The sequence below is a fragment of the Parasteatoda tepidariorum genome, chromosome 6 (assembly GCF_982258835.1).
Source record: "Parasteatoda tepidariorum strain Cologne lab strain chromosome 6, Ptep-v5.0, whole genome shotgun sequence".
In the NCBI taxonomy this organism is placed as follows: Eukaryota; Metazoa; Arthropoda; class Arachnida; order Araneae; family Theridiidae; genus Parasteatoda; species Parasteatoda tepidariorum.
In genome coordinates, this window is record NC_141760.1 from 111,822,766 (window position 1) to 111,966,944 (window position 144,179).

Below are 144,179 nucleotides of genomic sequence, written 5' to 3' on the forward strand. Positions count from 1 at the left end.
ATATGACTTCAAAAATGTTTCATTTCATCTTTATATTCTTACATTTTAAAGTCAAGGATAATAAGACGTAAGAAATAAAAACTATTGAAATTTCAGTGGTTTTTCCAAAATAAATAGTTTTGAACTTTTTAGTTATGGTATTTAATTTTTATTCGGAAGAAAAATATATCTAACGATCGATACTAATCAATATATGATAAAACGAATACAAAAATAAAATTGAAAAACATTTTGAGGTACAAAGGGGAACTAAACTTCGAACTAAAAGATTATGGAAAAAAATAGGGAATTTTAAAGCACCGTAAAAGGATATTTTAAAGTTCCGCAACCGTGAATGACGCAGAGTTTCTAGAACAGAAACGTAATTCGATTTTTCAACGTCCTTTTCAGTTTTTATAGTTTCTTTTGAACTGAAAGTTATGAAAAATTTGAAAACGGTATAGGCGGAAATAGAATGTGATGAAATTCTGAAAGTACTTGGGTAGTAATCTTTTAACCAGATTCTAAAACTATAAAAGTTTTTCTAGAACTATAAAGTTGGATAAAAAATAGCTTTCGACACTAGTACATGGCCAAATTATTAATCGCACTATAAGATTCTGTGTAAAATTTTAGTTATCAGTATCTACTATACAGCTTTATTGTTTTTACGGGACTAAAACCGGTTTGCACTTGCTTAACATCGTGTAACGATTTGTTAAGTTAGGCAATACATAATATAAATTCAACGATTGGATAAATTATACGATCTATACAAATATAGAATATTTATTATAAGGTATTACATTAGTATATTGTAATGATTAGATCAAATTATTAGATGTACTGCAGTTTTTTAATAATGACATGTTTTGCACGAGTTTATATGCAATACTTTTATATTTAAACATACATGTAATAGGTTTTTATTCAGGAGATTTTTTTATATACTTTCTATTTGTATTTATGTTTAATGTATTGTATTACAATGTTAACCCATTGCTACACGAACGTAAGCAAGTGCAAACAGTCACATAAAAACAGTAAAGCTGTATAGAGTATCACTTGATAATTAAGATTTTACATAGAATCTTATAGTGCGTGTACTAATTTGGCCAGCGACTGTAGGTGGAAAGCTGCCTTGGGAATAAGATTTGAAAATTTGGATGATTACGGTGAAGGTTACAACCAGAAGTTGAATTACTCTTGGGAGTTGGCATTTGAGTTTAACTCTTCACTTGAAAGAAACATGGGCTGAGATGTAGTTTAACGGTTATAGAAACTAAATCAGGCTAGGGGATGAGTTTGCGGGAAGAAATCAAATCGAATAACACCATAATATCAAACCTGCAGCATATCGAAACTTTGGGACATAGACATTTTGAGCACGGAGAGATCCCGTCAAGACTCGAAAGGATTTCGATTATTTTTAAAATTCGCTTTCGATTATTCTTAAAAAACTAAACACGCGAAGTTAAACACTCTCTGCAGGTAAACAAGTCTATTGCTGAGGCATTGCAACTTTAAACAAGCTCAAAACTGATGGCAGATAAGAAATATCCGAGGCCGTTTTCAAAGAAGGGGAAGATTGAATTGGGACATTTCAAGTACAAGAGTTCCTGTTAAGACGAAAACCGTGATTATCTAATATTTTTTTGTTAAATTGATAACGTTTATAATTACCTGCCACACAGAGGGGTTTTTAAAGAACATTCCACTACTCGAGTAAGGCCATTATTTGATACACCGGTTGTCTGGAAAAGGGGCCCAATCTTTTAGAACAAATACCACTTTTGTTAACTCGAATGGATCGCATTGTTGTAGTACCTGACATTAAAAAAACCTTTCCTGTGAATTGCAATCGCAAAAGACCGTGATTATCTAAGATTCTTCCGGTAAATTGATAACGTTTATTGTTACCTGCCACACAGAGGGGTTTTTAAAGAACACTCTAGAATTCTAGTAAGACCAGTATTAGATACACCAATTGTCTGGAAAATTGGCCCAATCTTTTAGAAGCAATACCACTATTGTTAACTCGAATGGATAGCATTGTTGTAGTACCTGACATTAAAAAAACCTTTCCTTCTAATTGCAATCGCAAAAGAAGACCGTGATTATCTAAGATTCTTCCGGTAAATTGATAACGTTTATTGTAACCTGCCACACAGAGGGGTTTTTAAAGAACACTCTACAACTCTAGTAAGACCAGTATTTGATACACCGATTGTCTAGAAAAGGGGCCCAGTCTTTTAGAAGAAATACTACTGTTGTTAACTCGAATGGATCGCATTTGTGTAGTATCTGATATTTAAAAATCTTTCCTGCGAATTTAGAGAGTTTGATTATGTAAGATTCTTCTGGTAAGAAGATTTTGAAAATAATTAAAAGAAATTTTTTGGTATTTCAGAGTAGTTTTTTTTTTGCATAATTGGAATCTCATTCCTCACAATAGTAGGAAGGAAAGAAAAAACATCCATGCCTCTGACCTGGATGCAAACCCGGAGTCTTTCTGACACGAGATCAGCTCCTTTACCACCATACAAAACAGTCGACTGTTTTCAGCGTTGAATTCGAAATTATAAAGAGAAAAACTGATCGTTGTTGTACTAAGCCGAAAGCTTGAATACGTTGTTTGTAAACCCTAATAACATAATATTAAAATGTTGTTCGAAGATGTCAGCAAAAATTCTTGTAACAATCTGTGTTTGAAAGAAATATTCTTGATAAATTCTTCGCAGTAATTTGTGCGAATTTTTTATTACTTTTTTAAACTATCTTCTAACAACTTTTATATAGGGCTGTTCTCCGTAAAGTTTCATTTAATTTTGAATACATTTTAAAATGCTTCATGACATGGTTTCACCCATTTCCAATGTATCGCTTTATAAATTTTAATATATTTACCTTTGTTTTCGAATACTCAATCGAAACAGATTGAAGTGGGCTAAATTAAAAGCATAGAACGAGATCAAAATAGGAATTTCGGAAAAATGCTCCCTATTTAAACCTACCAATAAAATGAAGAAAAGATTTTCTGAAGGTTTTCGCTTCCTTTTATCTAAGACTAAAGCATCCAGAAACCACATCTGCATACTTGATGAAATCCTTCGGAAAATTTATAATTAAATTTATCGCGAAGACTAGTGGGCTTTAGTTCAAAGTAAAGTCTCCATATACTTAACTCAAACACTAATTACTTCCTGAAAATATCAACATGTAAGCATTGCGAATTTGATGGTAGATTTAATTCCAGAAGGAATGGGTTGGAATGTACAGAATGATGCTTAAAAATACGGATACTAGTAAGATCATGAAAAACAATATTTAGAAGTTCCGAGGGTTTTTTCTTCTGTTTTGGGGAAGAACGTTTATTCACCTTGAAAATGGAAATATGAAGAAAGTTTACAATAATAAAAAAGCCTGCAAAAATATATTTTGCATAGAGGTTGGACTGATCATAAGGACACGGTTCGCAGTAGAGCATCGAAGTCAAGCATCACTGGCTGCGGTCAGTAAGCGGGTAAGTGACCACTTTGATCAGCCTGCGTAGGGACCGAGAATGCGGGGTATCGGATCTCGATAAACTGTTCTACCGTAAAGTGCTCGACTACGCGAGCAGGTCGTCTGCCTACCAAAGCAAAGGAGCCATCTCTTCTGCAGAGGATCAAAATTGAGATGGCATGTCTTCGGATGATCATCCTCAGGGATGTTTCCCAAACCGTCGCCAATAGCCCATTGTGCAGCTCTAATGTGACGTAAATAAAGTACCTACCAACATAAAGTTTACCGGTTTTGCTTATGAAAAACTTTATAGCTGTAACTAAATACTGTACAGCTGATCTTTATCTTCTGTGGATCCCGCAGTGGACTGATCGTTAAGACACGGTTCCCACCAGATCACCGAAGTGAAGCATCACTGGCTGCGGTCAGTGTGCGGGTGGGTGACCACTTGGATTAGTCTGCGTAGGGACCGAGGGTGTGCGGTATTGATCCTCGTTAAACTGTTCTACCATAAAGTGCTCGACTTCGCGTGCAGGTCGTTGGTCTACCAGAGTGGGGGTGCCATCCCCTCTGCAGAGGATCAAAATTGTGATGGCATGTCTTTGGATCATCCTCAGGGATATTTCCCAGACCGTTACCAATAGCCCATTGCGCAGTGCTAGTACGACGTAAATGAACTACAACAACATATCTTCTTTGGTGAATTGAAATATTTAGTATTGCAAAAAAAGTTTTCGGGTTAACCTGGAATAAACCATGGAATTTCAAATGCTGGATAAACGTTTCAAAATATAAAAATGAAAATAAAATGTGACGAATTTACCTCGGATTACGCAGTGATGTAGTAATCCTGCCATAGAATGTTTGCCATTTGATATGTTGAAAACATTTTTTCAGCGTTTCAACTTTCATAGTTTACACCAGGTTTACAGTTCGGTAAATTCTATTACTTATATAGAGCGAAAACAATTTACCTTAGTTAACTATAACGATCTATCGATCTATAACGATCGAATTAGTACGTGCTTAATAATGAAACCGTAATAGTTTATGGTAGAATTCAAATCGACCAACCATAGATGGGATTCGAACCTGGAGCACCTCATTGAGAAGCTGTCGCTCAATCTCCTGAGCTAGCGTGTGTATAAAATGCGAGTTATTGTTCACTTTGTATTATATTTGAAAGCTACACGTGTTAAAACCAAACACAAAGGCAATGTTTTTTTCCCGAGTCAATGAGAGATAGTCACTAAAATAACGAACATGTTAAAAAAATCAATCACACGATTTAGAATTTTTGTTTTGTTTTATAAACCGTAATCAATTGTGGTTTTGTTATTTTTACTGTTTTAAATTAAAGTATGTTAATATTTGCGATGACTAAAGTGTAGAGATGCAAGAACAAACGATGTATTTGTTTTTATATATTGTTGGAGCGGTATGTTACTTCTCTGAGCATATTTAATTAACATAATTAAGTTTCGGTCTTGTGTTGGCAACAGGCATATTTTTTTTACAGATAACGTAAGTGACGTTATTCTGTGTGCATACCATAACTAAATTTGTATAAGAATCATATATTGCTGAAAGTAGTCGTCACTTCACTAATTCACGTTTACTATGTTGTTGTATACGGATGATGTACCATGTTACCCTTATATGCCTAGGCTGTATTACAACTAATTATTTTTTCAGTTGTTTACTCTATCGAGACGGAACTGCATTTGATAAAAAATATTTTTTCGTCATAAAAGTTATCACGTTCATTCACCATCCCCTGTGCGTGCTCTGACAACATAAATGCATTACCATAAATAAATTTTTAAAAAATTGCAAGACCATGCGATTTATGGCATAAAATTCTCCAGCATGCTCGTCGTATTTCATGGTGGTTCTGCCGGATTTTTGCTGCTTGAATAATTTTAAATAAAACTGCAACCTTGTTTTACCCTTACAAAAAATAACGTGCTTTTGAGGTTGAAAGATGTAAAAAATATCCCAGAGGTATGAAATGTTCAACGCCAAAAATAACTTCGTTAGTAAACAACAATTTCACAACGTCATTTACAGTTCATAAAATGAACCGCATGTATAACTGAGCAATACTTTTAGTTGAGGTAAAATTATTCGCACCTCAGATATAATTGTTTGCCTGACGTGTAGAAAAAATAACCCGCACCTCTAAAACAACCTCCTTAAGCCGGTTGCTCTAAAGTAGATTTCAATCAACCTCAAGTGTAAACAATTTTATACACCTTGGGAGGTTGATCTCTTAAGGATTTTTTTAATACCTCAAATAAACCTTATATCAACCTTGACACCTCAAAACAACCTCATATTAACCTCAAAAATACCTAAATTTTTGTAAGAGTAATATTGAAGATAATTTTTCACTTCGCGTTTTGTGACATAGGCATAATAAGGTAAGTCACATTATAATTAGTTTTTTTTATTGCTAATCTGGCTAATCAAGAGTTCAAGTTCAACTTTTTTATTATTAAACACATACATCGGTGGAGGAATAAATCAAACATATATTCTATGAATAAGGCACAACTACTTATTTTCTAAACTTGCCTTCGATCATGATTTGTTAGTATTAGTATATTGACTCGACGAGGACATTAAATTTACACATAGTTGCCAAACTGGTCAAAATTAATTTTCGTTGGAAGAACATAATGGGTAGCATAATTAAAAAATAATTATTTTTTTACGATGGAAAATCGCTGTTACAGAATTTGTAAGATATTGTCTTGAATTTCACATATATTAAAAGCTTTATTTAATGCTCGAGAAGTTTGCTATTACGTTAAATTTCGAAGTCACTGCCAAAATTCCAATTTTAAGGGTACAAAAAGTGCATTTCAATTATGAGTTAAGCATGTGCCGTGATGGCTCAGGGGATAGAGCGTTCGTCTTCCAATGAGGTAAACCGGCTTCGAATCCCTGCGATGGTTGGTCGATACGAATTCCGCATCCAGCTTGCACCGAATACAGTGCTGATGTAAAATATCCGCAGTGTAAGATGGATCATGTGTTAGAGATCCCTTGCCGTCAGGCTAACTATCAGTTTTTCTTCTCCATGTAACATAAATGGGGGTTAATTTCATCAAAAAGTCTTCCACTAAAGGCAAATTTCTCCCAATACTTGCCTTCTAGATTGGGTTTAAAATTACAAGGCTATGGAGTTGAACATTAATAGTCGTAAACCTAAAAAAATGGGTCGGTTGCTCAACGATGGTTTCGAAATAAAATGAGTTAAGCATTACTTGGCTTTTGCTGTTACAAATTTTTTTTTAGGTTATACATTCTATTGTTTAAATGAGCGATGAGATTTTGATGGAAGACATTTCTTTTATTGGTATCAATACAAACAAGATAATAACGAATCATTTGCTTCCTATAAATTTCAGTCCGTATTTTTATAAAGCAATGTGGGGTTAACCACCGGCTGAGTTCTCCTTCCATTTCTAGAGATCCTGCCGCACACTTTATAAGAACGTCCCTTTTGATACACATATTTATCGTGGTCTTTTATTCTCCGCTTTGAGAGCTTATAATTTAAAATAACATTAACTATGATTGTTGAGTACGGCAAGAAATATACCCTATTTTTTCCACTCCTATATTTTATTTAACCAAATTCTTAAATGAAATACAAGAATTTCTACATATTTCTAAACATAAACTAGAGTTCTATTGTACAAGTTTAAAGTTATTGAAGACATAAAAAAAACGCTTTTACCTCATTCTCCACAATACAAAAATTATCTAATTCTTATTGTAAAACGTAACAGTGATCAATGATGTCATAAGGTTATATTTTTTATTTTTTTTCTTGCAAAAACTTGTACAATTTAGACACTTGTTGTATAAAAATTCTTAGCGTAGAAATTTTTGATTTTCATAAATTACAGAGGCGCGTAATTCAGTCTACGTTCTGTATTATTAGGGAAGAAAAACTAGAGTCCATTTTCGTAGAAATCTCTACCAGAACTTTTACGAAAAAACAAACAAACTAATATCTCTTTTTTAAAATTGTTTAATTTTATTTTTAAACTAGCCGCCTAAGGCGGCCATCTGTCCGCCACGCTGAAGGTTTTCACAAATAAAGTTTTTTAAAACATAGCAGGAAATCTGAAGATTAGTGGACAATTAACGTGTTCCTGTCCAGCAATTTTGTCTTCATATCCAGTTCTGCTGCAGATGTGTTATAGCTCTTGAGGATGTTTGAAATTATATAGCTACAACGCTTAAGGAAAAAAAAAACTAAAATGCTAAATATATGAAAAGAACACGAAAACGAATAAATTTTTTATGGTATCAATTTCTATTTCTATATAATTTTTTATGGTATCAAATTCTATTTCTATATCTGTTACGTCAAGCACTCAGGTATTATAATTTGATCTAGTTGCGCTTGTATAATTTTGATCTAGTTGCGCTTTCTACGTCATTTTGTGAACATCGTTTGGTTTGTTATTTAACATCGTTTGGTTTGTTATTTCTAAGTTAACTTTCAAAAAATTGGCTGGCATCAGCATTTTTATTCTTTAAGTTGTTTATTTTTTCTTTTGGAATTCGTTCCTTTTTAGCGAAATGTTTTTCAACCTAATCGAATTCTTTGCCGACTGTTCTCTGTATATATAAAGAAAATAAAGTAAATATTTTTAAAGTGTTGTGAAAAGAATTTTTAGTTGTACAAAGTACTACAATATCGCTATAAAAATTATCGTCTTCGCTTAAGAAAAAAAAATAGAGCGTGGAAAGAAGAAGAAAAACTTATTATAACAATTATGAACAGCGACAAATATATCAAAGCGAAGCGTTCTATTTACGTATCGAATATGTTGCCACATTTTTAATACAAAAGTTAAACTTTTCTCCACTTTAATAAATGTAAACTAATGCGAACTTAACAGTTAAATTATTAATTCCTTCGTATATTATTGGTTTAAGTTGTCGAAAATTAATATTTCAATTGTGAGGTTCGCATTAGCATACATTTATAAGAGTGGGGAAAAGTATATGTATTTTTTAATAGTTTTTTGAATATGGCTCTTTGAAGACGAAAAAGCAGACGAAAAGCATAGACTTGCAAAATGACTGATAACTAAATAACTAATCAAAATTTCTGAAAAAGAAAAAAAATACTTCTTTATTATGTTAAAACACAATTATGGGCCGAGTTTCGTGCCCGGGCGAGGCTTCTGGGGCGATATATTGTGATTACAGACACACACACAGCCGCGTTTATTATTATGTATAGATAAATGATAAAGTTTTAGGGATTGCATTTTGAACTCAGCACATAAACGTTTAAATGAAGTTGCTCTTTGACTCAATTTTTTTGTAGCTTTAAACATATTTATACTCATTTAAAATAACGGTATACGATATGGATTTCATAAAAAAATGTATTTCACTTTAAGTTAACATTTTCGAGATTTTAGGATTTGAGGTGAATATTTCCTTTACTTTTTAATTTGCTTTTAGATGCTTTATTATTTATTTGCCATATAAATCTATATTCCAGAATTTTACATTCCGTCGTTGTTTTTTTTTAAGTTACGAAATATGCAGATTTTAAATCTACGATCAACATTATAGCAGAGCCATAAATTCAATTATTTTGTGAAAGGTTAATTATAAAAAATGCTATACTGCTAAACTTTTATTTTTCTCTTATTTTTATAGTTCAGTTGAAAGAGGAGGAAATTTTTCAAAAATCTAATTATTACATTTTGCTGTTTTGTAGGCAGAGAGGTATTAAACAAAAATAAGAATAATCTTCTCTCAAAGAATTCTTCCCCAATATTTAGAAATTAAATTAATCTTTAATGAGTGTTCCAAAATCTTTTCGTGAGTTTCCTACCTATTCTTTTATTTTCTTAACGAATTATTCGTTAAAATCTGCTTTTAAGCTAAAATGTTCCTTTCGCTGCAGAATAAGTTAATGAGATTATTTTAATATAAAAGCCATTTTTTACTCTAAAAACGCAGGCGGGATTGCTATTAAATGTTCTGTCTTCTAAACGATGTTTTGAACGTTTATTATTCCTTAACAGGGAATAAACTATACAAAAAAAATCAAATATACTAGTTTTAAATATAGGAAAATTAAGATTGAAATATTTAAAGTAAAGAAATCCATCTTTTTTCGAGTTATTAGTATAAACAAAAAATATACATTTTTCACAAATGCAACATTAGTAGAATATAACTATTGCTCATTAATTTAACGCCGCATATTTCAGAAGTAAACTGATTAAATATAACTTTTGCAATTTTTCTAATTACTTCGCTGAAGTTTTTGCAATTATTCTTTAACAATTTTTTATGTATGTACTAAAGAAAAAAACTGTAAATCTGTCTGTCTATCTGCTTGTATGCGTCGAAAATTTACTAAGGAGATTGGCTTTTTAATGCTAATTTTGCTTTTCAACAGAATTAATTTCTCAAAACCAAAACTACAGTGAGCAAAATAAAAACTGATCTTCCAGAATAATTTTCAATCTAATGATCGGATCTTCTCGTTCTAAGATTCAATTTTATAAGTTCGAGGGGTGAGTTCAAATATGTAAATTAATAGATGCAGACGATATTTTAAATAACAAAATCAGACACAAAAACCACTTTCTCTAAATATATATATATTTTAAATATTTAGATTTCTGATCCTCATAACAGGGGGGAGGGTCGCAATATGGAAATTATAAACCCAAGAGTTTAGTCAGGATAGCGGTTGTAAGTTTAGACACCTTAATGTTAATTTCACCATTTGCGTTTTTGTCATATCTCTAGAATGTTTTAAGCAAATTGAGAAATTTTTGCACACATTCATAAAATTTATTTATCTAAAGATAATTCCATGCAAAACAAATTTAGTAAGCATTTATTAGTTTTTACTATTTTATTTATTAATAGTCGAAAAAATTTGAATGCAATTTTTCACTTCATTATAAGAAATTTATTTTTCAGTTTGCTTTGAAAGTTTTTGAGATGCGGGGAAATACGCAAAAAGTAAAATTAACTCTAAGGGGCCCAAACTTTGGACGCTATCTTGACCACACTATTGGAACCATATTTCCCAGATTGCGGCTACCACTATATTTTGAGAGTCAGAAATCCATCGAAAAAAAAGGTATGTTTATTTAGAGAAAGTACGTTTTTGTGTCTGACTTCGTCACTTACAATGCTGTCAGCACCAATTAATTTGCATATTTGAGTTCACCTCTTCAAACCATTAAGATTGAGTCTAAGAGAGCGGTAAGATCCGATCATTAGATCAAAAGTTATTCAGGGTGGTTCATTTTTTATTTTGTGCACTGTTCAACATTGGAACACTGGCAAGTAAATTTCACCTGGTTTCCTAAATAAACTATTAAAAATCAGATTGAGGTTAAAATTACTAATTTTGAAAGTGAAAAATCCGCCCAAAAAGGATAAATGTTTATTCAGAGAAAATATCGTTTGCTCTTGACTTCGAAATTTAGAATGTTTTTGTTTTAATAATATGTTTGTTTGTGACCTTTAATGCTGGAAGGGGGTGTTATTATGCTCATTACTTAACTAATCTGCCGATTAGCTAGAGTAATAAGTTAAAGTGCAGAAAGATGGATATTTACCTAGTTAATGTGAACATTGAATTTTTTCGTAACGTTAAAGTTTAAAGGTTTATTTATCTTATTTTATCAACTAATTTGTTAATTGTTTGAACAACTTGATTCTTTAGTTATTGAAAAACAAATAAATGGTATGATGTTAATTTCCTTAGTTGTAATAATGTTTGAATGACTCGATTCTTTAGCTATGAAAAATCAAATGGTATGATGTTAATTTCCTTAGTTGTAATAATGTCTGAATGACTCGATTCTTTAGATATGGATAAACAAATAAATTGAATGATGTTAATTTCCTTAGTTGTAATAATATTTTAAACTATTTTGATGCTTTGTATTATTGTTTTTAGAGTGATTGCTGATTCATACTCATTAATTGTTGGTAACAATTTGATTTTCTTAATAGTGAAAAAAATAATACTATTATGTTAATTTAAGCACGCAGAAACGTTGCTGCTGCTTCAACTAGGATCTTACTTTCACTTTAACGAGGGCCTAATAGTTAATGCGCACATCATCTCGGTAATGTGCAGATTAACTAGATAATTTAAGAAATGAAAGAATTTCTGGTCATTTAAAGGATCGACCTTGTTAATAAATCTTTTATAAAACAAACCTTTTTAATAAAACATTTTATTTTATTTTATAACCGTCGTTGAATTATTTGGGTTTACGGCTACTAATGTTAGCTCCGTCACCTTGTAATTTTGAACCAAATCCAGAAAACAAAGGAACTCTTAAATCAACTATTAGGAGAAATTTGCCTTCATGGAGGGCTTCTTGATGGAACTAATCCACATTTGCGTTACATGGAAGGGAAAACCACGAAAACCTCAGACGGTTAGTCTGATGGAAGGGGGACTCTAACCCATGATCCGTCTACCACTGAGGATATTTCACGTCAGTGTGGTCGGTGCAACCCGGATGTGGATTTCGTATTGATCAGCCATCGCTGGGATTCGAACCCGGTTCACCTCATTTGAAGGCGAAAGCTCTATCCCCTGAACCATCCCAGCTCAATCTTATCAGTGCAATCACCAAAGTGTAGCTAATGTTAATATCAACCACTCGAAACATACAGATTTGTGCCTGAAACTTTGATCATTAGAGGATACCCATGCATTTCGTTTTTTTTAATTTTTATTACACATTTCAGTTAAAATTCTGTGAAATCAAATGCTATTTTTTGTGTGTTACAGACGTTAACAAATGCTTTTCTTGCCTGTTTTATAGAACAAAAAGGTTTCTGATGTAAAAGCTTCTGAATTTTAAAATACATTTCTCTTCCAAAGTCTGTTATTGATTATTGTGAGAGGTGTTTACCTGCTGTCAGCATGGGGAACAACTCCCATACATCACTTCTCTATAAGTCCCTGAAAATGTTTGCTTTTTTCCCTATCTTTCAGGTTTCTTCAACAATATTCGTTCATTTCTTTTGCCAGCTTTGCAGTTAAGCTTAATTCTTTTTTATTGTAATCGAATCTTTGGAGAAAGCTTTATCGGAAACTTAACTCTTCTTTTTTTCTCTTCCTTCTTTAAAATAGTGATGATATTCTTTTAAAACAATGATGATAAAAAAATAGATGAGTGTTGAAAAAAAAAACTTAAGAGAGGTTTTATCCTACTTACTTTTAACCTTTTCTTTAAACTTTTTTAAATAAAAAGAAATGAAGAAAAATATAGATATTATGTATAAATAAACTTTGATAAACATTATTTCTTAACGGATTAAATACTTCATGTAGTGTGTCCACCAGTGCAAAAAATACAGTTACAATTCACTAGCATATAAGACATGTTAACTCGATTCTATGTACCTTTTCATAGATAAAGGTTGACATTGTCGATATCTACTCTCCCCCTATGGGTGACCTGCACGTGATGTAAATACTACTGTCTTGACAAAAACTCCTGTTTCGATTTGAACACGCCTACATCGATGGATGGTCCACATTGAACAGTTGACTTGCTACTTGTGACTGCGACATTATCCATCTCCTCATGCTGTCGCTACTCAGTTTCGATCACACACAACGTGTACACTCTATTGCTAATGGCAATACAAGAGCGACCACGACCGTGAACTTAATACAGCTCTCACAATTAGCACTCAAAAGTACGGTGATCTTTATACAGCTCTCCCGGCGTCTCATAAAATAGCAATGAATCAACTAGTGGTATCCCTTCATCGAATAGTATAATTCACATCTATAATTCAGGTGGGGGTGTACTGTAGTGGGTATACCACTACAAAAAATACAATTGCAATTCCCTAGCATATAAGACATGTTAACTCGATTCTACGTTGGGGTACCTTTTCATAGATGAAAGTTGACATTGTCGATAACAATTCTCCCTACATTTTACCTTAAATTGGAAGCTTGAGCTTATTATAAATGTTCAACTTAGTGTCAGTGTTATTTGTGAACTTTGTGTTAAAAATATGAAATTTATGACATGTTAATTTAGTATATTACTATCTACGCTTAATACATAACTTATTTATAACTATTAATTTATAACGTACGTGCAACTTAATATCTTAACTATGTATCTGCGTTAGCTAAACTTAAAAATGCAAGGATCTTAATTTCGAAAAAAAGTGGAGAAACTGGTTTTCGACCTCATCCATTCAATTTCAGTGAATGAAATTAACAATTGAATCATTTTCGTGATTATTGAAAGCCTATTAAAATAATGATTTCGTTTTATTTATTTTTTGTTCCGTTCTTGTAGTTTAATTATTGTTTTGTTTGGAACTGCCAACAACATTCTTTTGTTTCATATTTTTAGTTTACTAATTATTGTTTCGTTTCGTTTTGTTCGAACTGCCAACAACATAAATGTTGCTGGCTGTGCAAACAGTTCGCAATCACAGTATCGTTTTGGCAAAAGCTACTTAAAGTATTGTTGTCTTATTGTTTGATTGACGATTATTGTTGAAATCTTTCTGGTGTGGTGTTAGTTAACTTTCATAAATTTGCTTGATCACTGCTTAAATTTATTCATGGAACTTTTCGAGATAGACGGAATATTTATATTTAAAGAAGGAGAATCGTAAACATGGAAATATTAGATTCTTCCTAGTTTTTTATTTTATATCCGTCGTTGAACAGCCGACCCAATTTTGTGTTTACGACTACTAATGTTCAACTCCGTAAACTTGTAATTTTGAACCCAATCCAAAAGACAAGGAAATTCCTGGATCAGTACCCCCTGGGATCGAACCCATAATCTCTTGGACAAGGACCCAGTGCCCTACCAACCAGGCTATCCCGGCCCTTCTTCCAAATTTACCAAAATCAAGCGTTGATAAAAAAAATTTAGAAACCATGAAAGAAATTGGTTAAGGATATTTTGATGCTTATAATATAAATTGCACAATAAGCAACTTATGTTTTATTTTGATAGCTTTACTTCAATTTTAATTAACTGTTAGTTTTTACTCAGAAAAATGTCGAAACAATCAAGACAGCGCAAGTACTTAGAAGAGATAATATTAATTATAAGAATAATTTTAAGAATTATAATTCTTATATATTCTTATAATTATAAGAATTTTAGAAATAATAATAATTAGAAGAAATATGTTTGCGGAAAATGTATAATGGAAACACCCTGTATTTGTAAAAAATGCGTTGAGTAATGAATTAAAAATTCTGATTCTTTATGTTTGTAACGCATAAAAATTGGTAGTATATAATTTTGTTTAATTATAATAAAGTGTTTTTAGTTTATTTCCTTCCTGACATTCATATTTCATACTTTTAATGCTTTCATACAGACTAACAAATGTGTTGAAATGTAGCCGAGCGAAAAAAAGAGGGACATAATACGTGTTTTGTTCATTCTGTTTGTTAATAATTGTTTTGTGTGTAATTTGTTTTGTAATGAAAAGATATTTTTAAGTTAGAATTCTTAAATTGTGAAATGGATGAAACTTATTTCTTATGCTGAACTAAAACAAGATTGTAAAAATACATCACTGAAACTCAAAATTATACCGAGCAAGATATTTAAATTGATTTCAGATTGTAAACTTAAAGCTGAAAATTGGTGAGTTGGCAAAGCAGAAAATTTACATTTTCTTCTATAGTGGGATGATTCAAATTGATGTTTACCAGCCGCTAATTTAAATAATTCGATGCACAAAACATGTAATATTCGAGTTAGGGGAGCTTAATGCATCATGCATGGGATTTTAGAAAGTTGCTTTTGACTTGAAAGGACTCCAATAAATCAATGCAAAATAAATCTGATATTTGTTTTTTGTTGAAAAAACGTAACAGAGAAATCATATGGACACATTCAATTTATATTTAAATATTTGTGTGCAAATGAAATTTGGAGAAATGTTTAGATAAAATATACCGAATTACATTTAAAGCTGGTTTAACTTTTTTGCAGTTTCAGAAATATATGTGCTTAACACTAAACATACCAACACTTAATGTTCACCTATTTCTACCGTAGCTGGTCATGACTGGACTTCATGATTCTTGATTGAAAACATGAAATATGGATGTTAGAAAAGAAATAAACTAAAAAAAATCTATTATATTTAAACAAAATTGTATATTGCTAATTTTTATGCGTTACAAACATAAAGAATAAGAATTTTTAATTCATTACTCAACGCATTTTTTACATTATACAGGGTGTTTCCATCGTACATTTTCCACAAACATATTTATTCTACTTATTACTATTTCTATAATTCTTATAATTATTCCTATATTTAATATTATTTTTTCTAACTTGTGCTGTCTTAACTGTTTCGACATTTTTCTGGGTGAAAACCAACAGTTAAATTAAAAATCAAGTAAAGCTATCAAAATAAAATATATTCTACTTACCAAAACATTTAGTTTTTGTCACTTCTTCCGACACAAAAATGCCCATCTAAAGTTTTTGGCACTTTCTTGAAATTTGAATTCAGTTATTTTGATTGAACTCACTACCCAACAGTCTTTGCAGAAATGTGAATGCAATACGTTGAACACGCATGGATGCAATACGTTGAACTCATCGAATGCAATACGTTGAACACGCATTACATCGTAATTTCTGATCTCATAACCTTATAACGCAATAAATTGTACTCCCTGTCAAATGACCAATTGTGGTTGAAATAGGTATACGTAGAAATAGGTGTAGGCAGAAATAGGTAATAGATACAGATGGGTGACAAAATAATACGAACACCTGTGAAATATCAGAAAATCTTTATTAATAGGGAGTTGGACCACCCTTTGACGGAATTACAGATTTAATACGACGTGGGATCGATGCATAAAGGTCATGGACAACGTTTAAAGGGATATTAAGCCATTTCTCTTGCAAAGCGGCCTCTAATTCCAAAAGATTTGATGGAGGTGGGAATCGGGAACGAAGTTTAGACTCCAAATATTGCCACAAATGTTCAATAATATTTAAGTCCGGAGACTGAGTGGGCCAGGCGAGATGCTCAACTTCATTGTCATGATCTTCGAACCATGTTTAAACGCACCTAGCGGTGTGGATAGGGGCGTTGTCGTCTTGAAAAATCGGTCGCTCTCCAGGGAATACAGTCTGTATAAAAGGATGAACATGATCCGCTAGAACGCTTAGATAGTCATTAGATTTGATTCTCCCATGCAGACGTACTAGTGGCCCAAGACCACGCCAAGATATCGCACCCCAAACCATAATGGAGCCACCTCCATGTTTCACAGTTGGTAAGAGGCATTCAGGATCAAACGCTTTTTTAGGTGATCTTCACACATAAACGCGTCCGGTGGTCTGAAATAAGGTGAAGGATGATTCCTCGGACCATATTACCTGCTGCCACTGCTGTGGGGACCAACCTTTGTGACCTCTACACCACTGACTGCGCTTGAAAGCATTGGTTGCTGTCACCAAGGGTTTACGAAATGCCACTCTCCCATAAATGTACGCTGCATGAAGTTCTCTTTGAACAGTTCTTGTTGAAACGGGGTCCTGAAGATGACTGTTCATGTCTGATGTTATCTCGGATCACGATTGCTTGTGTTTTCGAGCTACTACGCGCTGCAAGACACGTCTATCCCTATCATCAAGCTTTGACTTTCGGCCACTGTTTTGCTTTGAAGACTTTGTCTTACCTTCTTTCATGTATGCTGTCATAACGGCTGATACAGTACTTCTTGCAAACCCCAAAAGGTTTGATGTTTCTGTCACCGATGCTCCAGTTAAACGCGCCCCAACAATCATCCCTCTTTGGAATTCTGACAGGTCAGACATTTCACCTTATAAAAGCTAGTTAGATAAACTCATGCAACACAGGTGACTAATGTTGAGAGACTGATAGCTTCCTCTTCACGCTCACTAGGTGGCAGACTTCTGTTGCAGGTGGCGTGGCTGTACTGCAGGTGTGAAATAAGCCACACTTTTTCACAGGTGTTCGTATTGTTTTGTCATCCATCTGTATATTCAAACAAACAAAATGCAAAGAATTAATAATAATAGAATATTAACTGTATATAATTGTTGGAAAAAGCCATGAAGTCAAATGTGTCAAAAGCGATAAGATGACAAACGCGTTTTCAATGCAGCAAACGTTCTTAAACGGTCATTTGATCGGTTATGGTATGTTTAGTGTTAAAGAAGACAAATTACACTATCATAAGAACTAGATAAAGGGATGAATATATATGGTGTAAATTTGCCATAATCTAAACACAATATTAAATTGACATCTGTATTCATTGTAATTGCAGAAGGTGTTTTAAGAAAACATTGGGTCCTGACTATTGGCAAAATATTTTTCCTGCTTAAATTCAAATGTTTTATTATATGCTTACCATTCGATAATGCAGTATTTTCAATATTAGTTTTAAATCCGGTTGTTTTTAAATAACTTAATGTTGTTTTAACAATCTCAAGGTGAATGATGACAATCACACAGTCGCTTTGGTAAATGTACGAAATGTACTAGGTCTAGTTAAGTGCTACTGCTCGGTATGCCATATGTTTTTTTTAAGGTCAAGTGCCACTGCCCGGTCTACATTTGCCCGGTATGCCCTACCTCAACCTTTTTTAAGGTCAAGTGTCACTGCCCAGTACGAATTTAACCAATACTCAGCACACTAATGTTTCTCCTAGTCTATCATGGACAGATATTAAAATATCGAATAAATATAGTTATACCAACGAATAAATTAATACAAAATCGGATATAACAAATATTTCCGACATTCACAAAAGTGTTTATTGACATTCACCGGTGAAAGTCGACATTCTCTCGATTTATTGAAACGAACTCTTCATGTAGTGGTCTAACTGATATGATTAATACAGAATATATTTTTTTACAATTTATTAGAGAATTAATAAAATTGTTTAAAAAAACATTTAAAATTTAGTTTGATTTTTTTTTATTATTTCGAAGTTTCGGAATCTGAAGTTTGCGGTATTCAAAATTTATGGACTACTTGCCAAAAACGCTCTACATAATGTCACTGAAGAATTTAAAAATTTTTAAACGCAACTTTTGTAGAATCAAATCCAGAGAGGTATTATATATTTCATGACTATTTCGCCTCTCCTGATACTGTATATAGTGTGGAATATCGAAAAAGAACCACGCAGGAGAGCTGTTCTGAAATAGAATATTCAGTTGCGCTTTATTCCAATTTGATTGTGTAACTTTACATTTTGATGGATGTTTGTATAAATCAATATTGAGCCCTTTGTTTTCAAATACAATCTGTTTTCTTTTGTGGTGCTACCTTTATTTTTCTAATAAAAACACGTTAGAAAAATTCAAACACATTTGCATGATTTATTATTACGGTATTGAATTTCAAAGTTTACACACATCCCATTTTGAATCCCATTACTTTTTTCAAGGAAATTGAGAGGTTAAAAATTTTTTTTTCTCGATATCTCTTTTTGACAATCAAAAGGAGTTAAAATAAAATTAAGACTATTTCTGAATTTTTGGTGCAAAAAAGTTGTATTTTATAAAAGTTAAAAATTGTGGTTACTTAAGTATTTCAGAAATACTTACTTTAAGGGGTTATTACCATTTAAGGAATTTAATAAGGAAAAGAAAAGAGCACATAAGCTATTTATTTTATTTTGTTTATTCATTATTTTTTTTAAAAGAAAATAAGCAATTTTAGTTTCTCTTAGAACAAGGATGGCGAACCTTTATACACCAACGTGCCATTTTTTCTAAAAAAATTTTTTAATGAGGTCATAGACGTGCCGACAAAAAATTTTGACTTCCTGATTACTGGGAAAATAATACTAAATACTATCAACTTAAAACTCTTTATTTAAATTGAAAAAAAATACATTTTGCAATGTCTCAGTTATACGCGTAATTCAACTTAAAGTAACATCAGTGTGACTTCTGTTGTTGCAGATTAGATGACAAATAACTTATATTAGGTTGTAAGATGTTAGTTTAAGCAGGACTGTTAATTTTTTTTTGCTAGTTATTTATTGTTAGCTTGTTTTTTATGGTTATTAATTGTTTTTAGCATAAATTGTTAATTTTATTACTAATATTGGTTTATTATTATTTTTTTTTGTGAATTTTAATTTAATTGTTACATATGCTTCATAACACAATGTGTAATAACAATTCATAGTGCAATAACAATTGTGATCGGTGGCGTGCCCAAAATATTGTGTCGCGTGCCATAAATGGCATGCGTGCCATTGGCTCGCCAGCCATCCCTGTCTTAGAGCATCAAAATGGTATTAAATCCAGTAAATCGAATTAAAAATTGGATAAAAATGCCGCAATACGGTAGTTTTCAGTTTAATTGAAACATTGCTTCTGAAGCTTAGACAATGACAAAACTGGAGGAAAATTGTATTGCACTGTTTGAGAGAAAGATTTTGCGGAGTATACTAGGTGGTGTAAATGAAAACAATAACAGTAGAAGGAGATTTAACTTTGAACTGTACAAGAGTTATAACCAACCCGATATTATTAAATACATAAAAATAAATAGAAGGAATTGGATGGCCCACGTGATTCGAATGAGTGATGACAATACAATAAAAAAAGATATTGCTTTTTAGACCCACTGGAGCAAAAAAGCGGGGAAGGCCGCGGTTGACATAGTTCAACATAGTTTTAATGTTGAGTTTTAATTTAACATAGCTTTAATGTTGAGGGTGGCAACTTTGCAATGCGAAAGATACATTTTTCACGCATGAGTATTTTTTGAAGCACTCATTCTTAAAAATGTTATTTTACACTTTGGCACTTTACTGTAACAAGTTAAAATTTCAACTTTTATAGGAGATAAACACTTTTTTTTTTTTAACAAACATTAACACTAAATATTGCCATTTATTTAGTGTAGAGCAGTGATTTCGTTTGAAAGTGTAGTAAATATAGATTCTGAAATTTTAAGTTTAAGTGTAAATTGAATTTAATATTATTAGAGACACATTAGGAATAAAATTTTTAAATTAGCCTTTGGAAGCCAACATGTTTGGAACCTGTAATAATTTTTCTTAATAACACGTTCAGATTGAGAAGAAATTTGTTTTAAATCCCAAATTAGTTAGTTTTAATGCTTCGTGTGGCAGTTCAGAAAATAAATTCCTATTTTTGTATCTCGAAAACTTACACATTTTAAGCAAACAGAATCATTTCTTGAAATAGTACTTTAAAAATGTTCTGAAATTTTCTCTGAAAAAAGTATTCGAAATAAATTTAAATTGTTTTAGTTTGAAAAAAAGTGAGTATTTTTGAGTTAGGAAAACTCTCCAGAAAATATTTTTGAAAAAAGGGGAATAGAATCGCAAAAATAAGATGTAATTTTTTGTTTGTTTACTTAGTGTTTAATAATATTTTAGACAAAAGTGGTGTTTTTCGTTTAGTCTCCTATGTTTAAATTCTGGTTTTTTAGCATTTTGCATGGTGTTCTAGAAATTTACAAATTTTTTAAATGAACCATAAAATAAATTTTAGGTATTTTTTTTTTACAATTCCCCAATTTATTTCGTACAAAAAATATCAATATGCAAAGTCATAATGAAGAATTTTGACACGGGTATTAAATAATGCATAAACTACAAATTCGTTGAAATTTCAACTTTTTTAAGCGCATCATTACTAATATATTTTGAATTAAAATAAAAAAATTTTCAGTTTAATTCTTGTGCTTCTTTCCTACATCTACTCTATTAAGAATCTCACACTATTAAGAATCCCACTCTATTAACTCCTCTATTAAGAATCTTCGAGACATTTCTAGTTGTTCTTTAAAGAGAGCAGACGTTAAATTTAAAAAAAAAAAACGTCTAAACAGTTGATTTGACGGAAGAAGAAAAATTTCCAGACAGAATTTGAGCAATTCCTGAAATTTGAAATTTGAGCAGGGAAAATCCATGACTACTAATAGAAAAAAAAAGAATTTGAAAGATGCTAAATGATAGAATTGCGAATTGTTTATGATTGTTAATGTCTGATGAATTTTAATGTCTTTGAATTGTTAATGATTCAAGAATATTTTTAAATATTATATATATTTTTAAGTGTCTTTATGTATATAATTAAACATATTAGATAAGATTGTTTCGATTATTAAAATAAATTGGCTTTAAAGAAAAATATATTTCTCGCGAAATTTTAATGTGTTAAGGAAATCATTAAATAACACTGCAATAGAAAAAATCAGAAATTCATTAAACGAAAAAAAAAAACTGTAAAATCTCTTGACAGTTTTAGATCTATGATCGAATCTCTATAGAGATTGATTCTTGCAAGGTATTTGTCCTTTGTAGAACGTTCTTAAAGTCTCAAGAAAACTTAAATGGAAAATATACTTAAAAATCGGAAAAAAATTTTTTTTGCTTCCTAATTGCAATTTTAAAGAAGACAAGTCTCGAGCGCCTGAATACGACGCTCGTTTTCTAGATGAAAGCACATGAATGATGAAAATAGAGCTGGTTAGAAGCAAGAAAAATTAAATTGTTAATTAAAAAAAATGGACCAGAATAACCTGGTTGATAGGGCACTGCACCAGGAGCTCATGGGTTCGATCCCCGCCTGCCGAAGACTCCGCGTGTAGTAAATGGTGACTGATGTACGTTAAATCTGTCGAGTCACAAAATCCTCCTTGTTCCCGTAACAAATCATGCATTCGGGGGTACTGATCTGGGAGTTTCCTTGTCTTCTGGATGGGTTCAAAATGACAAGGATACGAGGTTGAACATTAGTAGTCGTAAACACAAAATTGGGTCGGCTGTTCAACGACGGTTATAATATAAAATAAGAAAATTATAAGTAAGCAAATGGATGAGGGTAACAAGTGAAACCGTGGCAACCAAGGAGATGACGGTGGTCGAAAAATGCATGTCTGGTTCAAATGCATGCGTCATTCTGAAGGGGCGCAAAACTAATGTTACTTGCTTCGGAATCTGCGTTCATATAAATGAAACTAAAGGGCTTTCAGATAAGTTGTCGTGGCCACAGTAAAAAAAAATGTTTTAGCTTCATTCTAATTAAATTTACGCCCAAAATCGTGCAAAATTTGAGGTAATTGATTTTTTGATATCGGACCAATCTGCTATGTTATTTTCTTCATTATTTCAATTTCATTATCTGCTATGTTATTTTCTTCATTCATTTTTGAAATTATAGTATTTTACTCTTAAAATTTATTGCGAGGGATTTCAATGAGAAAGTCTTCAAAGTGCTGCAAATCAATAAAAATATGCGCTCTTATCATAGTTTTTAATTTTTTAAAAATATATTTTCGTTATTATTTTTCACACTACTGAAATCAAATTTTATCAAAAGTTTAGTATTTAATTTTGTTAAAAAGTTTAGTATTTAATAGTTGGTTAGTAAATAATTCGAAAAGAAATTTGAATTGCAAGGTATACAATTTTTTACATCATCTTAGATAAAATTAGATACTTTAAAATGTAAAATTTTTAATACATTACAAAACTTTTTCGACTAAAATAAAACAATTAAAAATAATAAATATTTGCTAGAATTTGTATTTTGCATGTTAATTATCCTTGGATAAGCAAATTTTATAATTGTGAGAAATTTTTTTTTCAATTTGCTTAAAAATTTCTCGAGATAGGCGAAATACGTAAAAAATTAAATTAACTTCAGGGGGTCCAAATTTTAGATTAGTCTCCTGACCAAACAATAAGGACCCTATTTCCCAGACTGACCCTGCCCCCTATATTTTGGGGGCAGGAATTTTGAATCCATCGAAAAGAAAGTATGTTTATTCAGAGAAAATATGTTTTTTATGCCTGATTTTGAAATTAAAATATTTACTGTACCAATTAATTATCATATTTGAGGTCAACCCCTCGAACCATTAAGATGGAATCCTAAGACATAGTTGGTTAGTATATATATTGCAAAAAAAATAAATACCACTACTCTTTTTTATCATATATTTTATAATTTTTGCATATTTTCTTTATTAATTTTTTCTGAATTAAAATCAAAGTATTTGATTTTTAAAAATCGTTGCATAGGATTATTATGATAAGTGTCTTTATCCCCTTATTGTGAAGTATTGGACAGATTTGAATATTGTTAAACTTCTTTTCCTTTCTTCCCTTCCCCTGTGCTTCGGGGGTGTGTGCGACTGTGGAAGGAGGGAGGGAATTCCCTAGCGTATTTCTTCGATAAACCGAAAAGCTAAGACTTAATCAACAGTCTCACTTCTAAGAAATCGAACATTTCTACTGTGATGTAGTGTTATCTTTGGGAAGGGTGAATCGAAAAGGAACTATATATTCTTTATTCTGAAAATCGAATTGAGCTTGGAACTGATATTGGGCTTTTCCTTTTAGCTTTTTGAAAAATATTGTTTAGGAAAATGTGAGGAGGTCCCGAATATCGATTTATAGTTCAGTTATGAAAACGTAAGAGTTAGGCATTTATAAGCTCTTCTCACATTAAAAATATTCTAAAATTTCGTGTGCTGTTTCTGCATCTACTTTTGCTGCTTACTGATTTATTGAAGTAACACCCTGATTTTTTTTTATTACCTAGATTAATATCTTTAGTTACAATCCGTGACCAAACTATTAGACGCACTATAAGATTTTATGCAAAATCTTAATTATCAGGTGAAACTATATACAGCTGTATTGTTTTTACGCGGTTTGCACTTGTTTATGTTCGCGTATCAATGGTTTAACATTGCAATGCAATACGTTAAAAATAAATACAAATGGGAAGTATATGAAAATAATCTCTTGAATTAAAACCCGTTACATGTTTGCTTAAATATAAAAGTATTGCATATTAATACGTGCAAACCATGTCATTATTAAAAAACTGCAGTGCGTCTGATAACTTGATCTAATTATTATAATATACTGATATAATAAATGTTCTATATTAATATAATATGTCGTCTAATTTAATCAATATTAGATATTGTCTAATTTAACTAATTGATACAAGAACGTAAACAAGTGCAAAACCATAAAGCTGTATAGTATCACGTGATAATTAAGATTTTACATAGAATCTTATAGTGCGTTTAATAATTTGACCAGGGGATGTACATCTAGAACTTTTTTATATTATCATAAAATGAGTTTGATTCGATTACCTTAGAGTATAAGAAATTCGAACAGTCTAATTCTTGTCAAAACGGGCGAATGCGGTATGATTTTGGTGATATTACTGACTAATGAAATATCCACGTTGTTTACAAATTTTAGTAAATGTTTATTATTTTTTACTGTTTTATTTCAGTCGAGAACATTTTGTAAGGTGTAAAAATGTTTACATCGTTTTAAAATATCTAGTTTTGTATGGCAAGATACAAAATCTGAGCGAAATCGGTTGAATCGTTTCTCAGAAATCAAGTGTTTTCGAAAATTCGATTTCACAGAAACAACTCAACCAATTTCTCTCAAATGTTATATTTTGCCAAGTAAAACTAGATTATTTAAGATGAGGTTAAGAAATTGTATACCTTACACTCCCAGATTGTGACTACCCTCTATATTTTGGGGAGACAGAAAGCCGTCGAAAAAAGTTATGTTTATACGGAGAAAGTACGTTCTTGAGTCTGATTTAGTAAATTCAAATATCGTCTGCACTAATGAATTAGCATATTTGATCAACGGTGAAAAGCTATTCAAAAGATATTAAAAAATACATAAATTTGTAATAATGGTTTTAAATGATGATATTTCGTATTTTCAATATTGCTGTAAAGACTTTTAAACTTTCACAAAAAAGACTAGTAGCTTGCATCTTAAATGATTTATTCACAAGTTAGAGATGCACAAAACAGACATAAATAACGACACATCACAGAAAAAATTTAACCAAGACATTTATCAAAATACCGCCATCATCATTTTTTTAATAATCTCGACTCCACTCTCTTTGGAAACAAAAAAAACCTAAAAGAAAGTTAGAGTGCCATCTAGAGGCCAGTTTCTTACATTGCATTCGAACTGAATGACGACAGAAAGTGATGTTTGTCTTCAAACCACCTCATAAATATTTGCAAACTATAGAAGATCCAAGTCGGATCTTGAATCTCCTATGGTAAAAACACGATCCAAGTCGGTGCTGCCTTTCACGAGTTATAACTGAACGTCTATATATGTTAGAAAAACTGATATCACTTGAAAAAAAACCGTTCTTTGAAATATTCTAAATATATCGTTTGAACATAATATTGCAAAACATTACCTAAAAATAGCACAAAAAAATTATGTATCCTTAACCTGTGAATCAAATTTTACTCATGGAATTTTCTAAATCTTTTTTGTCACTAATTTGTTGTTGTTGTTGTAGTTAATTTACGTCGCACTAGAGCTGCACAATGGGCTATAGGCGACTGTCTGGGAAACATCCCTGAGGATGATCCGAAGACATGCCATCACCGTTTTGATCCTCTGCAGAGGGAATGGCACTCCCGCTTCGGTAGCCCGACGACCTATACGGGAAGTCGAGCACTTTACGGTAGAACAGTTTAACGAGGACCCATACCGCACACTCTTGGTCCCTACGCAGACTGATCCAAGAGGTTACCCACCCGCACACTGACCGCAGCCAGTGATGCTTGACTCCGGTGATCTGCTGGGAACCGTGTCTTAACGATCAGTCCACTGCGGGAATTGTCACTAATTTAAACGTGTTTACCATTAATATCATTGTATCATAGTATATCATAAAAATTCTTTCTTAAATTTTTTATTTTGGTTTTTATTCCAAATGTAAGACCTACAAGTGGAGTTTCTTTGTTTTAAAGTAATCTTATAATAATCCTTTCTACCCAACAATTTATGGTAAACATACTTAAAACGGTGTTTAAATTTATAAGTCATTTTGCAATTACAAAAATGCAAATAGTATGTATGTATGTAGGAATTTAATTTACTTCGCACTAGAGCTATACAATGGGCTATTGGCGACAGTCTGGGAGACATCCCGGAGGATGATCCGAAGACATGCCATCAAAATTTTGATCCTCTGCAGAAGGGGTTGGCTCCGCTTTGATAGCCCGATGATCTGTACGCGAAGTCGAGCATTTTATGGTAAAACAGTTTAACGAGGACCTATACCGCGCACCCTCGGTCACTACGTAGGCTGATCCAAGTGGTCGCCCACCCGTTTACTGACAGTAGCTAGTGATACTATACTACCGGTTCTACCGGAAACCGTGTCAGACCACTGCGGGACGTAAATTGTATGTATTTTTTTTAATAATGTATAAAACTGTACCCAGAGTACATATGAAATTAGTCCCGCAGTGGACTGATCGTTAAGACACGGTTCCCAGCAGATCACCGAAGTCAAGCATCACTGGCTACGGTCAGTGTGCTGGTGGGTGACCACTTGGATCAGTCTGTGTAGGGACCGAGGGTATGCGGTATTGGTCCTCGTTAAACTGTGCTACCGTAAAGTGCTCGACTTCGCGCGCAGGTCGTCGGGCTACCGAAACGGTGGTGCCATCCCCTCCGCAGAGGATCAAAATTGTGATGGCATCACTTCAGATCATCCTCCGGGATGTTTCCCAGACCGTCGCTAATAGCCCATTGTGAAGCTCTAGTGCGACGTAAATTAACAACAACATATGAAATTAAAATGGTGACCACAAAATCGTACAGCATTATCAGAAATTCATTTTTCACACTAATGCTAGATATAATTTCTTTACATAAAAATATCCAACTATTTTTTTAGTAACTAAAAAAAAAAAAAAAAAAAAAAGAACATTGTAGTGTAAATTACAATAACAGCCGGACTAAATGTTTAAGTTAAAAATTTTATCTCAATAGAATCGGGCACTTTAGCAGTAGCTAAATTTCTCAAAATAACAGTCGACAAAATAAAAATTTTTAGAATCTTTGAATTTGATGTAAAACAGTATAGTTTAAAAGAAGAAAAAAAATTATTGAGTACCAATCTTGGAGTTGGCAGCTGGTGAGCGAAGCGAGCTGTGAGTGAAGCACCCTAGTTGTTTAAAAAAACAAATTTAAGAATGAAATTAATGATCGAATATTCTGTAAAAGTTTTTTTTTGCAGTTATTTAAAAGGAAAAAGAATCATAGTTAAATGGAATTAATCGTAGAATAAAATCGACAATAAGTGATTAATCTAGTTTGATTCCGAAAAAATATATATTGCGTAATAAATCAGCGACTAATTAACGGCCAGATGCTAATTAAGAATTTCCTATTTTATTCTTACGGATAAGGGTAATTTTTTTCCTTACCTTTTACTGCAGGGTAGGACACAAGTTTTCTAACGAAGTGCATGTAGGCAGTTTCTTTCTACTTTTCCCCATTATTCATTAAAGGGACTTTTTTTTTCTTCTTTTTCCCTACGCTCGAACTGTTTTTTTTTCAATGAAGGAGGATAACAATGACCCTCTATCATTGAAATAGCTTCATCAAATTAAGTTAATTGATGAATCAATTTGCTTTGGTCTTATCGATATTTATCTTCATTACATGTATAGTTTTCGACTTTAATCGCTGTTTTAACTTTTATTTATTTCGAAAGGAGGAAAAGAATTGTTACCGGCAAACTACATTGTTGAATATAGACCTGAAATTATATGAAACACGTTGTATACAATGACAAAATACAAAGTGGCAAAGAATCATTTTAATATTAGCTTTCTTAGTTGCAGATTCCTATTTTATTTCACTTTTTTTTTAAAAAAAAGAGCCTAACTGTTTAGCATATCATAACTTAGAAACTGTTAGAAACATTATGAAAATTTGCACATTTCTAGGAAAATGTTCAAATAATATTCCTTTATCAAAAGGTTTTGGATGCGACCATTAGTTTTTTTAGTTATTTTATGTCAAAGTTGAAGATTTTTTCTTATTGCTCTACATAATTCAGTTTTACGAAAACTATGAGTATATAGGCATTAGGAGTTCTGTGCAGAAAATTGAGACAAAAAATGAAAAATAAATATATATTACAAAATATTCAGAACCCTAAATTACAATTTAAGTGAGTCATCATTATAAAATAAAGAAAAATAAGAAGTTCAAAAAGTGTCTAAATATGATTGAAATTTATCTTAACAACTGATTATCAAGAAATTGTAGAAAGAATTTCACCAACAAAATTAACTTTTTCATGACGATTGAACTACGGCTTTAATATTTAATTTATTTAAACTCTGTCACAGAAAGTAGTCATAGTTCGTTCATCAGGAGTTGGCACTTGTCTCCGCCTTCATCACGTGGTATCCGACGATACTATTTCGCTATTTTTGGGAGAAGGATGTGAACAATCCTGAACAAGAATGCTATTTGTTGATCGCATGACAAAAATATTTATTTCGCAATCTTTATGTGGACTTTTTTTAACATTAATTATTTCATAAATTTGATGATATTTCTCTCTTTTGAGTGAAAAGTTTGTCCTTTTTTGAGACATTTTGCTGCAATATATTTAATTAGCTAGAGTAACGAAAGGTATAATGGCAGATAATAAAGCGAAGTAGGTGACTGGAAAAGAATTCATTGTTTGCGTTTGGCGCGCAATAACGGTTGTCTCATTTTCAGGTGCGGAGATGTTTCTCCTCTTATTTCTGCGTGGAAATGAACCATTCGTCCGAGGAGGTGGAGCCAAGTGCCAACTCCTGGTGAAGGAACTATATATATTATTCAGATCTTGAAAAAGAGTACTTTTCCATCTCGCAGATACAGGCGATAAAGTCGCCAAAGTAAACTTACTGAGTAATGTTTTTTTCTTTTTCGATTTTTAAGTGAATTTTTTCAAAGAAAGAAAAAGATAACCGAAATTAATTCTTTCAATGCAATGAAAAAGTACCTGAAAAAGATATTCTTAGACTATGAAAGAAAATAGGATTTTATTCATTCCTTTTTCAGTAAAAGACCACTTCCTATGGGTGATCTATTTTTGGCGATTATTGTAACTCACCCTTACAAAATTCATTCATTTATCATAACCATAGAAATTCGCTGGTGTTCTATTTTATTTTATAACCGTCATTGAACAGCCGACCCACTTTTTGGGGTTTACGACTACTAATGTTCAACTCCGTAGCCCTGTCATTTTGAACCCAATTCAGAAGACAAAGGAATTCCTGGATCAAGTATGTGGAGGAAGTAGCCGTTGTGAAAGTCTTTTTGACCGAACTAACCCGCATTTGCGTACAAAACCACGAAAACCTCCTACTGTTAGCCTGGCAGCAAAGAGACTCTAACCAATGACCCGTCTACCACTCAGGATATTTTACGTCATCACTGTGATCGGTGCAAGCCGGATGCGAAGTTTATATCGACCAGCCATTTCTGTGATTCGAACCCGGATCACCTCATTGGAAGGCGAGCACTCTATCCCCTGAGACATCACGGCTCTCGCTGGTGTTTTAAAGTTTTTTATGCAAAATTTTTCTTTGACAATACTTCCTTTTATATATTTTTTTAATAGGGGACTAAACCCCCGTTCGCTGCCTCTCACCAACCCCTTCGCAATAATTGTTTTTTTTTTTTTTTGACAGAAAAAAGATTGTTTACTTAAGTTAAAATTATTCTCTTATTATAGATGTACTAAAAAGAATTCCGTTTGCTTACGCTTGTACCTCCACTTCCCACTTCCAAATATTATTATCTATTAGTATTATAAATATTTAGATCTATTGGTGAACATAAGTAATTTTTCTAAGTAATTATTTTTTAAAATAACATTTATAATGTTATAACATTATATTGTTCAAACAAATTTGAGTTCACAGCCGTAATTTAATATTTCTGCTTCCCAATCGGATGGATATATTAAATACTATTCTTGCTTGCATCTCATTGTGCATGAAGCTGATCGTTAAGTTCTAAATGATTTAACAGATCTCTTTCATAGTAATTTATGAGAGTATATTAATGTTATTTGCACAAGATAATAAGATTGGACCACCTTTCTAAATAACTTAATTTTAAAATGTAACGCAGAATGGCATTGTAATAAAAAAAACATAGTAGCAGAGTATGTATTGCAACTATTTAGCGAAATTATCAACCACACTTAACTTTCCCCCCATGAAATATCTAGTTTTATATATCAGATTGCATTTAATATCAAAACAAAATTGTCCAAAAAAGTTAATTTCCCCAAACGATTTCCTTAAGCAGACGATATTTTATTTTGCTGGAAACAATATAACCTTCTTACTTCTCCTAATTGAGTCACTACTGCAACTCTTCTTACTTATCTGTCACTCGAAATGAGCAAATACAAAATAAGATTGTATCCCTCTAATATGTCCCAAAAGAAACTCTTGTAACCTCCGATAAAATATTTACATCGTTTGCTCACTTTTATAAGCTTTTGGAACTTTATTACATGCATTAAACACACAGTTAAGTTCTATATGTCAGAATTTTCTTTACGAGAAGAAAAACCATTTATTCCCGATTTGGAGCAATATTAATTTGTTTTCGGGTTTATTTCACTTTTAATATTGCTTATGCTTCCGAAAAAGAGTTTTTAACAAATATTTGCAAGAGTTATATAATGAGTACAGCTTTCAAAAATTTTAGTCTGGAGATTAACAATATAGATTATGATTTCTTATCGTTTGGAAATAGTGGAATTTTGTTTGATAACATAGAAACAATATTCAAGTTTTTTATTTTATTTTTAAATTCTATATTTGGCAATTAAACTTTGTTTCCGGAGAGGAAATAAATAAAATTATTATCGGACCATTTGAGAAGTTAAGACTTTCTAGATGCAGAAAAAATGCGTTGATTTTGGTAGTTTTTTTTAAGTGTTTAAAGCGATTAATCAGTTTTACAGTTAAAGAATTTCAAAATTTTCAAATGGCAACTCCTATTTTATTACAAAGGTAAGCGTGTTCATCACAGTAAATTTTTTTTATTGGAATGATAATATATGCCGGCGCTGAGACAAAAGTAAAGATGCAGCTTTCAATATTTTTCCTTTTATCATTAAAGCGTTTAGTAGAACTGAGTAACTGACGCATCAAAAATTAATGAAATGTTCTTTTTTGTACCAAAATTTATAAGTTTTACTGTAAAAATTATGTTTCGATGAAGAGAAGAAGAGGGATTCCATTTGAAATGTTTGGTACTGTCACTCTAACCATGATAATAATTTTTTTAACACTATTACTGAGCGCATACCTTTGAATGCTTATATGACAAAATTTCATTCCGCTTATAAACAGATAAGGTCTTATGATTATGTATTACAAAATTATTTTGCCACCCTACATATCCTTTAATGTGACACTTCAAACAAATTATGTTTCAGTTTTTAAATTTACAATTTTTTCTTATAGAAACATAGTGGCAACATCACAGGCTGAGACTATTTTTGGGAAGATCGCTTTCCATGGACAATTTTAAAATGTCCTTTAAAAGCGTTAAATTTCATTTCTTTGTACATGTTAAGATGATTATTACTTTTATAAACAGTCTTTTAATTACCAACTTAAATAAAATGTCCTTTAAAAGCGTTAAATTTAACAATTTCATAGCTTTGCACATTTTAATATGATTATTACTTTTATAAACAGTCTTTTAATTACCAACTTAAAAAAACGTTCTTTAAAAGCGTTAAATTTAACAATTTCATAGCTTTGCACATTTTAGTATGATTATTACTTTTATAAACAGTCTTTTAATTACCAACTTAAAAAAAACGTCCTTTAAAAGCGTTAAATTTAACAATTTCATAGCTTTGCACATTTTAATATGATTATTAATTTTTTTCTTATTAAACAGTCTTTTAATTACCAACTTAAATAAAACGTCCTTTAAAAGCGTTAAATTTAACAATTTCATAGCTTTGCACATTTTAATATGATTATTACTTTTATAAACAGTCTTTTAATTACCAACTTAAAAAAAAACGTTCTTTAAAAGCGTTAAATTTAACAATTTCATAGCTTTGCACATTTTAATATGATTATTACTTTTATAAACAGTCTTTTAATTACCAACTTAAAAAAAATGTCCTTTGAAAACGTTAAATTTAACAATTTCATAGCTTTGCACATTTTAATATGATTATTACTTTTATAAACAGTCTTTTAATTACCAACTTAAATAAAATGTCCTTTAAAAGCGTTAAATTTAACAATTTTATAGCTTTGCACATTTTAATATGATTATTAATTTTTTTCTTATTAAACAGTCTTTTAATTACCAACTTAAATAAAACGTCCTTTAAAAGCGTTAAATTTAACAATTTCATAGCTTTGCACATTTTAATATGATTATTACTTTTATAAACAGTCTTTTAATTACCAACTTAAAAAAAACGTTCTTTAAAAGCGTTAAATTTAACAATTTCATAGCTTTGCACATTTTAATATGATTATTACTTTTATAAACAGTCTTTTAATTACCAACTTAAAAAAAATGTCCTTTGAAAACGTTAAATTTAACAATTTCATAGCTTTGCACATTTTAATATGATTATTACTTTTATAAACAGTCTTTTAATTACCAACTTAAATAAAATGTCCTTTAAAAGCGTTAAATTTAACAATTTCATAGCTTTGCACATTTTAATATGATTATTACTTTTATAAACAGTCTTTTAATTACCAACTTAAATAAAATGTCCTTTAAAAGCGTTAAATTTAACAATTTCATAGCTTTGCACATTTTAATATGATTATTACTTTTATAAACAGTCTTTTGATTACCAACTTAAATAAAATGTCCTTTGAAAACGTTAAATTTAACAATTTCATAGCTTTGCGCATGTTTCAGTGCCTATTACTATTTGTACTACTATTCAAACGTCTTTCGGTTGTGGTACAGTGATTAGAGGAAAATACATCTATTAACAATCACATATTTATTAGACATATACAAAACATAGCTAGACGAGACAAACGGATAGAATCAACTGTCTTTCTTACGTAATATTGAACAGTGTAGGTGTAAAGCTTCAGCAGCGCCATCTGTTATCAATGTCTTTTTTTATGGTATAAGCAGTAACCGAAAATAACCGACCCATTTGAGGGTTTATTGCTATCAATGTTCAATTCTATAGCCTACAGTTTTAAGCCACATCCAAGGGTATTTCTGGATTATAAATTTGACAAAACTAGCCTTCAAGAAGGATTTATAGATGAAACTAATATATGGGAAGAAAAACTACGAAACGCTTCCACGGTTAGCCGAACTGCTTACGATCCCCCTATCACTGAGAATATTTTGCTTCAGAATTGTGGTTGGTGTGAGACACTGGCAGAATTCAGATTGAAAAACCATCGTTGAGTTTCGAACCTAGTTCACCGCGATGGAATGCGAGCACTTTATCTCCTGAGCCACCGCAGCTCACTACATATATCTTGACAGAGACGGTTATGATTACAAAATGCTAATTAAATATTGGAAGAATAAAAATTTGCTCTAAAGATAAAAATCCACTAATGCATGAAACACACTATGATGTGCAGTATCCATTAGAATGAATTATTTAGAATGAATAAATTAGATTGTTTGAAACAAATCAACGCGAATAAAGTATGATTAAAGGTATAGAAATTGACAAAACAATAGTTTTGGTTCGACAAAGAAGAAAGATACTTGCTAAATGTAAGAGGATTTTCCAGTATCCCCAGGGTGCAAGTCGTAGAAACTGAATTCGAGCGTCGAGCTTGACTGTCATAAATTGAGGAAAAAGCACAAAAATGACCTTAACTAAAAAATTACGCTTGGTATTAAATGAAACTGGCACCCATCATAATTTAATGCACGCAAAAATTTATGAAACAGCATAAAAAGTATTAACCATGCAGTTGTGGTGTTACAAAAATTATGATATGTATGAAATTAATAAATCAGATGTTTGGAACAAGAAAAATTATCTTCAGAATGGAATATGATCACCTCTAGCAGCAATACAGTACACACAGCTATGTATGATGCTTTCAATTATTCGGTCTACCAGTTTCGTTTTTATGTGTGAGGCATTGTTCTGTGTGAGCAATTGTGCCAAGGGTCAGAGGAGGAGGATTGAGAGTAGTTTCTGCCTAAAGCAGCCCAAACACGCTCAATAGGATTTAAGTCAGGTGATCGCCCTGGTCACTCCATACGTTGAATTATTTTATGGATAATCATTCTAAGATAATCATCCCTGTGCGGTGTTGCGTTATCTTCCTGTATCACGAATTCACGATCATCACCTATTGCACCAGCATAAGGGCGCACATAAACATCAAGGATGCCGTCTCTATTCACGTGAGAACACGTGGGAAAATGGTTTCACGTGGAAAGATATGCAAGTCTGTGCATCCACCCAAAGAGATACCACCCCACACAGAGTCATTGTCTCTTTGGTACACGCATCTCTTTCACGGAGGTTTTTGATGGATGATGATATCGGATTCCAGATTCTTTAGCAATGGAATCTCTATCAATCAGATTCTCTACTGGTTTAATGTTCAGGAGGCAGCGTTCTTTGATAATTGGATCCAAGAGCTGGTGCCAGACTTGACAAATGTTTCAATGTTAATGATGACCATGTGAAAAAGAGCATAAATGTTCATATTTTAGCTTGATAAAGTTTAGTTTGTGCTTCTTTTAATACATCGCAAAACGGTTCTTATTTGAAAAATGACTATCGTATTGCATGTTTTCAGTCGTGCAACAAAAAACATACATTTTGATTTTTAAACTTCTTCCAATTGTATTAAATTTTATAATGTATGTATAATTTCCATCAGCCTTAATTCTGTTAAGCCTAATTTAAATTCGTCTTAATATTATTTTAGTGTTATGTGTAGGTTTGACTTACAAACTAATTTTGTTTTTAGAATAACTAATTATCTTTAATTTTTAATTTGTCTAATTATTTAAAATCCTCTGTATAATATTCTGATGATAAGTTATACATATGTTTAGATGTTTTTTTATCATTATTTCAAAAGATTATTTCTGCTTACCTATCATTATATGTTAGCTTTATTCTCAAATTGAAACCGTTAAACATTTAGTCTAAATCGCATTTAGCTCAAATTATTATTTTTTTAAACTTTCAAGTTTGACATTGTTTCACTTTATAGTTAAAAGATAATTGAATATTAAAACACTTTGGCGATATCACGAAGGAATGTCATTAACTTAAAAGTCCGGGAGTGGAATTCAAAATTAAAAAAAAATATTCTTCTTCGACCTCAAATGCCGTTGTCGCAATAATTAACATTCCTTGAGGCGCCTTCTCCGCAAAAGAGAGCAATTTCATGAATAAACAAACTTTAATTTGCGGCGTAAACTTCTTGCTTCAACTTAATTCTCTATTCTGCCAAAATTATCATTCTAATTACTTAATCTGCTTATTTCTCTATTAGGAATCCTCTGAGAAGGAATATTTCCATATCACAATCGAATAACTTTAATCGAAAATGAGACAAATTGCCTTGAAAATAACAAATTCCTTGCCAAATAACAAATACTTAACACTAAATATAAATTTATTTTTATATAATTATATTTTCATATAAATGAATTTATTTATGTTTCTATTTTTACTTTTTCATTTCAGTAAATATTGATTTAAAACTACTTAAAATTTAATCTAAGCATTGAATTGTTATCTAGTAAATAAAAATAGTGCTCTGTTAATTTAAAAAAAAAATATTATTGGAAATATCTCCATGAAACTCGGATTCCATAAATTTTCTAGTAACGTTAACTTATTAAACTTAAGTGTTCTAACTATGTTTAGTAAATTTAATGCCGTAACGTTTTGTTGTAAAATTTCTAGTGATGTAACTGTATTAAATTTAGTAAACATACTAGTTTAATGCGGTAACATTTTATAAAAATGTTTCATGTAAAACTACTGTATAGTAAACATTCTATGCTTATTAAGTTTATTGAAGTAATATTTTGGAAAAACGTTTCTTATTGCGTTTTTGTTTTAAATTTAGTAAACAATATATGTTTACTACATTTAATGCAGTAATATTACTACAAAAGTTTACAGGACCCATGTTTCATAAAAACGCCTATCAATCTAGTAATACTGCAGATTTTTTTTTACAGTGTATCTAAATTCGAAAAAAAAAACTATATTCATCCAAAACTAATTAATTTTGTTGCATAGTTGAATTTCATAGACTATAGAAAAAAAAAACCACACACTGTCCTCGTAAATCCTCGAAATTGTTTTCGGTTCGTTCCGGTTCGAACCACTGTTAGTTTCGCTCAGTCATTGAAATACGTTTGCAATTTTATTTAACTTTGTACATATGCTGACACAAAAAAAATCTATAAATAAAAATATGTATACAAAACGGCAAACAGAAGCAAACAAAAATATTTTTTTATTTTTTATAATTTCATATATTTTAACTTTTTATTCAGTTGAATTTTGTTTTATCCTTTTATTAAGAAAAGAATGAATATTTCTTATTTTACTTTATAACTGGTTTTGAAAAGCCAAATCGTGGCAATATCATTTCATCGTTAAATGGAGTTTATCGTCATTAAAAGGCCTGGCCATTTTTTGACTAGCTATAACGCTCACATTTTAATTGTACTTGATCACAATGCAAGTTTCAATAGCTTCTTTGTCGTTACTAGAAGTCGTTACTATCATCCTTTTACGACCGAATAAAATTTACGGTGATTAAAAATTTCGACAAATTTCGATTAGCTATAATAATTAGATATTAATTGAAACTCTGCGTTGGATCATTTCAATTTTCTCTTTATCTATATTAGCAGGATTATATCACAAAAAAGAATATATAGTGGGTCGAAATTCTGATTACATTTTAATGAGCTAGTGTTCTTAAATTTCATCTTGAACCCTGTGCTGACTTTTGGAGAGTTGATTTGGAGCTTAAAGATTATAAATTAGCAAGCGAAAATCCGATTATTAAGTTGAAGGAAAAATTAAAATTATTACGCTTTACGGGAATTACTCATTTAATATATTTTAATTTTTTTTACTTAATTATTTCAACGATAAATCCTGTAAATAAAATTTTTTCTTGCATCAAAAAGGCGTAAAAGTTGTTTTTAGAAACAAAAAAAAGTAACGCCAAGTCAATATAATTTCAAGATACATTCACAATTTTTCTAAAACAAAAATTCTTTAAATAACAAGTTGTTTTCGTAAGAAATATTTTTTATATATACATATCTTTTAGGTTGTAGTTTGTTTTTCTTTTCAATAAAAATACTGTTATAATAAAAACTGAATTTCCGATTTTCTTATCAATTTTCTTCGTACAAATATTTTTCTTTTTTAAAATCTAGAAAAGATGAAATAGGGTTAAAAATATTTTTAGACTTTCTTTGCTGGAAAAAAATAAAATGAGTAAGGAATTTGCTCCAACTTCTTTTGGCATGTTTTTGAAGTTCAAATTTGTTTACTGCATGCCCTAAGGACAAAACAAAGTTTTCTCAAAATTTCCAGAAGTATGTTTCAAGATTTTTTTTTTCTACTTTATTTCACAAGTTTTACAACTTATTATTTTTTTGAAAAAATGTATAATGTGTGTAAACGCAAGTCTGATTTTTATTTTTTTTACTTTTTTAGAATTGTTTTAAAATGACAAAACTTGCAAAACTGTAAATAATGAAGTAATTAATAAAAATATTGATTCAATAAGAAAAATATATTAATTATTAATTTATCACAAACGTAGAATGTAAACTGTATTGTTGTCGTAGGCCATTAAGACAAGGGGTGCGATTGTTCTTGTTTTCCAGTGACGTCATCTATGGCCAAGAATTTGACTTCTGCCACACCCATACGCCACACCCGTTTATAGGACAAACCCATTCATACATCCATTCATTCATCCACAGATCGTAATTTTGACCTGAACCAGAGAACGATGTATCGCCAATTCAGTACCCCCTGAGATGTAATTTGTTATGGGAACATGGAGAACTTGGTAACTCGACATATTTCATTTTATAACCGTCGTCGAACGGCCGACCCAATTTTTGGGTTTACGTCTACTGACGTTCAATGCCGTAGCCATGTCATTTTGAACCTAATCCAGAAGACAAGGGAACTCCTTGATCAAGTATTGGGAGAAACGTGCCATTGTGCATGACATTTTTGATGGAACTAACCGGTATTTGCGTTACATGAAGAGGAAGACCACGAGAACCTCACATGGTTAGCCTGACGGCAAAGGGACTTTTACCCATGATCCGTCTACCACCGAGGATATTTCACGTCAGCACTGTGGTCGGTGCAAGCCGGATGCGGATTCGTAACGACCAGCCAAGGCTGGGATTCAATCTCGGTTCACCTCATTGGAAGGCGAACGCTCTATCCCCTGAGTAATCGCGGCTCAGGGGATCGACATATTTAACGTGCACCAGACACGGAGTCTTCGGCCGGATGGATTTGAACTCCCGCTCTCACGAACGCGAGTTCAGCGCCCTTCCAACCAGGCCATGCTTGCACTGTAGACTCTATTATACAATTTCCTTAAATTTTTGTGACTTTTTATGTTTATAATTAACTTTTTAATAAATGTTTCCTTCATTAATGGTTTTAATTTTGATTTTAAATCTTACAAAATCGATGAAAAATTTGTTTTTTGAAAATATTTAATTTATATTTTATTTAAAATTACACTACATGAAATCGAGGAGAGGGATAGTTATTTTCACCCTCCAATTTTTAAATTCTGCAAAAAAGCTTCTCTGAAAAATTAGATTAGTTTTAAATTCAATTTGGAATTATTCGAACTGAAATCTGCTTGAAAACTTTTTTTTATATAATAAAGTAAAAATAGTAACGAGCACATAAAACTATGTGAGCTTTAAATTCGGAAAAAATTTGAAAAACATTGAGTTTCTAGTATTGTAATTCTGTCCGTATCCGCTTAATTTTCATTACTTAAGTTACATCTTTAGAAAAATTAACATAAATTGAATTTGTTAAATCAGCATAAATTAGTGTTTGTGTAAAATACTTCCTGAAAATTTGTCGTAATAAATTATGAAATTCAAAATTGCGTTAAGCCTAACACCATTACTTAGCTTAACGTACTTAGATTAGATTACAGTACCTGGCAATAATCGTTGAATAATCATTATTATTCTCATAATAAAGTGATTAAGAAAAAAAAACTGATGTTTAGTGCCATATTTCAATAAGTATAATCGTTAAGTGAACATAAAAAAATCTGTTTTTCATAAGAAAAAACCACCTTAATGCCTAGAAATAAAAGAAGCTTTCTACATCAGCTTCATTTTGAATGACTATGACGAACAATGTTTCTTCTTCAGCTTAAGCCCTAATTGACGCTTATCTCTCACTAAGCTCGGTACGCATTTTCACTAGACCATCGAACATCATTCATTCTTTGGTTCTAGCAAACATTTCATTTTTTTTTATATTTCTAAGTTTTATATACCTTCTGTACACTTGATTTATTATTTTTGGTAGTTATTTTGTATAGTTACATAAATAAAATATTTCTTCCCTGCAGAGATGATAACTTCATGATAATTTGATAGGAATAATAATAATGTTGTTGACGTATGCCTGTTTAGGCAGAGGAGTGCGATTGTTCTTGTTTTCCAGTGGCGCCATCTTTGGCCAAGAATTCGACTTCTGGCACATCCATAAGTCACACCCGTTTATAGGGTGGATCCATTCATGCATACATTCATTCGCAGATAGTAATTTAGACCTGAATCAAAGAACGATTGATCTCCAATCCAGTACTCCCAGAGGTATTGATTTGTTGTGGGAACATGGAGGACTTTGCAACTCGACAGATTTAACGTGCATCAGTCATCATTTACTACACGAGGAGTCTTCGGCCGGTGGGGTTCGAACCCACGAACTCTCGGGCATGGACCTAGCGCCCTACCACCAGGTTATCCCGACCCAATAATAATATGATTATTAAACAGTACTTAAGCCACATTTTCAGAGCGTATTTATGACTTAATGAATAATACTTTAGTTTTTAATAACAATACAGAAGTCCAAAATTTGCTTGAAATCAGTCAAATAATTTAAAAACAAAACTTTTTAAGATTTATTTCTTGAGAAAAACTAAATCAACTTCATTATTTAAAAATACTAGTTTAATGTAATGTAAAAATTTGTATACATTAAGATTTACAAAAAAATGCCAAATATACATTAGTCCATAGAAGCAATCTAAAATTAATAAATAGAATCATTTCACTAGTTGATAGAAGCAATCACCAATTACTTTAAAAACTATTATACAAAAAATCAATTTGATTTAAATTATTATTACTGATAAGCAAATTAACATATCATTTATTTATTGTTCAGTATCTATAGAATAAGTTAATAAATAGAATCAATATATAATTTGATAGAATATGAGACAAGAATATATAAGCCATTAATGCAACATTCCCTGGGTAAAATGCGGAAAGTAGCTTATTCTGCCCTTTAACGAAGTAAATTAGTTAATCTGAAGATTAGCTGCTTAATGTGTTCGCTAAAAGTTTTCGATCTTTAGCGATTACATCTTTCTGAAAATAAGATTGATCCTATTGTATGATCGAATCTGTCAATGTTAAAAGATAGTGTGAAACATTCTTACAAAATTAAGTTTATTGTAGATTTTGGAATATCAATCGTCGCCCATAGTGCAGCTCTAGTGCTACTTAAACGAAGTACCTACCTAGATTTAGACTAGTTCAAAAGTTTCCTTTCTCTCTGCTGTCTGGGTTATTCCGTTGCATCTTCCTATTAATAATTTATCAATAAATGATAATGCAATAGCATTTTAATAGAACAATATTTAGTTTAAATTTTTAAAATATAAAAGTTTTTTTTCATTCCTCGCCATAAAAGATTCAGTACACAAATGCTTTAAAATTTTCATTTCAAATGCATGGCATTGAACATCAAACATGGCGTTTCCATTTCTGATTCAAAATGTCTCTTAAATTTCCATTTCTCCTCGCCTATTTTACGATGTCCTACACATTCCCTTTTTTTTTATTTTTTTGTGGAAGGCAAACTTTTTATTTCCATCTATTCCAACACTGACGTGGCAGGCAGCCATTTTTTTTTTGTAATGTAAAGTATCTTTTCCGCGGATGCCCACCAATTCAAAGAAAATTTATTCCGAAAGAGGAGGTTGTCTGGAGTGAAAGTTACAGTTTTTATTTTTTGTCATGAAATAATAAATATTGCAGACGTTACCAAGTGTGTGTAGGATTAAATACAACAAAAACCAAGTGAGGGAATAAAATTTTCAAATATTCGAAAATGTTTATGGACTATCTAAATATTTATTGGTCCCTTTTATCTAAAAACCTTTGCTTATTCATGACAGATTTGTAATGTTCACGAATTGATACGTATACATTGCAACTTAAAATTTTCGTTTCTTTTTTTTCTTTTCTGTTTTATACCAATATTTTTACTCTGAAGTATTCCTACATATAGCATTTCATTGTAATAATTCCAACACATGCGTATTTTTCTTAGAGAAAATACCATAGTAACGATTTCAAAAACACATTTTCTTTTCTTTTAATTTTATATATTTTGAAAAGATAAAACTTTTAAACTTTTATTATTTTATTTTATAACCGTCGTTGAACAACCGACCCAATTTTATGGGTTTACGACTATTAATGTTCAACTCCGTAGCCTTGTCATTTTGAACCCAATCCAGAAGACAAGGATCAAGTAGTGGGAGAAATTTGTCTTTTTGATTGAGCTAACCCGCATTTGCGTTATATAGAAAGGAATACCACGAGAACCTCGCACGGTTAGCCTAACGGCAAAGGGACTCTAATCTATGATTCGAATACCACTGAGGATATTTTACGTCAGCACTGTGGTCGGTGCAAGCCGGATGCGGAATTCGTATCGACTGGGATTTGAACCCCGTTCGCCTCATTGGAAGGCGAACTTTCTCTTCCCTGAGCCACTGTTGCTCAAACTTTTATTAAAAGCTTTTCTTCGGAAATATAAATTTTAATAATAAGGATATAAGAATTTCATAATAAGTAAATAAAGGTGTGCTTAGAATTTTAAGGAATAACGCGAAGGAAATATAATGCATTCGAATTTGGATCATGTATACTGCATTCATTTTATCCCTCAACATCATTTATTATGTATTACTCCCCCCCTTCTTTTTTTTTTACGTAAGCGTAAGTGACAAAAGAAGAGTTCTCTCTCTTACCTTTGTATCATGGACAAAGCAGATTTGCTTCAGCAAACTTTCATTTTTTCGAGATCCATAGAAGAAAGACAGAAAAGAATAAAGGGGGAAAAAAAAGAATGAAGAAAAGAGCTGCTATTATATGAGATGCATCGCAGACCAAATGCATTATGGGTATTTCCAAATCGAAGTTGCAACAGATATGCAATCTATGTAGGTAACAATAAAAATGTTATTAATTTGTAAATATGATTTTCATTTCATCATCAGTTTCAAAAAGGAGTTCCGATAGTTGCGATTATTTTTTAACCTTTAATAATCGTATTTATAATATTGCGCGAGCGGTGGTGGGGCAGGGAATAGAGGGTTCGCCTCCCAACGATGACTGGTCGATACGAATTCCGCACCCGGCTCGCACCGACCACAGTGTTGACTTAAAATATCCTTATTGGTAGACGGATCATAGGTTAGACTCTCCTTGACGCCAAGCTAAGCATGGGAGTTTTTCGTATTTTTCCTCTCCACGTAACGCAAATGCTGGTTAATTCTGTCAATAAGACTTCCACGAAGGGAAATTTCTCCCCATACTTGTCTTCTGGATTCGGTTCTAATTTAAATGGCTACGGAGTTGAACATTAGCAGTCGTACACCCAAAATCGGGTCGTCTGTTCAACGACAGTTATAAAACGAAATAAAAAAATATTGCATACGTATAATATTTATATGCAGTCAATAATTCTGAATTTATTTAGCATTTCGATTATTTAGATGAAGATATTTATGTTATACTAATAAAAAAAGTAGCAAAATTAAAATAAAAAAATGTTGTTTCTATATCAGTGTGGTGAATAATTTAAGAGACGAATTTACATTTATAAAAGAAATCAATAAGTATTTTTCTTCAACTTTTCTTATCAAAAATAAAATAACCAAAATCACGAACAAAGAGTTACGTTTATCTAATAACTTTTCTCATTATGTTATTAAAAACGGTATTTGAAAATTATTACTTTAATTCTAAGTGAGTGAAACTTTTTATTTATTTATTCAAAAGCAACTACTCGATCGTTAGTTAAGGTTTTCGTTTGGAGAAACTAAACGTTTCGAATTTCTAAGAAGCTTAAAAAGATGTGCATACGAAAAACGTAGGTAGGTGTTTAATTCACGTCGCACTAGAGCTGCACAATGAGCTATGGGCGACTGTCTGAGAGACATCCCTGAGGCTGATCCGAAGACATGCCGTCGCAATTTTGATCTTCTGCAGAGGGGATGGCTCCCCTACTTTGGTAGCCAGACAACCTGCGTGCGAAGTCGAGCACTTTACGGTCGAACAGTTTAACGAGAACCGATACCGTGCACTCTCGGTCCTTACGCTGACTGATCCAAGTGGTCACCCACCCGCTTATTGACCGCAGTCAGTGATGTTTGACTTCGGTTTTCTACTGGGAACAGTGTCTTTACAATAAGTCCACGGCGGGACTATACGTAAAGAAAAATAATTAATCTTTCCTGCCCGAACACGTAGAGAACAAGCTGATACTTAGAAGAATATATTTTCCTGGCAATGTTGTAGGCAATCAGAAGGATATTATTATAACTATAATAATATTTCCTTATTTTGAAAAGTGCAGGTTAAATGTTATGTAATAATCCAGAAGCAATTATGCCAGTTTTTTCGCGAAGACAAGAACGGAAATTTTTAAAAATTTGCTTTTTTTTTGTAACTACATTGATCCCTAACTCAGTAGTCTAAGCACTTGCTTTCGAGATAATAGTTCAAAACATAGTTAATAGCCTTCTAAATGAAATATTCAAAGAATTTTTTGTTTTGAGGGATAGAATCTTTTTTTACAGTGTTTATCGTACATGCAAAAAATGGCTAATTTTTACCTAAAATTTTTCTATATACAGTGTTTATCGTATGTGCAAAAAATGGCTTGTTTTTACCCAAAAATTAGTTTTTTTTAGTGTTTATCGTATATGCAAAAAATGGCTTATTTTTACCTAAAAATGTTTTTTCTACAGTGTGTATCGTATATGCAAAAAAATCGCTTATTTTCACCTGAAAATGGTTTTTTTTATACAGTGTTTATCGTATATACAAAAAATGGCTTATTTTTATCTAAAAATGTTTTTTTCTTCGTGTTTATCGTATATGCAAAAAATCGCTTATTTTTATCTAAAAATCTTTTTTTTACAGTGTTTTGCGTATATGCAAAAAATAGTTTATTTTTTACCTAAAAATGTTTTTTCACAGTGCTTAGCGTATATGCAAAAAAGGGCTTATTTTTACCTAAAACTGTATTTTTCTACTGTGTTTATCGCATATGGAAAAAATGGCTTATTTTTATCTAAAAATGTTTTTTTCTACAGTGTTTAGCGAATATGCAAAAAAATGGCTTATTTTTATCTAAAAATGGATTTTTTACTGTGTTTAGCGTATATGCAAAACATGGCATATTTTTTTACCTGAAAATGTTTTTTTACAGTGTATATGCAAATAAATGCCTTATTTTTACCTAAAAATGGCCATTTAAAAAGAATTATAAATCAATAATATTTTTTCGCTAGTTTTATAAGTTTTTGCAAAAAAATATAACATATAAACTGTTTTTTTTTAGTCGGATACCGCAATCCAGGGTCAATTCAATTCAAAAACTTACAAACATCGCCATGGAATTATAAAATTTTAGAATAAACCAGCTTATGAAATTTCTTTCTGTAAAAAAAAGAGGAAAGCGAAAAACTTTCTAAGCTTTCTAATTATATAAAACTTCAAATAAATAGAAAGAAAAGGAAAAAAAATTATTACTTTTAAAAAATAAAATAATCCTGAGTTTCTGGAATGTGAATATTTCAGTTTTTTTATTCGATAAAACAGTCTCCCCCCCCCTTTTTTTTTTTACTTCAAATAAAGCTATTACTTCTAGTTTAACTCAGTTTTTATCCCTTGACATACTAGCTTATCACCCATATTATATATTAGTAAGACTTATTTTAGGAAAATATATCAGTATCGGGACTTTTTTTTTCTTGGTATGTTTTTTTTCGAAATATCTCTTTCAAAGCCTCTGGGCTGCAACTGAAACGGAAGGTTATCCGTAAGTCGTGGAAGTTAGAAAGAAGGATTTTATTTTCTTGGAAGAGAATCGTTATTTTTGGAGATGAAATTATTTGCAGGGCGATAATATTTTAATTCATTTTCGACGATATCCCTTAGGCATTTCAGTATATTAATTTTATCATTTCTCTTAATAATTAGTATCAATCATAGTTACTAGAGGGCCGTGATGGCCTAGGGAGTGTTCGTCTTCGAATGATAGGAACCGGGTTCAAATTCCAGCAACGGCTCGTCGCTACGAATTCCGCATCCGGCTTGCATCAACCACAGTGCTGACGTCAAATATCCACAGTAGTAGATGGATCATGAGTTAAGAGTCGCCTTGCCGCGAGGCTAACCGTGGGAGGCTTTCCTCTCCGTAAAACGCACATGCAGGTTAGTTCCATCAAAAAGTCTTCCACGAAGGCAAATTTCTCCCTATGTTTAATCCAGGAGTTCTCTTGTCTTCTGGATTGGGTTCAAAATTACAAGACAACGGAATTGAACATTGGAAGTCGTAAACCCAAAAAAATTGGATCGGCTTTCGAACTCAGGTTATAAAATAAAATAGTTACTAGTGTTTGACAACACTCTAATTTCTCATTTTAAAGTGTTTTTATTTTTATTTTGGACATCTCGACTGTAAGTTTAGAACAGTAATTTATTCTAGGAAGTCACAAAAGCCGCTGTGACTCAGCGGATAGATCTCTCGACTTTTAATAAAGTGCATCAATTTCGAATAACAGCATTTAGTTGATTAGAATTCTCTCGACTCGTATCGACTGCAGTTCTGACGTAAAATATCCTCAGTGGCAGACTGGTAATGGATCAGAATCCCTTAGCCCATCGTTCTAACTGTGGAAGTTTTCGTGGTTTCCTTCACCGTACAATGCAAATGCGGGGTTGTTCCCTCAAAAATTCATCAACAAGGGATACAGCAATGCTTGATCCAGTGATTCCCGTGTCTTCTGGGTGGACTTGAAATACAAGGCTATGGTGTTGAACATTTATAATCGCATGCTCAAAAATGTGTCCCCAGTTCAACACTGTATAAAAAAATATATAAAATAAAATTCAAAAGGCATTAAATTGTTTCGCTTTCTCAGTTAAGGCTCACATTTATTATAAAATAAAAAGTCATTTAAGGCCTGTTTATACGGTTCATGTTCTTAGATCCGAGAACTTGGAAGAATTTCTCTCTCCGAAAAATAGGATGATTCGTCAATACTATCCAAGTTTTTGAATGTAGAGTCACGATGGCTCAGGGGATAGAGCGTTCGCCTTTCAATGATGTGAACCGGGTTCGAATCCCAGCAATGGCTGGTAAATCTGCATCCGGCTTTCACAGACCACAGTGCTGAAGTGAAATATCCGAAGTGGTAGACGAGTCATGGGTTAAAGTCCCCTTGCTGTCAGGCTAACCGTGGGAGGTTCTCTTGGTCTTCCTCTGCATGTAACACAAATGCGGGTTAGTTCCATCAAAAATTCCTCCACGAAGGCTTGATACTTGATTCCTATACTTGATCTTGGAGTTCCTTTGTCTTCTGGATTGGGTTCAAAATTACAAGGCTGCTGAGTTGAACATTAGTAGTCGTTAACTAAAAAACTAGGTCGGCTATTCAGAGAAGTTCTTGAATGTCACTGATTGGTTGGAAAAAAACCTGCGCATTGTTCATATCCAACATTATAAAATCATACTTTCATAAATTCAAAATTACGAAATAAATTAAAATAAAATCATAATAACGTAAACAGACCCTAACATATTAATTTACTTGGCTTAATATATATGAAAATGGACAGCAAAATGATATAATCTGAATCCTGCTTGCTAAAGTTACAAAACTTTTGAAGCTGATTGGTTAAGGAAGGAAAAACTTGGATGGAAAGTAGAAATTGATCTACTATCATCTTCAAAGGGCTTGGACCAAGAACTTGGATGGTCGTATACACGACCCAAGCTCCAAGCAAAACAAGTTACCATCAATTTAAATCAATCTTGGTCCAAGAACTTGCATCGTATAAACATACTCAACTCAACAACATATCGGACAACAGTGAAATATCCATAATTGTCTTCAAGGCTATGTAATAGAACACTCGCTACTAACTACCCAATACGCATTATCTAGCTATAAAAGTGTAATTATATGAAATTAAAAATTAATTATTAAATATGTAGTCACCTGAAGCAATTTTCAAAGGTTGCGATAGCCTGGCTGGTAGGGCATTGGTCTAAGAGGTTATGAGTTCGATCCCCACCGACCGAAGATAGTAAAGGGTGATTGGTGCATGCAAAATCTGTCGGTTCACAGAGTACTCCATGCCCCTATAACCAATCAATACCTATGGGGTTACTGAATTAAAAATTAATCGTTCTTTCGGTTGAGGTCAAAATTACGATCTGTGAATGAATGAATGGCTCCACCCTATGAACGGACTGTAACATGTGTGTGTAGCTGAAGAGGAATTCTTCTCCATAGATGGCGCCACTCATAAACAAGAAACGCACTATCAGCCATAAATTTGCCTGGTTTCACCAAGCAGGCTTGCTGGTATGGGCAAGAGGCATTAGAAACAGCAACAATTTTCGATGAGCGTTGTTTTTTTTCTTCGTAAGCTTTTCACATCGATAATGATTAAAACGCGATTTATGGTTTTATAAGTTATGGTTTTATGGTTTTCATCTTGTAACGCTTTGAAAAAAAAACATTCACCAGAATTTAGAATATCACTTAAAACGTTTTACACAATCGTCCCCAAACTGAGTTCGAAAATCTTTTTGTCTTTAGGCTCAGCTTTCAAATTGCAAAAAAATGCCAGTTGAATATTGATAGCCATAAATCCAATATCTGTTTCCCCATTCCTATCATACAAACACATTAAATTAACCCATTTTTAATGTAAAGCAATGTTTTGCAAGTTGTTTTCATAATTTTCTATTCAATTGGAGCTTTTTTTTATTGTTTAAATTTAAAAATACGTAATATTTCTTCCCCTTAAATCCTACGTTTGACAGGAGGTAGGATTTACTGAATACTTTATAAATATCAACTCCTTTTATAAGCATCTCCTTCAAAAAAAAAAGCTCCCTAATTAGTATGTGAGTTTCGACTTAGTCTTTCGTTTTTCTGCTATAAATTAAGATTTCGAACAACGAATAATTAATTTTGTGGAATGCGAAAAAGGGGCTCAAGTGAAATGTTTTTAAAGCACACTTCATGGGGCAGTAAAACTCAATTTGTCATTAAGGATTTTAAACCCCTTCTTCCGTGTCCTCATTAGTTTCTGTACACAAAAGCAGAGTAAATGATATAAACGTTGATTAATTGAATTGTTGGTCTCTTTGCAGAAAGAAAAATGTTGAGCTCCTAGAGTTGGTATAGTACTGGAGAGAGTAAGATCGCTGTGAAACTATCCGAATGCATATGCCGAAGATTTAACGACTCGAATATTAGAGACAGTGGTCGGAAGTCCTTGCGCTTCCACTTAGAGCTCACCTCGCTATTCCCGGACGCTAGATTGCGTAAAATTTCATTAAAAAAATTAATTACCGAGAGGTAAAAATTTAATCAATATTGTAGTGGCGTTAATCGTTTTAAATTAATTAGTGAAAATTTAGGTATCATCAATGACTTTTGGCAGTTACAGATACATCTTGATGTGGATGTAATATAATGATAATTATCTCAGAGAAATGAATAAAATCACTTAAGAAAAATTTATTTATTAAGTATTTAAAATGGACATAAGTCTAAATGTAAAAATAAAGAAAAACCCCTTAAAGGAATGAAGCAAAATCATTCTCGTCATATCGAGAATTTCAATTAAAATTGATATTTAACGGTATAGGGACTGAGAGACCCAATAGGGCACCCCCAGTCTCCAAAAAATGAAAATTGAAAGTGAATTAATTGTTCCCAACGGACTGTTAGGAGCATGGGAAGAGATCCAAGTTTGGCAAATTATCGAAGGATAATATAGCCAAAAATAAAGACAACCACCCATAATCAATATCAGATTTGAAAATGCTTTGGCGATCGCGAATCGCCAACAAGACTGTGAGAATTAGTATAACCATGTAACTGAAACATATATTTGTGGTAAAAAATAAAGAATAAAGAGTTATAAATAGATTTTTGTTTTCGAACAGTCGCGACAGTGAATTAATGAGTCATACATTAGTAATTGAAATAAAAAGTTATCCGTTACATTGATCGATAAGAAAAGAGTAAAATATTTTATATTCGCTTTTTTTAAGTTTTAATAAAAAATAAATAATTGATTTAATTTAATTAAAATTCGGATAAGAATGATAAAAAAATAAAAAGAAAGTAAGGAATTGTGGTGCCGATTGTGGCATCACAATTACCGTCACTCATTTTAGGCGTTCTTGATTTATGGTATATCTGCGGAGAATAAATGCTCTCTCTAACACCATTTGTTCTTGACGACTGTGTAAAAATATATTCCTTAGAAGTTTGTTAGAAATAATTTATTTCTTATTTGTTTGTTTTAAGAATTCTTGAATTGTATAATAAGATCATCATTTGATTGCAATTTTTTTTTCTCATTTTGTCGCGTGTCGCAAGATTCTAAATCGTTTTCAATGGAATTCAATTTTTAAATTCTAATTAAGTTGGGGGGAAATAAATAATTCTGTAACAGTCATTTGCTTTAGACATTCTTTGAATAAACTTAGTTTACTTTTGAAAGATCGGTTCTCTCACTAAAGGAGGTATTTAAAGGAGATTGGTGTGATTTTTCAAATTGTAATTAATAAAGGAACAGGAAAATTCTAAAAGTTTTTTTTTAAATTTATTTTTTGAAGCAAATGTTTTACAAGTCAAAATGGAAACATTTTTTTTATTTTAAGTAGCGAAATTATTAATTAGTATTTAAGTAGCGAAATTCTCAGATTTCTAATAATCAATTGAACGAGATTTAAATCTCTTCATTAATTAGGTCAATGTTGTCCGGCCCTTATGAAAATTTGCAGTTGAGAAACCTACAGTAATCTATGGTTACCATAGAAATTTGTATGGCAAGATACCACACGCCTATGGTTACCATAACGATCGATGTGGTATTTATATGGCACAACACCATTAGTCTATCTCAATCGTAGAAATTTGTATGGTAGTAAACCATAGGCCCATGGTAACCATAGAGATCTGTATGTCATTTATATGGCACGACACCATAGGCCTATGGCAACCATAGAAATTTGTATGGTTGGATATCATAGGTGTGCGGCAAGCATAAATATTTGTATGGCATTTATATGGCAAGACACCATAAACCTATGGTAACCATAGATATCTGTCTTGAATTTATGTTGCAAGAGTGTACAATATCGAGAAATTATGCAAATTACTTTTTTAAGAAACTCTAGCTGATAAAATCCATAGGGGAAATTTTACATTCAGAACATCCAGTTGAATAAAATTAGAAAAAATTGCTACTGGTTAGGTCAAATATTTTTAATATTGGTCACTTTTGAAATAAAGGGACTCTTTTTTTTTAATTCAAAATTTAACTCAGTTTAAAAAAATTGTTGACATTTCTAATGTAAAGCCATTTCTCAAAACATGATGAACACTGCAACGAAGACAAATTAATGACAGCACCAGACAGAAACTTAATTATTGCTTTATTTTATTTAGTTATACGAAAGTATTTCACAACAAACAATTAATTATTCGATTATTATTTTATCGAGTTCACTTAAAAGTTCTTCTGTTGCAGAGATTATATCTTTATTCAACTTTTTTCTGACCATATTTTCAACTTCTTTCAGACCATATTTTAATTAGAGAAACGAGACAATGTTCTTGGCACTTTAACGGATTACTCTAGTTAATCTGCACGTTAGCTCTATAATCTGCAGAATGACTGATTTCCTAGACAATTAGAGAACTGAAGCAATTTTTATTGCTTTAATGGATCACTCTAGTTTTTCTGCACATTAGCTAGATAATCTGCAGAATGACTGATCTCCTAGATAATTAGAGAACTGAAGCAATTTGTATTGCTTTAATGGATCACTCTAGTTTTTCTGCGCATTAGCTAGATAATCTGCGGAATGACTGATTTCCTAGATAATTAGAGAACTGAAGCAATTTTTGTTGCTTTAATGGATCACTCTAGTTTTTCTGCACATTGGCTAGATAATCTGCAGAATGACTGATTTCCGCACTTTAGCGGTATGTAATATAATCTATGTTATATGGATATAATAACATATGTTATGTTACACAGTAAGGCGCAGTTCAAAAAAGTACAAAGTCGAAAGTTTTATTTCGTCTATTTTGAAAAATAGAGGGATCATCAATTCATAGTAGCTACAATACTTTACCACATGACAGAAACTAGAAACGTTATTTATATGCAGCATTCCACTGCAAGAGGAAAAAATATATTCTGCAAAAAAATTCACTTTTTTATCTGCTTATTTTCATCCATTCGCCTTCCCTCCTTTCTTCCATTTTCTTTCTTTATTTTTAATAAGATTTGAAGTTTAGGCGTTTCTTTCTTTCTTTTTTTTTTTTAAAAAAAAAAAAGTCTTTCAATCGAATTTTCTTCTTCTCGAGGAGTGAATGCACCTCCCCCAAAACGAATTTCCCACTTCAGAAAGATTAATGGAAGTATTTTAGATATAAAATGTTGAATTAAATTGAACAGACTTCCGGAAAAATAGAAAGGGGAGAAAATAAAAATGGAGAGTTAAAAAAAAATCTGGATGCTATTTCGTTTAGCGATGAATAATAATTTTATTTGTTTATTCAAAAAATTTCACAAAATTTTTAGTGAATTTAAAATTTTTTAATTAAAAAATGCACAAAATTTCTTTATTTAAAAAAAGGCAAAAAACGTACAGCACAATAATAAGGCTAAGAAGAAGGTAATAGCAATATAAGGTTAGTTAACAATATTTTTATTTTATAACCGTCGTTGAACAGCCGACCCAAATTTGGGTTTACGACTGCTAATGTTCTATTCCGTAGCCTTGTAATTTTTGAACCCAATCCAGAAGACAAGGAAACTCATGGATCAAGTATTGGGAGAAATTTGGCCTTCGTGGAGGTCTTTTTGTTGGAACTAACTTGCATTTGCGTTAAATGGAGAGAGAAACCACGAGAACCTCCCATGGTTAGCTGGACAGCAAAGGGACTCTAACCCATGATCCGTCTACCACTGAGGATATTTCATGTCATCACTGTGGTCGGTGCGGAATTTGCATAGACTACCGTCGTTGGGATTCGAACCAGGTCACCTCATTGGGAGGCGGACACTTTATCCCCTCAGTTGATTTACATTTCTTTGCAAAATTTGTTATTTTTTTCGTACATATTGCTTTTCCTTTTGTTAATGTTCAACTCCGTAGCCTTGTAATTTTTGAACTTAATCCAGAAGACAAGGGAACACCTGGAGCAAATATTGGGAGAAACATTCCCTTCGTGGAGGACTTTTTGATGGAATTAACTTGCATTTGCTTTACATGGAGAGGTAAACCAAGAAGGCTTTTCACGGTTAGCCTAACAGCAAGAGGACTCCAAAGCATTACAAGATATAATATTAGTCAGAAAATTAGCCAAATATCAAAAGTATTCGCTCATTTTCAAAAGTCTTCGCCAAATGCAAATCTTAACAATTTTTTATGATTAACTTTTTCCCCGAAGAATACTATTTTACTGTAGTTTGTTTCAGGTTTACATTATTTGGACCCAATGCTAAATAGTTAGATGAAGCATCTACCTAAAAATATTGTATTAAAATAAAAAATACTAATTTGTTTAGAAAAATTCATTTTGACGTAATTTAGAGGATCGAGTTAAATATTTATTTTTCTTTCCATGGAAAAAAAATCAGTCGCTAATACTTTCGCCAAAACACAATTTTATTCGCCAAATTTACGATTTTATCGCATTTGGCGAGGTTGCGAATGCTTAGCGCGTGCCCTGAATAAGGTAATATTTATGAAATGAATTATCTGTTCAATTGTTAATAACTATTACTTTTAGTCATTTTATTTAATATCTAAAATCTGGTCCTGTTACCCAACTAAGGATAAAGCAATAATTAAGAGTTGTTTCTTGAAATCTTCCCAAAAACGTTTAAAAACAGAAAAAGCTGCTTACTTCAAAACATGAAATTCTGTCATACAGTAAAAACTTCCTATGTTTACAGATAATCACACAGTATAACAGTAACGGATATATACTTTAATTTATGTCTTAAATTTATTAGTTTGTAAATTATTATTATTATAATTTTTTTTTTTTGAATATCTCAATCTGTCGCGCAACTAATGTAAAAATAATTATGTACACATCAAAATTTGGAAATTAATCTTTCTCTTTTTTCTTTTATCAAAACAAAACACTAGATAATAATAACATTTAATTGCAGATTTTATGTTCATAAAATAGTAAAAAAAATGGGAAAATACTTTTGGATTTTATTCTACGAGCGAATATTCTAGAAACAGTTCATTTTTATTAGAAAATTCATTTATGCCAAAATGGAGGAGCTAAATATTTCAGAGAAAAATATTTATAATAAAATATTTTAAACTAGTTAAAAAAAAACTTTTTTTATACCACACCTTGGGCAACTTTCATCTTCTTCTTCCCGTCTTAAGTTTAAAAAAAAAAGAAACTCCAGAAAGAAGATTCTATTCTTTTGAAGTTTTATTTCTCTAAGGGGATTTCGAAGCAGCGACCGTGTTGACCTTTTATTTTGTATCAAACTTTGAAACAAAATTTACAGGAGAATTTTTTTAGAGAGAGAAAAAAAAGAAGCTTATAGTGTGTTTTAAAGTTTACAAATATATTAGTTTTTTCATCTGAAATGCATATCAGGCGCTTTTTACAAATAGTGCAGTTCAAAAAATATTTTGTTATTTACTTTTAAACCCTATTTCTGATAAAGTTAATTAACTTTAAAAAAAAATAAAACAAAACTATTAGTATCCATGTTTTTATCAAAACTATTAGTATTCATATTTTAAACAAAACTCTTGGTAAAGCTATTTTAAATGACAATAATATAAAAAAAAATTACAGAAATTGTAACTGTTTATCAGTGCTAAGGAAAGAGAATTTGTAAATAAATAACATAAACATGTTATTGCAGATTACCAATAATCTAAATATGTATGCCAAGGAAACTCCTGTGTCAAGTGTTGGGAGAAATTTTGTCTTCGTGGAGGACTTTTTGATGAAAATTACCCACAAAGACCACGAGAGCCTCCCACTGTTAGTCTGACGGCAAAGGGACTCTAACCCATGATCGGTCTACAGTTGAGGATATTTCCTGCCAGCACTGTGTGGTTGGTGCAAGCCTGATGCGGATTCGTTTCGACCAGTCATCACTGGGGATTCGAACCCGGTTCATCTCACTGGAAAGCGAACGCTCTATTCCCTGAGCCATTGCTGCTCTTTTAAATATGTATTGTATAAAACTTACAATGGGGCCGAGATAGCCTGGTTGGAAGGGCACTGGAATCACGTTTGTGAGGATAGGAGTTCGAATCCAGCCGGCCGAAGAATCCCCGTGTAGTAAATCGTGACTGGTGCACGTTAAATCTGTCGGGTCAAGAAGTCCACTATGTTCCCGTAACAAATTATACCCCTGGGGAGAATTGGAGATGGATCGTTTTCTGGTTCAGGTCAAAATTACGATCTGTGGGTGAATGAACGTATGAATAGGTCTGTCCTATAAACGGGTGTGATGTATGGGTGTGGCAGAAGTCGAATTCTAGATATCATCTAGATAGTCGAACATAGATGACGCCACTGGAAAACAAGAAGAATCGTACACCTTGCCTTAATGGATTGCGACAGCAACAACAAAAAACTTACAATTTAAGTGTTTATTGTTGAGGGGTCACTTGACATAGCAAAATCTTTATATTCATAATTTCAAACATTTCAAGCAAATGAAAGAAAACGGTTGAATAATTTCTGAGAAGATATATTATAAGAATACTAACATAATTTTTTAAACATTGTGTTTTTATTTTATTTGTTGTAAATTTTGTGCAAAATTTTTTTGAGTGCTCCTCACACTATTGTATTGATATATTTTGCTTTGGCTATATGGATACAATATTAGAAAGCACTTCTTTTTGCGGATATAATCGTGTGAGCTGATGAAAAGATCATATCCTTTATTTTCCGGATTTTTATAAATTTGTTTTCCTTTTTTCGAAAAAAATTTGTTTCCGGATTTATTTTTTTTAACAATTTTTATTATTTTTCTTTTTCCCTTTTTTCATTGTTCTGTAATTTTTCCACGTTTTCTCTACATTTTGAAGCGAACGCTCTTTTTCACATTTAAAAATGCACATCTTGTCTTTTAATCTATTGTTAGTTCAAGTATGCATTAATTTGCATTTTAGCGATTATCCCTTTAAGTATTTCATGGGTATTAAGTATTTCACTTTTTCCCTGTACCTATTTAACGGACCAATTGTAATTACTAAGAAAAATTTTTGCGAATTTACTGTGCAAGATTTTCCCTAACTTTTTATTCAGGAGCCCAACGATTTTGTGTCACTTTAAAAATATGTCTCAATGAATAATATTTACGTATAGCCTGGCGCCTGTTTATTTCCACTTCTCGGAACTCGAGCATCGCTACTTGAGCGAACTCTTTACACTCAATCGCTTATCAGCAGGATCTAGGATGTAAGTATAGTTTGTCTAAAGCATGGGTCGACAAATTTTTTTGATCATCGACCCCTATATAATTTTTCGAAATCTCCATCGACCCCCATAAAAGTAATTTTCTGTTAATTAAGATAAAACTCTATTAGATACTGTGTTTGTGCATTTATTTTATAATTTAAACATTTATTAAAGTAATAGTACATTGTGTAACAATAGTTTTATGAAAAATATATTAATCTTGAAATTTAAATACCTTAATATTTATAAAATAATAAGTAATTATAAATAAGTTGAAATAATAAGTAAAGTAACTACAGATTTATTGCTTCTTAATCAATGAGATGAGTGTGTCTGGTGTTTTTTGCAAGGTTCGCTATATTGGGTTCAAAATTGGTCAATTTTAATTTTAAACCCCCTGGTAACTCCACATTTAATTTATTTTTGTACTTAGTTAAGATTGAATTTACGTGACTGAAACCGGCTTCAACCATATCGGAACTTGGAAAAGCTAGCATAAAAAGGCTGAGCTATTTCATAAAGTTCTACATATTTTTGCATTGTATTTATATTTCTTTGAAATTTACTTATTCTTAAATTTTTAAAAAGTGTCTTTGCTTCAAGATCCGATAATAATTCAGCAAACTCATCTTGCAGGTTGATGTCCACGTTTTTGATGATGCGTTAATTAATTTAAGTTCTATAAAGAAACTGATATTAAGTCAATTATAAAAAAAATTCACAAATTTTGCATACTCAATTAGATATTTGGGATTTACCTATTAAGAACTGTTTTCTTTTCGACCCCCAATCGACCCTTCCGATTCGGATCGACCCCCATTTGACCCCCTGGCTCAGATCGACCCCCAGTTTTGTTAAATAGATCCCTGGGGGTCTATATAGACCACTTTGGCGACCTCTGGTCTAAAGTAAAAGAACCCATTCGTCTGGTCCCGTGGCGGTGACTATGGTGACGAGGTATAACTATTTCAAGTAGGCGTCTGGGGTCGAGGCAGGTTTTGGCTTGGGTCAGCAAGAGACTGGTAATATTTTCTTCGGCCTACTGTGTTAGCCCTAGAGTGAAATGCTCTATTTTTGTTTCCATAGCTTAGTGGCGGGGGGAGTTCTTACTGTAGACACACCATACTATAATGTTTTATTCACAAATCAAATGGAATGAAAAAAATGTTCAGCTGCTGAAATAAAGTTTTCTTGTAAGTGTCGTGAAAAATCTGAAATGGTCACCAACACAGCAGATAGTTACTGTAGTTGTAGAGTCATGAACCCAAAACATTGGGTCAGCTGTTCAACGACGGTTATAAAATAAAACTAATAAACTGCGCTTTGAAATTCCTTTATTCGTTTAAGGTACCAGTACTTGCGGACCACTTCTAAATAATTTCTCTTGTTCCTTTTCATTTTTTTACTTCGTTCTATCGACTTTGTTCAGAAATGGTGTATTTTGTTGTTATGCAACTTGAAATTTGTGACTCGAAATATAATTATGCAACATTGTGACGCATATCAATTCAATTTACAATGAGTATAAATAAATGAATTTCAAATTAAAGAAATTCAGATTTCATTTTGCTCAAAATGAATTTCAAATCAAATCATTTAAGTAAACAGAATAATTATACTATTATTTTATTTTATAACCATCGTTGAACAACGGACCCAATTTTTTGGGTTCACGGCTACTAATGTTCAACTCCGTAGCCTTGTGATTTTGAACCCAATCCTAAAGATAAGGGAACTCCTGTATCAAGTAATGGGAGAAATTTGCCTCCGTAGAGGACTTTTTGATGGAACAAGCCTCATTTGCAGTACATGGAGTAGAAAACCACGAAGACCTCCCACGGTTAGTCTAACGGCAAGGGAACTCCAACCCATGATCCGTCTACCACTGAAGATATTTTACGTCAGTATTGTGGAAGGTGCGAGTCGAGGGCGGAATTTGTATCGACCATCGCTGGGATTCGAACCCGGTTCACCATTGGAATGCGAGCGCTCTATCCCCTGAGCCACCACGGCTCTAATTGTACTATTTTATTTTATCATAACCGAAGTTGAACAGCCGACCCAATTTTGGGTTTACGACAACTAATGTTCAATTCCGTAGCATTGTAATTTTGAACCAATCCAGAAGACAAGAAAACTCCTGTATCAGTACTCCCAGAGGTATTGATTTGTTATGGGAACATGGAGGACTTTGTGACTCGACAGATTTAACGTGCATCAGTCACCATTTACTAGACTGGGAGTCTTCGGCTGCTGGGATTGAACCCACGAACTTTCTTGGACATGGGCTCAGAGTCCTATCAACCGGGCTATCCCGGCTTAATTGTACTACTATTAGAAATAATTCAATCTTGCAGAGAGTTTCAGCTGCATGAAATAATTTCAACAAATACTTAAACAGCTCAACTTAACCCTTTTAGGAGCCAAAAAAGCTCCGGACGAAATTTTGGAGATAAAAAATCTAAAGTCATCGTATGCAGGTCAAAAATGTTTCATTTCATCTTTATATTCTTACATTTTAAAGTGATGGATAATAAGACGTAAGAAATAAAAACTATTGAAATTTCAGTGGTTTTTCCAAAATAAATAGTTTTGAACTTTTTAGTTATGGTATTTAATTTTTATTTGGAAGAAAAATATATCTAACGATCGATACTAATCAATATATGATAAAACGAATACAAAAATAAAATTGAAAAACATTTTGAGGTACAAAGGGGAACTAAACTTCGAACTAAAAGATTATGGAAAAAAATAGGGAATTTTAAAGCACCGTAAAAGGATATTTTAAAGCTCCGCAACCGTGAATGACGCAGAGTTTCTAGAACAGAAACGTAATTCGATTTTTCAACGTTCTTTTCAGTTTTTATAGTTTCTTTTGAACTGAAAGTTATGAAAAATTTGAAAACGGTATAGGCGGAAATAGAATGTGATGAAATTCTGAAAGTACTTGGGTAGTAATCTTTTAACCAGATTCTAAAACTGTAAAAGTTTTTCTAGAACTATAAAGTTGGATAAAAAATAGCTTTCGACACTAGTACATGGCCAAATTATTAATCGCACTATAAGATTCTATGTAAAATTTTAGTTATCAGTATATACTATACAGCTTTATTGTTTTTACGGGACTGAAACCGGTTTGCACTTGCTTACGTTCGTGTAACGATTTGTTAAGTTAGGCAATACATAATATAAATTCAACGATTGGATAAATTATACGATCTATACAAATATAGAATATTTATTACGTCAGGTATTACATTAGTATATTGTAATGATTAGATCAAATTATTAGATGTACTGCAGTTTTTTAATAATGACATGTTTTGCACGAGTTTATATGCAATACTTTTATATTTAAACATACATGTAATGGATTTTTATTCGGGAGATTTTTTTATATACTTTCTATTTGTATTTATGTTTAATGTATTGTATTACAATGTTAACCCATTGCTACACGAACGTAAGCAAGTGCAAACAGTCACATAAAAACAGTAAAGCTGTATAGAGTATCACGTGATAATTAAGATTTTACATAGAATCTTATAGTGCGTGTAATAATTTGGCCAGCGACTGTAGGTGGAAAGCTGCCTTGGGAATAAGATTTGAAAATTTGGATGATTACGGTGAAGGTTACAACCAGAAATTGAATTACTCTTGGGAGTTGGCATTTGAGTTTAACTCTTCACTGGAAAGAAACATGGGCTGAGATGTAGTTTAACGGTTATCGAAACTAAATCAGGCTAGGGCAGGGGTGGCGAACCTTTATGTACCAACGTGCCATTTTTTCTAAAAAAAATTTAATGAGATCATACACGTGCCGACAAATAGTTTTGACTTCGTGATTATAGGGTAAATAATAATACAACATACTATCAACTCAAAACTTGACTACAAAATTTTTACTTTTCAACGAAAAAAGAAAAACATATTGCAATGTCTCAGTTATACGCGTAATTCAACTTCTAGTAACATCAGTGTGACTTCTGTTGTTGCAGATTAGATGACAAATAACTTACATTAGCAGGGGTCTGTCCAGACATTTTGTAAAAGGTCCGTTTTTCGTGAAATTGTGAAAAAATTACTCGTATTCTTTCAACCAGGGTCCGCTTTTATGAATTTGTTCAAATAGGGTCCGTTATTGCAAAAAAAAAAAAACTTTTTCAAGGAGTTTTTAAATTGTAAAGACATACAAGATTATGCTCAACACTGTAAAATTATAATTAAAAAAATTAAATTTTAAAAATAAACAACAATTGCTGTTTCTAAATTAGAGATGCAACATACAAATATTTGGTTTTTAGCCAATACTGCTGAATGCAGAATATTCATTTCGGACGAATAATGGAAGAATCGTCTGCCGAAGACAAAACCTAATTCGTTTACATCCATCTTTCTTGTTTTCTCGCCCTGGAAAGGGTTTATTCGATTAACAAAACAATAACGAAGATAAACAAATTTGTGAAGGGTCCGATTAAAAGAAAAATCATTTTGTGAAGGGTCCGTTTTTAAGTTAAAATATTTTGTGAAGGGTCCGTTTTTATGAAAAGATATTTTGTGAAGGGTCCGTTAACGGACCCAAATTTCTTCTAAACAGACCCTTGATTAGAGTTATAAGATGTTAGTTTAAGCAGAACTGTTAATTTTTTTTGTTAGCTTGTTTTTTTATGGTTATTAATTGCTTTTTTGGCATTAATTGTGCATTTTTTTGTTAATTTTTCGTGAATTTTAATTCAATTGTAAATATGCCTCATAGTGAACTTTGTGATCGGTGGGGTGCCCAAATTATTGTGTCGCGTGCCATAAATGGCACGCGTGCCATTGGTTCGCCATCCCTGGGCTAGGGGATGAGTTTACGGGAAGAAATCAAATCGAATAACACCATAATATCAAACCTGCAGCATATCGAAACTTTGGGACATAGACATTTTGAGCGCGGAGAGATCCCGTCAAGACTCGAAAGAATTAGATGTTTCGATTATTTTTAAAATTCGCTTTCGATTATTCTTAAAAAAATTAAACACGCGAAGTTAAACACTCTCTGCAGGAAGAGAAGTCTATTGCTGAGGCATTGCAACTTTAAACAAGCTCGAAACTGATGGTAGATAAGAAATATCCGTTTTCAAAGAAGGAGAAGATTGAATTGGAACATTTCAAGCAAAAGAGTTCCTGTTAAGACGAAAACCGTGATTATCTAATATTTTTTTGTTAAATTGATAACGTTCATAATTACCTGCCACACAGAGGAGCTTTTACAGAACATTCTACTACTCGAGTAAGGCCATTATTTGATATATCAATTGCATGAAAAAGTGGCCCAGTCTTTTGGAAGAAATACCACTTTTGTTAACTCGAATGGATAGCATTGTTGTAGTACCTGATATTAAAAAAACCTTTCCTGCGAATTGCAATCGCGAAAGAAGACCGTGATTATCTAAGATTCTTCGGGTAAATTGATAACGTTTATTGTAACCTGCCACACAGAGGGGTTTTTAAAGAACACTCTACAACTCTAGTAAGACCAGTATTTGATACACCGATTGTCTAGAAAAGGGGCCCAATCTTTTAGAAGAAATACTACTATTGTTAACTCGAATGGATCGCATTTGTGTAGTATCTGATATTTAAAAATCTTTCCTGCGAATTTAGAGAGTTTGATTATGTAAGATTCTTCTGGTAAGAAGATTTTGAAAATAATTAAAAGAAATTTTTTGGTATTTCAGAGTAGCTTTTTTTTTGTTGCATAATTGGAATCTCATTCCTCACAATAGTAGGAAGGAAAGAAAAAACATCCATGCCTCTGACCGGGATGCAAACCCGGAGTCTTTCTGGCACGAGATCAGTTTCTTTACCACCATACAAAACAGTCGACTGTTTGCAGAGTTGAATTCGAAATTATAAAGAGAACTGATCGTTGTTGTACTAAGCCGAAAGCTTGAATACGTTGTTTGTAAACCCTAATAACATAATATTAAAATGTTGTTCGAAGATGTCAGCAAAAATTCTTGTAACAATCTGTGTTTGAAAGAAATATTCTTGATAAATTCTTCGCAGTAATTTGTGCGAATTTTTTATTACTTTTTTAAACTAACTTCTAACAACTTTTATATAGGGCTGTTCTCCGTAAAGTTTCATTTAATTTTGAATACATTTTAAAATGCTTCATGACATGGTTTCACCCATTTCCAATGTATCGCTTTATAAGTTTTAATATATTTACCTTTGTTTTCGAATACTCAAACGAAACAGATTGAAGTGGGCTAAATTAAAAGCATAGGACGAGATCAAAATAGGAATTTCGGAAAAATGCTCCCCATTTAAGCCTACCAATAAAATGAAGAAAGGATTTTCTAAAGGTTTTCGCTTCCTTTTATCTAAGACTAAAGCATCCAGAAACCACATCTGCATACTTGATGAAATCCTTCGGAAAATTTATAATTAAATTTATCGCGAAGACTAGTGGGCTTTAGTTCAAAGTAAAGTCTCCATATACTTAACTCAAACACTAATTACTTCCTGAAAATATCAACATGTAAGCATTGCGAATTTGATGGTAGATTTAATTTCAATTTGATGGTAGATAAGAATGGGTTGGAATGTGCAGAATGTACAGCAAGATCATGAAAAATAATATTTAGAAGTTCCGAGGGTTTTTTCTTTTGTTTTGGGGAAAAACATTTATTCACCTTGAAAATGGAAAGATAAAAAAAGGTTACAATAATAAAAAAGCCTGCAAAAATATATTTTTCATAGAGGTTGGACTGATCATGAAGACACGGTTCGCAGAAGAGCATCGAAGTCAAGCATCACTGGCTGCGGTCAGTAAGCGGATGGGTGACCACTTTGATTAGCCTGCGTAGGGACCGAGAATGCGGGGTATCGGATCTCGATAAACTGTTCTACCGTAAAGTGCTCGACTACGCGAGCAGGTCGTCTGCCTACCAAAGCAAAGGAGCCATCTCATCTGCAGAGGATCAAAATTGAGATGGCATGTCTTCGGATCATCCTCAAGGATATTTCCCAGACCGTCGCCAATAGCCCATTGTGCAGCTCTAGCACGACGTAAATGAACTACAACAACATATCTTCTTTGGTAAATTGAAATATTTAGTATTGCAAAAAAAGTTTTCGGGTTAAACTGGAATAAACCATGTAATTTCGAATGCTGGAAAAACGTTTCAAAATATAAAAATGTAAATAAAATGTGACGAATTTACCTCGGATTACGCAGTGATGTAGTAATCCTGCCATAGAATGTTTGCCATTTGATATGCTGAAAACATTTTTTCAGCGTTTCAACTTTCATGTTTCACACCAGGTTTACAGTTCGGTAAATTCTATTACTTATATAGAGCGAAAACAATTTACCTTAGTTAACTATAACGATCTATCGATCTATAACGATCGAATTAGTACGTGCTTAATAATGAAACCGTAATAGTTTATGGTAGAATTCAAATCGACCAACCATAGATGGGATTCGAACCTGGAGCACCTCATTGAGAAGCTGTCGCTCAATCTCCTGAGCTAGCGTGTGTATAAAATGCGAGTTATTGTTCACTTTGTATTATATTTGAAAGCTACACGTGTTAAAACCAAACACAAAGGCAATGTTTTTTTCCCGAGTCAATGAGAGATAGTCACTAAAATAACGAACATGTTAAAAAAATCAATCACACGATTTAGAATTTTCTTTTTGTTTTATAAACCGTAATCAATTGTGGTTTTGTTATTTTTACTGTTTTAAATTAAAGTATGTTAAGATGACTAAAGTGTAGAGAACAAACGATGTTTTTATATATTGTTGGAGTGGTATGGCAGTACTTTTACTTTCGTTACTTGTTCCGCCGGTGCATGTAAAAAGTACGTACTTTTACTTATTACCTCGTTACTTTTTAAATTTAGTACTATTACTTGTACTTTCATTACTTTTTTAGGGAAAAAGTACAAGTATATTTGTAACGGAAATGTCGAATGAAATCGTTACTTTTTTCTAAAACTCGGTAAGCTTTCTAAAAAAAAGAAGAAGAAAAATTAAATTTAAAAAAGAGCTTATGTTTTTTTAATTTATGAAATTAATGTGCAATATATATGCATTCACAGCTAACTTCGTGTTTAAATACCGTTTGACAACTTGAATACTTGACCGTTTAAAATTGTCATTCCTGAAAGGGAAAAGACGGCTCTTTTGATCTTTTTTTGACTGCAACTATCATTGTGAATGAATGGAGTGCTCTCTAGAATTATATGCCCAAAACCGTCATTAATAATACATTTTTGTCTTAATATATTTTTTACTAAATACATTTTTACCTAGTACATTTTTTACTAAAATTATGTCTATGCCCGACCTTGTCAAACAAAGCCCAGTCAAATCTCAGAACTATTTGTGCTATTGAAAACTATTATAATTACTATTTTAACTCTTGAAAACTCGAATGTATTAATTTAGCCGCTGATACTAAAATTCGTTTACAAATTTTAATTATTCCGTTAGGCAGAAATGTTCGGAAAATGATTTTCTCGCATGACTTCAGCATTAGCCATTGTGACAAATAAAACTGTAGACTGTTCTGTTTCAACTTATACTGCACATTCAATTATTTTTTACTAGCTCAAAGATCACAAAGCTATCTGAAACCGCGTGTTTGCTTTGTTTATGTTTGTGCTTTTAAAACGCGTTATTATAGAGTAAAACAATTTTAAATCAATGGCAATTTAAATAAATAAAAATAATAAACTAAAAATTAAAATTAATAGATAAAATGTATTTTTCTTGCAAATCCATAAAAAGTTTGATATTAAAATTATATTTGATTTTAAAATTATATTATACGATTATATTATAAAATTATATTATAATATTCATCCGAATTTAAAAATAAATTAATGTCCATAACTTTCAAAATTAGAAATAATTAAATTAATAACTACAATTTTGCAAAAACATTAAAGAACATAAGAATATTATTCAATAAAATTTGAATTTTCGAATCGTTACTTTTTTTGCTTAGTACTTGTACTTTTACTTGTACAAAAAGTACAAGTAAAAGTACAAGTACTAAGCAAAAAAAGTAACGATTCGAAAATTCAAATTTTATTGAATAATATTCTTATGTTCTTTAATGTTTTTGCAAAATTGTAGTTATTAATTACTTTAATAACTACAAAACTTTTACGTTACTTTTTAAAATAAGAACTTTTTACTTTTTACTCGTTACTTTTTTTAAAAATACCTGTACTTTTTACTCGTTACTTTTTAAAAGTAACGTTGCCATATATGGTGGTATGTTACTTCTCTGAGCATATTGAATTAACATAATTTCGGTCTTGTGTTGGCAACAGGCATATTTGTTTACAGATAACGTAAGTGACGTTATTCTGTGTGCATACTATAACTAAATTTGTATAAAAATCATATATTGTTGAAAGTATGTAGTCGTCGCTTCACTAATTCACGTTTACTATGTTGTTGTATACGGATGATGTATCATGTTACCCTTATATGCTTAGGCTCTATTACAACTAATTATTTTTTCAGTTGTTTGTTGTATCGAGACGGTACCGCATTTAATAAAAAATATTTTTTCATCATAAAAGTTATCACGTTCATTCACCATCCCCTGTGCGTGCTCTGACAACATAAATGCATTACCATAAATAAATTTAAAAAAATTGCAAGACCATGCGATTTATGGCATAAAATTCTCCAGCATGCTCGTCGTATTTCATGGTGGTTCTGCCGGATTTTTGCTGCTTGAATAATTATAAATGAAACTGCAACCTTGTTTTACCCTTACAAAAAAAATAACGTGCTTTTGAGGTTGACAGATGTAAGAAATATCCCAGAGGTATGAAATGTTCAACGCCAAAAATAACTTCGTTAATAAACAACAATTTCACAACTTCATTTACAGTTCATAAAATGAACCGCATGTAAACTGAGCAATACTTTTAGTTGAGGTAAAATTATTCGCACCTCAGATATAATTGTTTGCTTGACGTGTAGAAAAAATAACCCGCACCTCTAAAACAACCTCCTTAAGCTGGTTGCTCTAAAGTAGATTTCAATCAACCTCAAGTGTCAATCAACCTGAAGTGTGAACAATTTTATACACCTTGGGAGGTTGATCTCTTAAGGCTACAGTTGACCTTTATATTGCCAAAAATTGATAAAAATTTCGGTTTTTTTTTGGGACATATTTAGACACTTGTTTCATTGCTTTTTCAACTGAATTTTTTTTTTTTTAAATTTCGTCATTTTTTGAGTAGTTATAGTGTAGTTTCGTTTTCACATTATGAAGCCACACCCCTTTTCTTACACAAAAAGCTGTTTTTCTCAAAATTGAAATTTTGTTATTTTTCACGTATTCAAAATGTTCCAGTCGACTTTGTTTTCATCCTATTGAGATGAAATTTTTTTCTAGTTATTTATATGTATATTAGATTAAGTTTATGCATTTGTTTCTGTTTTATAACAAGTAATAAAAGAGTTACCGGGTTTCATGTACCTAACGACCTTTATTTTGAAACAAAAATCTACATAAAATTTGTTTTTTGGTCATAAATTTAAAATAAATTTAGGAAAATTCATATATAATGCATAAAGCTTTTAACATTTATCTCTAAAAAAAGAATATTGAAAAAAAAATAAATAAAAATTTTAATTTAAGCCGCTGGGAGCATTTTAAAATTGATGAAATTTTTTTTAAAAAATTTTAAATTTCTCAAAAATGGTCCAAATATTTTTTACAAAAATTTTTGCAAGGGCATATCTTGATAGAATACATAAGTTATAAAAAAAGTTTTAGTGTAGCATAAAAACTAAAAAAAATTTTTTTGAACGTCCACTGTAGCCTTAAGGATTTTTTTAATACCTCAAATAAACCTTAAATCAACCTTGACACCTCAAAACAACCTCATATTAACCTCAAAAATACCTAAATTTTTGTAAGGGTAATATTGAAGATAATTTTTCACTTCGCGTTTTGTGACATAAGCATAATAAGGTAAGTCATATTATAATTAGTTTTTTTTATTGCTAATCTGGCTAATCAAGAGTTAAAGTTCAACTTTTTTTATTATTAAATACATATTAAAAATCGGTGGAGGAATAAATCAAACTGACATATATTCTATAAATAAAGCACTACTACTTATTTTCTAAACTTGCCTTCGATCGTGATTTGTTAGTATTAGTATATTGACTCGACGAGGTCATTAAATTTACACATAGTTGCCAAACTGGTCAAAATCAATTTTCGTTGGAAGAACATAATGGGTAGCATAATTAAAAAATAATTATTTTTTTACGATGGAAAATCGCTGTTACAGAATTTGTAAGATATTGTCTTGAATTTCACATGTATTAAAAGCTTGATTTAATGCGCGAGAAGTTTGCTTTTATGTTAAATTTCCAAGTCACTGCCAAAATTCCAATTGTAAGGGTACAAAAAGTGCATTTCAATTATGAGTTAAGCATGTGCCGTGATGGCTCAGGGGATAGAGGGTTCGTCTTCTAATGAGGTGAACCGGCTTCGAATCCCAGCGATGGTTGGTCGATACGAATTCCGCATCCGGCATGGAACGAATACAGTGCTGACGTAAAATATCCTCAGTGTTAGATGGATCATGTGTTAGAGCTCCCTTGCCGTCAGGCTAATTGTCAGTTTTTCCTCTCCATTCAGCATAAATGGGGGTTAATTTCATCAAAAAGTCCTCCACGAAAGGCAAATTTCTCCCAATATTTGCCTTCTAGATTGGGTTTAAAACAACAAGGCTACGTAGTTGAACATTAATAGTCGTACCTAAAAAAAACACCTAAAAACCTAAAAAAAATGGGTCGGCTGTTCGACGATGGTTATAAAATAAAATGAGTTAAGCATTACTTGACTTTTGCTGTTACAAATATTTTTTTTCAGGTTATACATTCTATTGTTTAAGTGAGCAATGATATTTTGATGGAAGACATTTCTTTTATTGGTATCAATACAAAGAACATAATAACGAATCATTTGCTTCCTATAAATTTCAGTCCGTATTTTTATAAAGCAATGTGTGGTTAACCCCCGGCTGAGTTCTCCTTCCATTTCTAGAGACCCTTCCGCACACTTCATAAGAACGTCCCTTTTGATACACATATTTATCGGGGTCCTTTATTCTCCGCTTTGAGAGCATTACATTAACATTAACTATGATTGTTGAGTACGGCAAGAAATATACCATATTTTTTCCACTCCTGTATTTTATTTAACCAAATTCTTAAAAGAAATACAAGAATTTCTACATATTTCTAAACATAAACTAGAGTTCTATTGTACAAGTTTAAAGTTATTGAAGACATAAAAAAAAACGCTTTTACCTCATTCTCCACAATACAAAAATTATCTAATTCTTATTGTAAAACGCAACAGTGATCAATGATGTCATAAGGTTATATTTTTTATTTTTTTTCTTGCAAAAACTTGTACAATTTAGACACTTGTTGTATAAAAATTCTTAGCGTAGAAATTTTTGATTTTCATAAATTACAGAGGCGCGTAATTCAGTCTACGTTCTGTATTATTAGGGAAGAAAAAACTAGAGTCCATTTTCGTAGAAATCTCTATCAGAACTTTTACGAAAAAACAAACAAACTAATATCTCTTTTTTAAAATTGTTTAATTTTATTTTTAAACTAGCCGCCTAAGGCGGCCATCTGTCCGCCACGCTGAAGGTTTTCACAAATAAAGTTTTTTAAAACATAGCAGGAAATCTGAAGATTAGTGGACAATTAACGTGTTCCTGTCCAGCAATTTTGTCTTCATATCCAGTTCTGCTGCAGATGTGTTATAGCTCTTGAGGATGTTTGAAATTATATAGCTACAACGCTTAAGGAAAAAAAAAAAACTAAAATGCTAAATATATGAAAAGAACACGAAAACGAATAAATTTTTTATGGTATCAATTTCTATTTCTATATAATTTTTTATGGTATCAAATTCTATTTCTATATCTGTTACGTCAAGCACTCAGGTATTATAATTTGATCTAGTTGCGCTTGTATAATTTTGATCTAGTTGCGCTTTCTACGTCATTTTGTGAACATCGTTTGGTTTGTTATTTAACATCGTTTGGTTTGTTATTTCTAAGTTAACTTTCAAAAAATTGGCTGGCATCAGCATTTTTATTCTTTAAGTTGTTTATTTTTTCTTTTGGAATTCGTTCCTTTTTAGCGAAATGATTTTCAACCTAATCGAATTCTTTGCCGACTGTTCTCTGTATATATAAAGAAAATAAAGTAAATATTTTTAAAGTGTTGTGAAAAGAATTTTTAGTTGTACAAAGTACTACAATATCGCTATAAAAATTATCGTCTTCGCTTAAGAAAAAAAAAATAGAGCGTGGAAAGAAGAAGAAAAACTTATTATAACAATTATGAACAGCGACAAATATATCAAAGCGAAGCGTTCTATTTACGTATCGAATATGTTGCCACATTTTTAATACAAAAGTTAAACTTTTCTCCACTTTAATAAATGTAAACTAATGCGAACTTAACAGTTAAATTATTAATTCCTTCGTATATTATTGGTTTAAGTTGTCGAAAATTAATATTTCAATTGTGAGGTTCGCATTAGCATACCTTTATAAGAGTGGGGAAAAGTATATGTATTTTTTAATAGTTTTTTGAATATGGCTCTTTGAAGACGAAAAAGCAGACGAAAAGCATAGACTTGCAAAATGACTGATAACTAAATAACTAATCAAAATTTCTGAAAAAGAAAAAAAATACTTCTTTATTATGTCAAAACACAATTATGGGCCGAGTTTCGTGCCCGGGCGAGGCTTCTGGGGCGATATATTGTGATTACAGACACACACACACAGCCGCGTTTATTATTATGTATAGATAAATGATAAAGTTTTAGGGATTGCATTTTGAACTCAGCACATAAACGTTTAAATGAAGTTGTTCTTTGACTCAATTTTTTTGTAGCTTTAAACACATTTATACTCATTTAAAATAACGGTATACGATATGCATTTCATAAAAAAATTTATTTCACTTTAAGTTAAAATTTTCGAGATTTTAGGATATGAGGTGAATATTCCCTTTACTTTTTAATTTGCTTTTAAATGCTTTATTATTTATTTGCCGTATAAATCTATATTCCAGAATTTTATATTCCGTCTTTGTCCTTTTTTTTTAAGTTACGAAATATGCAGATTTTAAATCTACGATCAACATTATAGCAGAGCCATAAATTCAATTATTTTGTGAAAGGTTAATTATAAAAAATGCTATACTGCTAAACTTTTATTTTTCTCTTATTTTTATAGTTCAGTTGAAAGAGGAGGAAATTTTTCAAAAATCTAATTATTACATTTTGCTGTTTTGTAGGCAGAGAGGTATTAAACAAAAATAAGAATAATCTTCTCTCAAAGAATTCTTCCCCAATATTTAGAAATTAAATTAATCTTTAATGAGTGCTCCAAAATCTTTTCGTGAGTTTCCTACCTATTCTTTTATTTTCTTAACGAATTATTCGTTAAAATCTGCTTTTAAGCTAAAATGTTCCTTTCGCTGCAGAATAAGTTAATGAGATTATTTTAATATAAAAGCCATTTTTTACTCTAAAAACGCAGGCGGGATTGCTATTAAATGTTCTGTCTCCTGAACGAGGTTTTGAACGTTTATTATTCCTTAACAGGGAATAAACTATACAAAAAAAATCAAATATACTAGTTTTAAAAATAGGAAAATTAAGATTTAAATATTTAATGTAAAGAAATCAATCTTTTTTCGAGTTATTAGTATAAACAAAAAATATACATTTTTCACAAATGTAACATTAGTAGAATATAACTATTGCTCATTAATTTAACACCGCATATTTCAGAAGTAAACTGATTAAATATAACTTCTGCAATTTTGCTATTACTTCGCTGAAGTTTTTGCAATTATTCTTTAACAATTTTTTATGTATGTACTAAAGAAAAAAACTGTAAATCTGTCTGTCTATCTACTTGTATGTGACGAAAATTTACTAAGGAGATTGGCTTTTTGATGCTAATTTCGCTTTTCAATAGAATTTATTTCTCAAAACCAAAACTACAGTGAGCAAAATTAAAAACTGAACATCCAGAATAATTTTTTATCTAATGATCGGATCTTCACGCTCTAAGATTCAGTTTTAATAGTTCGAGGGGTGGGTTTAAATATGTAAATTAATAGATGCAGACAATATTTTAAATAACAAAATCAGACACAAAAACCACTTTCTCTATATTTTACATATTTAGATTTCTGATCCATAAAACAGCGGTTAAAGTTACTAATTTTGAAAGTGAAAAATCCGCCCAAAAAGGATAAATGTTTATTCAGAGAAAATATCGTTTGCTCCTGACTTCGAAATTTAGAATTTTTTTTGTTTTAATAATGTGTTTGTGACCTTTAATGCTGGAAAGGGGTGTTATTATGCACATTACTTAACTAATCTGCCGATTAGCTAGAGTAATAAGTTAAAGTGCAGAATGATGGATATTTACCTAGTTAATGTGCGCATTGAATTTTTACGTAACGTTAAAGTTTAAAGGTTTACTTATTTTATCAACTAATTTGTTAATTGTTTGAACAACTCGATTCTTTAGGTATGGATAAACAAATAAATGGTATGATGTTAATTTCCTTAGTTGTAATAATATTTTAAACTATTTTGATGCTTTGTATTATTGTTTTTAGAGTGATTGATGATTCATACTGATTAATTGTTTGTAACTACTGTTTTCCAGGCTGAACTTTTGTGTATAAACCTGGTTGTTAAGTGGATACAAAATTCTTTTAGTGAAAATCAAATTTTTAAATATCTCATTTGTACAGATTCTCTTTCTTCACTTTTTCTTTTGCGTGACACGACTTCTACTGAGAAGCTTGTGGTGGAAATTCACTCGATTTTGAACACTCTTGAAAACGTAACTATTCATTTTTCTTACGTTCGTGGCCATAGCGGTATTTTGGGCAATGAAAGAGCAGACCAATTGGCTAGGGAAGCTACGTGTGGTGAAATAGACTTAAGGGTGTCTGTTCCAGCTTCTCACTGGAAGCGCATCGCTAGAGATAAAATCATTGCGGACTGGAATGCAGAATTTCTTGCTTCGCCTCGGTCGCTCTGGACGAAAAGGTTCTTTCCATCCATTTTTCACCGTTTGCAATGTAAATTCTTTGCAACTGATTTTAAATTGACCCAAATTTTAACAAACCATGGAAATTTTAAAAGATATTTATTTCGTTTCCATCTGCAGACCAGTGGAATTTGTGCTTGCGGTGATGCTGATGAAGATGCTGAACATATTCTTCTTCACTGTAGTCTCCATGCGAGTGCCCGAATGAATTTAAAGACTGATTTGAGACGTCTTTCAATTTGTTGGCCACCTGTCTTATCAGAACTGGTCAAAAGTATTGAAAGTCTTGCGGCCTTGCGGAATTTTGTTTTTAGTGTAAATTTGTAAATTTTTCTCCTTTTGTTTTTTACTTACAACTGTAAGCCTCATGCTATACTTTGTGGTGCATGAGGTTTAAATTTAAAAATTAAGTCGTTTAAATTAAAAAAAAAAAAAAAAAAAAAAAATTGTTTGTAACAATTTGATTTTCTTAATAGTGAAAAAAATAATACTATTATGTTAATTTAAGCACGCAGAAACGTTGCCGCTGTTTCAGCAAGGATCTTACTTTCACTTTAACGAGGGCCTAATAGTTAATGCGCACATCATCTCGGTAATGTGTAGATTAACTAGATAATTTAAGAAATGAAAGAATTTCTGGTCATTTAAAGGATCGACCTTGTTAATAAATCTTTTATAAAACAAACCTTTTTAATAAAACATTTTCTTTTATTTTATAACCGTCGTTGAATTATTTGGGTTTACGACTACTAATGTTAGCTCCGTCGCCTTCTAATTTTGTACCCAATCCAGAAAACAAAGGAACTCTTAAATCAACTATTAGGAGAACTTTGTCTTCACGGAGGGCTTCTTGATGGAACTAATCCACATTAGCGTTACATGGAAAGGAAAACCACGAAAACCTCAGACGGTTACCCTAACTGCAAGGGAAACTAACCCATAATCCGTCTACCACTGAGGATATTTCACGTCAGCACTGTGATCGGTGCAAACCGGATGCGGATTTCGTATTGACCAGCCATCGCTGGGATTCGAACCCGGTTCACCTCATTTGAAGGCGAAAGCTCTATCCCCTGAACCATCCCAGCTCAATCTTAACATTAGCTACACTTTGGCGATTGCACTGATAATATCAACCACTCGAAACATACAGATTTGTGCCTGAAACTTTGATCATTAGAGGTTACCCATGCATTTCGTTTTTTTATTTTTTATTAAGCATTTCAGTTAAAATTCTGTGAAATCAAATGCTATTTTTTGTGTGTTACAGACGTTAACAAATGCTTTTCTTGCCTGTTTTATAGAACAAAAAGGCTTCTGACGTAAAAGCTCCTGAATTTTAAAATACATTTCTCTTCCAAAGTCTGTTATTGATTATTGTGAGAGGTGTTTACCTGCTGTCAGCATGGGGAACAACTCCCATACATCACTTCTCTATAAGTCCCTGAAAATGTTTGCTTTTTTCCCTATCTTTCAGGTTTCTTCAGCAATATTCGTTCATTTCTTTTGCCCAGCTTTGCAGTTAAGCTTAATTCTTTTTTATTGTAATCGAATCTTTGGAGAAAGCTTTATCGGAAACTTAACTGTTCTTTTTTTTTCTTCTTTCTTTAAAATAGTGATGATATTCTTTTAAAACAATGATGATAAAAAAATAGATGAATGTTGAAAAAAAAAACTTAAGAGAAGTTTTATCCTACTTACTTTTAACCTTTTCTTTAAACTTTTTTAAATAAAAGGAAATGAAGAAAAATATAGATATTATGTATAAATAAACTTTGATAAACATTATTTCTTAACGGATTAAATACTTCATGTAGTGTGTCCACCAGTGCAAAAAATACAGTTACAATTCACTAGCATATAAGACATGTTAACTCGATTCTATGTACCTTTTCATAGATAAAGGTTGACATTGTCGATATCTACTCTCCCCCTATGGGTGACCTGCACGTGATGTAAATACTACTGTCTTGACAAAAACTCCTGTTTCGATTTGAACACGCCTACATCGATGGATGGTCCACATTGAACAGTTGACTTGATACTTGTGACTGCGACATTATCCATCTCCTCATGCTGTCGCTACTCAGTTTCGATCACACACAACGTACAACGTGTACACTCTATTGCTAATGGCAATACAAGAGCGACCACAACCGTGAACTTAATACAGCTCTCACAATTAGCACTCAAAAGTACGGTGATCTTTATACAGCTCTCCCGGCGTCTCACAAAATAGCAATGAATCAACTAGTGGTATCCTTTCATTGAATAGTATAATTCACAGCTATAATTCAGGTGGGGGAGTACTGTAGTGTGTATACCACTACAAAAAATACAATTGCAATTCAATAGTATATAAGACATGTTAACTCTATTCTATGTTGGGGTACCTTTTCATAGATGAAAGTTGACATTGTCGATAACAATTCTCCCCACATTTTACCTTAAATTGGAAGCTTGTGCTTATTATAAATGTTCAACTTAGTGTCAGTGTTATTTGTGAACTTTGTGTTAAAAATATGAAATTTATGACATGTTAATTTAGTATATTACTATCTACGCTTAATACATAACTTATTTATAACTATTAATTTATAACGTACGTGCAACTTAATATCTTAACTATGTATCTGCGTTAGCTAAACTTAAAAATGCAAGGATCTTAATTTCGAAAAAAAGTGGAGAAACTGGTTTTAGACCTCATCCATTCAATTTCAGTGAATGAAATTAAAAAACTGTATCATTTTCGTAATTATTGAAAGCTTAATAAAATAATTATTTCGTTTTATTTATTTTGCTGTTCCGTTCTTGTAGTTTAATTATTGTTTCGTTTGGAACTGCCAACAACATTCTATTGTTTCATTTTTTTAGTTTACTAATTACTAGGAGGCTCCGCCCCCTGCTCGCTAACGCTCGCCAACCCCCGAGAATTGCTACGCAATCCTATGTGGTTCACGCCTTGAACCATGGCTCGCTGCGCTCGCTCGCCAATGAACACAATGTTCTAGCACAAAGACATAATATATTATCATCAAAGACATAGTATTTTATCATCAAAGACACAGTATTGTACTTATGTAGAAGAATTCTACCAATGTTCTTATTGGCTTTTAAAAAAGTATATTAGCTATTTAGATGGTGAACATGGCTATTTAGATGATGTACATGGTGAAAAATTCAAAACATTAGCTAAATAAGAAACATATTAGCAAAATAAATTATCAAATATTGCTTCACTAATATTCTGCATTTTAAAGCGTGAAAATTCAATGCATAAATAAACGCGAAATATAAAAAAAATTCAATGCATTCAATACAAACACTTAAACGTTTTTTAGACGTTTAGGTAGCTCCCAGTAGAAAAATATCAATTCAGCAGCGGCCTTTTAAAGCATTCTCACTTCAATTAATTAATTAATTCCTAATTGAGTTTAAATTAAATATTGTCATGCTTTTAGTGCATGAATCTGAATTGAACAACCTGATAATGCTGACTCTGGTTATTGTTATCTGGTTGCTCACTACGTGCTCTTGCGAGCCGAATCCAATCAATTAAAAATGAAAACTGTTGCCAGCGCGAGAAAAGAAATATCATCGGTTTTATTGATACATACATACATACGTACGTATTAGCGTTTTATATAATATAGATAGATTGTTATTTAATATAGATTGTTTTGTTTTGTTTGAACTGCCAACAACATAAATGTTGTTGGCTGTACGAACAGTTCGCAATCGCAGTATCGTTTTGGCAAAAGCTACTTAAAGTATTGTTGTCTTATTGTTTGATTGACGATTATTGTTGAAATCCTTCTGGTGTGATGTTAGTTAATTTTCATAAATTTGCTTGACCCCTGCCTAAATTTATTCATGGAACTTTTCGAGATAGACGGAATATTTATATTTAAAGAAGGGGAATCGTAAACATGGAAATATTAGATTCTTCCTAGTTTTTTATTTTATATCCGTCGTTGAACAGCCGACCCAATTTTGTGTTTACGACTACTAATGTTCAACTCCGTAAACTTGTAATTTTGAACCCAATCCAAAAGACAAGGAAATTCCTGGATCAGTACCCCCTGGGATCGAACCCACAATCTCTTGGACAAAGACCCAGTGCCCTACCAACCAGGCTATCCCGGCGCTTCTTCCTAATTTACCAAAATCAAGCGTTGATTCAAAAATTTAGAAACCATGAAAGAAATTGGTTAAGAATATTTTGATGCTTATAATATAAATTGCACAATAAGCAACTTATGTTTTATTTTGATAGCTTTACTTCATTTTTAATTAACTGTTAGTTTTTACTCAGAAAAATGTCGAAACAATCAAGACAGCGCAAGTACTTAGAAGAGATAATATTAATTATAAGAATGATTTTAAGAGTTATAATTCTTATATATTCTTATAAGTATAAGAATTTTAGAAATAATAATAATTAGAAGAAATATGTTTGCGGAAAATGTACAATGTAAAAAAAGCGTTGAGCAATGAATTAAAAATTCTAATTCTTTATGTTTGTAACGCATAAAAATTGGTAGTATATAATTTTGTTTAATTATAATAAAGTGTTTTTAGTTTATTTCCTTCCTGACATTCATATTTCATACTTTTAATGCTTTCATACAGACTAACAAATGTGTTGAAATGTAGCCGAGCGAAAAGAAGAGGGACATTATACGTTTTTAGTTCATTCTGTTTGTTAATAATTGTTTTGTGTGTAATTTGTTTTGTAATGAAAAGAGATTTTTAAGTTAGAATTCTTAAATTGTGAAATGGATGAAACTTATTTCTTATGCTGAACTAAAACAAGATTGTAAAAATACATCACTGAAACTCAAAATTATACCGAGCAAGATATTTAAATTGATTTCAGATTGTAAACTTAAAGCTGAAAATTGGTGAGTTGGCAAAGCAGAAAATTTACATTTTCTTCTATAGTGGGATGATTCAAATTGATGTTTACCAGCAGCTAATTTAAATAATTCGATGCACAAAACATGTAATATTCGAGTTAGGGGAGCTTAATGTATCATGCATGGGATTTTAGAAAGTTGCTTTTGACTTGAAAGGACTCCAATAAATCAATGCAAAATAAATCGGATATTTGTTTTTTTTTTGTTGAAAAAACGTAACAGAGAAATCATATGGACACATTCAATTTATATTTAAATATTTGTGTGTAAATGAAATTTGGAGAAATGTTTAGATAAAATATACCGAATTACATTTAAAGCTGGTTTAACTTTTTTGCAGTTTTAAAAATATATGTGCTTAACACTAAACATACCAATACTTAATGTTCACCTATTTCTACCGTAGCTGGTCAAATAACCAGCTACGGTATTTTCTTGATTGAAAACATGAAATTCTTGATTGAAAACATGATTCTTGATTGAAAACATGAAATATGGATGTTAGAAAAGAAATAAACTAAAAAAAATCTATTATATTTAAACAAAATTGTATATTGCCAATTTTTATGCATTACAAATACAAAGAATAAGAATTTTTATTTCATTACTCAACGCATTTGTTACATTATACAGGGTGTTTCCATCGTACATTGTCCACAAACATATTTATTCTACTTATTATTATTTCTATAATTCTTATAATTATTCCTATATTTAATATTACTTTTTTAAGAACTTGTGCTGTCTTAATTGTTTCGACATTTTTCTGGGTAAAAATTAACAGTTAGTTAAAAATGAAGTAAAACTATCGAAATAAAATATAATCTACTTACCAAAACATTTAGTTTTTGTCACTTTTTCTGACACAAAAATGCCCATCTAAAATTCTTGGCACTTTCTTGAAATTTGAATTCAGTTATTTTGATTGAACTACCTACGCAACAGTCTTTGCAGAAATGTGCAGTTCATCGAATGTAATACGTTGAACACGCATTACAGCGTAATTTCTGATCTCATAACCTTATAACGCAATAAATTGTACTCCCAGTCAAATGACCAATTGTGGTTGAAATAGGTATACGTAGAAATAGGTGTAGGCAAAAATAGATAATAGATAGTATATTCAAACAAACAAAATGCAAAGAAATAATAATAATAGAATATTAACTGTATATAATTGTTAGAAAAAGTCATGAAGTCAAATGTGTCAAAAACGATAAGATGACAAGCGCATTTTCAATGCAGCAAACGTTCTTAAACGGTCATTTGATCGGTTATGGTATGTTTAGTGTTAAAGAAGACAAATTACACTATCATAAGAACTAGATAAAGGGATGAATATATATGGTGTAAATTTGCCATAATCTAAACACAATATTAAATTGACATCTGTATTCATTGTAATTGCAGAAGGTGTTTTAAGAAAACATTGGGTCCTGACTATTGGCAAAATATTTTTCCTGCTTAAATTCAAATGTTTTATTATATGTTTACCATTCGATAATGCAGTATTTTCAATATTAGTTTTAAATCCGGTTGTTTTTAAAATAACTTAATGTTGTTTTAACAATCTCAAGGTGAATGATGACAATCACACAGTTGCTTTGGTAAATGTACGAAATGTACTAGGTCTAGTTAAGTGCCACTGCTCGGTATGCCATATATATTTTTTTTAAGGTCCAATGCCACTGCCCGGTCTACATTTGCCCGGTCTACATTTGCCCGGTATGCCCTTCCTCAACCTTTTTTAAGGTCAAGTGTCACTGTCCAGTACGAATTTAACCAATACTCAGCACACTAATGTTTCTCCTAGTCTATCCTCGGCAGATATTAAAATATCGAATAAATATAGTTATACCAACGAATAAATTAATACAAAATCGGATATAACAAATATTTCCGACATTCACAAAAGTGTTTATTGACATTCACCGGTGAAAGTCGACTTTCTCTCGATTTATTGAAACGAACTCTTCATGTAGTGGTCTAACTGATATGATTAATAAAGAATATATTTTTTTACAATTTATTAGAGAATTAATAAAATTGTTTAAAAAAAACATTTAAAATTTAGTTTGATTTTTTTTTAATTATTTCGAAGTTTCGAAATCTGAAGTTTGCGGTTTTCAAAATTTATGGTCTACTTGCCAAAAACGCTCTACATAATGTCACTGAAGAATTAAAAAAATTTTAAACGCAACTTTTGTAAAATCAAATCCAGAGAGGTATTAGAAAATATATATTTCATGACTGTTTCGCCTCTCCTGATACTGTATATAGTGTGGAATATCGAAAAAGAACAGCGCAGGAGAGCTGTTCTGAAATAGAATATTCAGTTGCACTTTATTCCAATTTGATTGTGTAACTTTCCATTTTGATGGATGTTTGTATAAATCAATATTGAGCCCTTTGTTTTCAAATACAATCTGTTTTCTTTTGTGGTGCTACCTTTATTTTTCTAATAAAAACACGTTAGAAAAATTCAAACACATTTCCATGATTTATTATTACGGTATTGAATTTCAAAGTTTACACTCATCCCATTTTGAATCCCATTACTTTTTTCAAAGTATTTGAGAGGTTAAAATTTTTGTTCTCGATATCTCTTTTTGACAATCAAAAGGAGTTAAAATAAAATTTAGACTATTTCTGAATTTTTGGTGCAAAAAAGTTGTATTTTATAAAAGTTAAAAATTGTGGTTACTTAAGTATTTAGCGAAGTAAGTAAGGCAAAGTAAGTATTTAGGAAATACTTACTTTAAGGAATTTAATAAGGAATAGAAAGGAACACATAAGCTATTTATTTTATTTATTTATTATTTTTTAAGAAGAAAATAAGCAATTTTAGTTTCTCTTAGAACAGGGGTGGCGATTCTTTACACACCAACGTGCCATTGTTTCTACAAAAATTGTTTAATGAGGTCATAGACGTGCCGTCAAATAATTTTGACTTCGTGATTACTGGGAAAATATTACTAAAACTCTTTATTTACATTGAAAAAAAAAATACATTTTGCAATGTCTCAGTTATACGCGTAATTCAACTTAAAGTAACATCAGTGTGACTTCTGTTGTTGCAGATTAGATGACAAATAACTTATATTAGGTTGTAAGATGTTAGTTTAAGCAGGACTGTTAATTTTTTTAGCTTGTTTTTTATGGTTATTAATTGTTTTTAGCATAAATTGTTAATTTTATTACTAATATTGGTTTATTATTATTTTTTTGTGAATTTTAATTTAATTGTTACATATGCTTCATAACACAATGTGTGATAACAATTCATAGTGCAATAACAATTGTGATCGGTGGCGTGCCCAAAATATTGTGTCGCGTGCCATAAATGGCATGCGTGCCATTGGCTCGCCAGCCATCCCTGTCTTAAAGCATCAAAATGGTATTAAATCCAGTAAATCGAATTAAAAATTGGATAAAAATGCCGCAATACGGTAGTTTTCAGTTTAATTGAAACATTGCTTCTGAAGCTTAGACAATGACAAAACTGGAGGAAAATTGTATTGCACTGTTTGAGAGAAAGATTTTGCGGATTATACTTGGTGGTGTAAATGAAAACAATAACTGGAGAAGGAGATTTAACTTTGAACTGTACAAGATTTATAAACAACCCGATATTATTAAATACATAAAAATAATTGGATGGCCCACGTGATTCGAATGAGTGATGACAATACAATAAAAAAAGATATTGCTTTTTAGACCCACTGGAGCAAAAAAGCGGGGAAGGCCGCGGTTGACATAGTTCAACATAGTTTTAATGTTGAGTTTTAATTTAACATAGCTTTAATGTTGAGGGTGGCAACTTTGCAATGCGAAAGATACATTTTTCACGCATGAGTATTTTTTGAAGCATTCATTCTTAAAAATGTTATTTCACACTTTGGCACTTTACTGTAACAAGTTAAAATTTCAACTTTTATAGGAGATAAACACTTTTTTTTTTAAACAAACATTAACACTAAATATTGCCATTTATTTAGTGTAGAGCAGTGATTTCGTTTGAAAGTGTAGTAAATATAGATTCTGAAATTTTAAGTTTAAGTGTAAATTGAATTTAATATTATTAGAGACACTTCAGGAATAAAATTTTTAAATTAGCCTTTGGAAGCCAACATGTTTGGAACCTGTAATAATTTTTTTAATAAAACGTTGCGATTAAGAAAAGAATTTTTAAATCCCAACTTAGTTAATTTCAATGCTTCGTGTGGCAGTTCAGAAAATAAATTTCGATTTTTGTTTCTCGAAAACTTACACATTTTAAACAAACAGAATCATTTCTTTAAATAGTACTTTAAAAATGTTCGGAAATTTTCTCGGAAAAAAGTATTCGAAATAAATTTAAATTGTTTTAGTTTGAAAAAAGAGAGTATTTTTGTGTTAGGAAAACTCTACAGAAAATATTTTCAATAAAAGAGGAAATGGAATCGCAAAAATAAGATGTAATTTTTTTTGTTTACTTAATGCTTAATAATATTTTAGACAAAAGTGGTGTTTTTCTTTTAGTCTCCTATGTTTAAATTCTGTTTTTTTTTAGCATTTTGCATGGTGTTCTAGAAATTTACAAATTTTTTAAATGAACCATAAAATAAATTTTAGGTATTTTTTTTTTACAATTCCCCAATTTATTTCGTACAAAAAATATCAATATGCAAAGTCATAATGAAGACTTTTGACACGGGTATTAAATAATGCATAAACTACAAATTCGTTGAAATTTCAACTTTTTTAAACACATCATTACTAATATATTTTGAATTAAAATAAAAACATTTCCAGTTTAATTCTTGTGCTTCCTTATTACATCTACTCTATTAAGAATCTCACACTATTAAGAATCCCACTCTATTAAGAATCTTCGAGACATTTCTAGTTGTTCTTTAAAGAGAGCAGACGTTAAATTTAAAAAAAAAAAAAAACGTCTAAACAGTTGATTTGACGGAAGAGGAAAAATTTCCAGACAGAATTTGAGCAATTCCTGAAATTTGAGCAGGGAAAATCTATGACTACTAATAGAAAAAAAAATAAAGAATTTGAAAGATGCTAAATGATAGAATTGCGAATTGTTAATGATTGTTAATGTCTGATGAATTGTTAATGTCTTTGAATTGTTAATGATTCAAGAATATTTTTAAATATTATATATATTTTTAAGTGCTTTATGTATATAATTAAACATATTAGATAAGATTGTTTCGATTATTAAAATAAATTGGCTTTAAAGAAAAATATATTTCTCGCGAAATTTTAATGCGTTAAGGAAATCATTAAATAACATTGCAATAGGAAAAATCAGAAATTCATTAAACGAAAAAAAAAAAAAAAAACTGTAAAATCTCTTGACAGTCTTGACAGTTTTAGATCTATGATCGAATCTCTATAGAGATTGATTCTTACAAGGTATTTGTCCTTTGTAGAACGTTCTTAAAGTCTCAAGAAAACTTAAATGGAAAATATACTTAAAAATCGGAAAAAAATGTCTTTTGCTTCCTAATTGCAATTTGAGAAGACAAGTCTCGAGCGCCTGAATACAACGCTCGTTTTCTAGATGAAAACACATGAATGATGAAAATAGAGCTGGTTAGAAGCAAGAAAATTTAAATTGTTAATAAAAAAATGGGCCAGAATAGCCTGGTTTATAGGGCACTGGACCAAGAGCTCATGGGTTCGATCCCCGCCTGCCGAAGTCCGATGCACGTTAAGTAGCACGTTAGTAAATGGTGACTGATGCACGTTAAATCTGTCTAGTCACAAAGTCCTCCCTGTTCACGTAACAAATCATGCCTTTGGGGGTACTGATCTGGGAGTTTTCTTGTCTTCTGGATGGGTTCAAAATTACAAGGCTGCGAGGTTGAACATTAATAGTCGTTAACACAAAATTGGGTCGGCTGTTCAACGACGGTTATAATATAAAATAAAAAAAAAATGATAAGTAAGCGAATGGATGAGGGTAACAAGTGAAACCGCGGCAACCAAGGAGATGACGGTGGTCGAAAAGTGCATGTCTGGTTCAAATGCACGCGTCATTCTGAAGGGGCGCAAAACTAATGTTACTTGCTTCGGAATCTGCGTTCATATAAATGAAACTAAAGGTCTTTCAGATAAGTTGTCGTGGCCGCAGTAGAAAAAAAAATGTTTTAGCTTCATTGTAATTAAATTTCCGTCCAAAATCGTGCAAAATTTGCGGTAATTGATTTTTTGATGACGGACCAATCTGCTTTGTTATTTTCTTCATTATTTCAATTTCATTATCTGCTATGTTATTTTCTTCATTCATTTTTGAAATTATAGTATTTTACTCTTAAAATTTTACTCAATGAGAAAGTCTCCAAAGTGCTGCAAATCAATAAAAATATGCGCTCTTATCATAGTTTTTAATTTTTTTAAAATATATTTTCGTTATTATTTTTCACACTACTGAAATCAAATTTTATCAAAAGTTTAGTATTTAATTTTAAAAATAGTTGGTTAGTAAATAATTCGAAAAGAAATTTGAATTGCAAGGTATACAATTTTTTACATCATCTTAGATAAAATTAGATACTTTAAAACGTAAAATTTTTAATACATTACAAAACTTTTTCGACTAAAATAAAACAATTAAAAATAATAAATATTTGCTAGAATTTGTATTTTGCATGTTAATTATCCTTGGATAAGCAAATTTTATAATTGTGAGAAATTTTTTTTTCAATTTGCTTAAAAATTTCTCGAGATAGGCGAAATACGTAAAAAATTAAATTAACTTTAGGGGGTCCAAATTTTAGATTAGTCTCCTGACCAAACAATAAGGACCCTATTTCCCAGACTGACCCTGCCCCCTATATTTTGGGGGCAGGAATTTTGAATCCATCGAAAAGAAAGTATGTTTATTCAGAGAAAATATGTTTTTTATGCCTGATTTTGAAATTAAAATATTTACTGTACCAATTAATTATCATATTTGAGGTCACCCCCTCGAACCATTAAGATGGAGTCCTAAAACATAGTTGGTTAGTATATATATTGCAAAAAAAATAAATACCACTACTCTTTTTCATCATATATTTTATAATTTTTGCATATTTTCTTTATTAATTTTTTCTGAATTAAAATCAAAGTATTTGATTTTTAAAAATCGTTGCATAGGATTATTATGATAAGTGTCTTTATCCCCTTATTGTGAAGTATTGGACAGATTTGAATATTGTTAAACTTCTTTTCCTTTCTTCCCTACCCCTGTGCTTCGGGGGTGTGCGCGACTGTGGAAGGAGGGAGGGAATTCCCTAGTGTATTTCTTCGATAAACCGAAAAGCTAAGACTTAATCAACAGTCTCACTTCTAAGAAATCGAACATTTCTACTGTGATGTAGTGTTATCTTTGGGAAGGGTGAATCGAAAAGGAACTATATATTCTTTATTCTGAAAATCGAATTGAGCTTGGAACTGATATTGGGCTTTTCCTTTTAGCTTTTTGAAAAATATTGTTTAGGAAAATGTGAGGAGGTCCCGAATATCGATTTATAGTTCAGTTATGAAAACGTAAGAGTTAGGCATTTATAAGCTCTTCTCACATTAAAAATATTCTAAAATTTCGTGTGTGTTTTTGCATCTACTTTTGCTGCTTACTGATTTATTGAAGTAACACCCTGATTCTTTTTTATTACCTAGATTAATATCTTTAGTTACAATCCGTGACCAAACTATTAGACGTACTATAAGATTTTATGTAAAATCTTAATTATCAAGTGAAACTATATACAGCTGTATTGTTTTTACGCGATTTGCACTTGTTTATGTTCGCGTATCAATGGTTTAATATTGTAATGCAATACGTTAAAAATAAATACAAATGGGAAGTATATGAAAATAATCTCCTGAATTAAAACCCGTTACATGTTTGCTTGAATATAAAAGTATTGCATATTAATTCGTGCAAACCATGTCATTATTAAAAAACTGCAGTGCGTATAATAACTTGATGTAATTATTATAATATACTGATATAATAAATGTTCTATATTAATATAATATGTCGTCTAATTTAATCAATCGTCGAATTTATATTACATATTGTCTAATTTAACTAATTGATACAAGAACGTAAACAAGTGCAAAACCATAAAGCTGTATATTATAACCTGATAATTAAGATTTTACATAGAATCTTATAGTGCGTTTAATAATTTGACCAGGGGATGTACATCTAGAACTTTTTTATATTATCATAAAATGAGTTTGATTCGATTACCTTAGAGTATAAGAAATTCGAACAGTCTAATTCTTGTCAAAACGGGCGAATGCGGTATGATTTTGGTGATATTACTGACTAATGAAATATCCACGTTGTTTACAAATTTTAGTAAATGTTTATTATTTTTTACTGTTTTATTTCAGTCGAGAACATTTTGTAAGGTGTAAAAATGTTTACATCGTTTTAAAATATCTAGTTTTGTATGGCAAGATACAAAATCTGAGCGAAATCGGTTGAATCGTTTCTCAGAAATCAAGTGTTTTCGAAAATTCGATTTCACAGAAACAACTCAACCAATTTCTCTCAAATGTTATATTTTGCCAAGTAAAACTAGATTATTTAAGATGAGGTTAAGAAATTGTATACCTTACACTCCCAGATTGTGACTACCCTCTATATTTTGGGGAGACAGAAAGCCGTCGAAAAAAGTTATGTTTATACGGAGAAAGTACGTTCTTGAGTCTGATTTAGTAAATTCAAATATCGTCTGCACTAATGAATTAGCATATTTGATCAACGGTGAAAAGCCATTCAAAAGATATTAAAAAATACATAAATTTGTAATAATGGTTTTAAATGATGATATTTCGTATTTTCAATATTGCTGTAAAGACTTTTAAACTTTCACAAAAAAGACTAGTAGCTTGCATCTTAAATGATTTATTCACAAGTTAGAGATGCACAAAACAGACATAAATAACGACACATCACAGAAAAAATTTAACCAAGACATTTATCAAAATACCGCCATCATCATTTTTTTTTAATAATCTCGACTCCACTCTCTTTGGAAACAAAAAAAACATAAAAGAAAGTTAGTGTGCCATCTAGTGGCCAGTTTCTTACATTGCATTCGAACTGAATGACGACAGAAAGTGATGTTTGTCTTCAAACCACCTCATAAATATTTGCAAACTATAGAAGATCCAAGTCGGATCTTGAATCTCCTATGGTAAAAACACGATCCAAGTCGGTGCTGCCTTTCACGAGTTATAACTGAACGTCTATATATGTTAGAAAAACTGATATCACTTGAAAAAAAACCGTTCTTTGAAATATTCTAAATATATCGTTTGAACATAATATTGCAAAACATTACCTAAAAATAGCACAAAAAAATTATGTATCCTTAACCTGTGAATCAAATTTTACTCATGGAATTTTCTAAATCTTTTTTGTCACTAATTTGTTGTTGTTGTTGTAGTTAATTTACGTCGCACTAGAGCTGCACAATGGGCTATAGGCGACTGTCTGGGAAACATCCCTGAGGATGATCCGAAGACATGCCATCACCGTTTTGATCCTCTGCAGAGGGAATGGCACTCCCGCTTCGGTAGCCCGACGACCTATACGGGAAGTCGAGCACTTTACGGTAGAACAGTTTAACGAGGACCCATACCGCACACTCTTGGTCCCTACGCAGACTGATCCAAGAGGTTACCCACCCGCACACTGACCGCAGCCAGTGATGCTTGACTCCGGTGATCTGCTGGGAACCGTGTCTTAACGATCAGTCCACTGCGGGAATTGTCACTAATTTAAACGTGTTTACCATTAATATCATTGTATCATAGTATATCATAAAAATTCTTTCTTAAATTTTTTATTTTGGTTTTTATTCCAAATGTAAGACCTACAAGTGGAGTTTCTTTGTTTTAAAGTAATCTTATAATAATCCTTTCTACCCAACAATTTATGGTAAACATACTTAAAACGGTGTCTAAATTTATAAGTCATTTTGCAATTACAAAAATGCAAATAGTATGTATGTATGTAGGAATTTAATTTACTTCGCTCTAGAGCTATACAATGGGCTATTGGCGACAGTCTGGGAGACATCCCGGAGGATGATCCGAAGACATGCCATCAAAATTTTGATCCTCTGCAGAAAGGGATGGCTCCGCTTTGATAGCCCGACGATCTGTACGCGAAGTCGAGCATTTTATGGTAGAACAGTTTAACGAGGACCTATATCGCGCACCCTGGGTCACTACGTAGGCTGATCAAAGTGGTCACCCATCCGTTTACTGACAGTAGCCAGTGATATTATACTTCGGTGTTCTACCGGAAATCATGTCAGACCACTGAGGGACATAAATTGGATGTATTTTTTTAATAATGTATAAAACTGTACCCAGAGTACATATGAAATTAGTCCCGCAGTGGACTGATCGTTAAGACACGGTTCCCAGCAGATCACCGAAGTCAAGCATCACTGGTTGCGGTCAGTGTGCGGGTGGGTGACCACTTGGATCAGTCTGTGTAGGGATCGAGGGTGTGCGGTATGGGTCCTCGTTAAACTGTGCTACCGTAAAGTGCTCGACTTCGCGCGCAGGTCGTCGAGCTACCGAAACGGTGGTGCCATCCCCTCCGCAGAGGATCAAAATTGTGATGGCATGTCTTTAGATCATCCTCCGGGATGTTTTCCAGACCGTCGCTAATAGCATATTGTGAAGCTCTAGTGCGACGTAAATTAACAACAACAACAACATATGAAATTAAAATGGTGACCACAAAATCGTACAGCATTATCAGAAATTCATTTTTCGCACTAATGCTAGACATAATTTCTTTACATAAAAATATCCAAAATTTTTTTTTAGTAACTAAAAAAAAAATTATTGTAGTGTAAATTACAATAACAACCGAACTAAATGTTTAAGTTAAAAATTTTATCTCAATAGAATCGGGCACTTTAGCAGTAGCTAAATTTCTCAAAATAACAGTCGACAAAATAAAAATTTTTAGAATCTTTGAATTTGATGTAAAACAGTATAGTTTAAAAGAAGAAAAAAAATTATTGAGTACCAATCTTGGAGTTGGCAGCTGGTGAGCGAAGCGAGCTGTGAGTGAAGTACCCTGGTTGTCTAAAAAAACAAATTTAAGAATGAAATTAATGATCGAATATTCTGTAAAAGTTTTTTTTTGCAGTTATTTAAAAGGAAAAAGAATAATAGTTAAATGGAATTAATCGTAGAATAAAATCGACAATAAGTGATTAATCTAGTTTGATTCCGAAAAAATATATATTGCGTAATAAATCAGCGACTAATTAACGGCCAGATGCTAATTAAGAATTTCCTATTTTATTCTTACGGATAAGGGTAATTTTTTTCCTTACCTTTTACTGCAGGGTAGGACACAAGTTTTCTAACGAAGTGCAAGTAGGCAGTTTCTTTCTACTTTTCCCCATTATTCATTAAAGGGACTTTTTTTTCCTCTTTTTCCCTACGCTCGAACTGTTTTTTTTTCAATGAAGGAGGATAACAATGACCCTCTATCATTGAAATAGCTTCATCAAATTAAGTTAATTGATGAATCAATTTGCTTTGGTCTTATCGATATTTATCTTCATTACATGTATAGTTTTCGACTTTAATCGCTGTTTTAACTTTTATTTATTTCTAAAGGAAGAAAAGAATAAGGAATTGTTACCGGCAAACTACATTGTTGAATATAGACCTGAAATTATATGAAACACGTTGTATACAATGACAAAATACAAAGTGGCAAAGAATCATTTTAATATTAGCTTTCTTAGTTGCAGAGTCATATTTTATTTCACTTTAAAAAAAAAAAAAAAAAAAAAAAAGCCCAACTTTTTAGTATATCATAACTCAGAAACTGTTAGATGAAACATTATGAAAATTTGCACATTTCTAGGAAAATGTTTGGATAATATGTTGATATCAAAAGGTTTTGGATGCTCTTCTAGTTTTTTAGTTATTTTATGTCAAAGTTGAAGTTTTTTTTTAATTGCTCTGCATAATTCAGTTTTACGAAAACTATGAGTATAGAGGCATTAGGAGTTCTGTGCAGAAAATTGAGACAAAAAATGAAAAATAAATATATATTACAAAATATTCAGAACCCTAAATTACAATTTAAGTGAGTCATCATTATAAAATAAAGAAAAATAAGAAGTTCAAAAAGTGTCTAAATATGATTGAAATTTATCTTAACAACTGATTATCAAGAAATTGTAGAAAGAATTTCACCAACAAAATTAACTTTTTCATGACGATTGAACTACGGCTTTAATATTTAATTTATTTAAACTCTGTCACAGAAAGTAGTCATAGTTCGTTCATCAGGAGTTGGCACTTGTCTCCGCCTTCATCACGTGGTATCCGACGATACTATTTCGCTATTTTTGGGAGAAGGATGTGAACAATCCTGAACAAGAATGCTATTTGTTGATCGCATGACAAAAATATTTATTTCGCAATCTTTATGTGGACTTTTTTTAACATTAATTATTTCATAAATTTGATGATATTTCTCTCTTTTGAGTGAAAAGTTTGTCCTTTTTTGAGACATTTTGCTGCAATATATTTAATTAGCTAGAGTAACGAAAGGTATAATGGCAGATAATAAAGCGAAGTAGGTGACTGGAAAAGAATTCATTGTTTGCGTTTGGCGCGCAATAACGGTTGTCTCATTTTCAGGTGCGGAGATGTTTCTCCTCTTATTTCTGCGTGGAAATGAACCATTCGTCCGAGGAGGTGGAGCCAAGTGCCAACTCCTGGTGAAGGAACTATATATATTATTCAGATCTTGAAAAAGAGTACTTTTCCATCTCGCAGATACAGGCGATAAAGTCGCCAAAGTAAACTTACTGAGTAATGTTTTTTTCTTTTTCGATTTTTAAGTGAATTTTTTCAAAGAAAGAAAAAGATAACCGAAATTAATTCTTTCAATGCAATGAAAAAGTACCTGAAAAAGATATTCTTAGACTATGAAAGAAAATAGGATTTTATTCATTCCTTTTTCAGTAAAAGACCACTTCCTATGGGTGATCTATTTTTGGCGATTATTGTAACTCACCCTTACAAAATTCATTCATTTATCATAACCATAGAAATTCGCTGGTGTTCTATTTTATTTTATAACCGTCATTGAACAGCCGACCCACTTTTTGGGGTTTACGACTACTAATGTTCAACTCCGTAGCCCTGTCATTTTGAACCCAATTCAGAAGACAAAGGAATTCCTGGATCAAGTATGTGGAGGAAGTAGCCGTTGTGAAAGTCTTTTTGACCGAACTAACCCGCATTTGCGTACAAAACCACGAAAACCTCCTACTGTTAGCCTGGCAGCAAAGAGACTCTAACCAATGACCCGTCTACCACTCAGGATATTTTACGTCATCACTGTGATCGGTGCAAGCCGGATGCGAAGTTTATATCGACCAGCCATTTCTGTGATTCGAACCCGGATCACCTCATTGGAAGGCGAGCACTCTATCCCCTGAGACATCACGGCTCTCGCTGGTGTTTTAAAGTTTTTTATGCAAAATTTTTCTTTGACAATACTTCCTTTTATATATTTTTTTAATAGGGGACTAAACCCCCGTTCGCTGCCTCTCACCAACCCCTTCGCAATAATTGTTTTTTTTTTTTTTTTGACAGAAAAAAGATTGTTTACTTAAGTTAAAATTATTCTCTTATTATAGATGTACTAAAAAGAATTCCGTTTGCTTACGCTTGTACCTCCACTTCCCACTTCCAAATATTATTATCTATTAGTATTATAAATATTTAGATCTATTGGTGAACATAAGTAATTTTTCTAAGTAATTATTTTTTAAAATAACATTTATAATGTTATAACATTATATTGTTCAAACAAATTTGAGTTCACAGCCGTAATTTAATATTTCTGCTTCCCAATCGGATGGATATATTAAATACTATTCTTGCTTGCATCTCATTGTGCATGAAGCTGATCGTTAAGTTCTAAATGATTTAACAGATCTCTTTCATAGTAATTTATGAGAGTATATTAATGTTATTTGCACAAGATAATAAGATTGGACCACCTTTCTAAATAACTTAATTTTAAAATGTAACGCAGAATGGCATTGTAATAAAAAAAACATAGTAGCAGAGTATGTATTGCAACTATTTAGCGAAATTATCAACCACACTTAACTTTCCCCCCATGAAATATCTAGTTTTATATATCAGATTGCATTTAATATCAAAACAAAATTGTCCAAAAAAGTTAATTTCCCCAAACGATTTCCTTAAGCAGACGATATTTTATTTTGCTGGAAACAATATAACCTTCTTACTTCTCCTAATTGAGTCACTACTGCAACTCTTCTTACTTATCTGTCACTCGAAATGAGCAAATACAAAATAAGATTGTATCCCTCTAATATGTCCCAAAAGAAACTCTTGTAACCTCCGATAAAATATTTACATCGTTTGCTCACTTTTATAAGCTTTTGGAACTTTATTACATGCATTAAACACACAGTTAAGTTCTATATGTCAGAATTTTCTTTACGAGAAGAAAAACCATTTATTCCCGATTTGGAGCAATATTAATTTGTTTTCGGGTTTATTTCACTTTTAATATTGCTTATGCTTCCGAAAAAGAGTTTTTAACAAATATTTGCAAGAGTTATATAATGAGTACAGCTTTCAAAAATTTTAGTCTGGAGATTAACAATATAGATTATGATTTCTTATCGTTTGGAAATAGTGGAATTTTGTTTGATAACATAGAAACAATATTCAAGTTTTTTATTTTATTTTTAAATTCTATATTTGGCAATTAAACTTTGTTTCCGGAGAGGAAATAAATAAAATTATTATCGGACCATTTGAGAAGTTAAGACTTTCTAGATGCAGAAAAAATGCGTTGATTTTGGTAGTTTTTTTTAAGTGTTTAAAGCGATTAATCAGTTTTACAGTTAAAGAATTTCAAAATTTTCAAATGGCAACTCCTATTTTATTACAAAGGTAAGCGTGTTCATCACAGTAAATTTTTTTTATTGGAATGATAATATATGCCGGCGCTGAGACAAAAGTAAAGATGCAGCTTTCAATATTTTTCCTTTTATCATTAAAGCGTTTAGTAGAACTGAGTAACTGACGCATCAAAAATTAATGAAATGTTCTTTTTTGTACCAAAATTTATAAGTTTTACTGTAAAAATTATGTTTCGATGAAGAGAAGAAGAGGGATTCCATTTGAAATGTTTGGTACTGTCACTCTAACCATGATAATAATTTTTTTAACACTATTACTGAGCGCATACCTTTGAATGCTTATATGACAAAATTTCATTCCGCTTATAAACAGATAAGGTCTTATGATTATGTATTACAAAATTATTTTGCCACCCTACATATCCTTTAATGTGACACTTCAAACAAATTATGTTTCAGTTTTTAAATTTACAATTTTTTCTTATAGAAACATAGTGGCAACATCACAGGCTGAGACTATTTTTGGGAAGATCGCTTTCCATGGACAATTTTAAAATGTCCTTTAAAAGCGTTAAATTTCATTTCTTTGTACATGTTAAGATGATTATTACTTTTATAAACAGTCTTTTAATTACCAACTTAAATAAAATGTCCTTTAAAAGCGTTAAATTTAACAATTTCATAGCTTTGCACATTTTAATATGATTATTACTTTTATAAACAGTCTTTTAATTACCAACTTAAAAAAACGTTCTTTAAAAGCGTTAAATTTAACAATTTCATAGCTTTGCACATTTTAGTATGATTATTACTTTTATAAACAGTCTTTTAATTACCAACTTAAAAAAAACGTCCTTTAAAAGCGTTAAATTTAACAATTTCATAGCTTTGCACATTTTAATATGATTATTAATTTTTTTCTTATTAAACAGTCTTTTAATTACCAACTTAAATAAAACGTCCTTTAAAAGCGTTAAATTTAACAATTTCATAGCTTTGCACATTTTAATATGATTATTACTTTTATAAACAGTCTTTTAATTACCAACTTAAAAAAAAACGTTCTTTAAAAGCGTTAAATTTAACAATTTCATAGCTTTGCACATTTTAATATGATTATTACTTTTATAAACAGTCTTTTAATTACCAACTTAAAAAAAATGTCCTTTGAAAACGTTAAATTTAACAATTTCATAGCTTTGCACATTTTAATATGATTATTACTTTTATAAACAGTCTTTTAATTACCAACTTAAATAAAATGTCCTTTAAAAGCGTTAAATTTAACAATTTTATAGCTTTGCACATTTTAATATGATTATTAATTTTTTTCTTATTAAACAGTCTTTTAATTACCAACTTAAATAAAACGTCCTTTAAAAGCGTTAAATTTAACAATTTCATAGCTTTGCACATTTTAATATGATTATTACTTTTATAAACAGTCTTTTAATTACCAACTTAAAAAAAACGTTCTTTAAAAGCGTTAAATTTAACAATTTCATAGCTTTGCACATTTTAATATGATTATTACTTTTATAAACAGTCTTTTAATTACCAACTTAAAAAAAATGTCCTTTGAAAACGTTAAATTTAACAATTTCATAGCTTTGCACATTTTAATATGATTATTACTTTTATAAACAGTCTTTTAATTACCAACTTAAATAAAATGTCCTTTAAAAGCGTTAAATTTAACAATTTCATAGCTTTGCACATTTTAATATGATTATTACTTTTATAAACAGTCTTTTAATTACCAACTTAAATAAAATGTCCTTTAAAAGCGTTAAATTTAACAATTTCATAGCTTTGCACATTTTAATATGATTATTACTTTTATAAACAGTCTTTTGATTACCAACTTAAATAAAATGTCCTTTGAAAACGTTAAATTTAACAATTTCATAGCTTTGCGCATGTTTCAGTGCCTATTACTATTTGTACTACTATTCAAACGTCTTTCGGTTGTGGTACAGTGATTAGAGGAAAATACATCTATTAACAATCACATATTTATTAGACATATACAAAACATAGCTAGACGAGACAAACGGATAGAATCAACTGTCTTTCTTACGTAATATTGAACAGTGTAGGTGTAAAGCTTCAGCAGCGCCATCTGTTATCAATGTCTTTTTTTATGGTATAAGCAGTAACCGAAAATAACCGACCCATTTGAGGGTTTATTGCTATCAATGTTCAATTCTATAGCCTACAGTTTTAAGCCACATCCAAGGGTATTTCTGGATTATAAATTTGACAAAACTAGCCTTCAAGAAGGATTTATAGATGAAACTAATATATGGGAAGAAAAACTACGAAACGCTTCCACGGTTAGCCGAACTGCTTACGATCCCCCTATCACTGAGAATATTTTGCTTCAGAATTGTGGTTGGTGTGAGACACTGGCAGAATTCAGATTGAAAAACCATCGTTGAGTTTCGAACCTAGTTCACCGCGATGGAATGCGAGCACTTTATCTCCTGAGCCACCGCAGCTCACTACATATATCTTGACAGAATTACAGTCCCTGGCCATATTATGAGTCGCACTGTAGGATTTTATGTCAAATTATAATTATCAGTCGATGTTATACAGCTGTATAATCTTTACTCGAATGAAACCGGTTTAAACATGGAGGACTTAGTGACTCGACAGACATAACGTGATTCGGTCACCATTTACTCCACGGGGAGCCTTCAGTTGGTGGGGATCGAATCCACGACCTCTTGCACACGAACTCAGTGCCCTACCAGCCAGACTTTGTCGGCCGCTCCATTTTCGCCAAATTACAGTCCCTGGCCATATTATGAGTCGCACTGTAGGATTTTATGTCAAATTATAATTATCAGTCGATGTTATACAGCTGTATAATCTTTACTCGAATGAAACCGGTTTAAACATGGAGGACTTAGTGACTCGACAGACATAACGTGATTCGGTCACCATTTACTCCACGGGGAGCCTTCAGTTGGTGGAGATCGAATCCACGACCTCTTGCACACGAACTCAGTGCCCTACCAGCCAGACTTTGTCGGCCGCTCCATTTTCGCCAAATTACAGTCCCTGGCCATATTATGAGTCGCACTGTAGGATTTTATGTCAAATTATAATTATCAGTCGATGTTATACAGCTGTATAATCTTTACTCGAATGAAACCGGTTTAAACATGGAGGACTTAGTGACTCGACAGACATAACGTGATTCGGTCACCATTTACTCCACGGGGAGCCTTCAGTTGGTGGAGATCGAATCCACGACCTCTTGCACACGAACTCAGTGCCCTACCAGCCAGACTTTGTCGGCCGCTCCATTTTCGCCAAATTACAGTCCCTGGCCATATTATGAGTCGCACTGTAGGATTTTATGTCAAATTATAATTATCAGTCGATGTTATACAGCTGTATAATCTTTACTCGAATGAAACCGGTTTAAACATGGAGGACTTAGTGACTCGACAGACATAACGTGATTCGGTCACCATTTACTCCACGGGGAGCCTTCAGTTGGTGGAGATCGAATCCACGACCTCTTGCACACGAACTCAGTGCCCTACCAGCCAGACTTTGTCGGCCGCTCCATTTTCGCCAAATTACAGTCCCTGGCCATATTATGAGTCGCACTGTAGGATTTTATGTCAAATTATAATTATCAGTCGATGTTATACAGCTGTATAATCTTTACTCGAATGAAACCGGTTTAAACATGGAGGACTTAGTGACTCGACAGACATAACGTGATTCGGTCACCATTTACTCCACGGGGAGCCTTCAGTTGGTGGGGATCGAATCCACGACCTCTTGCACACGAACTCAGTGCCTTCATTACAACCCCATAAATTATGTCTATCGTTACTGCAAGAAATACATTTATTTTTCTTATTACACGATTCATTCAATAAACCTGACGCCGTTGATATGCGATTCTTATTTTGTTTATTCGAATTTTCGCCGCCACTGCTACGCTTTGAGGAGGGGAAGGGGAAACATTCTGAAACACGTGTTATAGACGAACTCAAGGCCGTGGCTTTTTCTCGGCTAATTACTTCTGTTTTTAAAATATCTAGGATCTCTGATACTTTCCACTCATCATCATCGCTATATTTTTTAGTTATTTCTAACACTATGTCTGAGGGAAGTAATTTAATAAGTATAGGACAGAGTAAAGCCCCATAATTTTCCTGATTAATTCCCAAAGAATCTAAATTCCTTATTTCAGTTTGACAAGAATCAAAAAGTTTTCTTAATGAAAAAATATCTGTTAATTTTTCTACTGGGGTTAAACTCAACAATTTATTCAAATGAGAGTTAATTATCAACGTTTTCTTGCCAAAGCGTTCTTTTAAAGTTTCAATTGCTGATACATAATTATTATTTGTTAAACTGAATCCTTTAATCGCATCTGAAGCTGATCCCACTAAATATGTTTTCAAGTAATTTTCAACATTCGACAAATCAGTGTTTTTATCTATGGCAGATTCGAACTGATCGTAAAATCTTTGCCAGTCTGAAGTATCGCCAGAAAATTTCTCCATAGTTAAAAGAGGCAGTTTCACAAATGAAGTTTCGTTTATTCTCATATTTATCTTCGGTTCGGAAATGTTCGAATTTAACTCAGGAGACACTACCGAAGTCGAAAGTTTTCCTATTTTTCTTTTTAATCTGCTTCTACTTCGTATAATATTTGTCAAATATTCATCACACTTTATAATTTCTGCATCGATTTCATTTACATCCGTAATACCCATCTGAATTTCGAGATCAATTTCTTTCAATTGTTCTTGTTTTAACATTAATTCAGACACTAACTCATGCAATTCATCTATCATCTTGATATATGTTTTCGATTTTGGTCCATAACTTAGTTGTTAATGACCTTATCGTAGTACGGTTTTGTTTGGATTTCTCCATCTTAATATATAAACGAACTACTTATACACTTAAAGTCACTATTCTATGAAACTAAATTTCTAATTGAAAATAAGCAAGAAATCTCTTAATGGCGGTCCCTGTTCGGGCGCCATAAAGTGTTCAATCTAAAATGAATTCTTGCTTTCTATATGAATAGTGGAAAATGTTCCACTTTCCTTTAGACCGCCAATTTGATTATTCATAAACCTTTATTGGTTTTAATTGCAAATAGATGAAAATGAATTTACATTGAATGGTAAATGATGATTATAAAGTGATGAAAATATTGAGTTAGGTAATAGCGCTCCATAGCGCGTCTCTTATTACATTACTTCTACGGTTTTCAGGTTTTTGAAAAATAAAAAGTTATTACTTCTGTTCCGTTGTCTGTCTGCTTATTTATATGCATCTGTGGGTTTCTTTGTAATTACGAAGCTACTGTTGCACAATTATGGTTACGCTTTGATTCGAACCCTATTTTAAATAGAATTAGACTGAAAAACAAGACGAGACAGCGGTAAAAAATTATAAAATACTACTGGGCTGCGCCCCCTGCTCGCTAACGCTCGCCAACTCGGGGAGTTGTAATGAGGCTTTTTTTTGTCGCCGTATAAGAGAAATATATATATATATAGATAACGTGCCGAATATGTCTTCCCACAAGTAAACAGTTAATAAAAAATTTTCTTTGTTTTTTGTTCGAAAGTTTTTTTTTAATCATTTAACACAGTGAAGTATAGCTTTGTTTTGCATGGAAAAAACAAGTTCTGGTAAAATCATCGTACTTGGCGGTAGTGATATTTCCAGTAAAAAAAAATCCATAATGTTGGTAATAGGATCAAAATATACGGTATTTAAGCATTCATTCAGTCATTTTTCCATTCGGATCGAAACAAAAAATTCTGGTTTTAAAAAATAAAGCTCTTATTGCTACACATTTAGTAAAAATACAAAACTGAAAATTAAGTTTAACCAAATAAATATTCTTTATGCTGCGATCTAATGAATCATGATAAAATCAAACAGCAAATCATAAACCGTATTTTTTAGTTAATTTTCCCAAAAGTTATTACACGAGAGCTTCGGTAAAAATTACCGTGCTTTTTGACGATCCCATAGAGCCAAAAATATGGTAAATATTACCAAATTCTGATAGTTTTGACCATACTTTTTTTCTCAGTGTAATATCCAATCATAAGATATTTTTAAAACCAGAAGATTAACCTTTTAATGGGCCATTTATTTCTAGTAAAGGTAAATTAAAAAATTTTTGGAATTGGAATAGTTATAAGAATAGTAATTGATATAAGAAAGAAGAACTAATTTAGTTTATAAAAATGCCATTTTTTTGGTTGTAAGTATATTTAACACGACCTATTAGGAACTTATTGCCTTTTATTTTTCTTTATTTATAAAATAAAATTTAAAAATGCTACAATCTTCAAAAGTAATAATGCATTTTATAACTTTTATACATTTTCTTAAACTAACAAATGGTTGTCAATGTTATTCAAAGGCACTTCAAAAAAGCTGAAGTTATTGACAAATGGAAACGTAAATTTAAAGTGGTAAAAAAGTTTCCCATAGACTTTAAAAATTGGTGGTAAGTATACTTACCACGGCTTTAGAAAGGGTTAAATATTATCAAAATATTCAGTTTCGTTTTTTTCTTTTATAAATTCTTTGATATCTGTAAAAGGACTTACTCCATGAAATAAAACACTATGAAATTAGACTCCATACATGAAAAAAAAAATTAAAACTGGAATTCGAGTTATTTATCAGGAATGGAGGAACAAAAGACAATAATAATGTAAACATTACATGTTTAGAAGACAATTTCGAAACAAAAGCAATTTATCTTCATCTGATGTCTCTAACTTGATTTATGTTTGTATTTACCTACTACAACTACATTTCGGTTAATTAACCAATAAAAGGTAAGTTGAATGTCTTTTGCGATTCTGTTTTCTTTAATAAAACGAAATAGGGCATTACAATAAAGCTGAGCCGATACGTCTCAAAATATCTATATTCTTTAATGATCGTGATAATCGTGACAGTATTTAAAAATATATTTTCGATGTATCGTAAACACTATAAATCCGTGATAATTCCGTTTATCAGGATGAGAGTTCTTATTACCACGCATTTAATATAGAAAACAAAACTGAAAATTAAATTTAACGGAATAAATATTTCTATGTTTCAAGGCATTGTGATGGGAGCTTTGTCACATTCAATAATAAAATAGATGAGTTCTGATTTGTTCAAAAATTAATAAATATTACTTTGAGAGAATTCTTATTCAAATTCTGAACATTAAATATAACACATTTTTTGTCAAAAAATTTTACTATAATGTATGAAATATTTAAAATAATAAAAATGAAACTAAAAATTCAAATGGGAATAACATCATCTTATTAAAACGTAGAAATTCTGATTCTTTCATTCTTTTGAAAAGCATTTAATATGTTACACTAGTTTACTTTTATTTCTATCAACAAAACATTCAAATATTTAAATGCTATTCCTCATTCGCTGAGAATGATGATTTCGCGCGCAAAAAGGAAGGACCTAACAAATGTAAACTTATTTCTCATGGGCTAAGAAGGATGATTTCGCGCGCAAAGGGGAAAAGCTATCGCTATGACGTAAAATGGGTGGGGCGAGAGGACTTTTTATCATATTTTTTAACGACGACGACCTACTAATATCTTTCTCAGACAAAGTTAGATGTAGGTTGTGACGTAATCAAAGGCGAAAATTTTTTTTAGCGTTGCTGTGGAGGCTTTTCGAGTTAGATTCTGAAATGCAATTATAAAAATAATCCTCTAACGGTTTTTTTTTCACCCTCAGATTTATATATAAATAGAGGGAAATTTAAATAGCATTTTATTTCTATGTGCTCTTGGCAGTTGCTCATGAAATTATTCTTTTTCTAATAAGTATTTCTTAAAAAAACATTAAATAAAATATCTAATTTAATTTATTCTTCATTTTGGTTAATTTTTAAGTAACAGATTTTGCTAATTTAATTTAATTTTATTTATTATTTTCGTTATGGAACACCCAAGTTCTCCTCAACCCTCAACATCGGCTGCTACTGACGTGGATTCTGGTATTGAGGTAAATTCTCGAACTAATTCCTCACATTCACCTAGACGTTTAGAAATTGAACTGCCGCTTTTTGTCCAGCCCTTCCTTCGTTCAGGTATGAACCAGAGGGCTTGTCGCTGGTTTTTTTTGTCATTTTTATTACCAAAGCTCGAAATTCTTATCGAATTCTTTACTCCTCGGAGTAAAAGAATTGCTTCTGGTTCATATAATCGTAATGATATTGATATCGGCTTCATTGTTGTAGAATTAACTGTACCGATGAAGAATCTCGAACTGAAAAAAAAACTTGAGGATGATTTAATTATTGTGAGCTCACCATGCATATGTGAGTATATTAAGAATTTCAATGCTTTGTATGCTTATGTATCTAATGCTAGTAGAGGAGTACCACTTAATCACTTTACTCCATATATGGTTGCCGAGAAACTAACCTTTAGCTTTAAAATGTTCACTGACTTTGCTCTTGCTCGTAATATTACTAACCCGATGACTTTAACTTATGAATATTCAGAAATATGCAATGAAACCACCACATTTCATGATGAGTTCACACAACATTTTGAAAATTCAAAATTATTTGTCGCGATGGCCGATCGTTTGAAGCATGCGGGGGCTGCGACGAAAGTTGTTCTTTCGTATGCTACAGAAATGATTTCACGGATCTCAAATGTTAATTATTTAATGAAAGAGATCAATGAAATAATTTCAAATTATTCTCAATTGGACATAGAGATTAGAGTTCAACATTATGCCTATGCAACATTATTAATTAAATTATATGGTCGAGTGAATTTGATGAAATTAGTCATAAACGCGTTAAATTCTTTTCAAAATGCTAAACCTAAAAATAGATGGCTTGCTTTGGTTGGGGATTTCGACGCGGGTAAATCAACATTAGCGGGAGGATTTAAAGATTTGTTTGGGGGTGTCACTATCAATATTAATTTAAAAGATGATACCCGCAGGATGTTTCAATTGGGAATGGCGATTGGCCACCGATTTGTAATTTTTGATGATGTCCGTGATATTGGCATTAAAAATTTAGATGATAATATGAGGGACTATTTGGACGGACATCACGAAATTATTTTGGAGCGAAAAAACCGGGATCCCGTCACACAATATTTTCCTCCGGGAATGATAACATCTAATTACTTATCTTTTCCGGAGGCACTGATGAGAAGAATTAGAATTATAAAATTAATCGCCCAACCGTCATTCTACAGAGCACATAAAGATTATTTTGAGGCCATCCGGTTCAATAAAACTACTCTTGTTGTCCGTAAGTATATATTAATTCCCTTGAATCAGTTACTTAAATATTTATTTGGTTAATAATAATTTTTTTTTAAAGTGATACATGAGCTGAACTTATTAACATTGGAAGGTGTGGATAAAGAGAAACTTGACACAGCTCTTTGGTATAACACTCGAGAATGGTTTAATGCTGAACATGAGAGTTGTACATATTGTAATGAAAACGATGTTGAAAATTTTGAAGGTAACAAAATATTTATTTATTTATATACTTAATATATATAGTTTTATTTCAGTTCCGAATTTAATATATAATTGCCGGTTTTCGCCATACTCTTGTTCTTGATTGTGTCTCATTTTTGTTTTAATATTTTCTATTTAATATTATGAATTTATTTTAGTGCCGAACACCTCCACACAGCCCGGGCAGGTGTCCATCTGCCCCGGGGAGACTCAAAATAACATCTTAGAGACCGAGCACACCTTCTCCGAGACGAGTCCTGTGTCATCAAATGTTTCTAGTTAACCACCCTTAAAAAGATGTCTGCCATTAGAGTAGTGGCACATTTCTGCAAAAGCAGTTGCGTAATTAGTTCAATCAAATTAACTGTGAAAGAAGCTAATAAACAAATCAACTCCATTATACCAAATGATGCAAAATAGGCCAGCACAACAATCAGTGTGTTACGGCTAGTAAAATCTACATATATATTCCCACTATGGTTTTTGGATATTGTTTTAATATTACTGAGACTCAGATTTTAATATTTCAGAATGCTCTCAGCAGAAGAAAATGTAATGTTTTTTTTTATTAAAGTCTTTAACATAGTTAATATTTTATTCTTTAGCATGCTTTTGTTTCACGAGTATCTTTATATGAGTATTTTCCTTTTAAAATTCTTTTGTTATGCTGGCATTCCTAAATTAAATTCTTGAATTAATTTAGTATTAAAATAATTTATCGTTTTATTTCATATTTTTATTTTAATTTATTTAATATTTATTTTTCAATCATTTTTTTTAAATATTTGTTCACATACTATTGCTAAAAAAACCTGGTTAAAGTCGTAAGATCTTGCTGCAATACAATAATTAGCTAAAAATTTAAATTTTCGTGATTTTCGCGATCTATATATTACACTGACTAATAAGATGGAAATAATTATAGTTACATGATGATTGTTAAAAAAATTTTTAAACTTTGGGTAATCTAATAATTGGGTAATTTTAGAAATGTTTACAAAAAATTGGTACTTGATTCTCTGAAGTTAAAAAATTCACAAACCATCATCAGCTTTGCAGTAATATAAAACAAATATACTGGCCAAGCAGTCACGGCGAAGGTTTGTCTTGATGTACTGAATGCCTTGATGATTCTCCGCAATATATTCAATGTTTGAATTTTAATAGCTTTTAAGTACCCGGGTTTCTCCTTCACACACTTCAAGTCAAAACAGAACGGTTTTTAGCGAAAATAAACTTTTAGATTTTATTACTTAGTTTTACTTTTTTTTTTCTTTCCACCAAGCCCCGAACTTACTGTATATACTTAGTTTTACTGTATTTTGGCGAAAGTAGAGCGGCTGGCATAGTCTGGTGGGTAGGGCACTGAGTCCATGTGCAAGAGGTCGTGGATTCGATCCCCGCCAACTGAAGGCTCCCCGTGGAGTAAATGGTGACTGAATCAGAGTTATGTCGTAAAAAACCTCATTATGATTTGTAGTTTTAAAGTTTTTGCATTCGTCATTGTGTATTTTGCATTCAGATTTGTCAGGATCTGATGGAATTTCTGCCCACATAATTTTAAAATCTTTAACTCTCAGGCTCAGTTGTAGAGCTTAATCTTCTGCTGGACATACCTGTCAAAAATAATAATTAATTACATTCTATAAATACCTAAAAATACTCTCACTCACTGATTAAAAATAACATTACTAAATACCGAAAATGCCGGTACTATAGAGTGACGCAAAGGGTAAAATGAAAGTTGAAGTGAATATAAGAGAAGAAAGCCTTTTTTTTTTTTTTTTTTTTTGTTTCGCAGTTGAAGGATATTGGCGACTGAGTTTTGTTTGGAATATTTCGTTTGTTGCTAGTGGTGATATAATAAAAGTAATTTTAATATTATACTATACTAGATGGTATTTTTTTAAATTCCGTTTTTTCATATTTTATTTATATTTAAATCGTGTAATTTAAAAAATAAAAACAAATGCTAATTTTCTGAAAAATCAAATTCGTGAATTATTAAAAGAACTGCAGTGTGTCTAATAATTTCGTCTAATTACTACAATATAATAATACAATATCTGATATAATAAATATTATATACTTATATAATATATCGTATGTATTAAATCCTCGATCTCATACACGAGGGTAAACAAGTGCAGATCGGGTTTAGTCGCGTAAAAACAATAAAGCTGTAAAGTATCTCCTGATAACTAAGATTTTGTATGGAATCTTACAGTGCGTCTAATAGTTTGACCAGGGACTGTCTATATGCTATATTATTCATCATTTCAAAAAAAAAAAAAGAAAAATAGTGAAGAACCGATAATCAGGAGTTTACTGTATTTTTTCCAGCAATCAAACAAGTTGTGACATTATCAGTCTCGCCTTCTTCACTGTTGCTAAGTTAAATCTGATAGCTTTTTTTTCTTCTCACATTTTTTTTTTTTTCTCCGCTGAAAATTTAAAAATATACTTCCTAAGAGTGGTCATTGAGAAGCAGCTATTATTTATGCACTGAATCTAAATTGTTCTTATTCCTAAGAGAAGCAGAATAAATTTTTTAAATAAATAACTTCTGAATTATAAACCATACATAACTTATAGGATTAATATACAGTCCCTGGACAAATTATTATTTTCTTTTCAAACGGCAGGCACTAAACTTTTTTCTTTGCCTAAGAAGATGCCGGAGTTGTTACTCATTTAACGTTACCCAGTGGGCACCTGTGAACCAAAGTCACGGAGGCGAGCAACATTACCCACGCCACACACCTGTTTAAAAATCACACGATTTAGAACTTTTTTTTGTTTTATAAACCGTAATCAATTGTGGTTTTGTTATTTTTACTGTTTTAAATTAAAGTATGTTAATATTTGCGATGACTAAAGTGTAGAGATGCAAGAACAAACGATGTATTTGTTTTTATATATTGTTGGAGTGTTATGTTACTTCTCTGAGCTTATTGAATTAACATAATTAAATTTCGGTCTTGTGTTGGCAACAGGCATATTTTTTTTACAGATAACGTAAGTGACGTTATTCATTGTGCGTACCATAACTAAATTTGTATAAAAATCATATATTGTTAAAAGTAGTCGTCACTTCACTAATTCACGTTTACTATGTTGTTGTATACGGATGATGTACCTTAGGCTGTATTACAACTAATTATTTTTTCAGTTGTTTACTGTATCGAGACGGAACTGCATTTGATAAAAAATATTTTTTCGTCGTAAAAGTTATCACCATCCCCTGTGCGTGCTCTGACAACAAATGCATTACCATAAATAAATTTTTAAAAAATTGCAAGACCATGCGATTTATGGCATAAAATTCTCCAGCATGCTCGTCGTATTTCATGGTGGTTCTGCCGGATTTTTGCTGCTTGAATAATTTTAAATAAAACTGCAACCTTGTTTTACCCTTACAAAAAAAATAACGTGCTTTTGAGGTTGACAGATGTAAAAAATTTCCCAGAAGTATGAAATGTTCAACGCCAAAAATAACTTAGTTAATGAACAACAATTTCACAACTTCATTTACAGTTCATAAAATGAACGGCATGTATAACTGAGCAATACTTTTAGTTGAGGTAAAATTATTCGCACCTCAGATATAATTGTTTGCTTGACGTGTAGAAAAAATAACCTGCACCTCTAAAACAACCTCCTTAAGCTGGTTGCTCTAAAGTAGATTTCAATCAACCTCAAGTTTCAATCAAGTGAAGTGTGAACAATTTTATACACCTTGGGAGGTTGATCTCTTAAGGATTTTTTTAATACCTCAAATAAACCTTAAATCAACCTTGACACCTCAAAACAACCTCATATTAACCTCAAAAATACCTAAATTTTTGTAAGGGTAATATTGAAGATAATTTTTCACTTCGCGTTTTGTGACAAGCATAATAAGGTAAGTCATATTATAATTAGTTTTTTTTTATTGCTAATCTGGCTAATCAAGAGTTCAAGTTCAACTTTTTTTTATTATTAAATACATATTAAAAATCGGTGGAGGAATAAATCAAACTGACATATATTCTATGAATAAAGCACAACTACTTATTTTCTAAACTTGCCTTTGATCATAATTTGTTAGTATTAGTATATTGACTCGACGCGGTCATTAAATTTACACATAGTTGCCAAACTGGTCAAAATTTATTTTCGTTGGAAGAACATAATGGGTAGCAAAATTAAAAAATAATTATTTTTTTACGATGGAAAATCGCTGTTACAGAATTTGTAAGATATTGTCTTGAATTTCACATGTATTAAAAGCTTGATTTAATGCGCGAGAAGTTTGCTATTACGTTAAATTTCCAAGTCATTGCCAAAATTCCAATTTTAAGGGTACAAATAGTGCATTTCAATTATGAGTTAAGCATGTGCCGTGATGGCTCAGGGGATAGAACGTTCGTCTTCCAATGAGGTGAACCGGCTTCGAATCCCAGCGATGGTTGGTCGATACGAATTCCGCATCCGGCATGGAACGAATACAGTGCTGACGTAAAATATCCTCAGTGTTAGATGGATCATGTGTTAGAGCTCCCTTGCCGTCAGGCTAATTGTCAGTTTTTCCTCTCCATGTAGCATGAATAGGGGTTAATTTCATCAAAAATTGCTCCACGAAAGGCAAATTTCTCTCAAAACTTGCCTTCTAGATTGGGTTTAAAATAACAAGGCTACGGAGTTGAACATTAATAGTCGTACCTAAAAAAAAAACACCTAAAAACCTAAAAAAAATGGGTCGGCTGTTCAACGATGGTTATAAAATAAAATGAGTTAAGCATTACTTGGCTTTTGCTGTTACAAATTTTTTTTTTAGGTTATACATTCTATTGTTTAAGTGAGCAATGAGATTTTGATGGAAGACATTTCTTTTATTGGTATCAATACAAAGAAGATAATAACGAATCATTTGCTTCCTATAAATTTCAGTCCGTATTTTTATAAAGCAATGTGTGGTTAACCACCGGCTGAGTTCTCCTTCCATTTCTAGAGACCCTTCCGCACATTTCATAAGAACGTCCCTTTTGATACACATATTTATCGTGGTCCTTTATTCTCCGCTTTGAGAGCTTATAATTTAAAATAACATTAACTATGATTGTTGAGTACGGCAAGAAATATACCCTATTTTTTCCACTCCTATATTTTATTTAACCAAATTCTTAAAAGAAATACAAGAATTTCTACATATTTCTAAACATAAACTAGAGTTCTATTGTACAAGTTTAAAGTTATTGAAGACATAAAAAAAACGCTTTTACCTCATTCTCCACAATACAAAAATTATCTAATTCTTATTGCAAAACGTAACAGTGATCAATGATGTCATAAGGTTATATATTTTATTTTTTTTCTTGCAAAAACTTGCTACAATTTAGACACATGTTGCATAAAAATTCTTATCGTAGAAATTTTTGATTTTCATAAATTAAAGAGGCGCGTCATTCAGTCTACGTTCTGTATTATTAGGGAAGAAAAACTAGAGTCCATTTTCGTAGAAATCTCTATCAGAACTTTTACGAAAAAACAAACAAACTAATATCTCTTTTTTAAAATTGTTTAATTTTATTTTTAAACTAGCCGCCTAAGGCGGCCATCTGTCCGCCACGCTGAAGGTTTTCACAAATAAAGTTTTTTAAAACATAGCAGGAAATCTGAAGATTAGTGAACAATTAACGTGTTCCTGTCCAGCAATTTTGTCTTCATATCCAGTTCTGCTGCAGATGTGTTATAGCTCTTGAGGATGTTTGAAATTATATAGCTACAACGCTTAAGGAAAAAAAAAACTAAAATGCTAAATATATGAAAAGAACACGAAAACGAATAAATTTTTTATGGTATCAATTTCTATTTCTATATAATTTTTTATGGTATCAAATTCTATTTCTATATCTGTTACGTCAAGCACTCAGGTATTATAATTTGATCTAGTTGCGCTTGTATAATTTTGATCTAGTTGCGCTTTCTACGTCATTTTGTGAACATCGTTTGGTTTGTTATTTAACATCGTTTGGTTTGTTATTTCTAAGTTAACTTTCAAAAAATTGGCTGGCATCAGCATTTTTATTCTTTAAGTTGTTTATTTTTTCTTTTGGAATTCGTTCCTTTTTAGCGAAATGATTTTCAACCTAATCGAATTCTTTGCCGACTGTTCTCTGTATATATAAAGAAAATAAAGTAAATATTTTTAAAGTGTTGTGAAAAGAATTTTTAGTTGTACAAAGTACTACAATATCGCTATAAAAATTATCGTCTTCGCTTAAAGGTCTGGTTTCTTAGGACAAGCGCCTTATCTGGGCGTCAGCGGGACGTCAACGTCACGCTGACGCCAACAAAATACTGGTTTGTTAGCTCAAGGCCTGGTTTCTTAGAACTAGCGCCTTATCTGGGCGTCAGCGGAAAGTTGACGTAGATCTGACGCCAAAAAAATACTTTTTTGTTAGCTCAGCGTGAGCAGTCGGTCCAACGCAGACATTTTCTCTCATTGCGCATGCGTTAATAACGTAAACAAATATTTATTTTGAATTTGCATTGATTTTGTTATTGTCGACCAGCGTTTTAGAGAACAAATAATGACTTTGTCTAAGAAAAAACACATTATAGCTGAGCTAACTGAAGAGTGCTATGTTTAATGAAGAAGCTATGTTTAATGTCAAAATCAAAATCTTGGCTGATTTCAATGTGCTGTTGGATGTTGTCCGCCATTGCTTCTGTGGTTAACGTCACGTTGTAATCCAACTGCAGTTGAGTTGGACGGCAATTGTAGTTCAAGATGAGCGTTCGATGACGTATACTATCAAACTCACAAATGGACCAATCAGAGGTTAGCGCTGATTTCCAGCGGACGGCGTCCTGTCCTAAGAAACCAGGCCTTAAGAAAAAAAAATAGAGCGTGGAAAGAAGAAGAAAAACTTATTATAACAATTATGAACAGCGACAAATATATCAAAGCGAAGCGTTCTATTTACGTATCGAATATGTTGCCACATTTTTAATACAAAAGTTAAACTTTTCTCCACTTTAATAAATGTAAACTAATGCGAACTTAACAGTTAAATTATTAATTCCTTCGTATATTATTGGTTTAAGTTGTCGAAAATTAATATTTCAATTGTGAGGTTCGCATTAGCATACATTTATAAGAGTGGGGAAAAGTATATGTATTTTTTAATAGTTTTTTGAATATGGCTCTTTGAAGACGAAAAAGCAGACGAAAAGCATAGACTTGCAAAATGACTGATAACTAAATAACTAATCAAAATTTCTGAAAAAGAAAAAAAATACTTCTTTATTATGTCAAAACACAATTATGGGCCGAGTTTCGTGCCCGGGCGAGGCTTCTGGGGCGATATATTGTGATTACAGACACACACACACAGCCGCGTTTATTATTATGTATAGATAAATGATAAAGTTTTAGGGATTGCATTTTGAACTCAGCACATAAACGTTTAAATGAAGTTGTTCTTTGACTCAATTTTTTTGTAGCTTTAAACACATTTATACTCATTTAAAATAACGGTATACGATATGCATTTCATAAAAAAATTTATTTCACTTTAAGTTAAACTTTTCGAGATTTTAGGATATGAGGTGAATATTCCCTTTACTTTTTAATTTGCTTTTAAATGCTTTATTATTTATTTGCCGTATAAATCTATATTCCAGAATTTTATATTCCGTCTTTGTCCTTTTTTTAAAGTTACGAAATATGCAAATTTTAAATCTACGATCAACATTATAGCAGAGCCATAAATTCAATTATTTTGTGAAAGGTTAATTATAAAAAATGCTATACTGCTAAACTTTTATTTTTCTCTTATTTTTATAGTTCAGTTGAAAGAGGAGGAAATTTTTCAAAAATCTAATTATTACATTTTGCTGTTTTGTAGGCAGAGAGGTATTAAACAAAAATAAGAATAATCTTCTCTCAAAGAATTCTTCCCCAATATTTAGAAATTAAATTAATCTTTAATGAGTGCTCCAAAATCTTTTCGTGAGTTTCCTACCTATTCTTTTATTTTCTTAACGAATTATTCGTTAAAATCTGCTTTTAAGCTAAAATGTTCCTTTCGCTGCAGAATAAGTTAATGAGATTATTTTAATATAAAAGCCATTTTTTACTCTAAAAACGCAGGCGGGATTGCTATTAAATGTTCTGTCTTCTAAACGATGTTTTGAACGTTTATTATTCCTTAACAGGGAATAAACTATACAAAAAAATCAAATATATTAGTTTTAAATATAGGAAAATTAAGATTTAAATATTTAAAGTAAAGAAATCAATCTTTTTTCGAGTTATTAGTATAAACAAAAAATATACATTTTTCACAAATGCAACATTAGTGGAATATAACTATTGCTCATTAATTTAACGCCGCATATTTCAGAAGTAAACTGATTAAATATAACTTCTGCAATTTTGCTATTACTTCGCTGAAGTTTTTGCAATTATTCTTTAACAATTTTTTATGTATGTACTAAAAAAAAAACTGTAAATCTGTCTGTCCATCTGCTTGTATGTGACGAAAATTTACTAAGGAGATTGGTTTTTTAATGCTAATTTTGCTTTTCAATAGAATTAATTTCTCAAAACCAAAACTACAGTGAGCAAAATAAAAACTGATCTTCCAGAATAATTTTCAATCTAATGATCGGATCTTCTCGTTCTAAGATTCAATTTTATAAGTTCGAGGAGTGAGTTCAAATATGTAAATTAATAGATGCAGACGATATTTTAAATAACAAAATCAGACACAAAACCACTTTCTCTAAATATATATATATATTTTAAATATTTAGATTTCTGATCCTCATAAGAGGGGGGGGGGACGTGATCTGGAAATTATAAACCCAAGAGTTTAGTTAGGATAGCGGTTGTAAGTTTAGACACCTTAATGTTAATTTCACCATTTGCGTTTTTGTCATATCTCTAGAATGTTTTAAGCAAATTGAGAAATTTTTGCACACATTCATAAAATTTATTTATCCAAAGATAATTCCATACAAAACAAATTTAGTAAGCATTTATTAGTTTTTACTATTTTATTTATTAATAGTCGAAAAAATCTGAATGCAATTTTTCACTTCATTATAAGGAATTTATTTTTCAGTTTGCTTTGAAAGTTTTTGAGATGCGGCGAAATACGTAAAAAGTAAAATTAACTCTAAGGGGTCCAAACTTTGGACGCTATCTTGACCACACTATTGGAACCATATTTCCCAGATTGCGGCTACCACTATATTTTGAGAGTCAGAAATCCATCGAAAAAAAAGGTATGTTTATTTAGAGAAAGTACGCTTTTGTGTCTGACTTCGTCACTTACAATGCCGTCAGCACCAATTAATTTGCATATTTGAGTTCACCTCTTCAAACCATTAAGATTGAGTCTAAGAGAGCGGTAAGATCCGATCATTAGATCGAAAGTTATTCAGGGTGGTTCATTTTTTATTTTGTGCACTGTTCAACATTGGAACACTGGCAAGTAAATTTCACCTGGTTTCCTAAATAAACTATTAAAGATCAGATTGAGGTTAAAATTACTAATTTTGAAAGTGAAAAATCCGCCCAAAAAGAATAAATGTTTATTCAGAGAAAATATCGTTTGTTCTTGACTTCGAAATTTAGAATGTTTTTGTTTTAATAATATGTTTGTTTGTGACCTTTAATGCTGGAAGGGGGTGTTATTATGCACATTACTTAATTAATCTGCCGATTAGCTAGAGTAATAAGTTAAAGTGCAGAATGATGGATATTTACCTAGTTAATGTGAACATTGAATTTTTCCGTAACGTTAAAGTTTAAAGGTTTACTTATCTTGTTCAAACAATTAACAAATTAGTTGATAAAATAACTTGATTCTTTAGTTATTGAAAAACAAATAAATGGTATGATGTTAATTTCCTTAGTTGTAATAATGTTTGAATGACTCGATTCTTTAGCTATGAGAAATCAAATGGTATGATGTTAATTTTCTTAGTTGTAATGATGTTTGAATGACTCGGTTTTTTAGCTATGAAAAAACAAATGTTATGATGTTAATTTTCTTAGTTGTAATAATGTTTGAATGACTCGATTCTTTAGATATGGATAAACAAATAAATGGTATGATGTTAATTTCCTTAGTTGTAATAATATTTCAAACTATTTTTGATGCTTTGTATTATTGTTTTTAAAGTGATTGCTGATTCATACTCATTAATTGTTTGAAACAATTTGATTTTATTAATAGTGAAAAAATAATACTATTATGTTAATTTAAGCACGCAGAAACGTTGCCACTGCTTCAGCAAGGATCTTACTTTCACTTTAACGAGGGCCTAATAGTTAATGCGCACATCATGTGCAGATTAGCTAGATAATTTAAGAAATGAAAGAATTTCTGGTCATTTAAAGGATCGACCTTGTTAATAAATCTTTAATAAAGCAAACCTTTTTAATAAAACATTTTATTTTATTTTATAACCGTCGTTGAATTATTTGGGTTTACGGCTACTAATGTTAGCTCCGTCACCTTGTAATTTTGAACCAAATCCAGAAAACAAAGGAACTCTTAAATCAACTATTAGGAGAAATTTGCCTTCATGGAGGGCTTCTTGATGGAACTAATCCACATTTGCGTTACATGGAAGGGAAAACCACGAAAACCTCAGACGGTTAGTCTGATGGCAAGGGGACTCTAACCCATGATCCGTCTACCACTGAGGATATTTCACGTCAGTAGTGTGGTCGGTGCAACCCGGATGTGGATTTCGTATTGACCAGCCATCGCTGGGATTCGAACCCGGTTCACCTCATTTGAAGGCGAAAGCTCTGTCCCCTGAACCATCCCAGCTCAATCTTAACATTAGCTACACTTTGGTGATTGCACTGATAATATCAACCACTCGAAACATACAGATTTGTGCCTGAAACTTTGATCATTAGAGGTTACCCATACATTTCGTTTTTTTTATTACACATTTCAGTTAAAATTCTGTGAAATCAAATGCTATTTTTTGTGTGTTACAGACGTTAACAAATGCTTTTCTTGCCTGTTTTATAGAACAAAAAGGTTTCTGATGTAAAAGCTCCTGAATTTTAAAATACATTTCTCTTCCAAAGTCTGTTATTGATTATTGTGAGAGGTGTTTACCTGCTGTCAGCATGGGGAACAACTCCCATACATCACTTCTCTATAAGTCCCTGAAAATGTTTGCTTTTTTTCCCTATCTTTCAGGTTTCTTCAACAATATTCGTTCATTTCTTTTGCCCAGCTTTGCAGTTAAGCTTAATTCTTTTTTATTGTAATCGAATCTTTGGAGAAAGCTTTATCGGAAACTTAACTCTTCTTTTTTTTTCTTCCTTCTTTAAAATAGTGATGATATTCTTTTAAAACAATGATGATAAAAAAATAGATGAGTGTTGAAAAAAAAAACTTAAGAGAGGTTTTATCCTACTTACTTTTAACCTTTTCTTTAAACTTTTTTAAATAAAAAGAAATGAAGAAAAATATAGATATTATGTATAAATAAACTTTGATAAACATTATTTCTTAACGGATTAAATACTTCATGTAGTGTGTCCACCAGTGCGAAAAATACAGTTACAATTCACTACCATATAAGACATGTTAACTCGATTTTATGTAGGGGTACCTTTTCATAGATAAAGGTTGACATTGTCGATATCTACTCTCCCCCTATGGGTGACCTGCACGTGATGTAAATACTGCTGTCTTGACAAAAACTCCTATTTCGATTTGAACACGCCTACATCGATGGATGGTCCACATTGAACAGTTGACTTGCTACTTGTGACTGCGACATTATCCATCTCCTCATACTGTCGCTACTCAGTTTCGATCACACACAACTTACAACGTGTACACTCTACTGCTAATGGCAATACAAGAGCGATCACGACCGTGAACTTAATACAGCTCTCACAATTAGCACTCAAAAGTACGGTGATCTTTATACAGCTCTCCCGGTGTCTCACAAAACAGCAGTGAATCAACTAGTGGTATCCCTTCATCGAATAGTATAATTCACAGCTATAATTCAGGTGGGGGAGTACTGTAGTGTGTATACCACTACAGAAAATACAATTGCAATTCCATAGTATATAAGAGATGTTAACTCTATTCTATGTTGGGGTACCTTTTCATAGATGAAAGTTGACATTGTCGATAACAATTCTCCCCACATTTTACCTTAAATTGGAAGCTTGTGCTTATTATAAATGTTCAACTTAGTGTCAGTGTTATTTGTGAAGTTTGTGTTAAAAATATGAAATTTATGACATGTTAATTTAGTATATTACTATCTACGCTTAATACATAACTTATTTATAACTATTAATATATAACGTACGTGCAACTTAATATCTTAACTATGTATCTGCGTTAGCTAAACTTAAAAATGCAAGGATCTTAATTTCGAAAAAAAGTGGAGAAACTGGTTTTCGACCTCATCCATTCAATTTCAGTGAATGAAATTAACAATTGAATCATTTTCGTGATTATTGAAAGCCTATTAAAATAATGATTTCGTTTTATTTATTTTTTGTTCCGTTCTTGTAGTTTAATTATTGTTTTGTTTGGAACTGCCAACAACATTCTTTTGTTTCATATTTTTAGTTTACTAATTATTGTTTCGTTTCGTTTTGTTCGAACTGCCAACAACATAAATGTTGCTTGCTGTGCAAACAGTTCGCAATCACAGTATCGTTTTGGCAAAAGCTACTTAAGGTATTGTTGTCTTATTGTTTGATTGATGATTATTGTTGAAATCTTTCTGGTGTGATGTTAGTTAACTTTCTTAAATTTGCTTGACCCCTGCCCTTGATTTGCTTGATTTATTCATGGAACTTTTCGAGATAGACGGAATATTTATATTCAAAGAAGGAGAATCGTAAACATGGAAATATTAGATTCTTCCTAGTTTTTTATTTTATATCCGTCGTTGAACAGCCGACCCAATTTTGTGTTTACGACTACTAATGTTCAACTCCGTAAACTTGTAATTTTGAACCCAATCCAAAAGACAAGGAAATTCCTGGATCAGTACCCCCTGGGATCGAACCCACAATCTCTTGGACAAGGACCCAGTGCCCTACCAACCAGGCTATCCCGGCGCTTCTTCCTAATTTACCAAAATCAAGCGTTGATTCAAAAATTTAGAAACCATGAAAGAAATTGGTTAAGAATATTTTGATGCTTATAATATAAATTGCACAATAAGCAACTTATGTTTTATTTTGATAGCTTTACTTCATTTTTAATTAACTGTTAGTTTTTACTCAGAAAAATGTCGAAACAATCAAGACAGCGCAAGTACTTAGAAGAGATAATATTAATTATAAGAATGATTTTAAGAGTTATAATTCTTATATATTCTTATAAGTATAAGAATTTTAGAAATAATAATAATTAGAAGAAATATGTTTGTGGAAAATGTACAATGTAAACACCCTGTATTTGTAAAAAATGCGATGAGCAATAAATTAAAAATTCTGATTATTTGTGTTTGTAACACATAAAAATTGGTAGTATGCAATTTTGTTTAATTATAATAAAGTGCTTTTAGTTTATTTCCTTCCTAACATCCATATTTCATACTTTTAATGCTTTCATACAGACTAACAAATGTGTTGAAATGTAGCCGAGCGAAAAAAAGAGGGACATAATACGTGTTTTGTTCATTCTGTTTGTTAATAATTGTTTTGTGTGTAATTTGTTTTGTAATGAAAAGAGATTTTAAAGTTAGAATTCTTAAATTGTGAAATGGATGAAACTTATTTCTTATGCTGAACTAAAACAAGATTGTAAAAATACATCACTGAAACTCAAAATTATACCGAGCAAGATATTTAAATTGATTTCAGATTGTAAACTTAAAGCTGAAAATTGGTGAGTTGGCAAAGCAGAAAATTTACATTTTCTTCTATAGTGGGATGATTCAAATTGATGTTTACCAGCCGCTAATTTAAATAATTCGATGCACAAAACATGTAATATTCGAGTTAGGGGAGCTTAATGCATCATGCATGGGATTTCAGAAAGTTGCTTTTGACTTGAAAGGACTCCAATAAATCAATGCAAAATAAAGCGGATATTTGTTGTTTTTTGTTGTTGAAAAAACGTAACAGAGAAATCATATGGACACATTCAATTTATATTTAAATATTTGTGTGCAAATGAAATTTGGAGAAATGTTTAGATAAAATATACCGAGTTACATTTAAAGCTGGTTTAACTTTTTTGCAGTTTTAAAAATATATGTGCTTAACACTAAACATACCAATACTTAATGTTCACCTATTTCTACCGTAGTCGGTCAAATAACCGGACTTCATGATTCTTGATTGAAAACATGAAATATGGATGTTAGAAAAGAAATAAACTAAAAAAAATCTATTATATTTAAACAAAATTGTATATTGCCAATTTTTATGCATTACAAACACAAAGAATAAGAATTTTTAATTCATTGCTCAACGCATTTTTTACATTATACAGGGTGTTTCCATCGTACATTTTCCACAAACATATTTATTCTACTTATTACTATTTCTATAATTCTTATAATTATTCCTATATTTAATATTATTTTTTCTAACTTGTGCTGTCTTAATTGTTTCGACATTTTTCTGGGTGAAAACCAACAGTTAAATTAAAAATCAAGTAAAGCTATCAAAATAAAATATAATCTACTTACCAAAACATTTAGTTTTTGTCACTTCTTCTGACACAAAAATGCCAATCTAAAATTTTTGGCACTTTCTTGAAATTTGAATTCAGTTATTTTGATTGAACTCACTACCCAACAGTCTTTGCAGAAATGTGCAACTCATCGAATGCAATACGTTGAACACGCATTGCATCGTAATTTCTGATCTTATAACCTTATAACGCAATAAATTGTACTCCCAGTCAAATGACCAATTGCGGTTGAAATAGGTATACGTAGAAATAGGTGTAGGCAGAAATAGGTAATAGATACAGATGGGTGACAAAATAGTACGAACACCTGTGAAATATCAGAAAATCTTTATTAATAGGGAGTTGGACCACCCTTTGACGGAATTACAGATTTAATACGACGTGGGATCGATGCATAAAGGTCATGGACAACGTTTAAAGGGATATTAAGTCATTTCTCTTGCAAAGCGGCCTCTAATTCCAAAAGATTTGATGGAGGTGGGAATCGGGAACGAAGTTTAGACTCCAAATATTGCCACAAATGTTCAATAATATTTAAGTCCGGAGACTGAGGGGGCCAGGCGAGATGCTCAACTTCATTGTCATGCTCTTCGAACCATGTTTGAACGCACCTAGCGGTGTGGATAGGGGCGTTGTCGTCTTGAAAAATCGGTCGCTCTCCAGGGAATACAGTCTGTACAAAACGATGAACATGATCCGCTAGAACGCTTAGATAGTCATTAGATTTGATTCTCCCATGCAGAAGTACTAGTGGCCCAAGACCCACGCCAAGATATCGCACCCCAAACCATAATGGAGCCACCTCCATGTTTCACAGTTGGTAAGAGGCATTCAGGATCAAACGCCTTTTTAGGTGATCTTCAGACATAAACGCGTCCGGTGGTCTGAAATAAGGTGAAGGATGATTTCTCGGACCATATTACCTGCTGCTGCCGCTGCTGTGGGGACCAGCCTTTGTGACCTCTACACCACTGACTGCGCTTGAAAGCATTGGTTGCTGTCACCAAGGGTTTACGAAATGCCACTCTCCCATAAATGTACGCTGCATGAAGTTCTCTTTGAACAGTTCTTGTTGAAACGGGGTCCTGAAGATGACTGTTCATGTCTGATGTTATCTCGGATAACGATTGCTTGTGTTTTCGAGCTACTACGCGCTGCAAGACACGTCTATCCCTATCATCAAGCTTTGACTTTCGGCCACTGTTTTGCTTTGAAGACTTTGTCTTACCTTCTTTCATGTATGCTGTCATAACGGCTGATACAGTACTTCTTGCAAACCCCAAAAGGTTTGCTGTTTCTGTCACAGATGCTCCACTTAAACGCGCCCCAACAATCATCTCTCTTTGGAATTCTGACAGGTCAGACATTTCACCTTATAAAAGCTAGTTAGATAAACTCATGCAACACAGGTGACTAATGTTAAGAGACTGATAGCTTCCTCTTCACTCTCACTAGGTGGCAGACTTCTGTTGCAGGTGGCGTGGCTGTACTGCAGGTGTGAAATAAGCCACACTTTTTCACAGGTGCTCGTATTATTTTGTCATCCATCTGTATATTTAAACAAACAAAATGCAAAGAAATAATAATAATAGAATATTAACTGTATATAATTGTTAGAAAAAGCCATGAAGTCAAATGTGTCAAAAGCGATAAGATGACAAGCGCGTTTTCAATGCAGCAAACGTTCTTAAACGGTCATTTGATCGGTTATGGTATGTTTAGTGTTAAAGAAGACAAATTACACTATCATAAGAACTAGATAAAGGAATGAATATATATGGTGTAAATTTGCCATAATTTAAACACAATATTAAATTGACATCTGTATTCATTGTAATTGCAGAAGGTGTTTTAAGAAAACATTGGGTCCTGCCTGACTATTGGCAAAATATTTTTCCTGCTTAAATTCAAATGTTTTATTATATGTTTACCATTCGATAATGCAGTATTTTCAATATTAGTTTTAAATCCGGTTGTTTTTAAAATAACTTAATGTTGTTTTAACAATCTCAAGGTGATTGATGACAATCACACACTTGCTTTGGTAAATGTACGAAATGTACTAGGTCTAGTTAAGTGCCACTGCTCGGTATGCCATATATATTTTTTTAAGGTCCAGTGCCACTGCCCGGTCTACATTTGCCCGGTATGCCCTTCCTCAACCTTTTTTAAGGTCAAGTGTCACTGCCCAGTACGAATTTAACCAATACTCAGTACACTAATGTTTCTCCTAGTCTATCCTCGGCAGATATTAAAATATCGAATAAATATAGTTATACCAACGAATAAATTAATACAAAATCGGATATAACAAATATTTCCGACATTCACAAAAGTGTTTATTGACATTCACCGGTGAAAGTCGACATTCTCTCGATTTATTGAAACGAACTCTTCATGTAGTGGTCTAACTGATATGATTAATACAGAATATATTTTTTTACAATTTATTAGAGAATTAATAAAATTGTTTAAAAAAAATTTAGTTTGATTTTTTTAAAATTTTATTATTTCGAAGTTTCGGAATCTGAAGTTTGCGGTTTTCAAAATTTATGGTCTACTTGCCAAAAACGCTCTACATAATGTCACTGAAGAATTTAAAAATTTTTAAACGCAACTTTTGTAAAATCAAATCCAGAGAGGTATTAGAAAATATATATTTCATGACTGTTTCGCCTCTCCTGATACTGTATATAGTGTGGAATATCGAAAAAGAACAGCGCAGGAGAGCTGTTCTGAAATAGAATATTCAGTTGCACTTTATTCCAATTTGATTGTGTAACTTTCCATTTTGATGGATGTTTGTATAAATCAATATTGAGCCCTTTGTTTTCAAATACAATCTGTTTTCTTTTGTGGTGCTACCTTTTTTTTCTAATAAAAAAACGTTAGAAAAATTTAAACACATTTCCATGATTTATTATTACGGTATTGAATTTCAAAGTTTACACTCATCCCATTTTGAATCCCATTACTTTTTTCAAAGTAATTGAGAGGTTAAAATTTTTGTTCTCGATATCTCTTTTTGACAATCAAAAGGAATTAAAATAAAATTAAGACTTTTTCTGAATTTTCGGTGCAAAAAAGTTGTATTTTATAAAAGTTAAAAATTGTGGTTACTTAAGTATTTAGCGAAGTAAGTAAGGCAAAGTAAGTATTTAGGAAATACTTACTTTAAGGAATTTAATAAGGAATAGAAAGGATCATATAAGCTATTTATTTTATTTATTTATTATTTTTTTAAGAAGAAAATAAGCAATTTTAGTTTCTCTTAGAACAGGGGTGGCGAACCTTTACACACCAACGTGCCATTGTTTCTACAAAAATTGTTTAATGAGGTCATAGACGTGCCGTCAAATAATTTTGACTTCGTGATTACTGGGAAAATATTACTAAAACTCTTTATTTACATTGAAAAAAAAAATTTTGCAATGTCTCAGTTATACGCGTAATTCAACTTAAAGTAACATCAGTGTGACTTCTGTTGTTGCAGATTAGATGACAAATAACTTATATTAGGTTGTAAGATGTTAGTTTAAGCAGGACTGTTAATTTTTTTATTGCTAGTTATTTATTGTTAGCTTGTTTTTAATGGTTATTAATTGTTTTTAGCATAAATTGTTAATTTTATTACTAATATTGGTTTATTATTATTTTTTTTGTGAATTTTAATTTAATTGTTACATATGCTTCATAACACAATGTGTGATAACAATTCATAGTGCAATAACAATTGTGATCGGTGGCGTGCCCAAAATATTGTGTCGCGTGCCATAAATGGCATGCGTGCCATTGGCTCGCCAGCCATCCCTGTCTTAGAGCATCAAAATGGTATTAAATCCAGTAAATCGAATTAAAAATTGGATAAATATGCCGGAATACGGTAGTTTTTAGCTTATTGAAAGATTGCTTCTGAAGGTTGGACAAAGACAAAACTGGAGGAAAATTGTATCGCACTGTTTGAGAGAAAGATTTTGCGGAGTATAACTTGGTGGTGTAAATGAAAACAATAACTGGAGAAGGAGATATAACTTTGAACTGTACAAGATTTATAAACAACCCGATATTATTAAATACATAATAAATAGAATGAGTTGGATGGCCCACATGATTCGAATGAGTGATGACAATACAATAAAAAAAGATATTGCTTTTTTGACCCACTGGAGGAAAAAACGAGGGAAGGCCTCGGTTGACATAGTTTTAATGTTGAGTTTTAATTTAACATAGCTTTAATGTTGAGGGTGGCAACTTTGCATTGCGAAAGATACATTTTTCACGCATGAGTATTTTTTGAAGCATTCATTCTTAAAAATGTTATTTTACACTTTGGCACTTTACTGTAACAAGTTAAAATTTCAACTTTTATAGGAGATAAACACTTTTTTTTTTAAAACAAACATTAACACTAAATATTGCCATTTATTTAGTGTAGAGCAGTGATTTCGTTTGAAAGTGTAGTAAATATAGATTCTGAAATTTTAAGTTTAAGTGTAAATTGAATTTAATATTATTAGAGACACTTTAGGAATAAAATTTTTAAATTAGCCTTTGGAAGCCAACATGTTTGGAACCTGTAATAATTTTTCTTAATAACGCGTTCAGATTGAGAAGAAATTTTTTTAAAATCTCAAATCAGTTAGTTTTAATGCTTCGTGTGGCAGTTCAGAAAATAAATTCCTATTTTTGTATCTCGAAAACTTACACATTTTAAGCAAACAGAATCATTTCTTGAAATAGTACTTTAAAAATGTTCTGAAATTTTCTCTGAAAAAAGTATTCGAAATAAATTTAAATTGTTTTAGTTTGAAAAAAAGAGAGTATTTTTGAGTTAGGAAAACTCTCCAGAAAATATTTTTGAAAAAAGGGGAATAAAATCGCAAAAATAAGATGTAATTTTTTGTTTGTTTACTTAATGTTTAATAATATTTTAGACAAAAGTGGTGTTTTTCTTTTAGTCTCCTATGTTTAAATTCTGGTTTTTTAGCATTTTGCATGGTGTTCTAGAAATTTACAAATTTTTTTAAATGAACCATAAAATAAATTTTAGGTATTTTTTTTTTACAATTCCCCAATTTATTTCGTACAAAAAATATCAATATGCAAAGTCATAATGAAGACTTTAAATACAAACTACAAATAAATAATAACTACGATAAACTACAAATTCGTTGAAATTTCAACTTTTTTAAGCGCATCATTACTAATATATTTTGAATTAAAATAAAAACATTTTCAGTTTAATTCTTGTGCTTCTTTCCTACATCTACTCTATTAAGAATCTCACACTATTAAGAATCCCACTCTATTAACTCCTCTATTAAGAATCTTCGAGACATTTCTAGTTGTTCTTTAAAGAGAGCAGACGTTAAATTTAAAAAAAAAACGTCTAAACAGTTGATTTGACGGAAGAAGAAAAATTTCCAGACAGAATTTGAGCAATTCCTGAAATTTGAGCAGGGAAAATCCATGACTACTAATAGAAAAAAAAAGAATTTGAAAGATGCTAAATGATAGAATTGCGAATTGTTTATGATTGTTAATGTCTGATGAATTTTAATGTCTTTGAATTGTTAATGATTCAAGAATATTTTTAAATATTATATATATTTTTAAGTGTCTTTATGTATATAATTAAACATATTAGATAAGATTGTTTCGATTATTAAAATAAATTGGCTTTAAAGAAAAATATATTTCTCGCGAAATTTTAATGTGTTAAGGAAATCATTAAATAACACTGCAATAGAAAAAATCAGAAATTCATTAAACGAAAAAAAAAAAAAACTGTAAAATCTCTTGACAGTTTTAGATCTATGATCGAATCTCTATAGAGATTGATTCTTACAAGGTATTTGTCCTTTGTAGAACGGTCTTAAAGTCTCAAGAAAACTTAAATGGAAAATATACTTAAAAATCGGAAAAAAAATTCTTTTGCTTCCTAATTACAATTTTAAAGAAGACAAGTCTCGAGCGCCTGAATACAACGCTCGTTTTCTAGATGAAAACACATGAATGATGAAAATAGAGCTGGTTAGAAGCAAGAAAAATTAAATTGTTAATAAAAAAAATGGACCAGAATAACCTGGTTGATAGGGCACTGGACCAAGAGCTCATGGGTTCGATCCCCGCCTGCCGAAGACTCCGCGTGTAGTAAATGGTGACTGATGCACGTTAAATCTGTCGAGTCACAAAATCCTCTTTGTTCCCGTAACAAATCATGCCTTCGGGGGTACTGATCTGGGAGTTTCCTTGTCTTCTGGATGGGTTCAAAATGACAAGGCTACGAGGTTGAACATTAGTAGTCGTAAACACAAAATTGGGTCGGCTGTTCAACGACGGTTATAATATAAAATAAAAAAAATTATAAGTAAGCAAATGGATGAGGGTAACAAGTGAAACCGTGGCAACCAAGGAGATGACGATGGTCGAAAAATGCACGTCTGGTTCAATTCTGAAGGGGCGCAAAACTAATGTTACTTGCTTCGGAATCTGCGTTCGTATAAATGAAACTAAAGGGCTTTCAGATAAGTTGTCGTGGCCACAGTAAAAAAAAAATGTTTTAGCTTCATTCTAATTAAATTTACGCCCAAAATCATGCAAAATTTGCGGTAATTGATTTTTTGATGACGGACCAATCTGCTATGTTATTTTCTTCATTCATTTTTGAAATTATAGTATTTTACTCTTAAAATTTATTGCGAGGGATTTCAATGAGAAAGTCTTCAAAGTGCTGCAAATCAATAAAAATATGCGCTCCTATCATAGTTTTTAATTTTTTTAAAATATATTTTCGTTATTATTTTTCACACTACTGAAATCAAATTTTATCAAAAGTTTAGTATTTAATTTTAAAAATAGTTGGTTAGTAAATTATTCGAAAAGAAATTTGAATTGCAAGGTATACAATTTTTTACATCATCTTAGATAAAATTAGATACTTTAAAACGTAAAATTTTTAATACATTACAAAACTTTTTCGACTGAAATAAAACAATTAAAAATATTAAATATTTACCAGAATTTGTTTTTTGCATGTTAATTATCCTTGGATAAACAAATTTTATAATCGTGAGAATTTTTTTTTTCAATTGGCTTAAAAATTTCTCCAGATAGGCGAAATACGTAAAAAATTAAATTAACATTAGGGGGTCTAAATTTTAGATTGATCTCCTGACCAAACAATAAGAACCATATTTCCCAGACTGAGCCTGTCCCCTATATTTTGGGGGCAAGAATTTTGAATCCGTCTAAAAGAAGGCATGTTTATTCAGAGAAAATATGTTTTTTATGCCTGATTTTGAAAATTAAAATATTTACTGTACCAATTAATTATCATATTTGAGGTCACCCCCCTCGAACCATTAAGATGGAGTCCTAAAACATAGTTGTTTAGTATATATATTGCAAAAAAATAAATACCTCTATGCTTTTTTATCATATATTTTTTAATTTTTGCATATTTTCTTTATTAATTTTTGCGGAATGAAAATCAAAGTATTTGATTTTTAAAAATCGTTGCATAGAATTTTAATGAAAAGTGTTTTTATCTACTTATTCTGAAGTATTGGACAGATTTGAATATTATTAAACTTCTTTTCCTTACATCCCTACCCCTGTGCTTCGGGGGTGTGCGCGACTGTGGAAGGAGGGAGGGAATTCCCTAGTGTATTTCTTCGATAAACCGAAAAGCTAAGACTTAATCAACAGTCTCACTTCTAAGAAATCGAACATTTCTACTGTGATGTAGTGTTATCTTTGGGAAGGGTGAATCGAAAAGGAACTATATATTCTTTATTCTGAAAATCGAATTGAGCTTGGAACTGATATTGGGCTTTTCCTTTTAGCTTTTTGAAAAATATTGTTTAGGAAAATGTGAGGAGGTCCCGAATATCGATTTATAGTTCAGTTATGAAAACGTAAGAGTTAGGCATTTATAAGTTCCCTTCACATTAAAAATATTCTAAAATTTCGTGTGCTGTTTCTGCATCCACTTTTGCTGCTTACTGATTTATTGAAGTAACACCCTGATTTTTTTTTATTACCTAGATTAATATCTTTAGTTACAAGCCGTGACCAAACTATTAGACGCACTATAAGATTTTATGCAAAATCTTAATTATCAGGTGAAACTATATACAGCTGTATTGTTTTTACGCGGTTTGCACTTGTTTATGTTCCTGTATCAATGGGTTAACATTGTAATGCAATACGTTAAAAATAAATACAAATGGGAAGTATATGAAAATAATCTCTTGAATTAAAACCCGTTACATGTTTGCTTGAATATAAAAGTATTGCATATTAATTCGTGCAAACCATGTCATTATTAAAAAACTGCAGTGCGTATAATAACTTGATGTAATTATTATAATATACTGATATAATAAATGTTCTATATTAATATAATATGTCGTCTAATTTAATCAATATTAGATATTGTCTAATTTAACTAATTGATACAAGAACGTAAACAAGTGCAAAACCATAAAGCTGTATAGTATCACGTGATAATTAAGATTTTGCATAGAATCTTATAGTGCGTTTAATAATTTGACCAGGGAATGTACATCTAGAACTTTTTTATATTAACATAAAATGAGTTTGATTCGATTACCTTAGAGTGTAAGAAATTCGAACAGTCTAATTCTTGTCAAAACGGGAGAATGCGGTATGATTTTGGTGATATTACTGACCACGTTGTTTACAAATTTTAGTAAATGTTTATTATTTTTTACTGTTTTATTTCAGTCGAAAACATTTTGTAAGGTATAAAAATGTTTACATCATTTTAAAGTATCTAGTTTTGTATGGCAAGATACAAAATCTGAGCGAAATTGGTTGAATCGTTTCTCAGAAATCAAGTTTTAGAAATCGATTTCACAGGATCAACTCAACCAATTTCTTTCAAATGTTATATTTTGCCAAGTAAGACTAGATTATTTAAGATGAGGTTAAGAAATTGTATACCTTACACTCCCAGATTGTGACTACCCTCTATATTTTGGGGAGACAGAAAGCCGTCGAAAAAAGTTATGTTTAAACAGAGAAAGTACGTTCTTGAGTCTGATTTAGTAAATTCAAATATCGTCTGCACTAATCAATTAGCATATTTGATCAACGGTGAAAAGCCATTCAAAAGATATTAAAAAATATATAAATTTGTAATAATGGTTTTTAATGATGATATTTCGTATTTTCAATATTGCTGTAAAGACTTTTAAACTTTCACAAAAAAGACTAGTAGCTTGCATCTTAAATGATTTATTCACAAGTTAGAGATACACAAAACAGACATAAATAACGACACATCACAGAAAAAATTTAACCAAGACATTTATCAAAATACCGCCATCATCATTTTTTTTTAATAATCTCGACTCCACTCTCTTTGGAAACAAAAAAAACATAAAAGAAAGTTAGTGTGCCATCTAGTGGCCAGTTTCTTACATTGCATTCGAACTGAATGACGACAGAAAGTGATGTTTGTCTTCAAACCACCTCATAAATATTTGCAAACTATAGAAGATCCAAGTCGGATCTTGAATCTCCTATGGTAAAAACACGATCCAAGTCGGTGCTGCCTTTCACGAGTTATAACTGAACGTCTATATATGTTAGAAAAACTGATATCACTTGAAAAAAAACCGTTCTTTGAAATATTCTAAATATATCGTTTGAACATAATATTGCAAAACATTACCTAAAAATAGCACAAAAAAATTATGTATCCTTAACCTGTGAATCAAATTTTACTCATGGAATTTTCTAAATCTTTTTTGTCACTAATTTGTTGTTGTTGTTGTAGTTAATTTACGTCGCACTAGAGCTGCACAATGGGCTATAGGCGACTGTCTGGGAAACATCCCTGAGGATGATCCGAAGACATGCCATCACCGTTTTGATCCTCTGCAGAGGGAATGGCACTCCCGCTTCGGTAGCCCGACGACCTATACGGGAAGTCGAGCACCTTACGGTAGAACAGTTTAACGAGGACCCATACCGCACACTCTTGGTCCCTACGCAGACTGATCCAAGAGGTTACCCACCCGCACACTGACCGCAGCCAGTGATGCTTGACTCCGGTGATCTGCTGGGAACCGTGTCTTAACGATCAGTCCACTGCGGGAATTGTCACTAATTTAAACGTGTTTACCATTAATATCATTGTATCATAGTATATTATAAAAATTCCTTCATAAATTTTGGTTATTATTCCAAATTAAAGTCTTAGACCTAAAAGTGGAGTTTCTTTGTTTTAAAGTAATCTTATACTAATCCTTTCTACCCAACAATTTATGGTAAACATACTTAAAACGGTCTCTAAATTTATAAGTCATTTTGCAATTACAAAAGTGTAAATAGTATGTATGTGTGTAGGAATTTTATTTACTTCGCACTAGAGCTGCACAATGGGCTATTGGCGACAGTCTGGGAGGCATCCCCGAGTATGATCCGAAGACATGCCATCACAATTTTGATCCTCTGCAAAAGGTGATGGCTCCGCTTTGATAGCCCGACGATCTGTACGCGAAGTCGAGCATTTTATGGTAGAACAGTTTAACGAGGACCTATGCCGCGCACCCTGGATCACTACGTAGGCTGATCAAAGTGGTCACCCATCCGTTTACTGACAGTAGCTAGTGATACTATACTTCGGTGTTCTACCGGAAACCGTGTCAGACCATTGAGGGACGTAAATTGGATGTATTTTTTTAATAATGTATAAAACTGTACCCAGAGTACATATGAAATTAGTCCCGCAGTGGACTGATCGTTAAGACACGGTTCCCAGCAGATCACCGAAGTCAAGCATCACTGGCTACGGTCAGTGTGCGGGTGGGTGACCCACTTGGATCAGTCTGTGTAGGGACCGAGGGTGTGCGATATTGGTCCTCGTTAAACTGTGCTACCGTAAAGTGCTCGACTTCGCGCGCAGGTCGTCTGGCTACCAAAGCGGGGGTGCCATCCCCTCTGCAGAGGATCAAAATTGTGATGGCATGTCTTCAGATCATCCTCCGGGATGTTTCCCAGACCGTCACTAATAGCCCATTGTGCAGCTCTAGTGCGACGTAAATTAACAACAACAACAACATATGAAATTAAAATGGTGACCTCAAAATCGTACAGCATTATCAGAAATTCATTTTTCGCACTAATGCTAGACATAATTTCTTTACATAAAAATATCCAAAATTTTTTTTGTAGTAACTAAAAAAAAAATTATTGTAGTGTAAATTACAATAACAACCGAACTAAATGTTTAAGTTAAAAATTTTATCTCAATAGAATCGGGCACTTTAGCAGTAGCTAAATTTCTCAAAATAACAGTAGACAAAATAAAACATTTTAGAATCTTTGAATTTCATGTATAAAACAGTATAGTTTAAAAGAAAAAAAAATTCTTGAGTACCAATCTTGGAGTTAGCAGCTGGTGAGCGAAGCGAGCTGTGAGTGAAGCACCCTAGTTGTTTAAAAAACAAATTTAAGAATGAAATTAATGATCGAATATTCTGTAAAAGTTTTTTCTTTTTTGCAGTCATTTAAAAGGAAAAAGAATCATAGTTAAATGGAATTAATCGTAGAATAAAATCGACAATAAGTGATTAATTTAGTTTGATTCCGAAAAAATATATATTGCGTAATAAATCAGCGACTAATTAACGGCCAGATGCTAATTAAGAATTTCCTAGTTTATTCTTACGGATAAGGGTAATTTTTTTCCTTACCTTTTACTGCAGGGTAGGACACAAGTTTTCTAACGAAGTGCATGTAGGCAGTTTCTTTCTACTTTTCCCCATTATTCATTAAAGGGACTTTTTTTTTCTTCTTTTTCCCTACGCTCGAACTGTTTTTTTTTCAATGAAGGAGGATAACAATGACCCTCTATCATTGAAATAGCTTCATCAAATTAAGTTAATTGATGAATCAATTTGCTTTGGTCTTATCGATATTTATCTTCATTACATGTATAGTTTTCGACTTTAATCGCTGTTTTAACTTTTATTTATTTCGAAAGGAGGAAAAGAATTGTTACCGGCAAACTACATTGTTGAATATAGACCTGAAATTATATGAAACACGTTGTATACAATGACAAAATACAAAGTGGCAAAGAATCATTTTAATATTAGCTTTCTTAGTTGCAGATTCCTATTTTATTTCACTTTTTTTTTAAAAAAAAGAGCCTAACTGTTTAGCATATCATAACTTAGAAACTGTTAGAAACATTATGAAAATTTGCACATTTCTAGGAAAATGTTCAAATAATATTCCTTTATCAAAAGGTTTTGGATGCGACCATTAGTTTTTTTAGTTATTTTATGTCAAAGTTGAAGATTTTTTCTTATTGCTCTACATAATTCAGTTTTACGAAAACTATGAGTATATAGGCATTAGGAGTTCTGTGCAGAAAATTGAGACAAAAAATGAAAAATAAATATATATTACAAAATATTCAGAACCCTAAATTACAATTTAAGTGAGTCATCATTATAAAATAAAGAAAAATAAGAAGTTCAAAAAGTGTCTAAATATGATTGAAATTTATCTTAACAACTGATTATCAAGAAATTGTAGAAAGAATTTCACCAACAAAATTAACTTTTTCATGACGATTGAACTACGGCTTTAATATTTAATTTATTTAAACTCTGTCACAGAAAGTAGTCATAGTTCGTTCATCAGGAGTTGGCACTTGTCTCCGCCTTCATCACGTGGTATCCGACGATACTATTTCGCTATTTTTGGGAGAAGGATGTGAACAATCCTGAACAAGAATGCTATTTGTTGATCGCATGACAAAAATATTTATTTCGCAATCTTTATGTGGACTTTTTTTAACATTAATTATTTCATAAATTTGATGATATTTCTCTCTTTTGAGTGAAAAGTTTGTCCTTTTTTGAGACATTTTGCTGCAATATATTTAATTAGCTAGAGTAACGAAAGGTATAATGGCAGATAATAAAGCGAAGTAGGTGACTGGAAAAGAATTCATTGTTTGCGTTTGGCGCGCAATAACGGTTGTCTCATTTTCAGGTGCGGAGATGTTTCTCCTCTTATTTCTGCGTGGAAATGAACCATTCGTCCGAGGAGGTGGAGCCAAGTGCCAACTCCTGGTGAAGGAACTATATATATTATTCAGATCTTGAAAAAGAGTACTTTTCCATCTCGCAGATACAGGCGATAAAGTCGCCAAAGTAAACTTACTGAGTAATGTTTTTTTCTTTTTCGATTTTTAAGTGAATTTTTTCAAAGAAAGAAAAAGATAACCGAAATTAATTCTTTCAATGCAATGAAAAAGTACCTGAAAAAGATATTCTTAGACTATGAAAGAAAATAGGATTTTATTCATTCCTTTTTCAGTAAAAGACCACTTCCTATGGGTGATCTATTTTTGGCGATTATTGTAACTCACCCTTACAAAATTCATTCATTTATCATAACCATAGAAATTCGCTGGTGTTCTATTTTATTTTATAACCGTCATTGAACAGCCGACCCACTTTTTGGGGTTTACGACTACTAATGTTCAACTCCGTAGCCCTGTCATTTTGAACCCAATTCAGAAGACAAAGGAATTCCTGGATCAAGTATGTGGAGGAAGTAGCCGTTGTGAAAGTCTTTTTGACCGAACTAACCCGCATTTGCGTACAAAACCACGAAAACCTCCTACTGTTAGCCTGGCAGCAAAGAGACTCTAACCAATGACCCGTCTACCACTCAGGATATTTTACGTCATCACTGTGATCGGTGCAAGCCGGATGCGAAGTTTATATCGACCAGCCATTTCTGTGATTCGAACCCGGATCACCTCATTGGAAGGCGAGCACTCTATCCCCTGAGACATCACGGCTCTCGCTGGTGTTTTAAAGTTTTTTATGCAAAATTTTTCTTTGACAATACTTCCTTTTATATATTTTTTTAATAGGGGACTAAACCCCCGTTCGCTGCCTCTCACCAACCCCTTCGCAATAATTGTTTTTTTTTTTTTTTGACAGAAAAAAGATTGTTTACTTAAGTTAAAATTATTCTCTTATTATAGATGTACTAAAAAGAATTCCGTTTGCTTACGCTTGTACCTCCACTTCCCACTTCCAAATATTATTATCTATTAGTATTATAAATATTTAGATCTATTGGTGAACATAAGTAATTTTTCTAAGTAATTATTTTTTAAAATAACATTTATAATGTTATAACATTATATTGTTCAAACAAATTTGAGTTCACAGCCGTAATTTAATATTTCTGCTTCCCAATCGGATGGATATATTAAATACTATTCTTGCTTGCATCTCATTGTGCATGAAGCTGATCGTTAAGTTCTAAATGATTTAACAGATCTCTTTCATAGTAATTTATGAGAGTATATTAATGTTATTTGCACAAGATAATAAGATTGGACCACCTTTCTAAATAACTTAATTTTAAAATGTAACGCAGAATGGCATTGTAATAAAAAAAACATAGTAGCAGAGTATGTATTGCAACTATTTAGCGAAATTATCAACCACACTTAACTTTCCCCCCATGAAATATCTAGTTTTATATATCAGATTGCATTTAATATCAAAACAAAATTGTCCAAAAAAGTTAATTTCCCCAAACGATTTCCTTAAGCAGACGATATTTTATTTTGCTGGAAACAATATAACCTTCTTACTTCTCCTAATTGAGTCACTACTGCAACTCTTCTTACTTATCTGTCACTCGAAATGAGCAAATACAAAATAAGATTGTATCCCTCTAATATGTCCCAAAAGAAACTCTTGTAACCTCCGATAAAATATTTACATCGTTTGCTCACTTTTATAAGCTTTTGGAACTTTATTACATGCATTAAACACACAGTTAAGTTCTATATGTCAGAATTTTCTTTACGAGAAGAAAAACCATTTATTCCCGATTTGGAGCAATATTAATTTGTTTTCGGGTTTATTTCACTTTTAATATTGCTTATGCTTCCGAAAAAGAGTTTTTAACAAATATTTGCAAGAGTTATATAATGAGTACAGCTTTCAAAAATTTTAGTCTGGAGATTAACAATATAGATTATGATTTCTTATCGTTTGGAAATAGTGGAATTTTGTTTGATAACATAGAAACAATATTCAAGTTTTTTATTTTATTTTTAAATTCTATATTTGGCAATTAAACTTTGTTTCCGGAGAGGAAATAAATAAAATTATTATCGGACCATTTGAGAAGTTAAGACTTTCTAGATGCAGAAAAAATGCGTTGATTTTGGTAGTTTTTTTTAAGTGTTTAAAGCGATTAATCAGTTTTACAGTTAAAGAATTTCAAAATTTTCAAATGGCAACTCCTATTTTATTACAAAGGTAAGCGTGTTCATCACAGTAAATTTTTTTTATTGGAATGATAATATATGCCGGCGCTGAGACAAAAGTAAAGATGCAGCTTTCAATATTTTTCCTTTTATCATTAAAGCGTTTAGTAGAACTGAGTAACTGACGCATCAAAAATTAATGAAATGTTCTTTTTTGTACCAAAATTTATAAGTTTTACTGTAAAAATTATGTTTCGATGAAGAGAAGAAGAGGGATTCCATTTGAAATGTTTGGTACTGTCACTCTAACCATGATAATAATTTTTTTAACACTATTACTGAGCGCATACCTTTGAATGCTTATATGACAAAATTTCATTCCGCTTATAAACAGATAAGGTCTTATGATTATGTATTACAAAATTATTTTGCCACCCTACATATCCTTTAATGTGACACTTCAAACAAATTATGTTTCAGTTTTTAAATTTACAATTTTTTCTTATAGAAACATAGTGGCAACATCACAGGCTGAGACTATTTTTGGGAAGATCGCTTTCCATGGACAATTTTAAAATGTCCTTTAAAAGCGTTAAATTTCATTTCTTTGTACATGTTAAGATGATTATTACTTTTATAAACAGTCTTTTAATTACCAACTTAAATAAAATGTCCTTTAAAAGCGTTAAATTTAACAATTTCATAGCTTTGCACATTTTAATATGATTATTACTTTTATAAACAGTCTTTTAATTACCAACTTAAAAAAACGTTCTTTAAAAGCGTTAAATTTAACAATTTCATAGCTTTGCACATTTTAGTATGATTATTACTTTTATAAACAGTCTTTTAATTACCAACTTAAAAAAAACGTCCTTTAAAAGCGTTAAATTTAACAATTTCATAGCTTTGCACATTTTAATATGATTATTAATTTTTTTCTTATTAAACAGTCTTTTAATTACCAACTTAAATAAAACGTCCTTTAAAAGCGTTAAATTTAACAATTTCATAGCTTTGCACATTTTAATATGATTATTACTTTTATAAACAGTCTTTTAATTACCAACTTAAAAAAAAACGTTCTTTAAAAGCGTTAAATTTAACAATTTCATAGCTTTGCACATTTTAATATGATTATTACTTTTATAAACAGTCTTTTAATTACCAACTTAAAAAAAATGTCCTTTGAAAACGTTAAATTTAACAATTTCATAGCTTTGCACATTTTAATATGATTATTACTTTTATAAACAGTCTTTTAATTACCAACTTAAATAAAATGTCCTTTAAAAGCGTTAAATTTAACAATTTTATAGCTTTGCACATTTTAATATGATTATTAATTTTTTTCTTATTAAACAGTCTTTTAATTACCAACTTAAATAAAACGTCCTTTAAAAGCGTTAAATTTAACAATTTCATAGCTTTGCACATTTTAATATGATTATTACTTTTATAAACAGTCTTTTAATTACCAACTTAAAAAAAACGTTCTTTAAAAGCGTTAAATTTAACAATTTCATAGCTTTGCACATTTTAATATGATTATTACTTTTATAAACAGTCTTTTAATTACCAACTTAAAAAAAATGTCCTTTGAAAACGTTAAATTTAACAATTTCATAGCTTTGCACATTTTAATATGATTATTACTTTTATAAACAGTCTTTTAATTACCAACTTAAATAAAATGTCCTTTAAAAGCGTTAAATTTAACAATTTCATAGCTTTGCACATTTTAATATGATTATTACTTTTATAAACAGTCTTTTAATTACCAACTTAAATAAAATGTCCTTTAAAAGCGTTAAATTTAACAATTTCATAGCTTTGCACATTTTAATATGATTATTACTTTTATAAACAGTCTTTTGATTACCAACTTAAATAAAATGTCCTTTGAAAACGTTAAATTTAACAATTTCATAGCTTTGCGCATGTTTCAGTGCCTATTACTATTTGTACTACTATTCAAACGTCTTTCGGTTGTGGTACAGTGATTAGAGGAAAATACATCTATTAACAATCACATATTTATTAGACATATACAAAACATAGCTAGACGAGACAAACGGATAGAATCAACTGTCTTTCTTACGTAATATTGAACAGTGTAGGTGTAAAGCTTCAGCAGCGCCATCTGTTATCAATGTCTTTTTTTATGGTATAAGCAGTAACCGAAAATAACCGACCCATTTGAGGGTTTATTGCTATCAATGTTCAATTCTATAGCCTACAGTTTTAAGCCACATCCAAGGGTATTTCTGGATTATAAATTTGACAAAACTAGCCTTCAAGAAGGATTTATAGATGAAACTAATATATGGGAAGAAAAACTACGAAACGCTTCCACGGTTAGCCGAACTGCTTACGATCCCCCTATCACTGAGAATATTTTGCTTCAGAATTGTGGTTGGTGTGAGACACTGGCAGAATTCAGATTGAAAAACCATCGTTGAGTTTCGAACCTAGTTCACCGCGATGGAATGCGAGCACTTTATCTCCTGAGCCACCGCAGCTCACTACATATATCTTGACAGAGACGGTTATGATTACAAAATGCTAATTAAATATTGGAAGAATAAAAATTTGCTCTAAAGATAAAAATCCACTAATGCATGAAACACACTATGATGTGCAGTATCCATTAGAATGAATTATTTAGAATGAATAAATTAGATTGTTTGAAACAAATCAACGCGAATAAAGTATGATTAAAGGTATAGAAATTGACAAAACAATAGTTTTGGTTCGACAAAGAAGAAAGATACTTGCTAAATGTAAGAGGATTTTCCAGTATCCCCAGGGTGCAAGTCGTAGAAACTGAATTCGAGCGTCGAGCTTGACTGTCATAAATTGAGGAAAAAGCACAAAAATGACCTTAACTAAAAAATTACGCTTGGTATTAAATGAAACTGGCACCCATCATAATTTAATGCACGCAAAAATTTATGAAACAGCATAAAAAGTATTAACCATGCAGTTGTGGTGTTACAAAAATTATGATATGTATGAAATTAATAAATCAGATGTTTGGAACAAGAAAAATTATCTTCAGAATGGAATATGATCACCTCTAGCAGCAATACAGTACACACAGCTATGTATGATGCTTTCAATTATTCGGTCTACCAGTTTCGTTTTTATGTGTGAGGCATTGTTCTGTGTGAGCAATTGTGCCAAGGGTCAGAGGAGGAGGATTGAGAGTAGTTTCTGCCTAAAGCAGCCCAAACACGCTCAATAGGATTTAAGTCAGGTGATCGCCCTGGTCACTCCATACGTTGAATTATTTTATGGATAATCATTCTAAGATAATCATCCCTGTGCGGTGTTGCGTTATCTTCCTGTATCACGAATTCACGATCATCACCTATTGCACCAGCATAAGGGCGCACATAAACATCAAGGATGCCGTCTCTATTCACGTGAGAACACGTGGGAAAATGGTTTCACGTGGAAAGATATGCAAGTCTGTGCATCCACCCAAAGAGATACCACCCCACACAGAGTCATTGTCTCTTTGGTACACGCATCTCTTTCACGGAGGTTTTTGATGGATGATGATATCGGATTCCAGATTCTTTAGCAATGGAATCTCTATCAATCAGATTCTCTACTGGTTTAATGTTCAGGAGGCAGCGTTCTTTGATAATTGGATCCAAGAGCTGGTGCCAGACTTGACAAATGTTTCAATGTTAATGATGACCATGTGAAAAAGAGCATAAATGTTCATATTTTAGCTTGATAAAGTTTAGTTTGTGCTTCTTTTAATACATCGCAAAACGGTTCTTATTTGAAAAATGACTATCGTATTGCATGTTTTCAGTCGTGCAACAAAAAACATACATTTTGATTTTTAAACTTCTTCCAATTGTATTAAATTTTATAATGTATGTATAATTTCCATCAGCCTTAATTCTGTTAAGCCTAATTTAAATTCGTCTTAATATTATTTTAGTGTTATGTGTAGGTTTGACTTACAAACTAATTTTGTTTTTAGAATAACTAATTATCTTTAATTTTTAATTTGTCTAATTATTTAAAATCCTCTGTATAATATTCTGATGATAAGTTATACATATGTTTAGATGTTTTTTTATCATTATTTCAAAAGATTATTTCTGCTTACCTATCATTATATGTTAGCTTTATTCTCAAATTGAAACCGTTAAACATTTAGTCTAAATCGCATTTAGCTCAAATTATTATTTTTTTAAACTTTCAAGTTTGACATTGTTTCACTTTATAGTTAAAAGATAATTGAATATTAAAACACTTTGGCGATATCACGAAGGAATGTCATTAACTTAAAAGTCCGGGAGTGGAATTCAAAATTAAAAAAAAATATTCTTCTTCGACCTCAAATGCCGTTGTCGCAATAATTAACATTCCTTGAGGCGCCTTCTCCGCAAAAGAGAGCAATTTCATGAATAAACAAACTTTAATTTGCGGCGTAAACTTCTTGCTTCAACTTAATTCTCTATTCTGCCAAAATTATCATTCTAATTACTTAATCTGCTTATTTCTCTATTAGGAATCCTCTGAGAAGGAATATTTCCATATCACAATCGAATAACTTTAATCGAAAATGAGACAAATTGCCTTGAAAATAACAAATTCCTTGCCAAATAACAAATACTTAACACTAAATATAAATTTATTTTTATATAATTATATTTTCATATAAATGAATTTATTTATGTTTCTATTTTTACTTTTTCATTTCAGTAAATATTGATTTAAAACTACTTAAAATTTAATCTAAGCATTGAATTGTTATCTAGTAAATAAAAATAGTGCTCTGTTAATTTAAAAAAAAAATATTATTGGAAATATCTCCATGAAACTCGGATTCCATAAATTTTCTAGTAACGTTAACTTATTAAACTTAAGTGTTCTAACTATGTTTAGTAAATTTAATGCCGTAACGTTTTGTTGTAAAATTTCTAGTGATGTAACTGTATTAAATTTAGTAAACATACTAGTTTAATGCGGTAACATTTTATAAAAATGTTTCATGTAAAACTACTGTATAGTAAACATTCTATGCTTATTAAGTTTATTGAAGTAATATTTTGGAAAAACGTTTCTTATTGCGTTTTTGTTTTAAATTTAGTAAACAATATATGTTTACTACATTTAATGCAGTAATATTACTACAAAAGTTTACAGGACCCATGTTTCATAAAAACGCCTATCAATCTAGTAATACTGCAGATTTTTTTTTACAGTGTATCTAAATTCGAAAAAAAAAACTATATTCATCCAAAACTAATTAATTTTGTTGCATAGTTGAATTTCATAGACTATAGAAAAAAAAAACCACACACTGTCCTCGTAAATCCTCGAAATTGTTTTCGGTTCGTTCCGGTTCGAACCACTGTTAGTTTCGCTCAGTCATTGAAATACGTTTGCAATTTTATTTAACTTTGTACATATGCTGACACAAAAAAAATCTATAAATAAAAATATGTATACAAAACGGCAAACAGAAGCAAACAAAAATATTTTTTTATTTTTTATAATTTCATATATTTTAACTTTTTATTCAGTTGAATTTTGTTTTATCCTTTTATTAAGAAAAGAATGAATATTTCTTATTTTACTTTATAACTGGTTTTGAAAAGCCAAATCGTGGCAATATCATTTCATCGTTAAATGGAGTTTATCGTCATTAAAAGGCCTGGCCATTTTTTGACTAGCTATAACGCTCACATTTTAATTGTACTTGATCACAATGCAAGTTTCAATAGCTTCTTTGTCGTTACTAGAAGTCGTTACTATCATCCTTTTACGACCGAATAAAATTTACGGTGATTAAAAATTTCGACAAATTTCGATTAGCTATAATAATTAGATATTAATTGAAACTCTGCGTTGGATCATTTCAATTTTCTCTTTATCTATATTAGCAGGATTATATCACAAAAAAGAATATATAGTGGGTCGAAATTCTGATTACATTTTAATGAGCTAGTGTTCTTAAATTTCATCTTGAACCCTGTGCTGACTTTTGGAGAGTTGATTTGGAGCTTAAAGATTATAAATTAGCAAGCGAAAATCCGATTATTAAGTTGAAGGAAAAATTAAAATTATTACGCTTTACGGGAATTACTCATTTAATATATTTTAATTTTTTTTACTTAATTATTTCAACGATAAATCCTGTAAATAAAATTTTTTCTTGCATCAAAAAGGCGTAAAAGTTGTTTTTAGAAACAAAAAAAAGTAACGCCAAGTCAATATAATTTCAAGATACATTCACAATTTTTCTAAAACAAAAATTCTTTAAATAACAAGTTGTTTTCGTAAGAAATATTTTTTATATATACATATCTTTTAGGTTGTAGTTTGTTTTTCTTTTCAATAAAAATACTGTTATAATAAAAACTGAATTTCCGATTTTCTTATCAATTTTCTTCGTACAAATATTTTTCTTTTTTAAAATCTAGAAAAGATGAAATAGGGTTAAAAATATTTTTAGACTTTCTTTGCTGGAAAAAAATAAAATGAGTAAGGAATTTGCTCCAACTTCTTTTGGCATGTTTTTGAAGTTCAAATTTGTTTACTGCATGCCCTAAGGACAAAACAAAGTTTTCTCAAAATTTCCAGAAGTATGTTTCAAGATTTTTTTTTTCTACTTTATTTCACAAGTTTTACAACTTATTATTTTTTTGAAAAAATGTATAATGTGTGTAAACGCAAGTCTGATTTTTATTTTTTTTACTTTTTTAGAATTGTTTTAAAATGACAAAACTTGCAAAACTGTAAATAATGAAGTAATTAATAAAAATATTGATTCAATAAGAAAAATATATTAATTATTAATTTATCACAAACGTAGAATGTAAACTGTATTGTTGTCGTAGGCCATTAAGACAAGGGGTGCGATTGTTCTTGTTTTCCAGTGACGTCATCTATGGCCAAGAATTTGACTTCTGCCACACCCATACGCCACACCCGTTTATAGGACAAACCCATTCATACATCCATTCATTCATCCACAGATCGTAATTTTGACCTGAACCAGAGAACGATGTATCGCCAATTCAGTACCCCCTGAGATGTAATTTGTTATGGGAACATGGAGAACTTGGTAACTCGACATATTTCATTTTATAACCGTCGTCGAACGGCCGACCCAATTTTTGGGTTTACGTCTACTGACGTTCAATGCCGTAGCCATGTCATTTTGAACCTAATCCAGAAGACAAGGGAACTCCTTGATCAAGTATTGGGAGAAACGTGCCATTGTGCATGACATTTTTGATGGAACTAACCGGTATTTGCGTTACATGAAGAGGAAGACCACGAGAACCTCACATGGTTAGCCTGACGGCAAAGGGACTTTTACCCATGATCCGTCTACCACCGAGGATATTTCACGTCAGCACTGTGGTCGGTGCAAGCCGGATGCGGATTCGTAACGACCAGCCAAGGCTGGGATTCAATCTCGGTTCACCTCATTGGAAGGCGAACGCTCTATCCCCTGAGTAATCGCGGCTCAGGGGATCGACATATTTAACGTGCACCAGACACGGAGTCTTCGGCCGGATGGATTTGAACTCCCGCTCTCACGAACGCGAGTTCAGCGCCCTTCCAACCAGGCCATGCTTGCACTGTAGACTCTATTATACAATTTCCTTAAATTTTTGTGACTTTTTATGTTTATAATTAACTTTTTAATAAATGTTTCCTTCATTAATGGTTTTAATTTTGATTTTAAATCTTACAAAATCGATGAAAAATTTGTTTTTTGAAAATATTTAATTTATATTTTATTTAAAATTACACTACATGAAATCGAGGAGAGGGATAGTTATTTTCACCCTCCAATTTTTAAATTCTGCAAAAAAGCTTCTCTGAAAAATTAGATTAGTTTTAAATTCAATTTGGAATTATTCGAACTGAAATCTGCTTGAAAACTTTTTTTTATATAATAAAGTAAAAATAGTAACGAGCACATAAAACTATGTGAGCTTTAAATTCGGAAAAAATTTGAAAAACATTGAGTTTCTAGTATTGTAATTCTGTCCGTATCCGCTTAATTTTCATTACTTAAGTTACATCTTTAGAAAAATTAACATAAATTGAATTTGTTAAATCAGCATAAATTAGTGTTTGTGTAAAATACTTCCTGAAAATTTGTCGTAATAAATTATGAAATTCAAAATTGCGTTAAGCCTAACACCATTACTTAGCTTAACGTACTTAGATTAGATTACAGTACCTGGCAATAATCGTTGAATAATCATTATTATTCTCATAATAAAGTGATTAAGAAAAAAAAACTGATGTTTAGTGCCATATTTCAATAAGTATAATCGTTAAGTGAACATAAAAAAATCTGTTTTTCATAAGAAAAAACCACCTTAATGCCTAGAAATAAAAGAAGCTTTCTACATCAGCTTCATTTTGAATGACTATGACGAACAATGTTTCTTCTTCAGCTTAAGCCCTAATTGACGCTTATCTCTCACTAAGCTCGGTACGCATTTTCACTAGACCATCGAACATCATTCATTCTTTGGTTCTAGCAAACATTTCATTTTTTTTTATATTTCTAAGTTTTATATACCTTCTGTACACTTGATTTATTATTTTTGGTAGTTATTTTGTATAGTTACATAAATAAAATATTTCTTCCCTGCAGAGATGATAACTTCATGATAATTTGATAGGAATAATAATAATGTTGTTGACGTATGCCTGTTTAGGCAGAGGAGTGCGATTGTTCTTGTTTTCCAGTGGCGCCATCTTTGGCCAAGAATTCGACTTCTGGCACATCCATAAGTCACACCCGTTTATAGGGTGGATCCATTCATGCATACATTCATTCGCAGATAGTAATTTAGACCTGAATCAAAGAACGATTGATCTCCAATCCAGTACTCCCAGAGGTATTGATTTGTTGTGGGAACATGGAGGACTTTGCAACTCGACAGATTTAACGTGCATCAGTCATCATTTACTACACGAGGAGTCTTCGGCCGGTGGGGTTCGAACCCACGAACTCTCGGGCATGGACCTAGCGCCCTACCACCAGGTTATCCCGACCCAATAATAATATGATTATTAAACAGTACTTAAGCCACATTTTCAGAGCGTATTTATGACTTAATGAATAATACTTTAGTTTTTAATAACAATACAGAAGTCCAAAATTTGCTTGAAATCAGTCAAATAATTTAAAAACAAAACTTTTTAAGATTTATTTCTTGAGAAAAACTAAATCAACTTCATTATTTAAAAATACTAGTTTAATGTAATGTAAAAATTTGTATACATTAAGATTTACAAAAAAATGCCAAATATACATTAGTCCATAGAAGCAATCTAAAATTAATAAATAGAATCATTTCACTAGTTGATAGAAGCAATCACCAATTACTTTAAAAACTATTATACAAAAAATCAATTTGATTTAAATTATTATTACTGATAAGCAAATTAACATATCATTTATTTATTGTTCAGTATCTATAGAATAAGTTAATAAATAGAATCAATATATAATTTGATAGAATATGAGACAAGAATATATAAGCCATTAATGCAACATTCCCTGGGTAAAATGCGGAAAGTAGCTTATTCTGCCCTTTAACGAAGTAAATTAGTTAATCTGAAGATTAGCTGCTTAATGTGTTCGCTAAAAGTTTTCGATCTTTAGCGATTACATCTTTCTGAAAATAAGATTGATCCTATTGTATGATCGAATCTGTCAATGTTAAAAGATAGTGTGAAACATTCTTACAAAATTAAGTTTATTGTAGATTTTGGAATATCAATCGTCGCCCATAGTGCAGCTCTAGTGCTACTTAAACGAAGTACCTACCTAGATTTAGACTAGTTCAAAAGTTTCCTTTCTCTCTGCTGTCTGGGTTATTCCGTTGCATCTTCCTATTAATAATTTATCAATAAATGATAATGCAATAGCATTTTAATAGAACAATATTTAGTTTAAATTTTTAAAATATAAAAGTTTTTTTTCATTCCTCGCCATAAAAGATTCAGTACACAAATGCTTTAAAATTTTCATTTCAAATGCATGGCATTGAACATCAAACATGGCGTTTCCATTTCTGATTCAAAATGTCTCTTAAATTTCCATTTCTCCTCGCCTATTTTACGATGTCCTACACATTCCCTTTTTTTTTATTTTTTTGTGGAAGGCAAACTTTTTATTTCCATCTATTCCAACACTGACGTGGCAGGCAGCCATTTTTTTTTTGTAATGTAAAGTATCTTTTCCGCGGATGCCCACCAATTCAAAGAAAATTTATTCCGAAAGAGGAGGTTGTCTGGAGTGAAAGTTACAGTTTTTATTTTTTGTCATGAAATAATAAATATTGCAGACGTTACCAAGTGTGTGTAGGATTAAATACAACAAAAACCAAGTGAGGGAATAAAATTTTCAAATATTCGAAAATGTTTATGGACTATCTAAATATTTATTGGTCCCTTTTATCTAAAAACCTTTGCTTATTCATGACAGATTTGTAATGTTCACGAATTGATACGTATACATTGCAACTTAAAATTTTCGTTTCTTTTTTTTCTTTTCTGTTTTATACCAATATTTTTACTCTGAAGTATTCCTACATATAGCATTTCATTGTAATAATTCCAACACATGCGTATTTTTCTTAGAGAAAATACCATAGTAACGATTTCAAAAACACATTTTCTTTTCTTTTAATTTTATATATTTTGAAAAGATAAAACTTTTAAACTTTTATTATTTTATTTTATAACCGTCGTTGAACAACCGACCCAATTTTATGGGTTTACGACTATTAATGTTCAACTCCGTAGCCTTGTCATTTTGAACCCAATCCAGAAGACAAGGATCAAGTAGTGGGAGAAATTTGTCTTTTTGATTGAGCTAACCCGCATTTGCGTTATATAGAAAGGAATACCACGAGAACCTCGCACGGTTAGCCTAACGGCAAAGGGACTCTAATCTATGATTCGAATACCACTGAGGATATTTTACGTCAGCACTGTGGTCGGTGCAAGCCGGATGCGGAATTCGTATCGACTGGGATTTGAACCCCGTTCGCCTCATTGGAAGGCGAACTTTCTCTTCCCTGAGCCACTGTTGCTCAAACTTTTATTAAAAGCTTTTCTTCGGAAATATAAATTTTAATAATAAGGATATAAGAATTTCATAATAAGTAAATAAAGGTGTGCTTAGAATTTTAAGGAATAACGCGAAGGAAATATAATGCATTCGAATTTGGATCATGTATACTGCATTCATTTTATCCCTCAACATCATTTATTATGTATTACTCCCCCCCTTCTTTTTTTTTTACGTAAGCGTAAGTGACAAAAGAAGAGTTCTCTCTCTTACCTTTGTATCATGGACAAAGCAGATTTGCTTCAGCAAACTTTCATTTTTTCGAGATCCATAGAAGAAAGACAGAAAAGAATAAAGGGGGAAAAAAAAGAATGAAGAAAAGAGCTGCTATTATATGAGATGCATCGCAGACCAAATGCATTATGGGTATTTCCAAATCGAAGTTGCAACAGATATGCAATCTATGTAGGTAACAATAAAAATGTTATTAATTTGTAAATATGATTTTCATTTCATCATCAGTTTCAAAAAGGAGTTCCGATAGTTGCGATTATTTTTTAACCTTTAATAATCGTATTTATAATATTGCGCGAGCGGTGGTGGGGCAGGGAATAGAGGGTTCGCCTCCCAACGATGACTGGTCGATACGAATTCCGCACCCGGCTCGCACCGACCACAGTGTTGACTTAAAATATCCTTATTGGTAGACGGATCATAGGTTAGACTCTCCTTGACGCCAAGCTAAGCATGGGAGTTTTTCGTATTTTTCCTCTCCACGTAACGCAAATGCTGGTTAATTCTGTCAATAAGACTTCCACGAAGGGAAATTTCTCCCCATACTTGTCTTCTGGATTCGGTTCTAATTTAAATGGCTACGGAGTTGAACATTAGCAGTCGTACACCCAAAATCGGGTCGTCTGTTCAACGACAGTTATAAAACGAAATAAAAAAATATTGCATACGTATAATATTTATATGCAGTC

The 144,179-nt window shown here is 31.5% G+C and overlaps 2 protein-coding genes across 3 annotated transcripts; one reads left to right on the plus strand and one right to left on the minus strand.

The window, feature by feature from the left end:
- Positions 1-17,415: 17,415 nt before the first annotated feature.
- On the minus strand, positions 17,416-97,405 carry LOC147808286 (uncharacterized). The gene is made up of 2 exons (XM_087166973.1): positions 96,623-97,405; positions 17,416-17,550 (listed from the first exon to the last, which is right to left on the minus strand). Exons 1-2 carry the CDS (start codon positions 97,403-97,405, stop codon positions 17,416-17,418), a joined length of 918 nt encoding a protein of 305 aa, XP_087023099.1.
- A 3,106-nt stretch (positions 97,406-100,511) lies between these two features.
- On the plus strand, positions 100,512-102,706 carry LOC147808287 (uncharacterized). 2 transcript variants are annotated; one of them, XM_087166468.1, is made up of 3 exons: positions 100,512-100,704; positions 101,965-102,111; positions 102,269-102,695. In XM_087166468.1, exons 1-3 carry the CDS (start codon positions 100,554-100,556, stop codon positions 102,391-102,393), a joined length of 423 nt encoding a protein of 140 aa, XP_087022594.1. In that variant the 5' UTR covers positions 100,512-100,553; the 3' UTR covers positions 102,394-102,695. The 2 variants fall into 2 exon arrangements, with proteins under 2 accessions (XP_087022594.1, XP_087022593.1); XM_087166467.1 differs by lacking the exon at positions 100,512-100,704 and adding an exon at positions 100,826-101,892 and having other exon boundaries at positions 102,269-102,706.
- Positions 102,707-144,179: the final 41,473 nt, after the last annotated feature.

What these genes read in the sequence shown, in the direction of transcription:
- LOC147808286 (XM_087166973.1), bottom strand. Translation starts at nt 97,405, where the DNA reads ATGATAGATGAATTGCATGAGTTAGTGTCTGAATTAATGTTAAAACAA. An exon ending in TAGATATTTTAAAAACAGAA is followed by an intron (nt 17,551 to 96,622) that starts GTAATTAGCCGA and finishes TTGAATATACAG; the next exon opens with ATGGATGACAAAACAATACG.
- LOC147808287 (XM_087166467.1), top strand. Translation starts at nt 100,869, where the DNA reads ATGAAGAATCTCGAACTGAAAAAAAAACTTGAGGATGATTTAATTATT. An exon ending in TAAAACTACTCTTGTTGTCC is followed by an intron (nt 101,893 to 101,964) that starts GTAAGTATATAT and finishes TTTTTTTTAAAG; the next exon opens with TGATACATGAGCTGAACTTA. An exon ending in CGATGTTGAAAATTTTGAAG is followed by an intron (nt 102,112 to 102,268) that starts GTAACAAAATAT and finishes AATTTATTTTAG; the next exon opens with TGCCGAACACCTCCACACAG.